This window comes from Gymnoscopelus microlampas (assembly GCF_963454915.1).
Source record: "Gymnoscopelus microlampas genome assembly, chromosome: 19".
In the NCBI taxonomy this organism is placed as follows: Eukaryota; Metazoa; Chordata; class Actinopteri; order Myctophiformes; family Myctophidae; genus Gymnoscopelus; species Gymnoscopelus microlampas.
The window spans coordinates 22,093,518-22,237,696 of record NC_139956.1 but is presented as its reverse complement, the minus strand read 5'-3'; the positions used below and the strand labels follow the sequence as shown (position 1 = coordinate 22,237,696).

Below are 144,179 nucleotides of genomic sequence, written 5' to 3'. Positions count from 1 at the left end.
AAAAAAGTCAACTTCCGGTTGATTTTGCTGGATCAGAGGATCCAGGTCAAACAGTAAAATACAAGACTTTTTTTCGTCTCTTCTTAGTCACTTTCAACCTGGCGTCCCTATTTTTGGCATGTCATTATAGGCGAAACTTTTGTTGCCGTTGTGAGCTTGTAGATTGGCTATTTTCACAGTTTGTGGTACAACAAAGTATATATAGTGCTTAACAGGTTGAAGAATGCAAATATTACATTCCTATACAGTAGTGACATGACTTCATAATACAGTGAAGTAATCATACACCCATATACTTCATTAGACCGATAGACCGGGGCCCCTCAAGCATCTATACTTGGTCTCCTTTTTTGGCCGTTTTTGCCCTCTACACCAAATTCTTCAAAATAGCCCACGCGACACCAGGGACACATTGTGAACTTCTAAATCTGCTATGTTCCCCTGTTTTCACTGAATGTTCTCTTATTCTGATCCCCAGAACAGGGGTGCTAGGGTTCAGGTGGGTTAACTTGTATTCAATATGATAGAGACACAAACGTTTTGCATTTGTATTTGCATGTGATTGTTATTCATCATAACATTGTACAAGCCTAGTTTCTACTCAAACTGTGTTGTTTCCCTAGTTAATTATGCCAGTAGTGTTTTATATATAAGAAAAAACTAGACGTAATTTGTTCTACATGGCTGGGAGTGATGTTCTTCTCAAAAGTCTGCACAGGAGACCTTCTAAGTCTGCACAGGAGACCTTCTAAATGCAACTAGCGACGTAGAAATTATTCATGTTTCTTAATTTAGACCTTAGTCTACTGTGGCACTGCTCACTGATCATCAAGAGCGAGGATTTAACTTCAAATGTTTTCCAGCCCACAGCAAATGATTTATCTTGAGAGAGAGAGAACCACATTGGCAAAGTTAAACTTTCTTTTAACGTTTCTTTCTTTTTTTTTTGTAGCACACAACTATAATATATCCCCTCTTGACACAGAACACAATTGCCCCGCAGCGGGTTTTGCTTACATGGTGATTTATTGGATTATTTTTTTACTCTTAAATCTATTCCATAAGTTTAGGTGAGAACTGAGGACAGTCTTTACATAAATTTGGAGGCAGGAAAGATTTGTTTGCATTTTGTCCGGTAAATTTAAAAACTGGAGAGGGAACAAAAAAGTGTTCTGATTTAACAGGGATTAAGAAACATTAAAAAAAAAGTGAAACTCCTCAAGAACAGAAGTGAACACACTCAACCTTTAGATGGTGGCATAAATTAACCCATTCAATCCGGGAAAACATCTACAAATGTCAGTTTTCTGAAAAAGCGAGCGTTGCTATAATATCAGTGGTTCTCAAATGTCAAGGACCACCCAAAATGATATGTATTTGGCCGCGAACCTGAAAATATTTTGTTCCACGAACCCCCCAGAAGCAAAGATTTGAGTCAAAAATGTTCCCTTTAAAAAAAGATATACTATTATTCATATATTTGCACACATTTTCAAAAATGTTCAAAAGTAGCAGATCTACAAGCTCATAGTGTGGCACTCTGTGCCGGGCTATGAGCTTGTATATCTGCTATTTTTGAATAGCCAAAGTATAAAATAATGGTTATAGCTAAAAATCTAAAATGACAGAGATGCATACCAGGATTGAATGGGTTAACCAATCCACACACATCCATATGGTTGGCCACTCATCAGAAAGCATCCATCTCATGGGGAGCTGGTATATTATGTCCACATCAGACAAAATGGTGTCTGATACTGAGCCAGACGATCAGAGGGCTTAACAAAGACACTTTCTGGTCCCATCAGCAGCTGATGAATAATTCCATATGCTGTTATCATGAATAAACTATGCCTGCATCTCTCCATTCCTGAGATATGACTTTGACCATGACTTGACGGTGACCTATTCCAATAGTTCTCAAACGTTTTCAATTTCAAGGACCCCCAGTTTGGTATTCATTAGGGCCACGGACCCCCATGACTCTGACTGTGTACAAATGGAACCAAATGGACCCGTAAGGGTCCATTTGGTTCCATTTGTACGCTGTCAGAGTTACAAACCTGTAAGTGTCTATTTGGTTTCTAACTATCAATCCAATGCTGGGGACACCCTGGAACCCCTTCAAAGACCCCTGGGGGTCACCGGACCCCACTAACATTGTGGCATGGGCAATGCTCCAAGCACCCTCCGAACGACCAAGAAAGAGCATCCCGTGGTCCGAGTTCATTCCAGCGTTCTCGGAGTGTACTTCCGACTGCACAAAGGAGTGGCACCTTACATTACAGCAACGTTACGCTAAACATTACAGTAATACATGTCAAATGGTGCATTTATATCGCGCCTTTATCCAAAGCGCTTTACAATGTGCATTACATTCACCCTCCACTGGGGGAGGCCGGGATCAAGCTGAGAACCTTCCGTTTCCCAAGCGGCCGCTCAACCTCCTGAGACACTGCCACCCCGTACCATAATGGTAACATTAATGGTAACCTTTCGGTAACATTACTGCAACATTGCAGTATAGCACTTTCCAGGAGTAAACTTTTGTCAAAGAAATTTCAGTTCAAAAGGATACAGGGCCGTGTCCAATTTCCTTGCTTCTCAGATTCCCCTCTCAACGAGAGTAATTACACCAGATTTAATTAACGAACGTAAGGGGAGGAGTGCCCAGTAAATCTTTGAACTGTACACTTTGAAACTACGTGAAGTGAGAGAGGGCAAGATAAAGGGAGGAAAGAGAAAAGACGGAGTAAGAGCATGAAAGAGATATGAAGCGACACACAGAGAGAAAGACAGTCTGGAAGGGGAAAGTCTGGAAACGGTAATCGAGTAGCTTTTTCATGTGACTTACTTGACTTAATCCTCTTTACCCCATTTAGAGGCACAGAGCTTGCCATCACACTCTCTTCTGGGCCTGATGTTTTTGCTTCCTGCCAGCTTACTTCCAAGTTTTGAAGCATGGAACATCTGTAGGGTGTTCATCGTCCTACTCCGTCTCCTCTTTCCCAGTAGAATGTAGAGTATTAGTATTGTCTTGGGATGTTGTGACAATGCAGACCGGCAAGTGTCTGTGGGTTCTTAAAAGCAGAGGGCTCATGTAGTTCTTTCCTTGTCTGAGCCCTGAACGAAGATAAGGACAGAAAACAAAAACAAAATAACTTTTTTTAATTATAAAAAATACAACAAACTGTATTCATCAGTAAATACACATGCTTGTTTGCTCAATGTTACTTGCACTAATATACTGAGATACGCCTACTTAATGCAAAGATTCAAAATACATTTCTATATACCTTCTATAAATAAGTGCACTGATGTATAAAAGTCTGAGACTACCGCCTCCCCGCCTTTTTTTTGCATCCCCCATTGCTGTTTATAAGGTTTCTTTACAGGAGGTCCTGCCTGTTCTTTTTAGCCTTTTCTATCTTACTTTATCTCATCTAATTTTCTTGTTCTCTTTACATCTAGTATTATTAGGTTTCGAGAGCCTGTAAGGCTTCGAACCCTATTACATTCCTTGGCTTTCATTATTCTTCCGCCGGTTTTGCCAGTTCTGGCCTAACCGCCTGGTCACTTCTTATGAAATTCGGCAATATGGTAGAGGGCTATGCCAAACGGCGAAAACCCGAAACTCACAAACATTGGCCAAAGGGTGGCGCTGTAGCACTCAATTGAAATATGCCAACTTTGAACAGGTACAGCTCATGCCCTGTTCGACCTACAACCATGAAACTTCGATACACACATGCGTCTCCTCATGCCTAACAACTTTCACTGTTTGACTTTTGACCTCTGACCTTTAGATCTCCCACCATTTCGAATTCTATGAAAAGCAGTAAAAAGCAGTAAAAAAATCACTTCTCCTGGGATTTATGAGCAATCTGTACGAAACTGTATACACATGAACTTTGGACCAATGCCGACAAACGTAACTTAGCGGATTTTCCATAAGTGAAAACGTTAAGCTTTTATAAGCCAATGAAAATTGCAGCTTTTTTTAAATTATTCATCTGCCCCTAACACATACATGCAGACTCACATTTGTTTGACACTTTGCAATATTGTAGAGGGTCCTTCCAAGTATCACTGAAACCAATCTTACTCCAATTGGTCAAAGGGGGGCGCTATAGCAATTTTTTGAAAATGCAAACTTTAAACAGGCAAAAGTCATGCCTCGTTTGGCCGACAGCCGTTAAACCTGCTTACACATGTGCCTTGACTCATGAGGAACACATGTATCACTTTGACCAGTAAGCTCTGCCCTTAGATTGTCTGCAATTTTGAGCAGTTTGAAAAACATTTAAATCCAGGATTTCTGAGCAATTTGCATGAAACTGTGTCAAATACATGTTTGACGCCCTTTTTCACAGGTTCAGGTGTGTTGGTTCAATAGCTTGATCGCTTAATCATCTGCCTTGAAACCATAGGGTAGCCGGTTCGAATCCCACCTCAGGTAGACTTAATTATAATTGCATTGCACACAACATGACTATATCAATGAATACATGTGCAATTGTTAAAGATGACGAGAAATGAATACTTGAAAGTAGTTATTTTCAATGTATGACGTACTTCATTCGCGCTTTTGTTTTGTTTTGTTGGATTCTCCCTTTTCACTGTCTAAGGCTGTGTATTGGATAGCTCCACCAGTATGTGTGAGTCTCATGTGCCAAAGGTCCCTGGTTCGAATCCCACTTATTACAGTTCACATTTAAATTGCATTGTACAAAACATGACCCTGTTAATTCAGACATGTGCAATGTTTAGACAATAACACGAAATGCTTTTGAGAGTAGTTGTTTTTTATGTATGACATACTTTCTTGTGAAAATAGACGATCTACAATTTCACACCTTTTTAGATAGCAACGCGTTGTGAGCTTGTAGATCGACTATTTTCCACTAGTTTCCATTCCGAAATATATTGAGCAGTTTGAAAAACATTTAAACCAAGGATTTCTGAGCAATTTGCGTGAAAGTGTGTCATGTGTGTAAACTCCCTTTTCACTAGTACAGGTCTGTTGGCCCAATGGCTTAATCATCTGCCTTGAAACCACAGGGTTCCTGGTTCGAATCCCACGTCATGTAGAATTCATTATAATTGCATTGCACACAACATGACTGTATCAATGAATACATGTGCAATTGTTAACCAGTAAACTCCGCCCTTAGATTGTCTGCAATTTTGAGCAGTTTGAAAAACATTTAAATCCACTATTTCTGAGCAATTTGCGTGAAAGTGTGTCATGTGTGTGAACTCCCTTTTCATCAGTTCGGGTCTGTTGGCCCAATGGCTTAATCATCTGCCTTGATACCAGAGGGTCGCCGGTTCAAATCTCACCTCATGCAGACCTCAACTCAATTGCATTGCACACAACATGACTGTATCAATGAATGACCAATGCCGACAGACGTGAGCAAGCAGATTTTCCATAAGTGAAAACGTTAAGCTTTTTATAAGCCAATGAAAATTGCAGTTTTATGACAATTATTCATCTGCCCCTAAAACATACATGCAGACTTGCATTTGTTTGACACTTTGCAATATTGTAGAAGGTCATTCCAAGTATCACTGAAACCAATCTTACTCCAATTGGTCAAAGGGGGGCGCTATAGCAATTTTTTGAAAATGCAAACTTTAAACAGGCAAAAGTCATGCCTCGTTTGGCCGACAGCCGTTAAACCTGCTTACACATGTGCCTTGACTCATGAGGAACACATGTATCACTTTGACCAGTAAGCTCTGCCCTTAGATTGTCTGCAATTTTGAGCAGTTTGAAAAACATTTAAATCCAGGATTTCTGAGCAATTTGCGTGAAAGTGTGTCATGTGTTTGAACTCCCTTTTCACTAGTTCAGGTGTGTAGGTTCAATAGCTTGATAGCTTAATCATCTGCCTTGAAACCACAGGGTTGCTGGTTCGAATCCCACCTCAGGTAGACTTCATTATAATTGCATTGCACACAACATGACTGTATCAATGAGGAACATATCTATCACTTTGACCAGTAAGCTCCGCCCTTAGATTGTCTGCAATTTTGAGCAGTTTGAAAAACATTTAAATCCAGCATTTCTGAGCAATTTGCGTGAAAGTGTGTCATGTGTGTGAACTCCTTTTTCATCAGTTCGGGTCTGTTGGCCCAATGGCTTAATCATCTGCCTTGATACCACAGGGTCGCTGGTTCAAATCTCACCTCATGCAGACCTCAACTCAATTGCATTGCACACAACATGACTGTATCAATGCATGTGCAATTGTTAAAGATAACGAGAAATGCATACTTGAAAGTAGTTATTTTCAATGTATGACGTAATTCATTTGCCCTTTTGTTTTGTGTTGTAAGATTCTCCTTTCTCACTATCTGATGCTGTCGATTCAATAGCTCCACCAGTAGAGTGTGAGAGTGTCAACAGACACCATCAGGGAGGCCATATCTCTAGCTCAATGAGAAGAGAGGCAGCCTGTGAATCCATAGGTCGCTGGTTCGATCCCTGTCCCCAACAATGCGTTGAGGTGATCATCATTTGGAATTCCCCCTATTCCCATGGATTGGATCCACCCCTCTCACTCATCACCAATCACACCTGCCACATGCACAGTACAATTTTTAGGTACTTTTACTTTACTACTCTACTCTACTGCAATTACAGCAGATGACAGCTTTAGTTACTTGTTACTTTGCAGATGTAATTATTAATACAACACCTACAGTAACCACATACAGCCGATCTACAATGTGACGCGTTATGAGCTTGTATGTATATAATAAGCAACCCATGCTGTATGATAACTTACCACATATGAAATCCAATTCTGTCTATCCAATGGCTCAGTCTGTACTGTGGCCATAGCTGAGTGGTTAGTGAGCCCACCTAGGGAGCCAGAGGCCCTGGTTGCCCCAGGTACGATTCCAGGCCAGGCCAGCAAATGTGTCGATGAAATGAAATTTGTCCCTGAGCAAGACTCTTAACCCCTAATTGCTCACAGGCCCTCATTGGAAACAAGACCGCAAGGACTTTCATGAACGGACCTGGAATTATCCTTATCCTTTACACTGTCTACCCACAAGTCTATAGGTCCCTGGTTCAAACCTCAATTTAACCGGTCCAAATATAATTTACTGAACAAAAATCATGACTTTGTTAATTAATGCATGTTCACTTCTCTCTCTCTTCTTCTTCTCTCTTCTCTCTCTCTTACTGCCTCTCTTTCTCACTGCCTCTCTCTCTCTCTCTCTCTCTCTCTCTCTTTCTTCTCTCTCTCTCTCTCTCTCTCTCTCTCTCTCTCTCTCTCTCTCTCTCTCTCTCTCTCTCTCTCTCTCTCTCTCTCTCTCTCTCTCTCTCTCTCTCACCTTCTCTCTCTCTCTCTCCCTCTCCCTCTCTCTCTCTCTCTCTGTCACTGTCTGTCTGTCTGCCAGTCTGCCACTCTGTCACTGTCTGTCTGTCTGCCAGTCTGCCACTCTGTCACTGTCTGTCTGTCTGTCTGTCTGCCAGTCTGCCAGTCTGCCACTCTGTCACTCTGTCACAGTCTGTCTGTCTGCCAGTCTGCCACTCTGTCACTGTCTGTCTGTCTGTCTGCCAGTCTGCCACTCTGTCACTGTCTGTCTGTCTGCCAGTCTGCCACTCTGTCACTGTCTGTCTGTCTGCAAGTCTGCCACAGTCTGTCTGTCTGCCAGTCTGCCACTCTGTCACTGTCTGTCTGTCTGCCAGTCTGCCACTCTGCCACTCTGTCACAGTCTGTCTGTTTGTCTGTCTGCCACTCTGTCACAGTCTGCCAGTCTGCCAGTCTGTCACAGTCTGCCAGTCTGCCACTCTGTCACTGTCTGTCTGTCTGCCAGTCTGCCAGTCTGCCACAGTCTGTCTGTCTGCCAGTCTGCCAGTCTGCCACAGTCTGTCACAGTCTGCCAGTCTGCCAGTCTGCCACTCTGTCACAGTCTGCCAGTCTGCCACTCTGTCAAAGTCTGCCAGTCTGCCAGTCTGCCACTCTGTCACAGTCTGCCAGTCTGCCATTATTCTCGAAACCGCTCATTGCTGCTTGCAGCTATATTTTCTATTATAATCTCTCTCACTGCTTGTACCTGTATGAGTAATCCCCTCTAATGATTATTGATTCTTGTTTGTGTCCTTCCTTAAGGGACACTGAGCACTATAACTTTAACGATAACTATATTGTTGTCTCCGACAGGCCGAAAGGCATGGCGAGAGAGTATGTTTTACCCCCTGTCCGTCCGTCCGTCCGTCCGTCCGTGTGTCCGTCATTCGATCTGTCTGTGTACAGCTAATCTCCGGCACCGTTGGCTTGCTCGCAGCGAAACTGTGCACACACACTCCCTGGATACCAGAGCAGAACCTCTGCCCCAAATTTTTCACAGGGGCCTGTTATAGCGCCACCAGGAGGCCGATTGGTGCAAAACACATTTCTTGACAGTACTCCTACAGATTTTGTCCAAACAGCACGCAAATCGGTACACAGTATCTCTATAGTCATTAAACGAAACGGGTCTTTCAGATTTTTCATATTCCTTCCTGATTGACTAAAATTGCCTTCCAAAGTTTGCAGGAGTGCTCCGTTTTGAACAAAATGCCTCAAATCATAAACACAGCATGCAATTTCCGTGAAATTTTTCACGCACATTCCCACTGCGTCAAGGAAGAAATGCTACTTGAAAATGTAAAAATCAGCCTCATGGTGGCGCTATAACAGGCCGCTTTGTGTTTTTGCCTATAACTGTACCGATCTGTGTAAAACTGTGTATGCACACTCTCTAGAGGCCAAGGAATAACCTTTGCCCTGCATTTTTCACATCTGCCTTTTATAGCGCCACCAGGAGGCCGACTTATGTAAAACAATTTTTTTGATTGTAAGCCTTCAGATGTTATCCAAATTTCCCGCAAATCGGTACACATGATCTCTATAGTCATGTGATCAAGAAGGATCTGTTAGATGTTTCATAGTCCATCCTGATTGACTAAAATTTGCATCTAAAGTTTGCAGGAGTGGCCCGTTTTGAACAAAATGCCGCAAATCATGAACGCAGCGTCCGATTGCAGTGAAACTTTGCTCTCAAATTTGCACTACGTTGAGGAACAAATGTCTGCCATTTTAACATTACCCTATTATAGCGCCACCTTGAGGCCAATTTTTGCAACAGTTTTCTTTTTTATATTACTCCTACAAATTCTGTCCAAACATCATGCAAACCGGTACCCATTGTCAAGTGGTCAAGATGGTTCCGTCCGATTTTTCATATTACATCCTGATTGCCGAATTCCGAACATTGCTGCCCCACAATAACCTACCTGACCTGGCGGAGACCTGTGCTCCGAGGAGCACTTTTTCTAGTTTACCACTGTATTTGTTATAGTTATGGTGTGAACACTGCCATCCATTTGACGTAAAACAATTTTTGAAACTATTTTTATAGTTATAGCAACGTGCGCAGCCAAACTATACGCAGACTTTTGAGTTATGTGCTCGAAATGCAAGTTTTGGAGAGTGACGTAATCGTATTGGCGCCAATGGTGTGTGTGTGTGTGTGTGTGTGCGTGTGCGTGTGCGTGTGCGTGTGCGTGTGTGCGTGTGTGTGTGTGTGTGTGTGTGTGTGTGTGTGTGTGAAAAATGGCCTTCGTCACTGACTGCATGTGTTAATGGTCAATGCCTGTGTGCATTTTCAGATCAATTTCTCAACACACTGAGGAGAACCATGCGGAACAGAGTGACGGACAGAGTTTCCTTATTTATATGGATATAGGATAGTGCTCAGTGTGAACGGCCCTTAAGGGTGTGACCCATTCATTTTGACTGTGGTAGCCATGTCTTCCTTGGTTGGTGAAACATGAAAAAGAAAAGTACTCAAAAAAGCTTCCAGCTATTTCATGTACTTCAGTAAAATCAGTCATTCTACTTTCACTCAAGTACCATCGATTTTTTTTGTCGCTTTTGAAGTACTGTACTCTTCTACTTTTGAGAAAGGCAAGAATTACAGAGTAGCCGACAGTTATGCTGTTATGACACAATCAGGAAAGGATTCTATTTAAGTTTGCTATGAATCAATTTTCCACTTTGGAGAGCATCAATGAATGGGAGAGGGATTGGTTGGTTGGATGTATTCATATTGAAATGGGTACAGGCAGGATTCTGCAGTGGCCCTTTCACGGTGTAGCCTTCAAAAGGTCTCATTTTGTACTTTTACTTATCAACATAAGCAATCTCACATCTATTTGAGTCATATTTATTACCTCCGCCTAGGAGGTCCATATGTCTGACAGTAAATTAACTTGAGAGCAGATGGCTGGATTTTCATGCAACTTTGTGAGAAATAGGGTGCAACAGTTAATCGAATTAATCGATTAATAATCTATCCCTATTTTGAGAATAATCAGTCTGCTGCCCTGAAATGACTAATGTTTGGGTCGCAACGGTCAAGGTCTGTCTGTGAACAAAATTACTTGAGAATGGATTGCTGGATTTTCAGTAAACTAGATAGGAATGAGCAGTAGGCTAGATTGATTAACTTGTGAGTCAAACAGGTCAAAGTCAGTCAAGGTCAGAACTGAGAAGGCATCTGCGGATTTTCATGAAATGGTGAGAATGGGGTGCCTGGTAGCTTAAGACAGTTAGTGTACCGTCTACACGCTCACAGTGCTTTGCAAAACGACACGGAGTGAGCTTGTAGTTCTGCTATTTTCTTTATTTAGATTTTTTTTTAAATATTGGCCTTATAATTGTGTCCAAAAATAGGGACGCTAGGATGAAAAACACAGATAAATGTTTTGAAAGTGAAAGGGAGAGTGAAGAGAGAGAAAGGGAGAGTGGAGAGACAGAGAAAGGGAGACAGAGGAGTAGTGTGAGCCATGTGGGCCTATTGAAGAAAAGAGAGTTTAAGAGGGAGAGAAATGGAGACAGAGAGAAAAGAGAGACAGCCAGACAGACAGACACAGAGAGAGAGAGACAGAGAAAAACAGACAGAGACACAAACTGCGTTTCCATAAAACGTTTCAAATTTTGCCCGTTTCCATCCATCCACTGATAAAATGCGATTCTTAGGAGATAGTTCATGAAATAAGCACTAGGTGGCCAGTCAAGTGAGACACAAATTATTGGACAGTATCTATTACTTTTTTTACATTCTTTTAGGCTATACAAAAATCCTCTATTTGTGCAGAGGCTGTCTTTCAATCAGGCTGTCTGGTAATAGTACTAGGCCTTCATGAAAGAGAAAGTTGCAGACATGCTTGAATTGGGTCGGACTTGGTATTCACCAGTGGCCTACTGTCTGCGGTACAGTACCAGTTCTGCCATATTTTGCTCACCTGAGCACCCAAATGTAATACTTATAAGTGTCTCCATTTTGCAAGTAAATAGGATACAATTCAATATATATTGTGGGTTAATAAATCGGCCTACATATTAAAGAGGTTATTTCAACCGGCGATCTTTCACTCGCGTGTATGCGCACGTACGTGTGACATTGCCATTTTATAACTCTCTGGACGTAACGCTCCACTAGTAAAATAATCCACAGTAGGCTCCACCACTGCTTATAATGCTACTTAATGCGGGGATAACGTAGACACCGCTGGGTGAAACGCCACAGAACTTGTTACCATTGGTCAGGACCTTGACTGAAAATAAACCCTGCATAAATTATCATCTATATTTGGACCACCCGAAATATGAATGTATTATTTATTTAATATATTGAATTTTCAAGTGTTTCCATTCAGGGATTTAAGCGCGAAATGAGCAAAAAACAGCTTGATGGAAACTTAGTTTGTGACAGAGAGAGAGAGAGAAACAGAGAGAGACAGAGACAGAGAGAGAGTGAGAAAGAGAGAGAGAGAAAGAGAGAAACAGAGAGAGACAGAGACAGAGAGAGAGTGAGAAAGAGAGAGAGAAAGAGACAGAGAGAGAGAGAGAGAGAGATTAGCAGTGGTAACACAGCATGATGAGTTACAGTATTTTCGATCGTCAACCGTCTCTGGTGGCTGCAGATCGAGCATCACTCTTCTCTTCCCCTGCCCTGCCCTGCTTCTTTCACCAGACTATCCGTTCTGTCTCATCTCCTCCTTTGTGAGAAGTTTTATGTTTCTTCTCTGGGAAGCCATTTCTCCATCCTACTTGTCTTGTTGCACCAGAGTCCCTCCTTTGTGGACGTCCTCTGGGAGCCAAAGCCCACCCATCCCCACCCCCCCACCTCACCCTCCCCTTTTTCCTTTTCTCCTGGGCCGTGGAAGCTACTTTTACTGACCGGGAACGCATCGGTGTCATTTTAAGATTTCTTTGGCTATTCAATAATAGCAGATATACAAGCTCGTTTGTGCAAATCTTTGAATATTTATGTTTTAAAAGTGAACATTTTTAACTCAAATCTTTGCTTCTGGGGATTCCACAAAATAATGTCTTCTAAATCCTAACATTTTTTTATTTATTTTTAACTTGTTGCTATAATATCAGTGGTTCTCAAACCTTTTTCATGTCAAGGACCCCCAAAATGATATGCATTTGTATGTGCCCCCCCCCCCCGCCCATCAGTATTGATAAATTGTCATACTGTACTCAAGTAAAGTCAAAGTACCTAACAAAAATATACATATAAGTGCAGTGCTTGAGCAAATGTACTTAGTTCCCTTCCACAAATGGAAAGAAGAAAAGAAAACACGATGCAGAAGGCAAGCGATCAGCGCTGCATCAGCACCAGGCCTCTCTCCTCTCCTGAGGATAATAGAACAGCGAGATAATTCACCACCGACCAACGGCTAATGGAAGGTACCAGAGACAAGGGCTGGAAAGACGGAGTGCTGAGACATTGCAGGTCACGGCCTGTCTAGGGCTGTTATTACATTTTACCTGACGATTAATTGTCACTCAAATAATTGCGATTAACGATTAAATTGTGTTTCTGTCGTTTAACACTGGAACATATAAATGAAAATTACATTTCTGTTTGGCTTTTAGGATTTGAAGTTGCACAGGGAGAATATGACATATGATCTAAATATACAAAGAATATAGACATATTTAATAACAAAAAAAAACACCAATACTAATATTGGAAACAGCCGATCTACGTGCGACCGACGCATTGTGAGCTTGTAGATCTGCTGTTTCAAACATTTTTTGAAAATGTTTGAAAATAAACATTTTTCAACATGGAAACGATGATGACGATTATGCAAAAATAATTGTGATTATCTCGAATTATTGTGATTAGACGATTATGTAATAGTAATGACAGGCCTAGGTCAGTCATTACAGGGAGAGACCACTATGGTTTTCAACGTTATCTATTATTGCCAATGTTATGCTTTATTTCAAAAAGATACAGTGAACAGAGAGACAGGAAAGGCAGGAGAGAGAGAGAGGAGAGGGGGGACGAAATGCAGTATAATGTGCCTTGGGTCGGATTCAAACCTGGGTCAGCTGAAGGAAGGACTATTGCCTTATTTATATGGTATGTGCTCTTACTCCGTGATTAGGGTGACAGCAATTCAGGACATCCCGAATTGGAAACTCCTCAAAGAACCCAGAGGGTCCCTAGACCCCAATTTGAGAACCATTGCTCTAAACATTGGGCTGGTGCCAACTTCTTAAAGACAAAAACCATCCCCTGCAATTGATGAAAAAACATTATAATAATAATTCTCTGAGACATATAGAGGTAGTTTGTCTTAGAACCCCGAGCCTCCCCTTTAGCTAAAGCCAACATGATATATCAACTAATTACGGTGAGAAATAAAAGCCGTCATGCTGGATACACAATGATGATGAATCCTTACTTCCATAAATAACTTGCACCTTTTTCAATAAAATTAGCTTTGTGTCAGCACCATTTCCTGCAGTGTCATGCATCTCTCATCGCTCAACAGGTGCATTTCTCTCTCTCTCTCTCTCTCTCTCTCTCTCTCTCTCTCTCTCTCTCTCTCTCTCTCTCTCTCTCTCTCTCTCTCTCTCTCTCTCTCCCCCCCCCCCCCCCCCCCCACACACTCCAGGGTGGAGGATGGTCAGCCTGCCAAGGTACGCAGCAAGAACTGCCCTTGAGCACAGCCAATCAAATCATGAGTTTGAGCACAACCATCACGAGCCGTCAAGAATTGAAACATTCAGAAGACCATCTGGTATAGAAACCCAATCGCCAGGTTGGCGGCTCAGCCAGTTAGTGCACGGACCATATACTGTATATTCCTTTTGTTAGACATTGTTGGACCCAAGTTTGAATCCGACTCCTGTCATGTCACAAGTTTGCATTTTATGTTTCTACAAACCATGGATACGTTGAGTCATGACTAAAAGCTACTGTTGATTAACGTCTTAGCGATTATTCTATCAATAACTTTTTAAATGAATCTAATAATCCAGAAGCATCTTTTTAAATTTCATTTATTATTTAGTAATCGTATTATCTACTAATCGGCCCCCCAAAATCTTTGAATATATTGTTTTTTTTAATTAACCACATACTAACTAGGGTGACCTGACATCCCGGTTTGGCCGGCATTGTCCCGGTTTCAAACTGCGTGTCCCGATTCAGAAATACAGTATCTCTAAAACACTAATATGTCCCGGTTTTCAACATTGCATGCATTAGACGTTTATCATGTTCTGTTCATGTAAACATGCTCACTTAACTAATCAGAAAACATGAACTGCATGTCTGAATTCAACACTTTGGCTGATGTTTGTCAACCAGTCGTTGCCTGTATATATGCAACACCTATGGTGCGTATACCGGTACATGTGCGTGTGCATGAACTTGCATAAATGGCCGCACACGTGCACGATGAACGTACACATTGATTTAAGGGTCCCGGTTTGAGGGGCTGAAAGTTTGGTCATCCTAACTTAGACCCTATTTCATCTGCTTGTTGTACAACAGTGTCATGCTAAAGTTGCAAAAATAGCCAACCTACAAGCTCACAACACGTCACAACACGTTGTGAGCTTATAGACCTGCTTATTTTGGTATTTTGGAAAATAGATTATTTTATTCAAATACTTTTTTAGCTCTTTTAGCCTCAACGTTTCTGAACAATGCAGACCAGGTTGACTAAAACAAATATATTTGGAGAACAAGGCAGGCATGCCATAGACACACATAGAGAGAATAAGCCGGATAATGATGCTTAGACAACATAATAAAAGAACATGACTTGACAATGATTTATATCTCAAACGCTCTCATAAAACCACAGGCTACTGAATGAGTATGCATGCACGTATAGCACACACTCACCACACACACATCAACACATAGACCTCCACTGCCCCTCCTCCTACATAAATGCACACAAGCTAGGGAAAACATATATAAAAAAAGAATTAAAAAACAGTATATCCATATTTCACCATAAAACGAACCCTTTTTATTTGTTTTCATAAACAACAGAAACAAAACTAGACTAGACGGTCTACAAGCTCACAACCTCCATTTGCTGAAAAGCAACTGTTTTGGACATACAAGGTTTCCACCCGACAGTGACGGTATTCACAGTGAAGCAGCAGAGCTACCATCGCAGCGAATGTGATGACAGGTCTAAACTAATCACACCATCCACCACAACAGAAACAGTGCTTGTGTCAAAGAGGAGCAGCACAGAGGGAACCTCTGACCAGCGGGGGAAGACATTGTTAGCAGGACAGTCCAGGGGTCTTTCCCCAGAGTTTACAGAATAGCACTGGGCCATGCCCCCAAAGTCAAAGAAACAAAAGCTGCTTTACTGCTACGTTTGAAAAATAAAAGTCCAGAGATAGTGTTTTTTGTTGTGTATTTATACAGGCTTGTATCGCCTGTACATAGTCTATTTTGTTGATGTCAGTAGAGATGTAAGTAAGAACACTGTGCTTCCATGCAACCAAGCACTAAATCCCATGTACATACAGTATACTTTGTTGACCAGGATCCCCCAGGAGTCTGTACTTGGCCCTCTTTTTTTTCCTACACAAGCTCAAATGAGCTGGCATATCAAATGTTGATATCTATTTTGACATGTCCACCCAGAACAGGGACGCAAGGAAAACCTGGTTAAACTGATCATGAAAAATCGTTGAAGATTATTAGATTAAACACAAAACCAGTAATCGATAGAATAATCACTAACAAAATAATGAATAGTTTCAGTCCTAGTTTAAGTCCCCTTCCCCACATGCGAACACTGCCAACTGTGTTTGTTGGAGTGCCGAGGCACAGCATCCAACACTCGAACCCGGGTCTCTGCGGTGGTGGATGAGTGCTCTCTACACCTGCGATTCCCAACCTGTGGGCTTGGGCCCACATGTGAACCATGAGGATATTGCAAGTGGGCCCCAAATAATTGTCAAACTACATGAAAGTGGGCCCTGGTCAAGAAAAGGTTGAGAACTACTGCTCTACGCCCCCGGCCTGGGCCGCCTGGTTTCACACAAATTTTGCTAGGGTTTGCTTAAAGTAACCACAAAATGTGCACATTTTGTGGTTACCTCCCTGCGAGGGATGTACAGATACAGAACACACAGTTATTTGTGGATTCTCGGGTAAAAGGTTGTGGCGGTTTCTGCCTGGCTGGACAGTAACAGTCCAAACACAGAGGAAACAGTACAAGGGTAAAGTGTGTGTGTGTGTGTGTGTGTGTGTGTGTGTGTGTGTGTGTGTGTGTGTGTGTGTGTGTGTGTGTGTGTGTGTGTGTGTGTGTGTGTGTGTGTGTGTGTGTGTGTGTGTGTGTGTGTGTGTGTGTGTGTCTGTTACTGTACTTTTATGAGGTAAAGTAAAAAGTAAAGTAAAATTTGAGAAATAGACAATATGAGGACAATTTACCTGGTCCTCATAAGATAAGAGATTGTTTTCATGGACAAAAAGTGTGTGGAGTTACAGTAGGCATGCATTTCCAACTTGCATCGTTCCTAACTTGCATCGTTCCCAACATGCGTGGTCCCCAAGTAGGCCAAAGGACACCGGTCTAGCATTAATACAAACGTGTGTGCGTGCGTGCATAGATTTCTCTCAGACCCACTTCTCTTGCAATCCCTCTTTCTCTCTCTGCCAATTCTCTATCCCTCCTTTCTCCTCCTCTCCCCGTCTCTCTCATCCTCTATCTAGTATCTATCTCTCCCTCCCTCCTTTTTCCCCTTCTCCCTCTCCCGTCCCAGAAACTCCTAATGCACGTGATGCAGCAACAATGGAGATGAATGTACACAGGCATGTGTGAACAAGATATCACTAAAAGAGACAGAGGGAGAGAGTAACTAACAGTGTTTGTTTTTTCGCGGGGGGGGGGGGGGGGGGGGCCTGGGGGGCAACTCACTACAGACACCAAGCACCATGGGATTATGCATGTGCACGCACAGTCGCTCACACAAACACACGCAACGCACATGCGCACGCACGATTGCCCACATGCGGTATAGGCCTATAGAGCATCGAAGTCTGACATCACTGCCACTAGAGGGCGCTATCCCCCTGGGTCATAGCGTTATTTTTTTGTATTGGATTTCCCATAGGGGAATCTTAGATATTTTATAATCTCGATATTTACTCGAGACCCATAAAAATTGGTCTGCGACCCAAAGATGGGTCCCGAGCCGACCCACTGTTTGGGAAACAGCTCTATAGTACTTCACATTGTATTGTTTACCCAAACATCTGAGTAGAGAAAGCAGTGAATAAAATGAAAAGGGGCCTGAATTATGGGGGCTTTGTTCTTGCAAAATGTGACCTTATAACTCATTTATTTTCTCTCACATGTGAGGAAGACTTCCATAGTGTAGCTCCCAGAGATCCATGAGGAGTTGCTGGTCTGTAACTCTGACAATGTACAAATGATGGAACCAAATGGACCCATAAGAGTAACTCTCAGAGTTAGGATTGTATAATGCAATTTAGATTGGGGTCCCATAGATGGTATCTCTGGGACCCCAATGGTATAAACTGAAGGGGGTCTTTGGCCTCAAGCATATCAAACGGTGTGGTTCTAGAACCTTAAAAAGGTTCTAGAACCACTTGTGTGCACTACAGTAGGACTCTAACTGAACAAGAAATCTTTGACAGGAGGACCCACACCCTCAGAAAAGCAAGTTTATAGCTGGATACAACTGAACATGATATATTTCTACTGAACACAATAAACACCTGTTGAATTAAAAAAATGTATAGCTAAATGACAATAAAACACAAGGTTCAATTCTCGATTTAGTTTGGTGTCCACGTTAATTACAAAGCCATTATTCTTCTAAAAAAAACTCAGGACTAGTCAGGACAGTGTCAAGGTGCAGGGCAACGTCACACTCTCTCTCTCTCACACCAGGTGGGCACAAATGGACCCCTCCATGACTGAACTCGAGAGTGTACCAATGGAAAGGGACCCCAGGATCCATTTATACACTCTCAGAGTTATGGGCGTAGTTGAAATTAAAAAGTTTGATAACCACTGACTGAACAGTGACTGAGTAGGCATATACGTGCATGTTGTTAATGATAATGATTAGCGTTCCATTCACGTAGGCTACAAACTCCGTGCTGGTGTTAGCCTAATTAGTATCATTGGTAACACAGTGTTCACCTTATTACTTTAAGTCAACATGTTCTGCCTTGAAAAAAGTCTATATTAAATCAAATAATATAATCAAAACCAGCTTTAAAAGCGAAAGTTCAATTTCTTACCTTTCATCTTCTTCCTTGTAATGTCCTCCAATTAATACTACAGCAGTTTCACGCCGTCTGAAGCCCAATGACTCAGGTATATCTTTTATATACTTAATTCAAAAGCTCATTATAAAATTAATAGAAGCCTACGACTGTTGAACCATGAATGCACAACGCGTTGCTCGAGTCAAGTGACGTTTTTGCCTCCATCCATGACATCCATCCAGTGTTTTTGAAGAGAATGTTGACATGAAAAGGAATATTTTACATAAAAATCCTTGATGTTTTTCCCCCTTTCATTTCGAAAGAACTGCGTCACGTTTCTACATCAAACAACAACCTGGCTGAACTGAAGCGGAAGCCAGGTTCAGCCAGGTTTACACTTCGTCGCACGACGGTGTTGCGACCCGAAAACAGCAGATCTACAAGCCCACAGCATGTCGCGGATACACACGCTGTGGGCTTGTAGGTTTGATATTTTCGGCGCTAACTGACCGCTCGAGCGTCACATCGTTTGAAGATGTCCGCCACAAACAGTCGGCTACAATCTGATTGGACGAACAGTTAAACAGCACGTGACGTCTCAGATTATAACGTAGATCTAATGAAAAAAATAGAAAATAGCCTACGAAAGTACGAATTCGGATATTCTGGGCTTCTTTGCCATTTTTTATTCATGTAGCCTATTATACATTTATTTTACATAATATTTTATATTTAAAAGTTTTTGCAGTGCTCAAGCGTGTATGTTGTAATAAAGGGATACATTAATTATTAAAATGTTAAGCAGCAGTAGTGGATAGTAACGAAGTAGGCTACGTTTAGTATAAAGCCTACTGTACCTTTTTGAGTATCTGTACTTCATTGGCTATTTGTATTTTTGGATACAACAAACAAATACTGAACAAATAGCTATATAAGCCTACTGAACATTTTGAAATGGGAATTCTCCATATAGGCTATAGCCTAAGTACAAATATGAATACAGGCCTTTTTCTTAACTGAATATTTTTACATTGTGATATTGCTATTTAATTGATATAAATAAGAAATCTCAGTACTTTTCCAAATTTCTAAGTAGGCCTACTGGATTGGATGCAGCTAACCTGACAGGCTGCTGGCTTCATCCAGATGAATCCTGTTACCAAGGGACCAACAGTTGTACGCAATAGTTTCCATCACCTTCACCTGAGCAGGGTGTGTGTGTGTGTGTGTGTGTGTGTGTGTGTGTGTGTGTGTGTGTGTGTGTGTGTGTGTGTGTGTGTGTGTGTGTGTGTGTGTGTGTGTGTGGCGTGTGCGTGTGTGCGTGTGTGAATGAGGCCAGGTTGTAACTCCATAGCCCTCGGCTAGCTGTCAATGAGAAAATGGGGCTGAATGGGGACACAGACACGCCATGTGTTCACCTGTGCTGCTTTGCACACACACACACACACACACACACACACACACACACACACACACACACACACACACACACACACACACACACACACACACACACACACACACACACACACACACACACACACACACACACACACATGCAAATACACGCAGACACCCTTCCCGAGGGCTGAGGTTACAGTGGCCCATTTACATGGTAGATTAGGTCACAATTATTGGCAGGGGATGGTGGTGGAGGAGAGGTTGAGCACACCTTCTTCCCTGGTAGACACAGAAAGAACACATGTTCGTGTGTCTGCTTTGGACCTCAACATCACTGCTTCTCAAAGTGGGGTCCTTGACCTTGAGGTAGTTCCAGCGGGTCCCCAGCAAAAGTAGTTAATATAGCATCACAATCAGTTTAACCACTTTAACCCAGGCTGTACATCGGCTATTTGATAATAGCCGATCTACAAGCTCTTGTTTTCCAAAAATCTTGAAATGTTTTTACAAATTTGGAATATTTTAAATACATTTTAACACAAATCTTGGATTGGGGTCCCTGACACAAACAATTTTCAGATGGGGGTCTGCAGCCAAGCGCTTAACAATTTCGGGGTCCTTGACATGAAAAGGTTTGAGAACCATGATTGATTTTTATTTCTTATAATTGATTTGTTCGATTAACTGTTGCACCCCTAGACGCTAGGTCATCAGTAATGCAGATTTAAAGTGTCCCTCCACTAACCCCCCCTCCCTCTCCACTGCTGATCTCGATGCCCCATTTCATTACATTTTTGGCTGGACTATAAGGCTGTGTCCACTGTCTACCAAAGCATTTTCTTCCCAACCGAAAACGCAAGGCGCTCTTATAAAACGCTCATCCAGATGCCCAAAGTTGAGAATATTCCTTCTCTTTGTGAGAGAAAACGGCTCAGAATAGACGGTCAGCACCTCATCATGATGCTGGTGTTGCCAGTGTAAATAGTGCTCCCATAGAAAACTATTCAAAACAAAAAAAAAATCCTATAAACACTATTGACTAATGAACTTACAGTTGGCTATTGGTCGGCTGGGTGGCCTAACAACAAAATAACAAATCGCAAAGCAAGACCCCTGAGGGACCCAGGTCAATGAGGTATATAGAGTTTAAGTGGTTAATGCCTTGACCGGTCCTCTTTCGAAGTGCCTCACCTAACGTTCATTCCATTCCCTTGTGCTCATCACATAGACAGCAATCTGGGAACCCATTTGTTGTTTTTGTTGTTGTTGTTGTTGTTTTTTTTTACCTCTGAAGGCAAGCTTAACTTGTTTCAATGACTGAATAACAGTACAATAAGGCTTGGCTTTGCCACCTTTATGCAAATCAGTTTGCATCCTGCTCAAGGGCCAGGCCCCTAGGAGAGCTCCTATTCAACTAAACAACAATCCTGCATGCTGACAGATTCTCATTGCAAATTGAAAATGTGTCTTGAAAGATTACATGGTCACAATAGACCTACATTTCAGCATCAGTTCATTCATTAACTGGGTTAACAGATCCTCTCTAATGCACCATTGTAATACAGTCCATGGTTGTTGTCACATCTTGGTTGTTTATCAAAACAAGTAGCAACCCCAAATCTATGAACTCAATGAATAGACTATTGTCAGGGCTGCCCACAGAAATAGCTGGTCCCTGAAAAGGTCCAGTGAATGGGCCCTCCACAAGCTATACTGTAATAATAAAAATGGTGTCTGCTATAGTTGTTGTTGGGGTGTTTGCCACATTTGCACATACCTGGCATGAGCTCTGCATTAACCATCCTAACAATCTCTCTCTGTCTCTGAGAAAGATTCAGTGATGGTGTGGTGTAAATGTCTAATGTGAAATAATCGTGTGGATTTTTCGTGTTGTTTATTCACATCGCTCCTGGTGTTGAATTACCTTTAAAGTGGTTAAACAGATTTTCATGATATACATATTTTTAAATCGCCCTCAAGGACCCCTAGTGGTCCTCGGACCCCAGTTTGAAAACCACTGGTTTAGATATCACTACATTTTCAGGTCATGTGGCAAGTTCTGTCTGTGTTACATCATAGTTGTTAACCCATCAGATTCTGTAACCTGCCCTCACTGGCCTCCAGTGGCGAACTTTTGACATAGCATAAAACATTTACAGAAACAATAAATAAAACATTTATTTTGTTTTAAAGGAGCATGTAAGTGAAAGGAAGCTAGATAGAGTGTAGGCGGGGTGTGTGTGTGTGTGTGTGTGTGTGTGTGTGTGTGTGTGTGTGTGTGTGTGTGTGTGTGTGTGTGTGTGTGTGTGTGTGTGTGTGTGTGTGTGTGTGTGTGTGTGTGTGTGTGTGTGTGTGTGCCTGTGCGTGCCTGCGCGTGTTGTGTGTGTGTGAGAAAGAGAGAGACAGAGAGGGAGAGAAAGAGAGAGTGGGAGAGAGAAAGAGAGCGAGAGAGAGAGAGAGAGAGAGAGAGAGAGATGGTTAACATTACATTAACCATAACATTTTGTACCTTTTATCTTTTTTCTTTTTAACAATACAATTAACATTATTGATGATAAAAAACGAATTTTAACTTAATTGAAATTGAAAAAATTATACACTGAAATAAAATAAAAAAACGAATGAAAAAGACAAAACTATAATAACCTTGGAGAAAACCTTGCAGATTCACAGAGATACGAGCCTCTCCCAACGAGCATCTGCCCATGCAGCATTGAAGGATGATGCTGACCTTGAGAGCCTCATCACCAACTTCTTCACCCAGGAGGCAGCCAGTGACAGGACGGACTACTGTAGGGACTTTCTGTCCAAGACAGATGCACTAATGCACAAAGTGCACGCAGTCCATATCTTTTTCTTTTCTTCTTTTTCCCCCTTTTTTTTTTACTGCAACTGGTACAAGTATATGTCAGCTCTCTGTGTGTCATGCTGCCATGGATGGTAGCGTACGACAACAATGGTATTAGGAGGTGGCTGCCTGACTTCATGGGCAATACCATGACACGTTATGATGAATAGCTGGCCTTGATGTGGAAAAGGTTGAGAACACTACAAACAGTGTGCATTCACAGCACATTCCGTACAGTATAACTACAGTACAATTAAACTGTGTTCCCCGTAGTTCTCGCATTAAAAAGTGGAGGGGCGAGAAACAGCACAATAGCCATAGTTCATGTAGGAATAATAATTTACATAAATAACGTTTCACTAAAAAAAATGTCAATTTCAATAATGTACCATGGTATAATCAGTCAGTCAGTCAGTCAGTCAGTCAGTCAGTCTCAACACTCAATAGGCCTACAGCAGCCCTGTGATTTTACACAGTAATATCTGGAGTGGAGTATCCATTTTCCCACACATAATTAAATGAACACTCTAGCCTAGATTTAGCTGTGAACGAGGAGCCATATCACCATTTTGATTGTTTTCCACATCCATACTCTCAAATGTCAATGTCTAACCCCGCACAGCAGCACATTAATTACACTCCATCCATTTTCTTTCTGTTTGTTTTTGGATCTATGTACAGTACTGTAGTTCAGCAACACTGTTGCCCTTCTGTGAGGGCTTAACCACTTTAAGCCCTATTTTGTAATTCATCGTATGATGGTGTCACGTGGCGAAAGTAGACAATCTACAAGCTCTTGCACAGTGTGAGCTTGTAGATCTGCTATTTTCACTCTATAATGTAATTACCCAAATAGGGACGGCAAGTTGAAAGTGGTTAAGAGGAGTCGCTGTTGGGTGGAAACCTCATACGTCCAAAACTGTTACTTTTCAGGATTTTCAGGAAAAAGCAAAAGCAGCAGATCTACAAGCTCAAAACGTGCCACTTCACGCAGCGTTTCAAGCTTGTGGATCTGCTACTTTTGATGCTTTTGTGTGACGCTGTAGTATGATCAAGAACAGCATTAATTTACAAAAAAACACAAAAGGTTCGAATAATGGAGATAGGAGGTTTCTGCCCGACAGCAACGATATGCATCATCTGTATTGAAATTTTCCAATCTCCCATTGCCTGTGCACAGAGGAATCAGGTGCCATTAAACTACGGCTCATAGATTTTTGTACTTCTCCCAACAGCCCGGTGAGCTCCAAATGACCTATAGATCTGAGAACGAATACTGTTCAGTTGTCATGAGGATAAGCTTATAACATATTGATGGTTTATCTATTGTGCTAAAATGTCAAATGGAACAGGATGTGTGCCTGTATGTAACAGGCACACATAGTAACTACAAATCGGGCATCCTGATTAAGTATTGTAACTTGAGAGGAGGTTAAAGTAAATGACATATGTCAGGAGCCTATCTCTGTTTTCCGTAGGCTTGAGTCAGCTTGATGTTCAAGTACACCCCCTGGACATGATGCTAGTATGTCACAGGGACTTACTGTACCCCCAAACTCAGCAACCTCGATGCTGAGTGCTAAGCCTCTGGGCACCGTTTTTTAATAGTCTTTGGTATGACTCAGCTGAGGATTGAACCTCGTTTCAGGTTGGATACTCTGGCCACTGAGCTCGTAAACACTGTATAGTGTATGGTCGATATGTACAGTACAGGGCTACATCAGGTCAATTATATGCTGATGCCAGCTGGCAGAAAGGAAACTGTGGAATTTCCATGTGAAGTGCATTATTAAGGCCAAAAGCCTCAAAAGTTGCTGTGATCGGTTGAACACGTGCAAGGGAAAGCTGGTTTTGGTTCACGTGATAAGCTATTCTCTACGCCAGCGGTTCCCAACCTTTTCTGGATGAGGGCCCACTTGAAAATCTTGAAAGAGTTCGTGGCCCACCCGTCTGACCATTTAACACGGCAGTCAAGGGGTCAGATGGGTGGGCTGTGTGCATTTTCAGAGCATATCGATTGTGTTCCTGCCTTGGATCGATAGAACCTAAGTAGTACTTGAAGTTCTTATTTCTCGATATCAACACGAAAACTGATGAATGAAGGACATTTTCTATATTATTTTTGCAACATTAATGTCATATCATTGTTAAGATCTTAGAGTTTTGCCAATAATTTGGGGGCCCACTTGCAATATCCTCACGGCCCACCACGGGAACTGCTGACCTATTCACTCCACCGTCACTTGTTGACGCGTGAGGCCATGGGCTGCCTGGCGGCTCACTCAGGGGAGCCTCACGAGCCTCAAGGCCAGTCAGTGCCTGTGCCTTTTACTTGAATCTCAAGCGATTAGTCATGCATTTGTTGTGTTATCTATCTTGTATATTATGTATGAACCAAAACAAGTGCTACCCCCCAAAAAACATATGTGGCTTCAGCATTGGTATACACACATTTTGAAAAGGTATTCAGTCAATATAGTTCTCTTTACATTAATTGACAGTACCTAATTAATACAGACTGAGACATAACAGTGAGTATGGGATGGTGCCAATGACTCATTGCCATCATAATTGCAAATTGACTTACACCATGTTACTGTATATGCATATTGTCTGTTGTTGCTTTCTTTTGAACCAGAAAACATAACTTGTGAAGGTTCGCTATTGTAGATATTTAGTGCATATCGTTGCTGTCAGGCAGAAACCTTGTAGCCTATCTCCATTTGAACTTTGTTTTTTCATAAATGAATGCCCTATACGGATGTATAGGATTTTCTACAAGTCAGCTATTTTCACTGGATTAGAAAAATCCAGTGAAAGGGGTAAAGCCCGTCTGTGGGTTTTATAAATATTTTACCAATGAAAAGTATTAACAAGAGCTTGTGAATAAATAATAAATACACTGGATCCATTTTTTTTTGTTTACCCATTTCCTGAAAAGTAACAGTTTTGGACATACAAGGTTTCCACCTGACAGCAACGATGAATAATGCAGAATTGGAGCATCTGATCTGTGCTGCAAGTGAAACACACTTGATCCTGATCCAGGCCTGTGGAACCTTACCGGAACAAAGCCTGTGTTGGAGCACCCTCTGTTGGCATAAGCCGGTATTGCGAGTCAAACCAACCTTGTCCAGAGGCCATTATAAAACCATAAACATGATTTACTATATGGGGAGAAGGCTATGGCATTCTTCATTTTAATGATTCAATTTGCTAATACTTCATGTTACTGTACAAAGCAAACATCTATAAAAAATTATGTTTCACAATGATGCAGAATACAGGCCATTTAGATTTGAAATGTAGTGATTTATTTCATGCTACTGCAGTACCTTTTGAGATAGATCAATATCAACTTAGCAAATAAGGATAAATACAGCAAAAATCAATAATGAAATAATAATTATAATAATAATGCACTTGTCGAAGAAAAGTAAGAACTCAAGTTAGAAAAGAGATATTAAAAGACATTATTCCATTATACAGCAGTATGACTATAATAGGTCAACAACCTCAGCACTTGGATAGACTAGTCATTCTGTCCAGATAGTGTGACATTGATTCAGTTGTGTTTGAACCGGGTCAAATTGCCTGCATGGAGAGGCAAACCAGAGTTACATTCATGGTTTTTGTTTGGTTGTGGTCATGGTGATGAATGATATGTTCTTTAGGTAGTACAGTAGGACCATCAGTAGTTTAAGCACAAACATGTAAAGATAATTAGCAGTAGGCGTGGATCCATTTTGACCGTCCGTTGACATGAAACGACAGCATAATGACGTTGGTATTCCATGCAACCCCCTGGGCAGCATGTTCTTGATTCCCCCCCACCTTTTCACAACATAAATGAATTATAACCATAATATATTGACTATATAAATATGACAATACTGTAAATTCCATAGGATTTTCCATAGTTTTTTTTTGGATTGCATACATGTCTAAAATTCTGTCACCGTGATATACAAGACTAGATAATCTCTCCACTAAGATCTGATGTGTACATTTTGATTTTCCCCAAACAAACTGATTGTTTTCGGGTGTTTGGTTAATCTCCAACTAGGCCCGTTAAGGTACAAAGTGAACACGCACGTCCAAGACATTTGGAACTTCAATGACACTCAGTCAAACTGTTTAAGGGGCAGTGGTCCAGAAATACATTTTTTTTTTCCATTTAGGTCAAATAGACTCACCTTTAAAAAAAAACACGTGAACCCTATATCGTCGCTGTCGGGTGGAAACCTCAACCTTAAAAAATTGCAATAGACAGATCTACAAGTTCAAAACGCATCGCTTCGAGCTTCTGGATCTGCAACTTTTGACTCTTTTGTGTGACGCTGTAGTGTGATCAAGAAGGGCATTAATTACGAAAAAACATAAAAGTTAGAATATGGAGGTTTCTGCATCGACAGCAACGATATGCTTCAGCAAATCTCTTCACTGAAAATAGCCCATCTACAAGCTCACGGCGCGTTGTGAGCTCATAGATTGGCTATTTTCGCCAAATGCTCGCCTGTTATTTATGACGTGCCCAGAATAGGGACGTTAGGGTTCCAGTGGTTACAACATGCTGGAAAAAAAGAAAAGAAAAGTAAACACACCATCCTGTCTGAGACTTGGAACAGATCCATAAACATCCCTCCTGAAGAGGATTCATCATTCTGTACCAACTTGCACATCATGCTTTGGTTTTTGAAAATTTGAACTTTGACTGAACACACACATTCACACACACACACACACACACACACACACACACACACACACACACACACACACACACACACACACACACACACACACACACACACACACACACACACCACAAGATTCTTAATTCAGTAGTAAGCACCCTAGCTTTTTAGAACCATAATCAAAGTGCCAGTATTGACCTACATACAACCACCCCATTGCACCAAGCTATTGACTAAGCTGCATTTATACATGTAGGGAGGGATAATAAATTCTATACAGTAAACTTGTGGCCTGTTACCAGCCAGCCATACAGACAACTTCAGTCGGCGGTCACGGTGAATCCATCCGTTTTCCACTATTAATGCTTCAGTTCAAAAGAGGTACAAAATGGGACATTTTAGAGTGATGCTACCAGCTGTGCTGGTGGCTGTGTGGTCTTCTAATCAAGGACCTAAAGTGTGGGCAAGTATCTGATAGGGGTCCTCTTGTGGGTTCAAGTGGGAGGACAAGAGATAGAGAAAAAAAAAGTATGAGAGAGGTGGGATGAGAAAGACAAGAAGAGAGAAAAACAGAGATCAACAGTGACAGACCAACAGAGTGAGAGAGAGAGAGAGAGAGAGAGAGAGAGAGAGAGAACAGAGGAGAAAGGCAGATGTCCAATGCCACAGGAGGCCCATCTTCTCCTTACTGAAAATCACTTCAAAGCCTGTCCCTCTCCCCATCTATCTGATGTGTACATTTTGATTTTCCATCCATCCATCCATCCTTCTCTCCATGTACCATATATCCATCCATCTACGGCGCATTTCTCTCTCCATATACATCGATCCATCCATCATACATCTCTCCAAATACATATCCATCCATCTACCCATCCCTCTCTCCACATATATCAATCCATCCATCTATCACCATCCATCCATCCACCATACCCATCCCCCTCACAGTATCAATCCATTCACCCTATCCCTTTCTCTCCTGCATCCAGCCATCCCTCCATTCCCGCGTGAATGCCTCACATCTGGCTAGACCAGATAGGGCCCAGCAACTGCCTGACATGCACCACAGGCATGATTCACTGGGCAGTCTGCATCCTGCACACGTACTGTACACATGTACACAAGCACGCACGCACGCACACACACGCACACACACAGATGCTCATTAAAACAGACCAACCAAGCAGAGGAGAGGGTGGACAATTATCGGAGCCAGTCGAGTCTCTCGCAAATCGAATTTGAGTCACGCGAATGAGCCTTTCAACACAAACACACAGTTAAACATTTCGATTTTCGATTTACTAGCCTGTGCACGTAACCGCCAAAGTCAAGAACCATCAGTAACGCACTTTCGACAGTTGCTAAACGACGATGCCATCAAGGAACAGCCTCACCACATGAGCCAATTAACTACTTAAGCCATATTAAAAAAAGCTGATCTACAAGATGTCATGATGCAACACGTTGTGAACTTGTAGCTCTCTTTTGAAAAATCTAAATTACATGTCCAAAATGGGGACATCAGGGTGAAGTGGTAAACTAGCCCTAATCCTGTCTTAAAGAGTTCTATACCTTTCTGTTATTCAAACACATGCAATGTCTACTAAGTAAACAATGTGTGTGTTTGAAGTAGACTCTACTTGACATCTTCTAAAAAGATGTAAGCTGTTGGATAACAGCTTTATTTCTCCACAAAGTCAACAAAAAAAACATCTGTTCAGATTGTTTGTACAGTAGGTGAATGTATTTCCAAATGGCTTTCAAGGGCTCCCTTATGTCAAGATCTCTCTAGATGCAAAGGTCTGGACTTTTAGTTCAAGTACCCCCCAAAAATGGCAAAAACAAAATGTTAAAGATTTAAAAATAATAATAATTCATGACAGCAGTCGCAAATCTTTCATTAGTATTAGTAACTTTTTTCTGCTTAAATGACTGGCTTATATTAGGACATTGCCACACCTTTTCAATCGGCAAATATTTTGAAGGGATAAAAAAGGAAAAGCAATTATGCTGACCCCCGATCGGTTTGATGATCGAGAGAGATGAAGACTAGAACTTTAGGGTCGCGACACTGATTCCAAATGCGGGGGGCTCTTTCTCTCAAACCCTCGTGCGTAGCTCTTTGGTACATTCCGTCAAACGCGACGAAATGCTGAAATGCAGGACCGAGCAGGGCGGCGCCATCGAGATACGGGGGACGCCTCAACCCTTAGAAAAAATATGAAGTCATTTACATAGAAAAGAAACAACATTACAAATACCTGAGAAAGAGAATGAAAGAAAAGGAGTACAGTCAGGAGGACAGGGCCAAAATATAAAAAGGGAGGAATTCTGCATTCCAGGTGTTTTTCTTTAAACCGTTATGTGTAAAGACCCTTAGGGATGAGTCTACACCAACACATCAACCCACACTCCTTACCATGTCCTCTGAGGGCCTTGTTTCTAACATTTCTGTTCTTGTTTTTGCAGTGCCAGCTGAAAAGTCTGGTTAAAAACAACTTTGTCTTCGCGGCAACAGCTCATTGGCTTGCATGTCTGAGGTACAAAGATTGTTGGTGGTTATTATGTTGCCATACGTGACTGTTGTTCCTTCCATTGGGGGACAGGTAGTAAGTCAGCCTGTCATTAGTAGGATAATATGTGTAGTTCTTTTGTTTTGGTTTGAAGAGTCTGTGCAGCAGCATAGCTCCGTAGAATGAACGTTGTTAGCGTTTAGCCTCTAGAAGGAAAGATCAAGGAAGAGTGTCAGTGCATGGCCTGCAGTGTTCAGAGAACACGTACCTGTTAAGTCTTTAAGCCTCCGTCTCTCTGTCGCTGTGTCTCAAGTACAGTGTGTTTTAGAAGGCATGTTAAGTATATAAAACGATCACACACACACACACAGACACACACACACACACACACACTTCAAAGTTGCGGCACATCAGTAGAACTTGTCGTCGATGCGGAAGTGAGGCCTGGTGACGTCGTCGGGATTGAGGAAGACGGAGATGGACTTCCCCGGGTTCTCTGTGACCAGCTGCTGTAGCCGCTGTGCCAGCTTGTCCTCCGACGGCGAGATGATGCCGTTGGCCGGGTGGTGGCCGGGCGAGCCGTGGCCGTTGGTGCTCGCCCCCGCCGCCTCCTTTTTCAGCTGGCCGGCCTGCCGGGCCTGGTCCACGGCCGCGCGCAGGTGCTCGGCCGGATCCGAGCGCACGTGTGCCAGCTTCCTGGCGACCAGCAGCGCCTGGCTGTCCGTCAGGTGCTCCAGCATGTTGCACTGGGGCAGGAAGTAGTTGGGGCAGCTTTTGCCCAGGATGCAGTGGGCCAGGTCGTCCAGGAGACCCAGGAGGAGCCGGGCCGGGGTGTCGGAGTCGGGGCACGACAGGTAGTTGCCGGGCAGTCGGTCGCAGGCCCAGAAGAGCAGCGTGCGGAGGTGGTAGGGGCTGAGGCCGGTCCGCGGGCGGGCCAGGATTCGGGACAGCACGGCCTTGGCTGCCTGGAAGGCCTGGGCCATGGGGTAGGGGATGCACTTCTTCAGCTGAACCTGAGGTAGACGGAGAGATGAACAACACTGTTGGATTACAGAGGAACAGGAGGGAAGACGGGAGGAACATAGAAAGGTGCAAAGGAAGGGAAAATGGATTCAAGAATTCAATTAAGAAAATAAACAAATACACCTGGGGGTGCACACCCTGCTCGCACCAATATGTCTTGTCTCATTCTCTTGACCCAAATGTTAAACATCTCTTTGGAGCAGCCTACTGATCACTCTCAACATGTTTCAGTTGAGAGTGATCAGTTTGCACATGGGTTAGTTATTTGTTAGGAATAAAAAGATCGGTGCACCAGATTTAGCTGTAAGGTGATTTTCATCTGTAGTCCTCGACTTAAACACCAAAAATGATTACAACACAGTGGTTCCTAACCTTTTCTGTATCAGGGCCCAATCTTGAAAGCGTTCGTAGCCCACCACTGAACACGGCAGCTGCCCATCAGCTCAGATGGGAGGGCTTTTTTATGTGCGTACATTAAAGTTTATTTCAATCAATCAATCTATTGTGCTCCGGCTTGAATGAATGGAACCAACGTAGCATACTTTAATATCTTATTGGTACTACTATGAAAACACATTTTAAAGGTCTAAAATACGTTTTAATTTTTTTTTTATATTAACCCATTAAAACCGGGAAAGCATGAGTGTTATTTTAGATTTTTGCGTTGGCTATTCAAAAATAGCAGATATACAAGCTCACAGCGCGACACTTCGTGCCACGCTAGGAAAATCTTGAAAGTGTGATAACTACTGAGTTAGAAGTCATTTGTAGAATCGGCCTTAGGTCTTAATGGGTTCTAGTTATATGATAGTGTTTTGATAATTATTTGGGGGCCCAGTTGCAATACTGGTTGGGAATCACTACAATAACAAAAACACAACATAATGTAATAATAATCATAGTGTGGTGTGGCCTCACCTCGCTGCGTGAGAAGGCCAGTCTCCACTCCCTGTCGGGGCGTCCGCCCAGCGGGGAGCAGCAGGGAAGCAGGTAGAAGCCAGAGATGGCCTCCTCCTCTGTGATCTTGCCGTCCCAGAAGTGGTTTGCAGTGAGCCAGCCCTGGGCCACGGCCGGCCAGCCCCTGAAGGACACCACCGGCAGCAGGTCATACAGCACCCGGCTGGAGCCAGCCTGTAGGACAGACAGGGGACACCATGGGAAGACATCTGCACATCTCAAAAGAGTTCCATTCAACTCAATTCCACTTTTTGGCTTACAGCTAGGGATATTAGCCGGTAAAAATATCAGAATATGTTTTTCGGCTTATTGGTTAGTTAATATTCATTAACTCTCTCAGTGCCAAGCCACGAGTTATCCCGAGTTTTTTCTGAATGCCCTCAGTGCCAGAATGTTTAAAAAAAAAATAGTTTAACTTAACTGAAAAAGGCTGTATCTCGCTTCCTAAGCACTTTTTTTTTACTTAAAAAAAAAAAAAATGCTGGCACAGTATGAACTTATTATTTTTATTTCATTGGCACTGAGAGTTAATGTTATAAATATTTTTTATTAATTTGAACTGAATTCCAGCTATGTAGGCTGCCTACCGCATTTGAATTGCAAAGATTACGATGCAATTATTACCTACATAAGATGTATACTTTCTCTTTCTATGTGGGTCATCATAACAGTAGTTAAGCCTTAGGCTACGCTACGGCATTTAATTTAGAGTAGCCAATTATTATTTTTATCCCTTTTTATTCCCAGTATATTCATTATGCCAATTAATCCTCCCCACACATTCCTGTGTTTCTACTGCTATTAGCCAGTAGTACCCCTAGTGGCTCACCTGCCAGCGGAGAGCCCCCACAGGTTGGACGTAGTGTCTCCAACTCAAACCCCCCCCCCACTAACAGGTGCCACCACAACCAATAGGAGTTGCTAGCACAGCAACAAAGATCACCCTCGCGTCCTGGCTTCCCTCGCCCAAAAACGGATAATTGTGTACGTATAGACGCACAGGAAATCAGATGCCTCACGATGGATTCTGAACCCTAGACCCTGTGATTGCGGAACAGGTACTTTAGCCCTGCAGGAACCAGCTCAGTGGCCTTGTGGTTAGAGTGTCGGCCCTGAGATCGGGAGGTCAGGTTTGATTACCCGGCCGGGTCATACCAAAGGCTATAAAAGTGGGACCCAATGCCTCCCTGCTTCGCACTCAGTATCAAGGGTTGGATTGGGGGTAAGTCCCTGTGACATACTAGGGTCATGTTCAGGGGTTTAGTTGTATATCATGGCTGTGGGATGTACTTGTACATCAAGCCGTCTCACACTACAAAAACAGGAGACAGGGTCCTGGCTCGGCAAGGCTTACTTATTATTACTTTACCCCTGCGCCACCCCAAGTGCCCTCTACACAGTTAATTAAAGAATTACCAGGCGCCTGGTCATCCGTGCCTACCTGGAGGATGATGGTGGTGAGGGGTCCGTTCCTCTCCAGTCTCTCTGGGACAGGGATGCCTCTCTGGGGGCAGCGCCGCAGCTCCTCCACCGCCTCGCTCACCACGCCCCAGAACCAGTCAGCCACCAGGGACGGAGAGAAGTAGCAGCCGTCCAGAGAGCCCAAGGCCGGGAAGGAGCCTTTACCTGGTGGACGACGTGAAGACACACCAATGTCACGTGTGTCGTTTCTCTTGACAAATACTGTGCTAACCACTAAAGCCCCATTTTATACTCAGGCCCATAATAGCGACACCAGGGTTAATGCACGTGGTTAAGAAAGCTGATATATAAATGAACCATGTGATGATTATTATTATTAGCAGAACAGATTTGACACGGTGTAATGTAATTATCATTCCCAGAAAAAAAGGTGAGCAGGACTTTGCCGTACAGTGTCCTTGGGTTTGGAAAACACTGGATCATCAGCTTGGCTGGCAGTCTTTTTTACTTTTCTAAAATATAGCCATAGTATGAACGTCAATACACAGCGACTGGTTAAACAAATAAGTTGAATTAGTTTAACATGGAATTATTTAGACCTAACCCATCAATGTCTTGTGCATACTAAAGTCCACAGTGGACTTTAAGGGCGGCTGTAGCTTAAGGGTAGAGAGGCCGTCAGAATGTTTGCCTCCCGGTCCAGTACACGCGTGTCTACGTGTCCATGAGCAACACAATTACAATTAAGGCATTCACTTAACCCCTAACCAATCCCCCTGAGCACCTGAGCATCCACCAGCTGGGTGAAGCTGAAACTGGATTTCCCATGGGATTAATTAAGTTCTACCCTGCCTTCCCGGCTTTTACAAGGCTGCCAGCAGCCAACAGTCCAACGTTCTGGAAGCATTCATTTGAGACCACTAGCACTAGTTAAGAACATAAACTGCAGGAAACTAAATTGGAGATTAAGTAAATATATAGTAAATATGGAGTATATAAAGAGATCCATACCACTAAATGTCAACACTTCATTTTAGGTGGAAAAGTTACATACTTGCGGTGGGAAGGTGAACTTTATTGTTTGCAAAGTCACACTCAATAAATGTTTCCAGGGCTTATTTCCAGGGGAAGTGTTCCTCATTTGATGTAAAGCAAAGGATTACAGGGGCGGGCTGGGGACTAGATTTGAACCACAACACCATTCATCACATTATCCCAGTGAAGCCTAAAACAAACTCAATCTACCCTAGCTGTCGCTGCCGATGTCTTCATCATTTTCCTCCTGTACTCATCCTCCACTACCCAGCTTTCCATTCATGTTCCTCCCTCTCTCTTTCATTGTTTACCCATCCCTTCATCTCTCTTTCCATTCCATTTTCCCGGAATTATTTTTCTTTCTAACTGATCTCTGCCCTACTGTCCTATTTCTTTATTTAGCTGTTCTTTTGCATGAATATCAACAACATCTCTCTAAACCCTCTTCGAGGGGGCTAATGAGGCCAGATTCAAGCAGTCAAATATGCCACATTTCTCTGCTCTCAAGTTTATGCAGTGCACTAATCAGTGTTTTATGCTGCCTCCCAATCAAACCTCAGTCCACTAAGAGCAGTCATGTTTTATCAAACGTGTGATTTTTTGAATGACTGGAATCTGGATCAATGACGGAAAACTGAACAGAACCGGGCCATAGCGAATGTAAAGTCAAATCGTTTCACGGTCAAAACTTTAGAAGGCTTTGGCTGTCGTCATTCTTGTCAGTTCGGCAGCTCAAGCTATCACCCAGGAATGACACACAGGAATGATGCCCAATTTATGGTCCGTCGTACAGCTGTGCCGTGCGTGAATATAGCCGATCTGTAGGTTCACAAGCATCACACCTGCAACGCTTTGAGATCTTTTAGATTGGCTATTTTCGGCACACAACACCTTCATACGATTAAGTACATATCCGGCTTAACACGGCACATGGTATGATAAACGCAAAGAATCAAACAACTTTCTCCGGATTCCTAAGAAGAACCTATGGACGAAACCCAACCCCTACCTCCTCTGTTCACTCCACCCGCTGTTCCCTCTCCTCTTTCCCTACTAGGCCTGTCACAATTATTACATACTCGTCTAATGGCAATTATTTGAGATAATCGCAAATAACTTTGCATAATCGTCATAATCGTTTCCATGTTGAAAAATGTTCACACCTTTTCAAATATAAAAAAAAAGCAGAAATAAACTTCGTGACACGTTGTAAGCTTGTAGATCAGGTATTTCTGCTATTTTTACATGTATAAAATTATTAAATATGTCAATAATGTCTTTGTATATTTAAGTTATTTGTCATATCTGCCGTGTGCAATTTTTGATTACGAAGCCTAAAAGGCTTCATAATGTTCCAATGTTCAATATGTTCCAAACACACAATTAAATCGTTACTCGCAATTATTTGAGGGGCAATTAATCGTCAACTTGAATTTGTAATGGTGACAGCCCTATTCCCTACCCATGTCTCCTCCTCCCTCATCCTCCTCTTCATCCTCCTCGGGCGGCGTGCCGCTCTCCTCCTCGCAGCAGACGCCCCAGCGGGCCAGCGTGTGCGAGTCGCACAGCCGCAGGCTGAGCCACGAGTGGCAGGGCGCCGAGCGCCGCATGTCCAGCGTGACGGGCTGGTTGCGGTCGTGCAGCTTGAGCGCCGGGACCAGCAGCGTGAAGTCCAGGTCGTAGTCGGCGCCGCGGGCGTAGTCGCCAAGCTCCTCGGGGTTGAGGTCCAGCACGCCCTCGCGCGCCCCGCCCGACAGCAGCAGGTACTCGTTGGCCACCGGGAGGCGCTGGTCCACCTTCTGCACCAGGCCTGGAGGAGAGGGAGAGATAAGAGTAAAGTAAATCTGCTGGGATACAGATGCACATGAGATGCACTATAGGAGCTACTAAGAGAGAAATTGCGAGACAGAGAGAGATTTAGGGAGAGAACAGCCGTTCTCTGTGAGGAATGGGGACACACGTGGCGTAGTTTGTTTGGAAAGGTAGTGCATATATTTATGAGCTCACAGCGGCAGTAATATTGACTGAAGAGCGGGCCTGTGAAGTTAACTGCTCCCTCAGTGACCAGCGGGGCGAACTTCTATGCCAGCTGCGCGGTTAAAAGAAGTTCCCCCTGTGGCAACGTCCTCCTTGCCCCCCCAACACTGCTGGCTGAACAATATAGAGTCACCGCATCACTGGCTGACAGATTTGAGGGCAAAGCTTGTGAGGGAATAAAGAACACAGGCAGGAGAATATATATATAGACGGGTGAGAAGAGTGAGACAGAGTCACTTGTCAACACCGGTAACATTTTATCGATTCCCCTCTCCACTCCCCTCCCCGGCCCCGCCAGGCGTTTTTTCTAAACAGAGGCCCACAAAAACTCTCTAAAAAACAGTTTATATGAGAAAAGTCTCAGCTGCCAAATCCCTTTATGGGTACTTGACTGTGTTGTAAAATTCCCGGGCTTTAGACCCCGGGGAATGGCGCCATTGCAGCCAAGTAAATTATGTTGTTCAGAAGAGCCAATGAGAGAGGGCCTTGTGCGGGAGAAGATGCAGCTCTTGCCTCTTAACCCATTAAAACCGGTAAAGAATCTATGTCATTTTACACTTTGACTATTCAAAAATAGCAGATATACAAGCTCGTAGATCAGCTATTTTTGGAAAAGTGAAAATGTGTGCAAATCTTTGAACATATAGATTTTTTAAAGCGAACATTTTTTCTTCTTGGGGTCCCTGGTACATCATATTTTGAGATGGTTCTCAAACTTTTTCATGGCAAGGACCCCCAAATCGACACTTATTAGCCCATGGACCCCCATTTGAAAAGATAAGCCAGGGACCCCAATAAGAGAAGGTTTATACGGCTTTCTAGCAGTGATTCTCAACCATTTTAATGTCAAGGACCCCCAGTTTGACATGTATTAGGCTACGGACCCCCATTTAATGGCATTTATACCTCTGGGACCCGAATTTATATTACAAAATCAATGTTAATTTAACTCTGAGAGTGTAAAATGGAACCAAACGGACCCAAACGGGTCCGTTTGGTTCCATTTGTACACTCTCAGAGTTATAGAACCATAAGGGTCCATTTGGTTCCTATCCATCATTTAGCTGGGGACCCCCTGGAACCGCCTCAAGTACCCCTGGGGGTCCCCATACCCCACTTTGAGAACCAATGATTTAGAAGACATTTGTAGATTGGGACTCAGGTCTTAATGGGTTAACTACCTGCTGGAACAAAGGCTAAGGGGCTGGCTGAGGCACGGAGCTTATGACTTGGTACACCAATATGCCCTCCGGTATGGAAGAGCTACAGTATGTGTGTGTATTTGTTTTTGTCCTAATGGGCAGAGTGTGGCTACAGAGACGGCACACAGGGGACACCCGGTCCACCGGCTCTGTGGCCAAAGGGCCAGAAAGCTCCTAACGGGATTTCTCTCATCCAATTAAGAGGGCACGCCACACAACACAACCCACACGCAACAGTGGTGGAAGAAGTACTCACATTTCTTACTTGGGTAAAAGTATCAATACTGCAATGTAGAAATGCTCTGTTACAAGAAAAAGTCAGGGATTTTAAATTTACTTGAGTAAAATTACAAAAGTATTGGTATCAAGATGTACTTAAAGTACCAAAAGTAGAAAGTACTCATTATGCAGAATGTCCCATTTCACAAGTTTTCAAATGTATACAATGTATTAAAATCTTTTGAAAATAGCCTATCTACAGTACAAGCTCACAATGCATCGCATTGTGAGCTTGTAGATCGGCTAATGCATATAGGGTTGAAGTGGTTAATGTATGTTTTGTAGTAATAATCAAAATTATAATCAAAGTAACTAGTAACTAAGGTTTTCAAATAATTGTAGTGGAGTTAGGGTACAATATTTGCCTCTGAGATGTAGTGGAGTAGAAGTAGAAGTATTGGAAATTGGAAATACTCCAATAAAGTAAAAATAACTCAAAATTGTAATTAAATACAGTACTTGAGTAAATGTACTTAGTTACTTTACACCACTGGCACGCAATCCGCGTCGGTTTTAAGGGACAGGAGAGGAGAGGAGAGAGAGATAGAGAGAGAGCGAGAGAGAGACACAGAGAGACAGTGATGGGGAGAGTGTTTTTCTGGGATGGTGTGTGTGAAAGAGAGATAGGAAACAAATTTGACCACATTCTGTTGGGCTACGGAGGCAGATAAAAACACAATCTGATGCTTCACAAAATACCCAACTAATAAGCCATATAAATGCCATCCGTGAACGGCCTTGTTTGAAAGTGAGCGAGGGTGCAGAAAAATAGGTCAGAGCGGGGAGAATTTGGGGATAAATGTAGTGCATGCGTGTTTCGTGTGCATTCGTGGCCTTGTGTGAAAAGACTAGGAACTTCGTCGCAGGGAAGGAAAAATAAAATAATTCCCGGCTCGATCACAGCAAGTTCTATAATGTACTCTGGTAATCGATTAAGTTAAAAAGAATTGCAGACCTACAAAGCTCTGCACCTCTTGTCTATGTACCCATTCCCCAAATGCCTGGTTCTCCCCACAATGTGATGGGTTTAAACACTTTGCAGTAAGAGACAGTGCTGCTGGCACCTGCTGCACTAAAAGCAATGGGAAGCCAAGTTCCCTCTGGCCCCGATAATTACTCCCTGTGCCTGTTCGCCTGAGCTCAGCTCCTGTGACAAAATGTGACTAATCAATTATCAGGATTTTGAATTCTGACAGACTTTGAGGAGGAAGAAAGAGGGAGGAAGTGCTGAAAGGGAAGAGAGCGAGAGGGGGAGAGATATACAGAGACAGAGAGAGAGAGACACACAGAGACAGAGATACAGAGATGAGAGAGAGGTTCAGCAGGGGTACGGCTAGAAATCCTGGGCCCCCTGACACCTTGTATGTATTTTGGTCACGGACCCCCATCTGAAAATGTGTGGCAGGGACCCCCAGAAGAGAAGATTTGTGTAAAGAAACCCTGATATATTTTAAACCTGATATAAAATCCCAAAATTGAAGATGTACAAGCTCGCAGCACAGCACTAAGTGACACAACGTGAGCTCGTACATATGCTATTTTTGAATAGCCAACACATAAATGTATAAAGTGGTTAAAATGGTTGTGATGCTGTATTAACACATTTTGCTGGGGACCCCACTTTGAGAACCAATGCCCTAATAATAGTACGGTATGTATAAAGAAGATACAATCTGCACTCTGTAAAAGTCTTAAGAGTCTTTTTTAATAATGTTTATGAGTCTACCAAACAGACGCGTTTCGGCACGCAGGGCTTTGTCAGTGTTATTTAACCATTAACAGCTCAGACAGCAGTCTGTGGTAAAAAGCAGAATCTCATCCCTACAGTCAGATCTACAGTCTGAGACTATTACAGTAGCATAGTATCCAACATAATGTCCTTGACATCCAGTCCACACACATATTGTATGGTTTAACACTGGCTCTATATGATAAGACTGTAGAGTACAAGATGTGATCATATACCAACGTAGTGAAAGAAATGTGCTTAAATGTATACTGAGCATAATTTGCTCTCTTGAAGTGCAATATGATACTACAGAAAGAATCACTACTTAGTTCTTATGGCCTAGCAATTGTTGGGCCCGGCCCTCTGGTCTATGGGATCTAAACACTGTGTCCCTTCCAGGTATGGGAACGGTGTTGCATAGAAACAAGGCAGGTGTCCCTTCAGGTTAAGTGAATGATGTCACTTGTGAACACCGCACACCGACACAACATTTTGGGCAAAAGGAAATGGATGAAGGCACGCGTTCAAGAAAGATAAAGGCTTCTTGGCATTGGCGAGCTTAACAGATGCCAAGTATTTTTGCCTGATATCTCTGTTGTGTTCCAGGGATCCTGCCTGGGTCTTGGCCCTCTCAATCATTCAGGGTTTTGTAACAATTAACAATGCTCCTCTGCTTGTTTGAGGGTACTCCAAAAAACCTAATAATCTACTTTTGAAACCCGACTGTGCTATCACCCACTACTTATTGGGCAACTCCCAACGCGCTCGCTCGCACGCACGCACACACACACACACACACACACACACACACACACACACACACGCTAAGTCACACGGTAAGTCAACAATCAAATTGCACGTGTGTGCATGCAGACATCAAAACTATTGCTGGCAGAGGAACATAGGAATAAGGCTGGTTTCACAGACACGGATTAAATATCTAATCCCATAAGGAAATCACTTTTGAAATTTAAAATGATTTCCATTGGAGAGAAATATGAGTATTTGATTAGGCCTGATATACCATGTCTGTAGATCTGACTTATTCAGTAATACTGTTGTTTCCTGACGGTGGTCAAAGTACAAGAATGTTAATTGTGTGGTGACTAAAGACTCTTTTCCACTGCAAGAACTAAGCCAGTGATTGTAGATCAGCTATTTCTCCTATTTTTTTAAGTATAAAATGATTAAATGTTTCAGTAATTCCTTTGTATATTTAAGTTATTTGTCATATCTGCCCTGTGCAATTTGTGATTATGAAGCAAATAAAAAACCCAACAGAAATTAAAATTGTATTATGTTCCAATGTTCAATGCCAAATAACACAATTAAATCATTAATCGATTACTTATTTGTGTGACAATTAATCATCAACTTAAATTTGCAATTGTGACAGCACTACAAAGGAAATGTAAACAGAAAAGGCCATAACAGAACTACGGTACACACAGTTTATGGAAGGTTCTGGGTTGTGTCCTACGTAGTCAAAAAGAGCCTGTACATTTCCACTCTGAACACAGGTGTGTTGAAATGAAAACAGACTGTGACATCAACTATATACACATGAGACATGGCATGCTGCTACTGTTCCTCTGGCAACATCACATCTGTAGGCCTATGTGTGTGTGTGTGTGTGTGTGTGTGTGTGTGTGTGTGTGTGTGTGTGTGTGTGTGTGTGTGTGTGTGTGTGTTTGATTTAACATGTGGTGGTATTTCAAGAAACTAATTTTAGCCCATTCACCCTGGGTATACGATACAGTACGTGCCTGTTTTGCAGTCAAATTTTATATTTTACTCACGGTTTCACTCCGTCAGATTGCACTCTTGAGACATGGATGTGTGCTGAAACTAGGCTGTACGCAATTACGTTTTGTTTGTAATGCAAAATAAAAGGAAAGACAATATAAGAACAATTGCAGAGGGAGGCGATATAAAAGCAATGGTGTGTGTTTCCAAAGGCGTTTACACGCTTCTATACAATTAACCCATTTCAATCTGGTGTCTCTGTTTTGGGTGTCACTTATAGGTGGATATGGCCAAAAGTGAAAAATGTAGTGAAAATAGCAGATGTACAACCTCACAATATGTCGCATTGCGACACGTTGTGTGAGCTTGTAGATTGTCTATTTTCGACACAACAAATACAACAAATTATAAGAGTTAAAATCAGTCCATAGACCAGTGGTTCTCAAAGTGGGGACCAGGGATGCTCAGTGTTCCAACCAAATGGACCCTTACATTTCTGTAACTCTGAGAGTGTACAACAATGTCTTACGGGTCCATTTGGTTCCATTAGTACATTCTCAGAGTTATGGGGGCCCTTGAAATTAAACAGTCTGAGAACCACTGTCAAAATTTATGACGGTCTTTAGCCTATGGCATGGTACAGTTGTGATTCATACACACACAAAACAAAACAAAAAGTTACTCAGTCATATACTGCCACCTAGGGTTTATCTGCTGACTATGAATGGGAGACTAGCTTTATGGACAGTGTGACAGCACAGAGGGTGACTTTGCAGGGAAGTACATTTTACAGCTACAAAAACTCATTTAAAATGGGAAGAGCTGGCCCTAACCGTCTGGGTTCGACTCCCGACGACCTTTGCTGGGAAAGGTTGCACCCCCCCCCCCCACATCTGGTAGCTTTGTCAGTTGTTCCCGCGTGATGTGAATCTGTGTTGCAGGTGTGGCAATTGCACGAGCCGCCAGGCAGCGCTTACTGTACGTACAGTACAGTACAGGCAGCGGTGAGGAAAGAGGTCAGTGGTGTCCACGCTAATGGACTCGGTAGAGAGAAGAGAAGTCAGGGTTGCTACGGTAAAACCGCTAACTGCCTGTCACTGACTGCACTCAACAACCTCGGGTTTAACCCATTCAATCCGGGAATGCATGTGTGTCATTTTAGATTTGCGCTATAGTGCATAGCAAAAAATCCTGAAGGGAGGGGTGTCATTTGGTAGCGGCGGACATCTTGGTGGGTCATAAACAGCTTGACTTAACATTGACTCCCACCAATATGTCTGCAGCTACTACGACGACACGTTGCCAAGCACTATAACCATTATTTTATATTTTGTCTATTCAAAAATAGCAGATATACAAGCTCATAGATCTGCTATTTTTGAAAAATCATGTTTAACTTTTTTTAACATTTTTAACTCAAATCTTTGCTTCTGGAGGTCCCTGGAACAAAATATTTTACAAATGTTTGCTTTAAAAAAAATACATAGAAGATTTGCATACATTTTCAAGATATTTCGAAAATAGCAGATCCGCGCTATGAGCTTGTATATCTGCTATTTTTGAATAGCCAAAGACATCTAAAATGAGGCAGATGCATAACCGGATTGAATGGGTTAACTTACGTGTAAAGAACACACAAGCAGTCACGCACACTCGCGTTCACACGCACACCGCATAACATGCACACACACGAAGCCTCCATGTGTTCATAAGCATGCACAACCAACATGCATGTGCTCTAGCGCAGCAGCAGCAGCACATACCTAAAGGTGTACGCATGTACACAAACACACACACACACACACACACACACAGCCTCACAGGATGAGGTTTCAATGTGACACAGCCGTCACGGCGCCCCAAAGCGGGAACAGGAGCAGCAGGGAAGAGAGGTCCCTTTTCATCACTACCAGGGGAGGAGGAGGAGGGGGAGGAGGAGGAGGAGGAGGGGGATGTGAATATTCAGCCACACGCTTCTAGTTTGATAGAGTCTATATATAGTGTCGTAAATCTCTGTAAAATGGGATTCCACCAAATAAGGTGAGGCGTTGCGTGGGTTGGAACAGCAGGGGGTAGGAGCAGGCTGCCGGGTGATGATGGGAGCGCAGCGCTCTGGTGAAGAAAGTTGCTTAACAACTGAAATGTAGGGCAAGCTGCTGTAGCTACTTTAACAGCATGGTGTCCCATTAGGGCTGGGAAATTAACCACAAGTGATATCGAAACCGATAACCCGCTTAATCGTGCTCATGTAGGTTAATCGAATAAGCAAGAAGCAGGGTATTTTTTTTATTGATTTTTTAAAAATAATTTCTTGTATATCTACAAAAACAAATCTGATAAGATATTTTCTAATCTACTAAATCTATTAATCCGATTAACCACTTCACCCTGTAGTATACTTTGTTGTACAATGGTGACGTCTAGGGATGCCACCGATTATTCGAATTTTAGAATATTCGTTACAGTCTCCATAATCGAAAATGATTTTTAAAATTCGATTTTAATAAAAAAAAAAAAAAATTAATTATTAAAAAAAAAATATATTTTTTTTACTTTTTACTTTTTTTTTTTTTACTTTTTACTTTTGTATGCCTTAGTTTCAATCAAAATATATGCTAATACTAATATTATAGTCTTAATAATTGTAAATGGCCACAGTTTCAGAGCGTTTCACTGTTTCAGCCCAGCCCAAACATGAACTCTGCAGCCGCACTGAGGCCCCTGCTGGAAAGCATCCCAGGCCAAACATTAACGTAACTAATAATTGGGCCGCGCAACCCAGAAATGACCGTGATAATGCTAAAACAGGAGCAAAAAAAAAAAAAAAAAAAAAAAAAAAAAAGTTTTTTTTTTTTTTTTTGAAAAATATTTTTCAAAAAACGGCGCCGTCGAATAATCGAAAAATATTCGCCAGGGCTGTCCGAATTTCGAATTGGCTGAAGGTCAGATTGTGGCATCCCTAGTGACGTCCCAAAAACAGTGAAAATAGCCAATCTACGCACTTGTAGACCTGCTATTTTCGCAATTAAAGAAACTAATAATCTTTCTTAAACGTAATAATTTGAAATAATTGTGATATTGATTTGAAGTCATATCGCCCAGCCCTACGCCCCATTGGGCTCAGGTTTACACTCACTGTGACACACGTTTGAATCTGTGGAACAACTGTCATTGTTATTGGTGTCAGGTTGGTGCCAGGGTACAGAAGGATTGGGCTGACTGAAGTCTCATATCATATCACATCATATGATATAATCTAATCGACAATATTAACCCCTTAAGCCCTATATTATATTTTGTCGTACGACGATGCAGCACAAAAATAGACAACATACAAGTTTATACATTTGCTCTCTTCACAATGTTTGAAATGTTTCGAAATTTCACGCCTATAATTACACGCCCAAAAACAGGGATTCCATGCCAGGTTGAAAGAGTCAAGGACGTGTTTAGTCCATTGACCACGACTCTGACCATGTCACAAAGCATACTGTGATTTGTTAGATTTTTGAGGAAGTCATTGGATTCCATTCCTTTCATTTAGGTACTGTAGTATCAGAGACTGACTGATTGAATGCCAGTCACCACCGCTACCTGAAAATGTATGATCTGTTTATTAAAGAGAGACAGGGAGACCCCCGTTACTGAACAAACACTCTGTAGCAATGATTACTATCAGAATATAGAGCTCTAACCTTTTAACAAAAACCTTCTTTGTTTAAACCAAAGAATATCACTTACCCTACCTTTAATATGTATCAGAGCCATCACATTTCTATGTGCAGTATACCTGCACATACAAATAAATCACAATAAAAGCAACCAACCAACCAACCTTCATTGCATTTTCCATCACAAACTGATCTGAACATTCTAGCGAAAAATAGTCCCTGGAGAAAAGAGATTTACGAATGAATTCCAAATGTCAATGACGTTACATATTAACTGTGCAACGAGATTTAGCCAACACTGACTCAATTACCAAGGTATATTCTAATGACTTGAGAGAAAATGCAAAATATGAATATAAAGCCGTTAATAGGACAATTAGAGAGTTTAAGTATGGCCAAAGCTGTGAATAGATAATGAGGTAAAAGTAAGGTAAAAGTATTAGTCAGCATCTATGAAAAAGTCATTATTTTCCATTATATCCTACAAGATTATAAGGCAAAACAATTCACCTCTCTTCTCCTCTCTGTTCCTTTTCCTTTAACCTTATTGTTTATTGTTTATTAAAGATCCCCATTAGTCTAAACCATAGTGGAGACTATTCCTTCCTGGGGTCCAGGCAAAAAACATCACAATACAAATCATAAAATGCAATACAGCATGATCAATGTTAGTGAACAAAAACACAAACTTATTCAGAGGTCGTCTAATGTCACTAAATAAAAGATAAATCATAGAGCCGAATCGTTAAAGAGTGAAATTAGGATGTTTAGATGAAACAATACAAAACACATCGATGTTTGGTGGTCAGGGATGTTGTGACAACACTTCGCCCAGCCCTAAATTCCATATGGTTGAAGAATTGAATCCAGCTCAGGATTCATATCTCATGTTTCCTGTCCCTCTGGGCAATATGTCTGACGTAACATGCAGTGATGGAAAAACATTTTTTTTTTTTACTTAAGTAAAAGTATCAATACTGCAATGTAGAAACGCTCTGTTCCAAGCAAAAGACCGGTACTCAAAATTTTCTTGAGTAAAAGCATTGGCATAAAAATCTACCTAAGGTACCAAAAGTACTCATTATGCAGAATGTCCCGTTTTACAAGATATCATATGTATAAAATGTAATCAAATCTTTTAAATAGTAGATCTGAATGCTCACAACGCTTCGCGACGCGTTGTGAGCTTGTGGAAGTTCAAATAGGGCTGAAGTGGTTATTGTATGTTACTGTACTGTATGTAATAACAATCCAAATCTACAAAGTAACTACAGTAGTTACTAAAGTTTTCAAATAATTGTAGTGGAGTTAAAAGTACAATATTTGCCTGAGATGAAGTGGAGTAGAATTAAAAGTATTGAAAATTGGAAATACTCCAGTAAAGTAAAAAGTACCTCAAAATTGTACACAAGTACAGTACTTGAGTACTTAATTATTTTCCACCACTGGTAACATGCAGGAAAACATTAAAATAACCTTAAAGACAGTCTTGACCTGAAAGCTGCGATTCCATCCTTTGACTTGACTAACACAGTTTGAACCAGATGGTATCAGCTCTCTTTTCAACCAGCATGTTTCACAGCCTCCTCTGGGCTCCATATAATACCAGGATTAGCCCCACACAACCCCCGTGCTGAAAGGTGAGATCCTCTGACTTCTTGCCGAATATGAGCACTGCATCTAGACGGGGAGATTAAAATTCAAAACGGGGGCTTTTTTAACAGACAGGATGGATGTGCTCCCATTTAATCCCATCCACTGGATTTCACAGATCAATGAGACAGAGGCGTGTGAGAGAGAAAGAGAGAGAAATAAAGAGATAGAGTGGAAGATTGACGCTCCGTTTCAAAACTGCTATGCCTGATTTATATATCAAGTATCGCACGCTGAAAATTGCCAATCTACCAGCACACAACGATGTAAGGCGAGGTAAATAAGATTTTAAATATTTTTTAATATTACGATTATTTCAAACGTTTACCTCAATTACGATTAATCTGTTAAACCTCATGTACTTAGTTGACCGGGGTCCCCCAGGGCTCTAAATACTGTACTTGGCCCCCTCCCCTTTTCCCTCTACAGTATATCTCTTTGCCGAAAAGAGCATAATATGGACAAGCACTAGTGATGAGCGGGCCGACCCGTAACCCGCGGGACCCGCGGGTCAACCTGCGGCGCGGGTGGGTCGAGTCAGGATTTCAGAGGCAATTATGCGGGCTGCGGGTGAGCGGGTCAGCCGCTCTCACACGCAAAAAAATATAAAATCACATGCTCTTGTTTTGTCTTTATTCCTAATAAGAATAAGAATAATAAGAATAAAACAGTTTGAATACACTTGGGGTGTATACTTGAAGATTATTTAACCTTCATGATTTTACAGAAATCGTGGGTCGCGGGGCGGGTTGAGCCATAGATTTATATATGGGTTCGCGGGGCGGGTTGAGGCGGGTTGGGTTCCGTCGCGGGGCGGAACATACATTAACCACTTCAGTCCGAATTCAACTTTGGCTATTTGAAAATAGCCGATCTACAAGTTCACTTGCTTGTAGATCTTTTTTCCCAAAAGATTTTAATACATTTTATGCATAATGATACCTTGTATGGGGAAATGGGGACATTCTGCATGATGAATACTCTGGTATATACTCTGGTATTTCCACCACTGACGACACCGAAGCAGAGGTCAGAGCCGATGCTCTGACCTCTGCCAGGAAACGTGAGAAAAGTGAGCTCAACAGAACAAAGTGAATGTCTCAGCTTCATTCAATCCCCTGAACCTCTGAGAGTCAGTGTTTTTTTTTTTTATTGAATTTTTATCAGCACCTCGAAGAGCTATAAAGCTGTGCACTGACATTGTTCTCTTATTAGAGCTACACCACGACACAATGTCAGAAAAATCCTTTGGCAGGCCCTCGGCTGAATAATGCAGTTACGATATGGATGGGGAGTATAGGGACACTACGCTTTCAAATAGTCTGCTTTGTTTGCAACCACTGAAAATGCCATGCATTTTGAGACTCAGTCTCAAACAAATGTAAAAAAAGAAAAGAAAGAAAAAACATCAATCACATTGGCTCTTGTAATGTAGCCAACAGTGGTCAATTTAAAACTCTGAACGTTTAAACCGAAGCATTACTTATTCAAAAAGGAACAGAAAACCTCAGCGACAGTCTTTGTTGTGATAAAGAGCAGCTTCTGGGTACCAGTCAATGAATGTTATGTCACAGTAATGGTGTTAATGTTGCTAACAACTCAATTCACTTTCATATTAGATACCCTGTGTGCATGTCTGCGTGCACAAGCCATGACTGACTTGCTTATGCATATTGATCAATGGTTTAATAGCTCCTTTTACAGTATGTTTGGAGGGATGGACAGATGTATGGGCTATTGCTACTCTTAAGACTATTTCGTCTGTCGGGTGGAAACCTCACGTCCAACCTCACGTTACTTTTCAGGATTCAAATTCAAAAATAGCAAAAGTAGCAGATCTGCAAGGTCAAAACGCGGCGCGAAGCGACGCGTTTTGACCTTGTGGATCCGCTACTTTTGATACTTGTGGATCTGCTACTTTTGATACTTTTGTTTGACGCTGTTGTATGATCAAGTAGGGCGTTAATCTACGAAAAAACACAAAAAGTTAGAACATGGAGATAAGAGGTTTCTGCCCGACAGCAACGATTTGTGTTCCTAATGAACGTGTTGTGTGACGTATCGACTGACAACCTCAGGTCCCCATCCAGCACCAGTTACACAGAACACTAAAGCAGGACAGGAATGAGAGGCAGAAGAGAGTGGATGTGCATTAAAGAAGGGAGGAAAAAAATAAAACAGGGAGGAGAGAGGGCAGCAGCCACGCCAATTCCTCATGCTGCTCGTCGCTTTGGCGTTATCAAACGCAGCCCCCGGTGGACACGCACAGAATAACAATGGCTGTGATGGGCCCCCGGGGAGGGTCCGCCAGACTCGCGCAGGCATCTGGATCCAAAGTGGAGGAGATAGGAGCATTTAACACAGCATTAGTCAGCCAGTGTGGGCGTGTGGGACCCGCTCGGGCCCCACAGCCTGCATGGTTAAACAGCAGCAGCCCCAAAGGGGTGCGTCAAAGCAGGGCTCGCCGTCACAGCAATGGAGGCTGAAAAGAGTCATGCCGCCATGAAGCTGTGTAAACCAAGCAGGACTGAAAACTGTTGATGAGCGTCTCGCAGCTAGGAAAACAGACAACGCAGACAACAGCTCGCTATAGAATCGCTGTCAATTTGTCGATACAGTCAGATATGTGGGTGTCGTGTCATGTCAGCGAGCGTGTCGCTCTATTAACTGACCTCTCAATTCCAGTCATTCACACCTGGCTCAGCAAGGGGCACCGGTAATAAAACAGGTGAGCACTGCAGTGTTGATTTCTTCAACTAAAACTAAGAAGAAAGAAATTGTCGACTACCTTTTTTAACTGACGAAAACGTTTATCAAAACTAAGCTATGATGACTAAAACTATTACTATTAATGAAAAAACATCACGTGGATGCACCTCCAGCAGAACTAAGACAAGTCATCATGGGTGCGCGCGGGTGTCACAGACCGAACATAGCTGATCTTGTATATCTGCTATTTTTGGCATGCAGAAAACCAGCCATTTTGATGGCACTAAAATCTTATGATATTTATTCAACTAAAACTAGACTAAAAGTTAAACATTTCAGGTGACTAAAATATGACTAAAACTAAACAGAATTTTATTCAAAAGACTATGACTAAAACTACATAAAAATGTGTTGTCAAAATCAACACTGCAGGGGAGGAACAGTGAAGTTGCCAGTGTACCAATCTGAACTTCTGCCGTCCCCGGCCTCACTCTGACTGTGGTGTTATTTTGAAGAAGGTCAGCCAAATGGGAAGGAGCGACCTCGGCTGGCAGGCAGACAGAACACCAAGGCGCCAAGGATGCATAAACACCCAGGGTGCCATAACACACATGCACGCGCAAACAGACAAGACGAGCCGAGCCGGCTTTTGTTTCGCTGCCGTTATTCATCTCGATTTTAGTTTTCTTCCCGTCTCATCTCAAGGTGAACTTTTGACTCGTACCCCAGCGCTCAACCTCCCTTGAGATTGGCCCCCAGCCTCCGCATTACTATCCAAAGCTGATGTAATGTAAGGAGAAGGGTTGGACAGGGGGTTGCTGAAGTAGAACTGATGCACTCGTGGAGATGTGCAAAACGCACGCAAGCTTTCCAGAGTGGGGTTGAAGCTTGGGCCAGTCTAACAAATCTGTATTCCACTTCGGCACGGCCATACTTCTGAAATCTCTATCTGAGGAACTGGGCTGTGTGCCTGGTATTTCAAAATGTTATAAAAAGCGTCCTTTTTACCTGACGCTTTCACAGAGATCTCACAAGTACCAGTGTTGGCATACTGTATGTGGGGGCTTGGCACATCATTTCAATAAGTGTATTTCTTCTGTATCCGTCTCCAGATACTTCTGCCTTCATCGTGCTTTGCTTCTACGAGTCTATACTATACAGTATACAGTAGAGTATACGGTTCCCCCGACCACACTTCCCTGCAGGCAAAGCCATACACTGTTTACTCACAGAGCACCCAGTGTAAATAACAGTTGCCTCTTGGATCTGTAAAGCTGGGGAAGGTGCTGCACTCTGCGTGTGCGCGAGTGTGCTTTTAATCTCTTTACCTCTCCTCTCTCTCTGACAGAGTGCAAAGCCCAGTGGGGATCCTATTGCAGCCCAAACTTTATAAAAGCCTCTGGAAGTAATGTAACAAACTGTGGTGTGTGTGTGTGTGTGTGTGTGTGTGTGTGTGTGTGCATGTGCGCGCACGCATGCGAGTGTGAGTGTGTAAGCAGTGGCGACACACCCACACATACACACCTATATTCAATAGCGTGTATTTGTCACTCACTCACAAAGTACACATACAGTATGCATGATGAGCCTGTGCCTTTGTTTGCCGGGAGCTGTGATTTGCTTGTTCCCAGTGGCACCTTGTGTCCTTGAACGGTACGCCGCCGCAAACACAGCCACCACGGCATACTCCACTCTAGTCTGCACACTGTAGCCTCCAATCACACACAAGGCGTCTCCCCCTCCGCTCCGTTAGAGCTGTTTTTTTTAGAAGCAGTTTTTTTTCTGGTTGTTTGTTTTGGAGTTTTTTGTTTTTCATTTCGCAACAGAGGCTGAGATGTCCCAGTGGGAGGTACTGGAACAAGGGGACACAAAAATACCAGACAACCCCTTTGTGATCGCTTCAGCAAGCAGCGGCAGCCCCGGGGAAGAAAAACAACTGGAAAAACTTTGTCTTGAACCAGGGTTGCAAACAAGCAGTGAAAACATGATGGGACCTCACACTGGGAGAGCTAATATCTGATATCAGTTTAGACTAGATAAGAATATAGCTGAAGGAGCTACACGATATTGTCCCTCTATAGGTATAGAGGGAAAAAATGTAATAAAACAATGTTGTAATTTTGATTTCATGTGATATTTATTTCTCTCTCTAGGCGAGGCAGTCTAAGTATGCATTTAACCACCAGGGGTCTGTCTTTGGCCCATTCCTGTTTTCCATCTACACCAAATGTCTTTGAAATTGCAGAACTACAAGCTATACCTACTTTTCACAGAATATTCACCATTTACAGAATAGGGTTCATGTGGTTACGCTATTTTAGCAGCCAGAGAAGATGAGAGGAGTGTGAGAAGACAGGAAGGAGATGCACAGCGATCCACAGGGGCGGGCGGGCTGGCAGCTAATCCAATATTTAACTAGATTAGCAATAAAAGAAAGCGCCTCTTACGATATTTTTGCAGCAAACAATAGCCTGAGCCCAAACTGCACGGGTGGTTGGGGTGGGTTAATGGGGCTGTACCGCAGCTATTGTCCCGGGGATGATATGTTGAAATGGAGAGGGGACTTTAGATCTACTGAGGCTTTCTGGCTGGCACAGACGAATGGAGGCGAGCCCCACCGTTGAGAGAGCAGCAGGCCAAGGAAAGGAAATGCTGAGGGGAGAGCAAAAAACACAGCGTGGAGAGAAAGGGGGAGATGACAGAACCAAAGTAAAAGAGATAGACGAGAGGGCAGCTGAAAAGAAAAGACCCCTGGAACTTATCAGGACCGTGGCCAAATGACCCCCTTGGTTGCCAGTGGTGTTGGTACAGACGGACAGATATGAGGAGAGCAGCATTGACAGGGGAAAGCTGGAAGGGGAGAGAGTGCCACCTATTGGACAAACACACCCACTTCATTTATTACTGCCTACTGAAATGACCATCAAAGTAAATCATCTTAATTGCTTTGGTCTGTGTGACTGAGTTTCATGTTTTGCTTTAGCTCATTTGATTAATTACGACAAATTTGTAAATGTATCAGTTTGGATGTGGAAGATCTGGTGACGTAAAGTAACTATTACAGTACATCAAGTCTGCACTACAGCACCAAACAACCAAACTATTTAGGACAAGTGTCCACTTTCACTTTCAACCTGGTGTCCCTATTTTGGGCATGTTATTATGTCGGTTATTAGGTTTTCCCAAAATGACCAAACATTTCATAATTATAACAACTTTCAAAAGTAGGAGATCTGCGTGTTTAATAAACTGATGCTGCTGATCGAGGGCAGTGTGCAGTATCTTTCCTCCTGAATGGTGACATGATACTGTCCAGCGTACAAGCAGGTACGCTGGACAGTATCATGTCACCATTCAGGAGGAAAGATGCTTCTAAGTTAACCGTCTGTGCGAATATTTCCATTGAAATAAATGCCATTTTCACTATTAGAACACAATTGTTATTATTTTTCCAGGGAAGCAGTAACCAGTTTCACTAAATCACGCACGCACGCACACACACACACACACACACACACACACACACACACACACACACACACACACACACACACACACACACACACACACACACACACACACACACACACACACACACACACACACACACACACACACACACACACACTTGAACAAGAGTTCAACAAACACAAACCTTTTTGTAAAGTCTTACATTACTTACGTTACATTACTTGCAGAGGCTATTCATTCTTGTCTTCATTCTTTTAAACAACAACCCTATTGTATGCTGTATACACGTGCAACCACGTCTTGCTGCTCCAAAGTGCATACTGAATACTGAATGTACGTAAATGTTCCTACTTATGTAGAGTGAAATGCAGTTGACTAATGCCATGTTCACACTAGCAGCGACAAAACAACATGCTAAAAGTCATTTTTAACGGATGCCAGCGACATGAAACTACAACCTGAAATCTGACAGTCGCTGCTTGACGCAATACAAAAGAATATGAGCTGGCTTCAACCTTTTGCAGCGCTCTGATAACACTGAAGTGTCAATCAATCATATGTTTTTGTTTCACAATTTCCACTTCCCAGCTCTCTCATTCCACAATTCCTGCTCCGTTCCATAAAAGGGAAGTAAAACTAATTATAGCCGTTAGCCAGTTCCCTGTGCTATTTATTTAACCCAGCCAGTTTAAGTTAGGCAGTGTGGCTTGAGCAACACTTCGACGGAGACTCAAGTCAGCAGCGATGTAGCTGGCAATGCTTGGACGTTGTCGATCTTAAGACTGGTGGTTTGTACTGCATGTGAGGTACTACAGACTTTGCATCCCATTCTGTCTGTATGTACTTTGAATCTCTGTAAAGTGGTCAATATTATGTCTCCCCAACACAGTCACCAAGCCAAGCCCATTCATTGTACATCACACCTCCTTTGTCCAACATGAAGCCATACCTAGCATGTTGAAAATGAAGTCCTTGGCAGTGTGGACTTCTAACGCAGTCTGGTCTCCAAATTCTCCCTGCTCCAGGACAACCAGCTCCGACACACGGGCTGACAGCTGCTCCAGGGTGGCCCCCGAACGGAAGTCCACTTCCGACGGCTTCTTGGCCGGGGCTGGGGAGCGTGGTGCCACCGCACTCATCAGGGACTCCATCACGTGCACGGTCCTCACCACGACCCTGCATGGAGAGCAGAGCAGATATAAACATACAGACACTTGCACAGTAAACTACTGTACGTGTTCAAAGCCTTATGCTTAGCACTGTGCCAGTATCATGATCGCAGCATCGTTTGGCTTTACGGCGACCACAAAAGCACACCGAAATATGAACCACTTGAGTCCTATTTTACACTTTGCCGTAGCCTATCTACAAGCTCAACCGACGCATTGTGACTTGTGCTTGTAGATCTGCTAATTTTTTTTTATTGTTATAATGACATGCCCCAAACAGGGAGAAAGAGGTTAAGGTGCTTAAAGTAATGACACCACATTTGCTCTAGACCAGTGCTTCTCAAACTTTTTCATGTCAAGGACCCCCAAACTGTCACTTATTAGCCCGCGGACCCCCATTTGAAAAGATATGCCTCAGGGACCCCCATAAGAGAAGATTTTTTTTTCTAGCAGTGATTCTCAGCCATTTTCATTACAAGGGCCCCCAGTTTGACATGCATTATTAGGCTACGGACCCCCACTTAATGGCATTTATATCTCTGGGACCCCAATTTATATTGTAAAATCTATGTTAATTTAACTCTGAGAGTGTACAAATGGAACCAAATGGACCCGTTAGGGTCGATTTGGTTCCATTTGTTACACCCTCAGAGTTACAGACCCATATGGGTCCATTTGGTTCCTATCATCATTTAGCTAGGGACCCCCTGGAACTCCCTCAAGGACCCCTGGGGGTCCCCGGACCCCACTTTGAGAACCAACGCTCTAGACTGCAGATTTATCCCAATGTTAACTAAATGGCAACTTCATTTTGACTCTTGTGGGTGTACTACTTGTTGCATTTAATTTGATCTGCTCTTCCTCGAGCCATGTTTGCAGCGTTATGCAATACTTGCTTTGTGTAGTTATTTGTGCTTCCAGAGGCTTTGTGGGGCATCTCAGGAGGCACAGAACGACATTAAATGACAGTATCTCCTGGATAATGTAATTCAGTTTTACAGATGAACAGCTTGATGTCCCAGACATTTACTGCGAGCACTTAAGTCTCTAAAGATAGACTGTTGGCTTCAACTATTCTCAAAAGCTTCCGCCTACAGCGGAAGTGCTGCTGGAAAGCCTTCGAAAATAAAGTGGATGACCCGGACTCCCGTCTCCAACCCACCTATGTTTCACCTTCGCAGCAGCGTAAATAAGTTCTACTGTAAATCTAATCTCTCTACGATATATTTTCGGGAAATGACCAACAGACGACAGCTAGCTTCCTGTGCAAAACTTTTAGGGGGCGTAATTACAGACATTTGAAGGTTGTGGAACAGAGTGTAGAAGAGAGAGAGTAACGTCACGCTTTGATCTCACGGCAAAGCGGGCTGCTATGGGCAATAGTTCCAAACTTAAACATGGAGATGGAACTATCTCATTGAGATAGATAGACAGAGCACTTCCGCATTCCATTCTTACAATGGTAGTCAAGGCTAGTGTCATAACTCTCTTATACGGCTCTGTTGTGGAAGAGTTGTCCCTGGCTTAGACTCATTCCCAGAGGTCTGGCTTGAGAGTAGTAAGCACTTCATAGCTAGATACGTTTGGAAAGACCATGTGAGGAACAGCTGAGAATTTGACAAAAATGTGTTCACCCTAAACCAGGGTTTCTCAAAGTGGGTGCCGTCACAAGTCCATATTTGGAACTCATTCGCCAGATATAGCAGCTATTTTTGGCGAATGTTGCCCCCAGAATAGGGATGCTGCTGGGGTTCAAGTGGTTAAACGTCAAGTATAAAGTTATTTTCAATCTGTCCTAATGGAAAAAATATTTTCTGAAGTTTTCCTCGTGACACACTGTATCTTAGGATAGATTTACATGTTTACATATCCTAACATGACATATGTAAGGTGCTATAAAGTAACAAAGTAATTCAGGGGTGCCGTGGATGATAAAGTAATTTACAGAGGTGCTCTGAGTCAAAAAAAAAGTTTGAGAAGAACCACTGCCCTACACATCACCAAGGCCTAGGACATTTGGGTCAGTATGATGATGTCGTCACATTGTCACCTCTGTCATCATGTCAGTCACACCCTCCAAACATACCTGACACCTGTGTTGTTCAACCATGCTTACCACATGTAAATAAAGCTCAGCCTGGTGGAACAACAACAACGTGGACCCTTATTCCCCTACACTAAATCTGGGTCAATTAGCCAGCTTTGCTAGCACCACCACAGCAGCAGCAGCTAAGCTAAATAGGCAGGCTAATTAGCCAACTGTTATCTGATGTTAGTTTGCACTAAGCTAACGCAGACTCAGATGAAGTGTCACTGATAAGCCGGGGTGCATGTGCAGGCCATTCAGCTTACTGCACCTCACCCACACAAACATGTCTTCTGATTAGCTTTATGTTAGCCACCCATGCCAGCCACATCAAATTAGCCTATACTGGCTAACTTGACAGGTGGGAGAAGTGCATTGCCACACGCATACACATGCACAAACATACGCACACACACAATGGGGCTCAGCGGCTCAGCTCAGCGCGGCTCAGCTCAGTTTAGCCCTGCGAAATAGCGGCTGGATCTGGATCACCACCACGGTGAAACCACTAGCTATCATGCTACACCCGGCTCCAGCACTAGTGTGGTGAAACGGAACGGAACGCACACTCACGCCGATCCCGAACGGCCTCGTCTCCGTTATCTGCTGGGTCTGTTGTTATTGTGATCTCTGTGATGAAATCCGAGTTCCTCAGCTGTCATTTCCAACCACCAACAGGTCCCTGGCGCCACCTTCCTCCCCCTGATGGCAACACCGGCCCACACATCAGAGAGGATGCTGGGATTAGTAGTATGTACGTCCTGTAGGTACGTACGTACTCCCCCGTTCCAAAACTACAAAAGCAGATATTCATACCCGGTAACAGGACAGGTGGGCACCAAAACCATCTGGGCACTATAGGGACATGTGGGCACTTAAGGGTGGAGATAACTGGGCATCTGGACGAGTGGGCACCTGAAGGGGTGGGCACCAGGGCATGGGCACCAAAACTATCTGGGCACTAGGGACATGTGGGCACCTGGAAGAGTGGGCACCTGAATTAGGATTACTGTAGGCTACTATATTTTGTTCATATTATATCATTTTATAGTGTACTGTTTAGCTATGTTTTCTCTACCTGAACATTGATCATTTGACAATTTTTTTGGTATCCTTAAAGCTTTTTGGTATTTTTCAATTTTCCCAATTTGTTCTATTTTTGAACAATAGGCCTACTTCTATTTTGGCAAATACTCTTATATTGTACTTTGAGTTTGAAACTCTGTTATATTGTACTTTTGACCTTGTTGTTGGGGTGTGTTAGGGGGTTTAAAGAACAGTGGGTTAAATATCACTTACCAACAACAAAGCAGCATGCTATGTAAAGTTAAAAAACACTTTTGGACACAAATCCTAATTCAGGTGCCCACTCGTGCAGGTGCCCACTCGTCCAGGTGCCCAGTTATCTCCACCCCTAAGTGCCCACTCGTCCAGGTGCCCACATGTCCCTAGTGCCCAGATGGTTTCGGTGCCCAGTTGTCCAGGTGCCCACTTCTCCAGGTGCCCAGTCATCCCAAATGATGGTGCCCAGATGTCCCTAGTGCCCACCTGTCTTGTATTCGTTATACCAAGTCATATGCTTACATGATGTATATAACATCAAATAAAACAGCAAATGCACAATTCAGCTAGTTTTTCTAAGGTGTGTTACATAGCTCTGTTTACACATCTCTTTATTCCCTTTAATTTAATTCAATTTAATGTCATTTCAATAATTTTTGTACATAAAATGATTAGACTACACTAGACTAGTGTGTGTGTGTGTGTGTGTGTGTGTGTGTGTGTGTGTGTGTGTGTGTGTGTGTGTGTGTGTGTGTGTGTGTGTGTGCGCGTGTGCGTGCGTGCGTGCACGTTAAGACAATAAGGCTTTGACTCTACTGTATATCTGTCCTAGTCAAGAGAATAAATGAATGTATGCTGTTTAGCAGCAGTATCCTACTGCAGGGAGTCATCATGTGGATGTGTGAGCAGTGGCCCCTATCTAATAACTTTAATTAAGTGGTGTGTCTACTAGTATACTGCACTGAAGCATGCTGCCAGAGATTCTCAATGTGGGTTGAGGGGGGGGGGGTTATGATGTTATGATCAAATATTTAAAAACAAATTTAAAATGTAAATTTTAACATTTAACCCATTAAAACCAAAAGTGTCATTTAAGATTTTTTGGCTAATCAAAATAGCAGATATACAAGCTCACAGCGCGTCACTTTGTGCTGCACTGCGAGCTTGTACATCTGCTATTTTTGTACATTTTATAAAAAATCTTGAAAATGTGAGAACTACTGATTTAGAAGGCATTTGTAAATCTATAAGCTCATAATTGTGGCATCATGAAAGCTTAAGTGGTTAAAAAGCTGCCCCCCCCCAGTCTGTTTTTGTACAAATGGAACACTGATTATTCCTACTTGATTGATGCCACTGTAGGAGTTCATTTACATGCATCTCTGCTTTGACTTCTGTTCTCTGGGTAGAGAACTAAGCTATCAGCTCTCTCACTTAGTCTATTTATGGATCATTGACACCCCGTGGATTGCAATCACATAGATTGCAAGGAAGAGCCTTCTGTATACTGTCACTCAGATCATGAGTCATCTGCCTATTTCAGAGGCTGCCAGTGGAATATAGATCAAGATAATAGTGCACCAAACAGCATTTAATGAGCAAGTTGAGAGAGTGACACTCCCTGTCTGCCAAATGAGAGAGGAAGCCAACCAACCCTGGCTTTCAGAAGACAAAGTCACCACAGGCACTTCAGAAAATGAGCATTTCTGTCTTCTACACTCGCTGATAGGGTTTAAACTATTCTCCTCTTCCGGTGACTTCATTTTTGAGGGGGGGTATTTGGAGTTAAAAGAGACAATCCATAAAGCTCCACAATACGCCCACCAATTCTTCTCCCATTTTCTCTGCGAGCCATTATCACCCTTCTCTCCAACTGGTATCACCTTGAAAAGCCTCTGCCAGTGAACCGTCAGACAGGCTGACAGTGCGGCTAATTTACCATGGGGCGCGTGTGTGTGGTGGATATATTTTAGGTCAGGGGGAGGCTCCAGAATCTAAAGATTATGAGTCATGACTCCAGCAGCACTGAACCACAGCATCTCCCTGTCAGTACAAGTCAGTAAAGCAAAGTGATGGAGGAAAAAAAAAAAAAAACAGTAACAGATATAGAGGTTGGGACGAGGGAGGGTGAAAAGGTAGGTAGACTTTTATTTATCCTGTTGGGAGAAATTCCGTTTCAGCTTCACCCAGCTAATGGCTGCTCATATGGTCATGGGGGGGGGGGGTCTTGCTCAAGGACACCCACCCAGATGGCCTCTACCCACTCAGCAACGACTTCCCCAAGCAGGACAGAAAGCAAAGAAACAAAAGAAAAAAACAGAAACATTGGGCTGACCCCATGAAATGACCAGTAAATGAATCCATGGTAAATGTATTGTTCCTGTCATCCAGGCACCTGTCACTGCACAGCCTCTCAAAAGAGAAGACTAAAATAAATCGATGGAATGTCTTTTTGGTAATTTCCCCCATCCTTTTTGAAGTCCACATGGTTGGCTGTGCACAGAACATTTCACACAAGATTGCACAGAAAACCAGGGATCATACTACAATATTTCTTTCCTTTTTTTTTTTTACAGGATCCATTCCATACAGTATGCTCCAGGATACTGCGGGAAACATGGAACTACTGTTAGATACGTAAAATTAAAAAAAGATTTGATTAACGTTATGGTAAATGTATTTGTAGTTAATTGCTGCTAACCGGCTTTTGGCCAAAGAGGAGCAGAGAGAGTGGTGTTTTTTGCACAGGTCTGCACCTTTTGCTAGCTGGCTTGTAGCACAAAAAGTGTGTGTGTGTGTGTGTGTGTGTGTGTGTGTGTGTGTGTGTGTGTGTGTGTGTGTGTGTGTGTGTGTGTGTGTGTGTGTGTGTGTGTGTGTGTGTGTGTGTGTGTGTGTGTGTGTGTGTGTGTGTGTGTGTGTGTGTGTGCAGGCTGAGACAACCCAAGTTTTTTGGGGCATCTTGTTGGAAGGCACCTACTGAAACCATGGCAATAATAATACATACTTACAGAAACAAAATAAAAACAACTATATTAGGAAAAGCTAGTTAAAAAGGTTTAAAAACTATAAAAGAAAGGACTTAGCCAATCAGCAGTCAGCTAATGAATATTAATGACTAATAAGCTTTACAACCGAAAAAGGCCTGTGAGTTAAACGAGCTGTGGAACAGTGGAAATTTAAGTACAGGTGTGTTTAATAGAAACTAAGGAATGGTCCAAAAATATCTAAAAACGCTATAAATAATATGTCTATAAGTGGAGTCACACATGCGCACACACTCACCCATTCACCATAAAGAAATCACAGAACACTCTGAGCCTATCCCCTTTCTTTTATATGTATGCAATACTTACAATAATCATTTCTACCTCCGGCCAGGGCGAATGTAATGGGGGATATTATGACGAGGGTGTTTATATTATGTGTCTGTTTGTCATATGTCATACAGTAGATAGGTCAGTCATATACTGTAGATGACTGACGTCACTGGCCACGCTTCCCAGTGGAGATTGCAGTATTCACTCGGCTGAGTGCAGCTAGTTTTTATTATATTTTATTGTTTTCTCCTTTCTTGTTTGAGTGAAAGCCATTCCTTTCGATTATTAATTTAAAGCTGCCCAATTTCATTACACCATGTCAATATGCAGTAATATTTCCCATAGAACTTCAACACCAACCCACAACAAACATCATCATCCTATCAGAGTAATGAAATACATAATGTGATACATTACCGTATATCTCATCCGCTGACGTGGCCACTAATAGTGTTTACAGTGATACAGTAGCAATGTCCTCCCCCTCAGCTCTACTGATGTATGACCACCATCACCGTCCATGGTGCAGACTGAAGTGAAATGATTGGATACAGAGCTACTCCTTGACCAGGCTGCTGTGAAAAGGGACCATTGCTTGCAGCCGGTGGTTTGTGCAGGGCCTTGGTGTCCATTGATGTAAGGGAATAATCTATCTAAGAGCGTGTGGCCATCATTTGAGTTGCTTGAAAAGGTCAGTGCTAGGATAGAAAGCCATGAGAGCGATCTGAGCGGCCATTTACAGCCATTCCACCTCGCTGTGTGAGCTGCCACATGCCTGATTGATGCCTCAGAGAGAAGATTTGGTGTTGCTGTGGTGTGAGCCGCAGGCAGTAAGCACTTTGAAATATTACGTTCTTGTGTGTACTGCATGTGTGTGTAATGCTCTTTGATATCACTCACCAGTGTCTGAAATGTATGTTTAGTGGCTCGGCCTCAGTAAGTGCGAAAGAGGACGGAAGGAGGCTTTAAACATGTCAGTTGGCGAGGGGCAAAGCAAAACACATCTTCTGCACGGTGGGTCAGCCAGCCAAGCTTCTCCATCCATGGATGCCGTACCCTGCACGGCCATGACTGCTTGCTGTCACCAAGGCCACAGATCAGCCTTTGACCAAAACCACAGCGAAACCAAGAAATCAATCAGACAAAAGGGCCATCTCAACTGAAATTAAGTAAATGGGAGATGTAGGCATGTACTTTTGATTACTGTAAATAATACATTCTGAAGTAGAGAAACAGAGGAGGGGAAAAGCTTGTGAAGTGGAGATAAAGTCCCAGGAGGTACAATTAACAATATCCACCATCGGTTATCTGCTTCTTTTCCCTCATTGACACCCACTACAGCACAGAGGCAAAGCCCCCAGCCAGCCAAGCTGTCCAGTAGGCTTATTTAACATGCTGTCCTGCTTTATTGCTTGTGGATTACAGCCTACAGCAACGCTGAGAGTGCTGTGTAGAGTGGATGTTAAGGGGAAAAACGAGGATACCTCACAGGAAAAAGGAAGAATATATAGACTACAATTCATGAGGGAGGATCTTGAATAACGTTCACAGAAATACCTAGGAGGCGGCTGAATAGGGAAAGACAGATACAGTATGTACAAGTATCTTTCTCTTTTTCTATTATCCCCCTCACATACACACACATGCCGGTTGGGTAGCGTGCATCACATTGATCAGACATTTTTTAACAAGGAGATGGTGTGCTCCCTCATATAATGAGAAACTAGAGACAGCCAGTTCCACACACCGCAAACATTAGCTACCAGATGAGAGAAACACTGACACTAAAATAAGTCTTGTGGTGTGAAACCAGTCATAAGTTAGTGTTTTTGGGTGTCTGTGTGAATCAGATGATGCCCTCCCCGTATGGGGACGCCGCTAAAATATGCATACTGTTCAGAGAGAAGCGCACTCAAACTTTGAGTCAGGAGACTCCCAAACTTTTAGTCATCAGCAGCTCCGAATGAATTTCACCCCAGTCCATATTAAGATGGGCAAATGGCTTTCCTGAGGCTCCTTCGTTAAGTGTGATTACTTGGCCCTGGGTTTGCAGAATGCTGCTTAATAGCTACTCGGTCCTAATGAGGGTTTCATGAGTTGTGATGGAGTTCATTGGAAACGTGTTCAGTCAACGGAGTCTTCTCTTTTCAGCAGGGACTTGGCTTAAAATGTCGAACCCGCCGATTTGACCCGAGATTTATAAAGCTATTTTGAAAAGGTCCCTGTTCGTGGGCCTACAGTCAGTATGGGGAATTAGTGCTTCAACGGATTTCAATTTCAATTTGAATGCGGATAGGTTGGCAGCCTTGGCAAAAGAGAGGCCACTAGTAATACACTTCTTTATGTGCCACCACTTAAAACGCTCAAACGCTAGAGGACAGGGAGAAACAGAGCTGGCTGAAAGAGAGAGACCTTCACTGGGATTTCATATACAGTATTGTGTGGTGAATTACATGGGGCCGTCTACACATACCAAGGAATTTGCACATGGAAGGGATGTGACAAGAGTCTTTCAGATATTCATATGCATGTAACAACCTGGCTAAAGGATAATTACATTCCATTTTCATCTTGGGCTCTGGTTAATTTCCATCCAACATGACAATCGTACCGATCAGAATGTAATTTCATCACTTAAGCTTTGATGTTGAGGTCTGGTAACACTCATTCTGACAGGCATGCATACACTTATGTAATGTAATGTCATGGGCCACACATCCCCCGGATAAGTCATTATACTGTATAGAACACCAACACCTCTTTTCCCCCACAATCATAGTGCAGTTGCAGATGGTTCAAAAAGGATGTGACTGAAATATATCTCATTGACAGTTCAGTTAATCCATTTGATGCTTTTGGCATAGCTCTCACATGTTCTTCAGGGTGGGTGGGTGGGTGAGTAAGCATTCTGATCTCATAAACAAACCCTAAATCCTGGTGCATGTGCCATCCCAAAAGGTGCATTTACTCAGTACTGTACTTAAGTACAATTTTGAGGTACTTTTACTTTACTGGTGTATTTCCAATTTGTTATACTTTTACTCCACTACTTCTCAGAGGCAAATATTGTGCTTTTTACTCCACTACATGTATTAGAAAACTTTAGTTACTAGTTACTTTGTAGATATAGATTATTATTACAAAACATAAATTAACCACTTCAGCCCTATTTAAACGTTGGCTATTTGAAAATAGCCAATCTACAAGCTCACAATGCGTCACGATGCGACGCATTGTGAGCTTGTAGATCGGTTATTTTCAAACGATTTTTATACATTTTATATATTTGAAAACTTGTGAAACGGGATATTCTGCATAATGAGTACTTTCAACTTTTGGTACTTCAAGTACATTTTGATACCAATACTTTTGTACTTTTACTCAAGTACATTTTGAATTCCGGACTTTTACTTTTTCCACCACTGCAGCTACTGTGATTGGTCAGAAGTTGGACAGAACGTTCAAGGTGGGCATGATAATATCTAGTTCTGTTGCCGCATTCAGCCCAAGGCTTCATTCTGCCAGCAGTGGAAGCAGCGATAGTTTTGAAGAGATGTTGGCTGCGGTACTATAGTCTCACGAGCCAACCTGCAGGAAGTACAAACACATCTGTAATCCCTCTCTAGTGACCTGACCATGCATAAACACAACCTGTTGCAAGAAATGGCAAAACCTCCGTACCTCCATTACAATACAAATTAGGGTTAACTCACACCAAAGTAAGTGATGACGTTCAGATCATGTTGGACAAATCAGATTAAAATAGAACATATTCTGAAGATGTAATGGGGTGGTGTCAGATATTGCATAATTGACCATATTACACTTCTTCGGCATTGTAAATATCTGATAGCTGATGTCTACCGTTTATAGTACCGTCTGTCTGTCTGTCTATCTCTGTCTATATTTTTCTTTCCCCATGGCCATTTGAAACAATCTAGCAAGCTATGAAAGCTATTTCATATTTGGATAACGATATTTAAAAACATGAATAAATTCCACATATAGTCAAAGTAATGAAAGATATTATATCCCTCTCAAACCTGTGTGCTCAGCAGTGCAATAGAAGAGGACAGCTGCCGGGGAGTTGACATTAGCTGTTTGCAGCACATGGCTGAATACTGGGCTCCCGCTGGGACACACTTGATGCGTCATTTATAGTACCAAATATCAATGGTCATTAATCTTTGAGTATTTATTTTTTTACCTATTGTTTGCCAAAATCACATTGGTCATTCACTTAAAATGTACAGAAACAAAATGAGTCATAGAACACTCGTCAGAAAAACAGCCTGTAATGGGGACAAGAAAGGGATGGTCCATCTCCAGCCTTATCTTATGCTGACACCCGTAACCAGGGTGGGATAGAGTTATGGGCAAAACCGAACATAGCTGATCTACAATATCACAACACTTCGTAGCCCAACGTGTTGCGAGCTTCTAGATTGGCTAAGTTCGGTGCATGACACCAGCACGCAACTAAAAGTATAAATCACCCTTTAGACGTGTGACATTGTAACACACGCTGGTCATCCATCCATCTTCACATACAGCCCCTCCAGTTCTCCAGTGTGGAAGGTTTGACAGTTTGTGTCATAACAGTGTCCCTGTAGAGAGGATGTGAGATGCCAGTGTTCATGGCCAAATCATGGCCAGCCAGCCAAAGATCATGGCCCCGCCCCCCATGGGAGCCATCTTGCGCAGGCCGGGGTCCCCAGTCAGGGCCTGGTGGTACAGCGAGCCACAGAACATCCCCATGCCCGCCACCAGGAGGGTGCCAACCTGCAACGAGGAGAGAGAGAGCAGAATCGTCTGAGCATCCTTCTCAACTACACAAACTGACTGACTTACAGAAAAAGTACTCACATGTTTTACTTAAGTAAAAGTATCAATACAGCAATGTAGAAATACTCTGTTACAAGTAACTTTTTTTTACTTGAGTAAAAGTACAAAAGTATTGGTATCAAAATGTACTTAAAGTACGAAAAGTAGAAAGTACTCATTATGCAGAATGTCCCAAACAGTTTTAGCAAACTTTAAGGGATATTGCAATACACCGATTTCCAAACCCTTTACCCTGATCTTAATTATGACCATTTCAACCATAACACTAACATATACCTGCCTAACTCTAATGTTATGAAACGGCAGTGAAATCAAATTGGGGACACCAATTTTGTTCCCAAATAGACATGCTTCCCAAATCAACTTGTTTCATGTCCAAAATCTGGAGACAGGAACACACACTCGCTTCATAAGTGACACAGAGACACTTTATCACTTTTCTTTCAGTTATTTGAATTTACATAGCAAATCAAATTAAGACTTGTATACTCACCACGACAGGTTTGCTACATTGAGCGGCCCCCAGTAAAGCAAGGCTGTGGTAGAAATGGTACTTGTTGGCAGTTTCAAACAGCTATGGGGAGAGAAAGAAACGTAATGAGAAAGTGGGTGTGTGTGCGTACATGCGTACGTGCGTGAGTGTGTGCGAGACAGAGTGCCCCATTACAGAACTTTCAACTTGACATTTTTCTTCTCAATTATCTTATTTTAAGAAAAACAAATGATCCCATATTCTGGAGGGAGAAAAAAAGGCTTAATCAGGCCATTTCTATACACAGGAAGTAATCTAGAAGGAAGCGTAATGTAAGAGGGAAGTGGGTTATCATCATAGACCCATTAAGCCATTTCCATCAATCAGGCGAACTTCCTTAATAGCACAAGGAACAGATCCATCATGTCCTGTGTACTCATACCTGCCTCTAAGTGAGTTTTTTTTGGCCTGTCTATGTCATTAATCAAATCTGAACAATGGAACTTTTTGTGAATATTAGCAGAAAAGAGAGAAAATTGGGTCCACCTAAGCTAAGGTAAAGCACATTGTTTGTTTCTAGCATGTGCATGTGGGTGCAGAGGCATGGGACATGAGACAGAATAATAATATCTGGCAACAGGGACCTTACCTGAAACCTGTCAATTTAGGACATGGAAACACACCTACAGTACTGTATGTAGACATTAAGATTTAGGAATGCATTACACTTCTCAGACATTGTATGGCGCCACGTACTTAGTGATGAGTGGCGTCCAACAATAAGTGTATTGTTGTACACCATGCATGATTAACATTACTTCCCCTTTAAATGTATTTTTGTTGTTTACTTTCTAGGGATTATTTAAGGCTCTGTTAGCATTTAACATTTCCATTGGAAATTAACCACTTTCAACCTGTCGACCTTGGGCATGTCATTATAGGCAAACATTGTGAAATAATTAAATAATCCAAAGTAGTAAATATAGCAGATCAAGCTCACACTGAAACACATTACAAGCTTGTAGATCGGCTATTTGTGCAATTCGTCATACAGCGGATATAGCGCTTAAGTGGCTAAAGTCCATCAGGTTATTATAGTAACAGTAAAGGGAACTGTCTGGAATGTGAGGGTAATCGTTTGTGACAAACAATTTTACCTATTATATGAGATGGTTCAGAATACATACCACTCTCTCGTAATCATCTGGGTCTTTGTTTTTGAAACCTAAAATAATAAGAGATAAAGAATATTAACAGATGAATAAGTACACTGAATGCGGCTGCTGACACAACTACTATAACTGTATAAGGTGCAAGGTGGGACATAAAGTACACATTGGAATGGTAATCGACAGAGTAAATACCAAATACTTTGCAAAATATGAATTTTGTCTTGTAAGAGAGGGAAAAAATACAACTACACTTTCATAGACAAGCTTGATTATTATACACTGGACATGTAGCTATAAAGCCATAGAGTTGCTGATATAATATATGTAGCCATGTAACATTGCATGTATTCATATACACAGCTATAGAACACTCTAGGCATTTTAATGAAGTGAATCATTTCAGCAGCATTACATAGCGCTTCACTCACACCATAAGGAATTGGGTCAGCTCTTCTTGATCATCTATCATATGTATCATTTTCAAAGTTCTCCCAGAAAACATGAATGTTGAAGCTGAAGTCCTTGTCATGTCTGTCTGTCTATCAGTCTCTCCTGGTACACAACACCACTGACCACTTTCTTAAAAGGATCCCTGGCTAATAAGCCAGATAGGCCTTAATACATTATAAGTGTCCTCTATAACGAAAATGTACAATTAAAAACACCTTAAATATTTTCTTTATTTTAGAAATAGTTCATCTTTCACTCAATAGGGGCAATGCCCATTGCAAGTTGATGATGTAATTTGCCAATGTGTGGTCTAGTCCTATGGAACTCATGGAATGCATGTGAAAATAAAATACAACTTAATACTTCCTAAAGTTAATATGAGCATCAAATCAATATTTTAAATATGTTTTTGCAATACAAAATTATACAAGCTTACAAGGGGACCAGGGGTCATCAACATGCCGGCTTGTGATGGACATTTTCCTCAAACAAATTTCTTGCCACGGACATACAAAATGAGTGGTGATATTACCATAAATACTAATATACTAGTCCGGTAGACACGATGGAGAACACAGGCTGTGTTTTTAAAGACGGGGAGTGGCTAGTCATCATCCCCTTGTACTTTATTTCATTTTATTAAGTGGAAAGCTGAGAGGGAAGATGGAGCAATTAAATTTGTAACCCTGATTAACAAATTGCTTTAAAAGTCATGTGTATTAGTGTTGTTATTTCCATGGTCATCTCTGTACTTTTGTCTACTTTCTACTTAACTTCACTTGAAATAGTGATTCATTGATCTTGCTTTGAACTTTTCAAAGCATTAAAGACAATCGGTGAACAGACAGGTCTCAGACAGATGTTTCAAGGCCCAGTCATTAGGCATGCATGTTTGGTACCTGGTTTAATAAGGTTTGAATACCTGTCTGGCAGTGTCTTTATTGGAGTGTTAATGTCAATTGGCATTTGGGAAACCCAGCTCTCATCCTGTTAAAATATGTTAAAATCAGGTCAATCATTGGCGTGGAAGATTTTTTTTTTTAATGGTTCTCGGCAGTGGCGTTTTTGACACCCTACGCCAGTGGTTCTCAAAGTGGGGTCTGGGGACCCCCAGGGGTCCTTGAGGGGGTTCCAGGGGGTCCCCGCAGCAAAATTGCTTAACAGCATCAAAATCAGTTTAACCACTGTAAACATATTTTATACATCAGCATACAACAAAGGACAGCAGACATCTCGTCTTGATGAGAGTGCCTGTTGTGAATATGAACAGTGTGGATAATCCAATATTATGATGAGTGATTTAAAGAATCATTTAATTATTTTAAATGTATTGAAGTAAAAGTGAAAATTGTGATGAGTAGACTAAACTCAAGTAAAGTACACTGCCCTACAAAGAGAAGTGCAGAAACTGTGTTTTTGTAGGGCAGTATAGGAAGAAGTATTACACCACTGGTATTTCTGTTAAGAATTAAATCAGTCCTACCTATTCTGAAGAGACTGGCACTGTATGCTGGCCACTGTATACTGGCTCTAGTGTTTTTAGTTTTTTAAATCAAAGATTTGCCACAGACAAGTCTTGCCATGTACAGACACATGGATGACCCCTGAAGGGGACCAGCAGTGCAATAAAGAAATAAAACAACAAAAACTGCACATAAGTAGAAAAACAAATTATTATAATTCCCCTCTGTGTAGAAATACATCGAACGGTTTGCGGGGGCGACTGGACCGAACCTCTGGGGCAACCGTTCGTTGCGATCCGGGGCGACCGTGTTTAGGGGCGATCAGTTTGGTATTCCAACAAATAAATAACACACCTGTCCATTTGTGCTCATTATGTTTTAGCGCTGTTGTGAATGTCATCCTGTCACGTACAACGAATGCGGTCACACGTTTTCAACCAGAACTTTCAACTGATAGCCTATATGAAGAGAGCTGACCCAAAGTCATACTAATATTAGTGCGACTCAACCATATCGAGTACAGCACTAACGGAATAATACTATACATGCAATAATATCAGCAAATCCGAGGGCTAGATACTAAGCCTATCCAGCTACAGCCAGCAGAGCGGTAGGTAGGATACATTGGCATGAACATGACAGCCCTGCTGCGCGTGTAAAACTGGGCTGTTATTTAACCATGCTATTACAGTAAACACGCTGTGTGTCGTGCAGGGCAGTTATTATAAAGCCGTCATGTCCTACCGTGAGCCCCATATGCCCCGGCTGCGACCGCACTGGCCCCTGACAGACCTGCTAACCCCCGGACAACACGAGCCATTGTTGCTGTGATGCGACTGCAGTGACCAGTGTGACTTTGTACAAGCGGAAGACACGGTTCGACCGAGAGCAGGACGAAAGGAAACTACGTCCATTCCGGGGCTCGAGCACGGCGTCAATTACATCCGCTGCTAGTGTTGAGACTTGAACCAAAATGGCGTCCGCCGCACCACAGTTTCAGCCAACAGTGTAGATTTCGTAACTGTTATGTGGTGATGACGGTAACAGCCAGGATAGGTGGGCACTAGGTCTGGGTACTTCGATGTAAAATGTCTATTTTGTCCAAAATATTTAAAAGTAAAATATTTGAAAAATGGTCAAAAGTATACATGATTAGAACGTGCTAAATCATTCGACAAATAAGGTCTAATATTTCTACAATTGCTACACATTTCTACAAAACCTGTATATTTAGTCATTTTGGGGCATAAACAAGAAGTTGATAGGATAACATTAAATCTGATAATGATGTAATGCTTGTTCACATCATACTTTACATTACTTAACATTTTGTACAAAATAGCCAATTTTACATCGAGGTGCCCAGATGTCCCTAGTGCCCACCTATCCTGTATCCTATGGAAGCATCAAATATATTACACGGCAGGTTTTGCAGTTGTGCCTTTGTCTCAGGACAACATCACGAAAAATGACTTGCTATTAAAGTAGTTTAATAGCTTGTTCACAGTGCTTTTGTTTTTCACAACCAATCTAAAATGCAATAACTCTTTGTTTTTATAGTCATAATACATTTATGAGCCATTACACTTAACCTTGGCATAAATGGAAAGGTTGCTCTTGTACATGATGGGAAGCTGGACCCAATTTCTCAAACGATTGGAAAATAAAATAAATACTCCTTTTTCCTTTACCTTGGCTTTGTTTTAAAACCCACCACATCTGAAATGCATTATTCATGCCAAAAGCTGAATGGTACTACTGCAATGTGGATGCTTTTGCATGAATAATTAATTCTCTCCTATTTCCACAGAGAAGAGAGCTCCTCAGCTTGAGAAGGTTATTTTCTCTCACCAACCATCATGCTCTGCACCAGGCCAGCAGTCTGTCTGTCACACAGCACTGCCACCAGTGGTGTAAAGTAAGTACATTTACAATTTTTAGGTATTTTTTACTTTACTGTAGTATTTCCAATTTTCAATACTTTTACTTCTACTACACTACACCTCAGAGACATTATTGTATTTTTTACTCCACTACAATTATTTGAAAACTGTAGATACAAGTTACTTTGTAGATTTTGATTATTATTACAAAACATTCACTACCCACTCCAGCCCTCTTTACATTTCGGCCATTTGAAAACAGCCGATCTAGAAGCTCACAATGCCTTGCGATGCGATGCATTGTGAGCTTGTAGATCTGCTATTTTCAAAAAAATGTATATACATTTGAAAACTTGTAAAATGGGACATTCTGCATAATGAGTACTTTCTACTTTTGGTACTTTAAATACATTTTGATACCAATACTTTTGTACTTTTACTTGAGTACATTTTGAATTCCAGACTTTTACTTGTAACAGAGTATGTCTACATTGCAGTATTGCTACTTTTACTTGAGTAAAATATGTGAGTACTTTTTCCACAACTGTTCTTATGCCAGCATTTGCCAGACATTAATGAGTTTACACTCTGACTCCAGGGCAGAAAACAGTGGGACAACTCACCAAAAGGGGGCGCTATTTTGCTATCTTAATTGCCCGGTAAGATTTGTCCAGAAAGAGAGACTGCGGGAGGGTGTGTGTGTGTGTGTGTGTGTGTGTGTGTGTGTGTGTGTGTGTGTGTGTGTGTGTGTGTGTGTGTGTGTGTGTGTGTGTGTGTGTGTGTGTGTGTGTGTGTGTGTGTGTGTGTGTGTGTGTGTAGTGTAGTGTACTATACTTGCATTTCTCCAATTAACATATTGAAATTACACAGGGTCACACTGCATTACAGAGAGACGGTAAAGCACAGTTTCTGCCAAATCCTGTCCTTGGGTGTCATTGACACAACATTAACAAAACGTGGGCAATTAACACAATTTTATAACGATGTAAGTAATTAAAAATAGGCCTCGTGGCTCATAAGACCTGAACTGTCATCTGTGAAGTGAAAATTGAAACCACAGCCTGGATGCGTGTGTGTGTGTGTGTGTGTGTGTGTGTGTGTGTGTGTGTGTGTGTGTGTGTGTGTGTGTGTGTGTGTGTGTGTGTGTGTGTGTGTGTGTGTGTGTGTGTGTGTGTGCGTGCGTGCGTGCGTGCGTGCGTGCGTGCGTGCGTGCGTGCGTGCGTGCGTGTGTGTGTGCGTGTGTGTGAGAGAGTTAATCCAATGACTGATATCTGTAGGTAGATGTTTCAAGGTAAATACCACCCCCCTTCCCTTTCTGTCTGCCTTTATGCACTTACACTAATCGTGTGTGTCCATACGCATGGCTGCATGTGTTCTTGACGAGCATTCATGCGAGTCTCTCCTCATTATGCACCCTGCATGCTGTATATGTGCCTGTATATGTGCCTGTGTGCGTGCCTGTGTGCGTGCGTGTGTGTTTGTGAGCATCCCTTTGTCATGGTTTGCTGGCCCCAGGTCAGACAGCACACAGAGGGATGCCCTTCCTGTCCAGGTGAGTTTCATTCCAGGCCATCCCAGATGGTGGAGTGGAGAACACAGCAGAGTATTCCTTTACATCTTGTTTCTCTCTGACAAGCGGCAAATTATCTGTAAGTCCCAGCAGCAGTGTGCTGTAAGGTCCCTCCAAAAGCCAGCATCCATCTCACTTCAGCCAGCCTGCCCCTCTCCTCTCCTCTCCTCTCCTTGCTCTCCTTGCTCTGCATCAAATCTGTATCTGTACACGTGTGTGCGTGTGTGTGTGTGTGTGTGTGTGTGTGTGTGTGTGTGTGTGTGTGTGTGTGTGTGTGTGTGTGTGTGTGTGTGTGTGTGTGTGTGTGTGTGTGTGTGTGTGTGTGTGTGTGTGTGTGTGTGTGTGTGTGTGTGGATCACATCTGTCTCTCAGTTCTCTGTCTTGTAGTGATGGAGCTCCCATCCAAGGAAACGTTTCACATGACAAGCACAGCATTGTTTATTTAAAACCCAACACAGTGTGTAGCACTGGGCGGTGAACGAACCAAAAACAAAAACACAGTATAGTTGTCTCGCAACATTATGCGTTTACACGACAGCTTTGGCATTGTACCTTCCACTCAGTTATTTATTTCCACATCTTTCTGCCAAGAGTTTGGTGTGTGTCTCAATGAAAAACAAACATCTAGAACAGGTTTCCTGGTCCCTTCCAAGGCTATATGTAAAGAAGGAAGGGAGAAGGGACGTGTTCTAATCTATGCCATAGCATGCGCCATAGACGCACTGAGAGGCAAACTGGAGCTGGAAGTTTGATGGATATGCACTGAAGTCAATGAGAGCCGGATGGACAAGCTTATGACAAACAATGTATTATATGATTGTGACCTACACAACTCACAAGATTCAAGAGGATTTTATTCGTCATGTTTATCACTCATTCGTACTGGTATAAGCAGCGAAATGTTGGTATGTTATACCAACAAGATTATAATAAAGATAATACTGGTTGTAATAAAAGAAAAAGAAAATAATAAAGATTAAAAAAAAGAAAATTGGCAACAGGTAAAAAAGACTTCAGCAAATAAATAATTGTTACAGTTGGCAGTACTAGGCTACATGTAAAACCACTTTAGTAGCAATGGAAAATGTGCAGGATATGGGGAGGTGATTCCATTCATAATTAGCCTCAGTGAGTTTTGGTAACTTGTATTGATGCCCGTGGTGAATTTGTTCTCTGCATTTGAACGATCCTAACTATTTGGAGCAGTGGGCAGTCAACTAGGGGTGCTCAGGGAGCAGTCAGGAATTAAGTGTCTTGCTCAAGGACACTCCTGCATGAAGCAAGGAGGAGCCATACCAGGGATCGAACCAGGGACCTTCCAGCTCCCTGTGTCTACTGAGTACACACTGGGACTCACCACTGCTCACTTAAGATTAACGTCAGTACAGGGGTCATCAATGTGCCCGTACACGGACACGGACACATGTGTCCGTTGCAGCAAATCTTTTTTTTTTAAATATATTTTTTGGGCTTTTTCTGCCTTTATTTGAGAGGAAAGTAGGCTGACAGGAAATGGCGAGAGAGATGGGGGGGTTGACACACAGCAAAGGCTGCCGGGATCGGGAGTCGAACCCGCAACACGCTGTAAGACTGGTTTACCAATCTATGTGGTTTGCGCCTTGACCGTTAGGCCAGCGGGCGCCCCTGTTGCAGCAAATCTTTGATAATAATACAAAATAATCATTGTTTTTCCATTATAATGTTCTTAGTTTCTTCATGTATTGTGTGACAAAAGCACTGACTGCATTGATAAGACCCAATTATTGAAATCCCAAACACAGAATAGACTAGGTCCATGCTGCATTGATGCCGGTATACAGTCAGTATACAGTGAGTGACTTGCCAGTCTTCAGGTTTTCTTTTAGAGTAGGCAGGCAGGATTTAATTCATGCGGAAATAGACTGCTATTGTTTTAATGTGTTGCACATTGGCCTAGACACTATGGCACATTAGGAGTCCACTAGTATACATTTAGGGCTACAGTATGTATATTTGTTTCTGGTAATATTTTCGACTGCTCCTTTTGTATATCTGTGGCAAAAATGAAGTTTAACAAAACTGTTCCCCACAAGCCGGCAGGGTGATGACCCCTATGCCTACTAATCGGTTCAGTTTACTGCCAGTTATGTTTGCATTTGTTGAGATTGAACTTCTGTCTGACCTTCTGTGTTCTGCTGCGTTTCTGATTGTTGTCTGGATTTACCCCTGTGTGCCTTGGCAGATTACCTGCTCTCTGAACCTGAACCTGCCCTTTGGATCAGGCCTGCAGACTGTCCTCTCTGTACCCCAAAGCCTGCTCACCCATTTGACCATGATCATAGCCTCACGCCCCTCTACTTGTTTGTATAATTAACCACATGAACTTGCATTCCTATTCTGGGCATGTCATAATAGGTGAACATTCGGCAAAAATAGGCAAACATTTGGTGAAAATAGCAGACCTACAAGTTCACAACTCGTCGTTAGGCATTGTGAGTTTGTAGATCAGTTATTTTCAGTGTTTGACGTACAACAGAGTGTATAGGGTTTAAGTGGTTAATAAACTGATCTGCTTTGACTCTCTCTGCCTCAGTGTGCCTACGTGCCTGCTTGAGTCCAGTTCCGCCTGACAGAATCAATTATTTTTACGTTGTGGCCGTAGAACAAGCCTTCTATAGCATGGATTGTCTGTATGCACATAGCATAGGTACTGTATATATGTCCCCTTAAAAGTAGTAGACCAATCACAGCTCATGCCACTAGTATGTGCATCATGTCAAAAGCCTAAAGTGCCTGGTGAAAACTAAACTTAAGAGGAGTGTGCAAGTTGGGTCATAGTTGTAAATCTAATCTGTGCATGTTAAAAGTTATGTGTCTCTGTGCCTCACCGCTGGAACGATTGGTGTGAAACTTTGCACACTCCCAGTAAGCCTATATTAGGAAGAATCTCCAACTCAAATCTTTCAAATCAGCCGCATGGTGACGCTATAACAGGCCACTTCACATTTTGGCCCATAACTCTTGAACCTTAGGTCATACAAAAAAAGAGATTAATTATTCGGATTCCTTGGATCACGACGCAACTCCCCATATAGTAAGCCCCACCAATTACAGCGGCTGACATTGTGTTTACTTCAGAACACACTTTTTGCTGCTACTCCTACAGATTTTGTCAAAAACTCCTGCACACTTTCGGTACGCTTTCTCTCTGGGGGCAAGTGATCAAGATGTATATCCATCAGATTTAGTGTGCTCCGAGGAGCATACTTTTTTTCCCTCCCAACATTGTTCTTGCATTTGAAGCACTTTTGTTGTCGTTATTGAAATAGTATAATTATTGTTGTATAAAGAGGCCTCCACAGGTCAGAGAGAGATGGATGAGGCTGGCTGGGCACAGGCACCCGGAACTGGTGGACCCACTGATACTGTGAAAGCCAACAGTCCTCACTCTCACATCGCATCATAAAGATCAATATTTCCATGGACCATTTGTCAAATGAGGTTTCGGAAGTTAAAGTGAAGCTTAAAAGGTGCACTCAGTAGAGCGCAAATCTTTCCCACAAATACCCCTACAACAACTAGGACAAACATTACAATTCATTGTCCAGATGTAGCATACACAGGACTTTGTCTGCAAGGACTCTGCGGTCCTTGCAGACAAAAATGATGTAATTCTGCAATATGTCCTCCTGGGCATGTCCACACGAAGCTCAATGTTTGTACTAGTGGTGGTCCTAGTGGTGAATGGGTTGACCCATTAACCGCAGGGCCCGCAGTTTGCCCATGGGTGCAGCTGGTTCAGGTGGGGAAAAATACTCATCGCTGTTGGGTCAGGTTGGGATGGGTTAAATTGTGACAGGGTCAAAGCAGGGGGGTGAAACCAAATTGTAACATTTTTTATTGATGATGAAAAACCTGTATTACGCACTTAAAAACATCATTCTCTTAACTATATTTCTGCACTGCATGTTTTATGGTTGACAATGTATTTCCCCCCGGTCCCCGAGCCACTTGACATTGGACTCCCCTATAGGCTGTGTGACATTGGCCTTGTGACAGCGGACGGCCAATGTCCCCAGGTCACGCTGGTGGCAGAGCGAATGAGGGCGGAGTAGGGTGTGGCCCACCTTATTCAAAAGTGAGCGCGAGCCACTTGGACAGCAGAGAGACAGGCATACAGGGCAGTGTGGAAGTGACAGCCAGAAGGGACGGTTGTGCACAGGAGGAGCAGACATACCACGGAGCAGAGGTGGGGAATACAGTGATCGCGGCACGTACCAAGCCACCAGCAGCGGACGGTGAGCAGACGGCGCAGTAGCAGCAGAGACGGGGAGGACAGACAGACGAACCAAGGAACGGAGGAGAGGTCCAGTGGCGATAACGTTGCGCGCTTCACACCCTCAAAGCCAGACGTACAGTCTGGCGGGCGAGTAAGTGTCCTTCTATGCAACGTTACCTTTATAAACCCACGGTCCTAAACCTCATATGTGAAATATACCTGAACAGATGAACTGGTTCTAGTTTCTATGATTGCAGGCAATACGCACGAAGACAAGAAGAGACAGTGATTCCTGGCCTAAACCCCCGCTCCAGTTAAACCCCATATAAGGACATTCCCACCTTTTGCATTGAACCGTGATGAGTATATGACATATAGCAATTGAATTGGCACTTGGCACTTTACTGCTTCAGTAATAGTTGGCACTTTAACGCTAAATTCATTATTTATTTGCTATAGTTTGCACAAGCCCTGTCTGTTTTTAGTGTTTGGTGATTGTCTGTATTCCTGTATTTTAGTTAGTTAGTGGGCGCATTAGGAGGTTGAGGTTTTAGAATTAGTGTTATATTTTGTTTATGCTTTTCAATATTTTATGGCTTATAGACGCCACTGTATTAGCTTAATAAAATAGATTACCTTTTTATACAAACCTGTTTCCGTCCAGCTTTCTCCAAGGGATATGTGTTGAAGTGTTGTTCTCATTTAAAAGTATTGTACTTACCTGGGTGAACTCGAACCTGTGAATAGCCTAAGAAAGAGTGTTACAGAGGACCCTACCTCTTAAATAAAAAGGTGGCGTAGTCTTGCAGTACCTAACAAACAGTATTATTCTCACAGTAATTACGCACCCCGCACTTTACCGTGCAACTGATATTTTATTGTTGTGAGTTTAATGTGTATTGTTATTTATTTATTATTGAGACAAAGTAAAGAGTGTCAGCATTCTAAAAAGAAGTGGCAAGTTACATGTGACAACCTGGCCACCGTCACATATTTGGCGTAGCGCGGCAGGACCGGGTAGAGAACAACACAAAATCCCTAAGAGAAACTGTATTGAAATTTTGCTGTTTTGCTGCTTTTTGTTTTGTTTTGTTTGGTTGAATCAAGAAAGTAATGATGATGATGCCAGTGTATCCAGGGGCACCGTGGCTACCTAAGTTTTCGGGCATAGAAGGTGAGGAGAAATACAGGGAATGGAGAGAACAGATTAAAGGATTATTGGGCACTCAGGATTTAACAGAGGAGAAAAAAGTTGCTTTTGTAGTACAGACCCTTACTGAGGAAGCTAAGCGACAAATTAGTGTAATTGACAAGGAAGATCGCAATACAGTGGCCAAAGTCTTTAAATGTTTAGACACGTTGTATAAAACATCTGTTTCTGCTTCCCAAGCTCGTGCCTTGTTCTATGGCTGTGCGCAACGCGCAGGCGAAAGTGTGCAGGCTTATATTTTGAGGCTTAGAGAGTTGTTCTGCGGGCTGCGGCGGCTCGACCCAGACACCGCTCCCTCCGATGCCATTCTGCGAGAGCAGTTACTTGTAGGACTGTCTGAAGGCCCTCTGGGTCAAGCCTTAAGAATATATGCCCGTCGAAACCCCACAGAAGACTTCGCCGCCCTAAAAAATGAGGCCTTCCTACTAGACACTGAACATAGAAGAGAAGGGACTGCTGAAATCTTGTGCCATGCTGTTAAACCTGTCTCTATCCCAACACCCTCACAGGAATCTGAATGGAGAGAGAAACTGAAACAGGAGATTATGGAAGACGTCAAATCGCAAATGCAGGGGTTTACGCAGGAGCTCATGAAAGAGATCAGACCGCTCCTTCGACCCAACACCACCGATACACGACCTCGCGGTTCGCCTCCATCTGAACGACGCCGGGAGCCGTACCAACGCAACGAGTGGGATGAGGGAGGTAGGCCGATCTGTAGGAGCTGTAGGCAGTCTGGGCACATTGCTCGCTTTTGTAAATCTGACCCCAATCATTTAAACTAGTACGCCCTGTCGCCGAGGTCCGGGAGACAGGGGTGCAGCGCGCACTCGCCAGATCAAGGGCTAATGAAGTGTTTATTGGGGACTGTCCGACTATTGGGATCACTATGGGAGGAGTCCACTTAAGGGGGTTACTGGATACTGGGTCACAAGTCACATTAATGCAGCAAAGCTTATTTGAGGAAAAATTCTCACACCTAACGTTGGGAAATGGGCCCCTTGTTTTTAAATTACGCGCCGCTAATGGTCTTGACTTACCGTACACTGGCTATGCCATATTGGACCTAGAGCTGGAGGGAATGAAGATCCCAGGGAGAGGAGTTGTAATCGTGAAAGATGAACATTGTACTCAACCGCTGATTATTGGGATGAATGTCGTGAACGCTGTATGGCATGCCCTCTTTAAATGGCCTGGGAGGCCTGTGTTTCCATGTCAGCAGGGAAGGACGCTGTGGAAGGACGCATTCGCCACCTGTAGGATGGTGGAGGCAGTGACGAACGAAGATGGGTCCATCGGTTATGTGTGGCCGGTCGGCCGGCGGAAGATTCGAATCCCCGCGCAGAGTGAAGTGATGATCTGGGGCCGCGCTTGGAGAGGACCAAATGGAGCGGACTACGAGGCCTTGATGGAAGCCTTGCCGGATGGAAAAGATTTGGGAGTGGCCCGTGCCCTCGTCACGGTGCGCCACGGACGTGTTCCCATACGAGTGTGCAACCCACACGCATATAGTCTGGTCCTGGACCGCCACCAGAAGCTGGGGAGGCTGTACCCGGTGGAAGAAGCGGATGTCCGAGGCGGCAGGGACCTGAGCCTGTCCCTGGGGACCGACGGAGAGGTGGAAGTGGCCGTAATCAGTGTGGAAGATGATGGACCACTGAAGACCCTGCCCGAAGAGATGGAAGTGTTGACGGAGCGTGATGACCTGCCGGAGGCGCAGAAGAGAGAGTTACACGAGATGTTGTGTCGGTGGAAGAAGGTGTTCGCCATCCATGACGAGGATTTCGGACGGACGGACGTCGTGCAACACCAGATACCGACCGGAGACGCGGCACCCATACGAGAGCGACACCGGCCGTTGCCGCCCTCCATGTACCGGGAGATGAAGACCCTCCTGAATGAGATGCTGGAGAAGGGAGTCATCAAGGAGAGTTGCAGTCCGTGGGCGGCACCTATCGTACTGGTCAAGAAGAAAGATGGCAGCTGGAGGTTCTGCGTCGACTACAGGAAACTTAACGCCGTGACGCACAAGGACGCCTTCCCCCTACCCAGGATAGAAGAGACGCTCACCAGCCTGACGAAGGCGCAATGGTTCTCCACGTTAGACCTGGCCAGCGGGTATTGGCAAGTAGGAATGGATCCCCGGGACCGGGAGAAGACCGCCTTTACGACCCCGCTGGGCCTGTTCGAGTTTCAACGCATGCCGTTCGGGCTTTGTAATGCGCCCGCGACGTTCCAGAGGCTGATGCAGCAGTGTCTGAGTGGTCAGGTGACAGAATCCTTGCTGGTATATCTTGATGACATTATAGTATATTCACCTGACTTCTCCTCTCATCTACAGCACCTCGAGCTCGTCTTCCAACGCCTGTGGAGACATGGACTGAAGCTGCGGTTAGACAAATGCAAACTTCTGCGGAGGGAAGTGCAATTTCTGGGCCATGTCGTGGACAAAGAGGGAGTGCGGCCCGATCCGGAGAAAGTGGTGGCAGTGCGGGACTGGACACCACCCTCAACGGTCCGCGAGGTCCGCGCGTTTCTAGGTCTAGCGGGTTACTATAGGCGTTTCGTGTCCTCTTTTGCTGCTATAGCACGACCCTTAAACAACTTATTGATAGGAATCCCAAATGACGTAAAATCCCACCAGTGTAAAGTCGAGTGGACTTCGGAGTGCCAGCGGGCGTTTGATGCGTTAAAGAGTGCCCTCACACAAGCCCCGGTGTTAGCGTATGCGGATTATACACAGCCTTTTGTGGTTTACACTGATGCGAGTGGCCGCGGGTTGGGAGCGGTTCTAGCCCAGGTCCAAGACGGTCACGAACGTGTAATAGCTTATGCAAGCCGCAGTCTCCACCCGACCGAGCAGAATGACGCAAATTATAGCTCGTTCAAATTGGAGCTTTTGGCCCTTAAATGGGCCGTGACCGAGAAGTTTAAAGATTATCTCACTGGCGCTCGATTCACAATATTCACGGACAATAACCCTGTTGCGCATCTCCAAACGGCTAGATTGGGAGCTGTGGAACAACGGTGGGCTGCTCAACTTGCGTCGTTTACTTTCGACATCAAGTATCGACCGGGCAAAAACAACGCCAACGCTGATGCCCTATCGCGGTTCCCAGTGCAGCCTGTAGATGTGGCGGCTGTACAATCGACGCCAGCAGCCCGGGAGGATGAGTGGAGAGAGACGCAGGATCGGGATCCAGATGTGCAGGTGGTGAAGAGGTGCGTGGAACGGGGGAGAGCCCCTAATATGGTGGAGAGGAAGAATTGGACTCGGGGAGCGCGGCAACTGTTACGCCAGTGGAACAAACTGATTATACAAAATCATGTGTTATATAGGAAGGTGACCGATCCTTATACCAAAGAACAATACTCACAGATCATTTGTCCAGGTTCACGCAGAGAGGAGGTATGGAGAGGAATCCACACGGCCGCGGCGCATGCTGGGTTGGAGAGGACCTTGGCCCAGCTGCGACGTCGGTTCTATTGGCCAGGCATGGAGGGAGCGGTGCGTCAGTTACAACAGGGTTGTGTCGCCTGCAGCCTGCAGAGGAACAGGTCAGAGCCTCGGGCCCCCTTACAACCCTTTGAAGTCTCATATCCACTAGAAGTAATAGCCATTGATTTCCTCACATTAGGTAGGCCTGCTGATGCGTGGCAAAACATTCTGGTAGCTACTGACTTATTCACCCGTTATAGTTGGGCTATTGCCACCCGAGACCAGACTGCGCACACCACTGTCCGTGCGTTATGGACGCATATTATCCAGCCGTTCGGCTGTCCGGCCCGGTTCCACTCAGATCGAGGCCCCAACTTCGAGTCCGAGTTAATGCACCATTTATGTCAGACTTATGGTATTGCAAAAAGTCGCACCACTCCGTACCACCCGGCTGGGAACGGTGGAGTGGAACGATTTAATCAGACATTACTGAACATGTTGCGATCACTAGACACTGATAAACAAGGAAGATGGAATGAGCACTTACCCGAGTTAGTTCATGCTTATAACAACACGATCCATAGTGCTACGGGTTATGCCCCCGCCTACTTAATGTTTGGCCGACATTTGAGGCGCCCTATAGATGTCCAGTTAGGAGTGCAGTCAGCGCAAGAGCGCATGGGAGTGGGTGGCTGGGTACAGGACCACCAACAGAGAATGGCGACAGCTTATAGGACCGCAGGGGAGAGGATGGGAGAAACGGCCAAGAGGAGAAAGCAGGTTTATGACCGTAGGGCCGGTATTACACCCCTATTACCAGGAGAGAGAGTGTGGATTCGAAATAGGAAGAGAGATGGCCAGGGGAAATTGAGTACGTGGTGGGACCCCGAGCCTTACGCAGTGATGGAACAGGTGGGAGCTACGGGGTTGGTGTACCGAGTCAGACCCGAGAAGGGGGGGCGGGAAAAGACCATACATAGAAATGCGTTGAAAGTGTGTGTAGCCCCCAGGTCGCCCCACGAGGACCCCCCAGCTGTAGTGCAGCCCGAGCAGGTAGAAGCAACAACGCCGCAGTATTATGGGTTTCTCTCCGTCCCGAGAGCACCAGATGAGCCACGGCGCTCGAGAAGAGCAAATATAGGCCAGCCACCCCAGAGGTATGGACATGATTAGGGACAGTTGCAGGGACTGGCAACGGAAAAGTGGGGGGGGATGTGACAGGGTCAAAGCAGGGGGGTGAAACCAAATTGTAACATTTTTTATTGATGATGAAAAACCTGTATTACGCACTTAAAAACATCATTCTCTTAACTATATTTCTGCACTGCATGTTTTATGGTTGACAATGTATTTCCCCCCGGTCCCCGAGCCACTTGACATTGGACTCCCCTATAGGCTGTGTGACATTGGCCTTGTGACAGCGGACGGCCAATGTCCCCAGGTCACGCTGGTGGCAGAGCGAATGAGGGCGGAGTAGGGTGTGGCCCACCTTATTCAAAAGTGAGCGCGAGCCACTTGGACAGCAGAGAGACAGGCATACAGGGCAGTGTGGAAGTGACAGCCAGAAGGGACGGTTGTGCACAGGAGGAGCAGACATACCACGGAGCAGAGGTGGGGAATACAGTGATCGCGGCACGTACCAAGCCACCAGCAGCGGACGGTGAGCAGACGGCGCAGTAGCAGCAGAGACGGGGAGGACAGACAGACGAACCAAGGAACGGAGGAGAGGTCCAGTGGCGATAACGTTGCGCGCTTCACACCCTCAAAGCCAGACGTACAGTCTGGCGGGCGAGTAAGTGTCCTTCTATGCAACGTTACCTTTATAAACCCACGGTCCTAAACCTCATATGTGAAATATACCTGAACAGATGAACTGGTTCTAGTTTCTATGATTGCAGGCAATACGCACGAAGACAAGAAGAGACAGTGATTCCTGGCCTAAACCCCCGCTCCAGTTAAACCCCATATAAGGACATTCCCACCTTTTGCATTGAACCGTGATGAGTATATGACATATAGCAATTGAATTGGCACTTGGCACTTTACTGCTTCAGTAATAGTTGGCACTTTAACGCTAAATTCATTATTTATTTGCTATAGTTTGCACAAGCCCTGTCTGTTTTTAGTGTTTGGTGATTGTCTGTATTCCTGTATTTTAGTTAGTTAGTGGGCGCATTAGGAGGTTGAGGTTTTAGAATTAGTGTTATATTTTGTTTATGCTTTTCAATATTTTATGGCTTATAGACGCCACTGTATTAGCTTAATAAAATAGATTACCTTTTTATACAAACCTGTTTCCGTCCAGCTTTCTCCAAGGGATATGTGTTGAAGTGTTGTTCTCATTTAAAAGTATTGTACTTACCTGGGTAAACTCGAACCTGTGAATAGCCTAAGAAAGAGTGTTACAGAGGACCCTACCTCTTAAATAAAAAGGTGGCGTAGTCTTGCAGTACCTAACAAACAGTATTATTCTCACAGTAATTACGCACCCCGCACTTTACCGTGCAACTGATATTTTATTGTTGTGAGTTTAATGTGTATTGTTATTTATTTATTATTGAGACAAAGTAAAGAGTGTCAGCATTCTAAAAAGAAGTGGCAAGTTACATGTGACAACCTGGCCACCGTCACAAAATCATAGATTATGAAGTAATAGAGCAAGAAGAAACAGGCGACAAACAAATCGTGACAGTCTTTTCCATCCCGTGCCTGTGTGACTCAACACCTGACATAATCGGATCATAGACCATGCTAACTGTGATTATGCAATCAACTCACCTGAATGGGCTAAGAGCACTTCTTGGAATTTCTCCCATTACCACACAGGTGAATCCTTGTTTGATGCAATTACCAAACTATTGGAAATGGTGGGTATTGATATTAAAATAAAGGTGCTGTCTGTGGTGCTGAAACACTGTGACATGTTTGCTTCTGGGGGGGATTTAACCCTAGTCGTAGTTGAAACCGGTAAGCCATATCACACGACTGGACTATGGAAAGGCAACGACTGTGCAACGTCCACTATAGGACATTGAACATAGTACAAAGCTATTTCACAAGAATGTTTGTGTGACTGAAAAAATATGTTTTTAGATTACCAACTACAAGGCAGCAACTTTGACAAGTTGCATGAGGAAGTTAGTGTACGCACATCCGTGGCCCAGGTGCAAGACAAGCAGAAGTATCACAAAAGAAAGTAGTGAAAGTAGTGAAAGTAGTCTGCACACTGGTGATGCTAAAAAAGCTCTGCTGTATTTTTATTGCGTCGTCAACGTTTTGATCGATCAGATCTTCATCAGGACATATACAGTACATAAACTTTGACAAGTTGGCATTTCAGTCTGGGGTCTTGCCCTGTGCCGGCTTCTTGCCTTGTGCCGGCGTATGATTGACTATTACTGGTACATCCCATGAGGGGACAAGGGACAGGAGCATTGACTAGTAATTGACTAGTAGTGTAGATCCCATAAACTGGACAGACAGCTTGCTAGTCGGGTGTATGGCTATTTTGGTGAACGGAGATGCGAGGTGTCGATCCATGGAAAGGAGATGTCAAGGTCTGTAATTAATCTCCGCCAAAGCTTGTAGATCGTCTATTTTCGGCTAGGGTTGGATGCAGTTCCCAGTTTGACAGTATGCCAGTTCTCCATCTATTTCTGCTGTGCTTACTCCTCAAATAGTGCACCAAGTTCTACCTGAGGAGGATGATCAATGCTGCCTGCATAAAAACAAATTAAGCATTCTGTAAACATTTGCGGGACTCCAGTCGTGCAGTGTTCTCGGGCTGGAGTTAATTTTCGGCCCAAATACATATTTTAATGTCTCTCGTGGATGATGGGATGACGTTAGTCTCAAGCCCTGGATTGCACCGTGGTTATTAATTCACAAAAATGACATAGGTGTCATTGAACGATTAGAAAAATACTTTGGGAATTGAGGTCCTTGGCCCGCTGGCAGCATGCACATGAAATTTGACACTGATCCGCCTAGTTTGCCAGATTAACTGTGGACAGACAGACATGTCTACAGACAGGCAGACAGTAGAGAGGGTTGAATGCAATTTCTCTGACTGCTGGAGATAATAATAATACGTATTTATGTGTTAAAGGGGTGGTTACAGAAATACAATATATGCTTCTTGTTAATATGTTCTTAGGTATGTTCAGATTATGATGAAAAGTAATGCAATGTTTTGTTTATCTAAAAAAAGGAATAAAAAGTACAAAAAAAGGAATGTTCAGAGGCAATCTAGACACATCTAATCTGATGTGATCAGTAGGGACATTTTAATGCTAAGAGTAAAGGGGGGTTGAAAGAGGCTTATCCTCTCGATGGTATTCTGATTAAAGATTCTATTACCACTGCGTGTTTTTGCTTGCATAAGACAAGGAATCAGCTACATTAAAATTCAAACGATGCTGGCTAATCAAGTGGGTGAGTTGTTTTGTTAGTGGTGCACATACAGCTGGTGTTTGCCTGAGATTTACAGTATAGTCATAGCCTTCTTTTACATACGGTATCCTACGAAAATCACAGCATATGTTATACAGATTTCAAAGGCAGCCTTTTTTTCCACCTACATAACATTGCAAAAATCAGGCATATACTGTCTTGAAAAGATGCAGAAAAACTAGTCCATACGTTATTACATGTATTACCTCCAGGCTGGATTATTGTAATGCGTTATTATCAGATCCAGAACACTGCTGCACGTGTACTGACAAGAACAAGGAAAAGAGATCATATCTAACTATATAAATGGCGACCAACTTCCGCACCCTCGGTGTCCACACCCCACAGCTCTGTTATCGACTAAACAACGCACCGCCAGACCACATGTCGCCAACTGACTCGCCACGCCGGCCGCGCTGAATTTACGCCTCGCGTAGGGGACATCTCACTGCTCAATACACCTTTTCCACCGCGCAACATAATTAATTCTACTCACCAAATGTCGGACAAAACGGAAGGGGAGGCAGCTTCGTACCGTTTACCGTGCGCACGACCTCATCACCACAACAGCACGCAGCCGCTGCGGGGGATTTTTCCTTTTTTTCCAAACTTTTTTTTTGGTCACCATTTTCTCCAGGCACCATTTCTGGTGTAACGTCGGGTGTTTCTTTTCACCAGCCAATCACCTTTCACGTTGCCACGTCCGTTGCCACGTCGCGCTGACGTACGCTAAACAAGCGCTGCCGTGCGCACAATGCAAACGAGCCCAAAGGCGCGCCAAAATCAGCCGACCATTGCTTAGACACAAAGTCAGACCTGGCAACGCAGCCTACGCCAATCATGTGTGAGAGATCTACAAGCTATGGGGCAGAGACGCCACCGTATCTTAGCAACAACTACAGCGCTCACTCTCATTGGTCGTGTCACGCTAAGAGCAGTCTCCAGACAATGGCATCGCAGACAGCTTGCTGTTACTGCTGTAGCCATCACAGGCAGTTGCAGCACGACGGACAGGGCGCTGTGATAGCTGCCATGTCGCTAACGCTAACCTGGTTGTCATGCCTGCAGCGGCTGTGCAATCACTTTGTCAACAATGCACGTTCGTGTGGTGAATGTCTATATTGCTGCTCAGTTCGTCCATTGTAGATGGTGTATGTTTGTGTGTGTCTTCTGGAGAACTATGTCGCTCCACAGCAACTACAGTAACTAACGTAATGGCAGGACCGCCCCGTGCAACAGATGTTAGGCTGCATTATGGTCATGTAGTAATTTCAGATAATTTCGCTCCGATTAGAGCAGTGTTTATCAACCCTTTCACGCCGCCCCCCCCCCCCCCCCCCCCCCCCAAATACACGTACTTGATCTGGGACCCCCCCATTCTGTTTGACTCCGTTCCACAAGTAAATATTGTGAAAATAGCCGATCTACAAGCTCGAAACGCCTCACGTTCAGAGGCTTTGTAAGCTTGGAGATCGGCTATTTTCTACATGATTGCCTCTTTCTTACATTCTTTGCCAATGTGGCCCATGTTTTCATAGCATAGTTTATTGACTACTTCTGTTGCAGAAATGGCCATTTCCTTTACTTTCGGTTTTTTATTGTCTCCGCCAGGCCGAAAGGCATGGCGCAACACTATGTTTCACCCCCTGTCCGTCCGTCTGTGATAGCTAATCTCTCACATCGTTGACTTGATCGCAGCAAAATAACAGCCCGATGTGGAGAGTCAGTGAGAGCTGGATAAACGACGTAAAATGTGTCAAAAGGAGTCTGTACGGCTGTCGATAAATGAACACATGACGTTGGTGGGAGAGCAGATATTGTGTCTTTTGGACAAACAGCAGCGTGGTGCTGATGTTTGTTGTGTGAAGCAGCTTAATGTCAGAGTGTTTGTGTTGGAGCGCCTCAGTGCGGCTGCAGAGTTCATGTGCAACCTCTTCCAGAGAGACACAGAGACACTAGAAACTCTGCTGGGGAAAAAAAACACTGCTGGGCATTGACTTTCCTATGGACATTGATCTACACACTGCAGGTATATCTGCTACACACACAACATCAAACTACACACTGCAGGTATGATGCAGCGTTTGCATTACAGCCAGCATGCCAGCGTAGTTCCCATATGCTTTCAAGGTGGGCTAAACCATATGGACCCCATGTCAGCAATGTCAGCGGCATCCACTTCAGTCCCAACTGCGATGCCCATGCAGGCTATAAGTAGCTTCTACCTGGCCCTTTGGTGGGCCCCAACTAGCCATGTTTATGTGGGACCAAGGCGGGTCCTAACTGGGTTTGCCCATGCAGGCTTTAACTGGGTTCTACCTGGGCCCTAGGTGTACCCTAACCAACCACAGTGCAGTGCCCATCGCTCCAATTGTTGTGACGTCAGGGCTCTCAATACTGCACATTGGTGGAGGAGGAGGGGCCGCAGGGCGACCGCACACATCGCTGAACCAATGGTAGCCCACGGATGTTTCCTCTGTGGATTTACAATCTGCCCCTCTATGCCACATATCATCCGCACTACAGGGTCTTCACTGACCGAGCCACGGCCCCACTGACCCTCATGACGCTACGCCACTTAAACGTGCGGCAGCATGCGCTGGGTTGCCAGGTTTGCACAGCCTGCGCCAGAAACAAGCAACCACCTTCATGAAAAAAAAAAAAACACCGAAATGGTCCGCAATGTTCCAGGGGTGTCCCCGCGCGTCCCAACACTCCACAGGGGGTCAGTGGACCATCAGGGGGTCCGCGGACCCCCTGTGGACCCCCTGAAACATAACAAATATTATTTCTTCAAATTTTTTCCTTTTTCAAAAAATTTTTTCCACAGTTTCACTCCGGCGATTTGGGTCCCCCAATATACACACGGCTGGGCCCCGTGCGCGGCTGGGGTTGAGGGGGGCGTAGCCCCCCGAAACTCTAGTATGTTTATATTTGGTTCTCTGCACTGGTTAATCCCCCTCACCTACAGTACATAGACCTTAATGGTCAGGCACCGTCATACCTTAAAGAGCTCATTGAGCCTTATAGCCCCGCTAGAACACTGCACTCTCAGCATGCAGGCTCACTATGGTTCCTAGAATGTCCACGAGTTGGATGTGAGGCAGAGCGTGTAACTATCAGGCTCCTCACCTGTGGAACCTTCTCTCAGTTTTGGCCCGGGAGGTAGACAGACTCCTTCTCCACGTTTAAGAGTAGGCATACCATTTTCCTTTTTGAGAAAGCACATCGTCAAGCCTGGCTCAGGCTTGCCTGTGACTGTGACTAGCCCTTAGTTATGCTGGGTTATGACTCACCGAACTCCCCTCCTCTTCCTCTCCATCTGTATGCATTCATGTCCCATCCAGTCTAGAGTTGGACAAACATCCCTGCTGTGGATCAAGGTCTTCCCAGTATTAATGGCTGCAGACTATTAGCTGCAGACTATTATTTCTCTCTCTCTCTCTCTCTCTCTCTCTCTCTCTCTCTCTCTCTCTCTCTCTCTCTCTCTCTCTCTCTCTCTCTCTCTCTCTCAACCCAACCCAACTATGAACCGGTCAAGGCAGATGGCCGCCCACCTAGAGCCCGGTTCTGCCTGAGGTTTCTTCCTGTTGGAGGATGCCATCGCCAAGCGCTTTCTCATGGGTGAGTTGTTGGGTCTCTATAGAGCAGTGGTTCTCCCCAAAAAATTGGGCCAGCGCCCCCCCAATCCAATATGCAGGTCCCTTACCGCACACCCAATTAAGATTGGCGCACATGTTTCTGCTCTGACAATTAATGTTTGTTTATTACTGAATAGAATTAATAAAACATCTTGTTTTACATTACTTTTAGAATGGACTGTTAGAATGTGATCATTAGCCTACTTCCCATGGAGTAAAAGATGTAAAAAATGTAATAAAAAGGCCTGTGATGATTATAAGTATAATTGTAAAACCGTAAAATAGGCCAGGCATATCACTGTATTATTATTTACTGTTAAATAACACCTACAATTATGAATTGGAACTTGAAACACTAATTGGATCTCCTTATTGATCACAAACAGCAAATGTAACTATCAACATTGATAGATGAGTTGACATGAAATTAAATGCATCACAAAATGGACATGGCCACACACACACACACACACACATACACACACACACACACACACACACACACACACACACACACACACACACACACACACACACACACACACACACACACACACACACACACACACACACACACACACACACGAGCGCTATAGTGGTAGTTTATAGTGGTAGTAGTGGTAAACAACACCTGGGCAAATCACCATAATCAAATCACAGCCATCACCTGCAGTCTAATGCGACAACCCCAGCAAGAGATTGGTCCAAATGGAAGTTTTCTATAAAAATACAATGGGAACTATACATTTCACCCACTTTTTTACTTCTGTAAACCTGTGATGTGACAATGAAGCTGATTCTGATTCTAGTGTCCCTCACATTGATTGGCTACCAAAAATGAGGGTAATCTTGCAGCTCAATATGACATGTTGGAACCACAGTGAAAAGCCACGAGGGAATCCTGAAATTACCAACCTCCATGCTATTCCTAGTTTCCCAGTTCTTGGTTGTTAGCTCTGTCCCTTTAAGACAGAAAGAGCAGTGAGATTCAGATACTGCAGTGCTTAAATTTGACATGCACTCTGACTAAACTCTGTATTGTACAGTAGAGTTGTGTAATGTGTACCAGGCTTTAGTCACCTATCATCACTATGATGATGTGAGGCTGACCTGCCAGGTGCTGCAAGCACGTGCTGAGTTTTAACCCATTAAGACCTGAGGCCGATTCTACAAATGCCTTCTAAAGCAGTAGTTCTCAAACATTTTCGTGTCAAGGACCCCCAAATTGATATATATATATATGGCCGCGGACCTCCCATCTGAATCTTTTTGTACCAGGGACCCCCAGAAGAGAAGACTTGTGTGAAAAAGAAAATCTAAATTTTCCAAACATTTTCAATATTTTTCAAAAACGTAAAAAAATTGCAGATGTACAAGCTCTCAGCGCGGCACGAAGTGACGCGCTGTGAGCTTGTATATCTGCTATTTTTGAGAACCAATGTTCTAAATCCTAAGCTTATTGAAAAAAACATATAATGCCATATAGTTAAAATCTGAAATGACATAGATGCTTTCCCGGTTTTGTTGGGCTAAGAGGTGCAAAATATAAATACCATTCCTCACTGACCTTGATGTGTTTTGATGTTTTTTGCAGCACTTCATTGTCTGTTAGCTGCTTTCAGGAAACCACAACCGCAGCCAATTATCTCTCTGTTAAGGCGCTTCCCCTGTCTCTGACAAACCCTGCATATTTTATCCCTGCATGTCACAGCTTTTCATGTTCTGACACTGTCACCCCTCCATGTCAGTGCAGATCCCTCTCAGCACAGAAAGGAGAAGTGAGATGGAGAGAGAGAGAGAGAGAGAGAGAGAGAAAAGGGGGGGGGTGTAGAGGGATGGAGGCAGAGGCGATAGGCCTTTGAGTGAGTGTGACACTTTACCTGGCAGTGTAGGCCATTGGTTTTGAAAGTGGGGAACTGTGGCCCCTAGGGGGCCCCTAGGTGGTGCCAGGGGTGGCATTTGGAAAGGAGAGGAAAATGATCTACAAGTTCACAAAGCCTTGCACTGTGACACGCTGTATGCTTGTAAGTTGGCTATTTTTATTTGGGGGTCATTCAAAGGATACAACTACAGTATACACACATCGACCGTGGTTGCTGGGCTAAAAAATACTTAAACGTTCAAGAGGGAGAGCCCGCACACCAAACTATGATAAAGACATATTTATTTGGAGGAAATATGACAACGTTTTGATCCAATATGGATCTTCTTCAGGTCAGTTTAACATGCACACGTGTTCAGTCATTCTTAAAATGCTGGTCCCCCATTGGGTGCCACCCCCCACAACAGGGCGAATCATCAGCCTTAAAGTGCACTACATAGGTTGCCATTTACTGGAGACAGAATACAGAATATTAATCATAGAAAACCTAAAAAATATGTAGTTTTTTTTACAATAATGCCCTGTGTAGGTCTGTGGGTTGTCACCTAGAAGTTCAATTCGACCAAAATACACAGTACGGTAAATCGGATCAAAACATTGTCATTTTTCTTCAAATAAAGATGTCTTTAGTTACCATAGTTTGGTTTGCAGGCTCTAGATCTTTATTATTTGGGAGTCCTTGGCATGGAAAAGTTAGGGAACCCCTCGTGTAGGCTATTGTATGCAGGGGGGACAACAGTTCTCAGTACTCAGTGTCTTGTATCTGTTTTTTCTTTGCCAGTTTTGTTAATACAAGTACTGTATTTGAACAGATAGATGGCATTAAGCTGACATTATGCTATGCATGCTGTAGCTTCTAAAGGGACTTTCAAGGGACATTCAATGTATTCATGGAAAGGATTTCAAGGCACATGTCGTGCAGGGGGGGATCAATTTGCAGCACAGAGTGAAGCGGCCGGGACGAGGATCAGCATCTCTAAAATCTTGGCCATGGTTCTCAGCAGGCGACCGGTGGATTGTCCACTGCATGCAGGGAATGAGTCCTTAGCCCAAGTGAGAGAGTTCAAGTATATCGTTTTTTTCTCAAGTGAAGAGAGGATGGAGTGTGAGATCAGCCGGAGAATCGGAGCAGCGGGAGTGGTATTCTGCTTGAAAATAGAGCCGAGTCGGAAGGCAAAGCTCTCAATCTACCGGTCAATCTTCATTCCTACCCCTCACCTATGGTCATGAAATGTAGGTCATGACCGAAAGAAAAAGATTGCCGTGACAAGCAGCAGAAATGTGATTACTCCGGAGGGTGGGTGGCTGACATTTCCCATAAGGCTAAGGTGAGAAGTTAAGTCATCCATGAGGGAATCGGCGAGTACAGCCACTGCTATTTTGAGTTGAAAGGAGCCAGTCGAGGTGGTTCGGGCATCCAGTAAGGATGCTTCCTGGTCACCGCCCCCAAGGAGGTTTTCCAGGCACCAGCTGGGAAGCCCCAGAGCAGACCGAAGACCAGGTGGAGGGCTTACATCTCCACACTGGCCTGGGACGCCTCGGAAAGATGTGGCCTGTCTGGGGTCCCCTGCTGGAACTGCTACCAACTCCGCGACCCAACTTCGGAATGAGCGATTGAAGATGTACAGTTTGGATGTATGGATGTATGGATGTATGGATGTATGGATTCAAATATAAAAACATTTAAATATCATTGCAGTGATACTTAGTAATTCTACCACAGGTTACATCTAAAATGTACTATATCATAATGCAGTTTTTCCCTGACTGTATCTGGCTGAAAGCGCTATCCTAATGCAATGACATGCTTTCTTGTTGGGGAAAGATCTTATTAATTAGCCAGGAGTATGCTGCTTCTTAAATAGTGGGGAAAAAACGTAGTGTCGAGTCCAGTTGTCAAAGTCTGTATGGATGTATGGATCGATGGATGAATGAATGGGTGGATGGATGGATGGATGGATAGATAAATGAATGATATCAAAGCCAATGTGAACCCTGGCAAATGTGGGCTTGTTTGTCCCCGTCATACATTCATGTGCATGTGCACACACATACATACACACACACTCACGCATCACATACAAACATAGGTGTACACAACGCGCACACGCACGCACACATGCACACACGCACACGCACGCACGCACGCACACACGCACGCACACACACACACACACACACACACACACACACACACACACACACACACACACACACACACACACACACACACACACACACACACACACACACACACACACACACACACACACACACACACACACTGTTGTGGCTTGGGCATGCACCACGTGCAGAGTGAGCATAATTAGTAAACTCGTTAAGCTCATCTGCATTTCTCTTCAAAGGGGATCGATGCAAATGGAAAGGATTTAGCCACTGGCGACAATTAGGCCAAACACAGTGCAGCAGCATTGGTTACAGGGAGGCAAAGTAAATGTTATTGCAGCAAATACATACATTTTCTGCACCCGCTCACACAGCACATACAGCAATAGCATCCAAACTGTATACTAGCACTTCATTCACTCTAACTTTGAATCAACTTCTGCACTGGCTCCCAGAATGAAGCCTTGCATAAGCCTAGTTAACCAGTGAACATTCTGCCAAAATAGCCGATCTACAAGTTCACAACGCATCGCATTGTAGATCGGCTATTTTCTGGAAAGACTTTTGGTGTAGAGGGAGAAAAGGAGGGGGGCCTAGTCTAGACCCCTGGCCCTGAGAGACCCCGGTCAACAAAGTGTAATGCTGAAAACCAGGCTTACAAGAGAAATGGTTTGGTTTCCACTTAAAATATCCACTACAGTCTGAAGAAACGTGGGAGCTATATAGAGTACCTTTGCAAAGATGATTGATAGTTCGAAATGAGAACCTAATTAAGGTGTTTTATGGAGGTAATTAAAGCCTTAGTTGACAAAAGATAAAACATTTACACACCATATCCTCCATAATTCAGAGCTTCTGAAAAATGAAATTCAGGTAATGATTGATTTAAGGATATATATACAGTATAGCATTATGGGAATGAGTTATGCAGAAGGATACTTCAATGTTTTTTTTGTTTTTGTAGGTTTGACGGTCATGCACACGGTTGAAAGAGTCGTCCTGATTTTGATTGGCGGTTTATCCCGGTGTCCTTATGGAGCGTTGCATGTCAACAAACAAGCCCCGTCCTGTTGTCAATCTCTGTGTTTTCAAGTGTATATGGTGCTTTCCGATATTGATTTCTCCATTACCCAGCTCTGCATTTGAAGTGTGTGTGTGTGTGTGTGTGTGTGTTTGTGAGAGAAACAGTAAGAAAGAGACAAACAGACACTTGCGCACAGATACAAAAATAAAATAGGAGAGACCAGCCAAGCCTGGGCATCTTAATCAAAGCTGTCAGACATGGTGTACGCACCAGTCAATTGATGATCCAATCACGTTGCCGCATCATCTTAGCCGCCGCTGTGGCATGGGTCATCTGTCTCTTTCACTTTACCTCGCTTATCTCACCTCCCCTCTGTCTCCACCACTCCGTTTCACTCCTCTAATGAATCCCACCTGAGCACTTGTTTTCCTCGCGAAACACCTGAAACCCTGCAACGCCATATTGACAGACACAGGGCGAGGATACAAGATGGAGTACGGTGAACAGACTGGTGTCCCAGTTTCAACCCGGGTGTTCAGAGTGACGACAAATATCTTTGAAACACTAAAAAGGCCTGGTTTTCAATATTCACCAGTTTTCAACACAGTTAAAATAATAACACATATTTTGAGTGCTTACTTAGATGTTTATTATGTTCTATAAGGTGCGGTCACTAGGTGTGCTAAGTGCTAAAATAATTGTCTCCCAAATACGGGGTGGAGAAAAAAAAGTTAATTGAAAAGAAAAGAATTGTCAAAAGTAGGGAAAAAAGCAGAACTACAAGCTCACAATGCATCGTGGGCTTGTAGATTTTAAATGTTTTGATATTTTTTTTAATCGGATCAAAGTTATTAAGGGTTGGGTTTTTGAAAATATGGTCACCTGAGCACTTGTTTCCTTCAAAACGCAAAACACCTGAACGTCTGCACCGCCATATTGATGGACAAACAACTAGAATACGAGATGAAGGAGGGAGGAACGGAGGGACAGAGGAAAGGGAGGGACAGGTCGATGTATTAAGGGGTCCCCATGAGTTGGATGACAAGAGGATGGAACGATGGTGAAACATGCTGATCAGCGGCCCTCGTGTTAGCACTAAGCCGCGCATCTCATTAGAGGAGGTAATTAACGGAGGAGCGTGGCTGTGTTTGCTCGGAGGCTGGAGGCGTTCTGACGGGGAGGAGAGGGAGACATGCTGTGTTATCAGAGGTTAAAGCCGCCGCGGGTCACGGAAATCCAGAGACAGCGGCGTCTGCGCTCGTTTGGGCTACGCTCAGAGGCAGCATTCAAGCAGCTCGTTTATTTTGAGAAAAGCGAAGGCAGAGATATGTGGGGGGCTGCATTCGGTGGAGCTGAGCCGCCTTCGGGTCAGCTCCACGGCAGTTTTTAGTAATCCTTTTCTCATTAGGTGGGACCTGGTAAGAAGTGGAGATAATTAGCAATGGGTTTTACTGTAGTTTGTGACAATGGATGAGACATGCTGTCTTTGAACAGCTTCATCCCAAGATAGGGGATGCAATGCTTACTATGGAACAGTCTAGTTGGGGATACAGCTGGCTGCAGGCCTGCATTCTGGTTTAGCATGCAGGTGCCTCATTTAGTATTCCACACCACGTTGCCCATCTGAACCTGTCCAGTAGAGACCAAAATGGGTTTCACATTGCCACTGCACTGTCCCAGGCTTCCAGCCAGTGTACGGTGACACCCGTTGTGTTCCTCTATTAGAGGACAAATCGGTTTTGATGACGTTTGATGAAGTGATGAATGATTTTAACCTTTTGACAGACAGAAAAAAATAATACCCCTTGGGAGCATGGTAATAATACCCTCAACATTCTAGTGAATTGGACTATTTGCTTATGGCTGAAGAACAATTTTGAATGTTGGTGACTTAGAATTGACCCAGTTACCCCCAAACTTTACCACATGAACCCTTTGACAAGACATGCCCAGAACCAGTGGCGTGCACAGACATTTTGAGGGGCAGGTGCTCAAGTAAATTATACTTTTTTTTGTTGACTTGGTCTGCTCTTTTTTCCCTCTACACCTATACCTCTTTGCCAAAAATAGCCGATCTACAAGCCCACAACGCCTCGCAGCGCGAGGCATTGTGGGCTTGTAGATCTGCTATTTTTGGCTAAAGTTCTCCTCAGAAAAGGGATGCTAGGTTTCGAGTGGTTATGGTAAAAAGAAAAAACATATCACATAAAGATTTGGCGCCTGTAGACCCCGTAGGGGTCCCGGACCCCCTGTTGAAGACCCCTGCTGTAAACTGAAAAAAGGGCACTTCTGGTCAAGAGGGCAAAGGGCAGGTGCTCTAGCACCACCTAGAGTCTATCTGTGCACGTCCCTGCCCAGAACCCTCTGTTCTGAGCATGTCATGATAGTTGAACACTGGGTGAAAATAGGCGAACACTGGGTGGAAATAGCAGACCTACAAGCTCACAGATCACAATAAAGCGACAAGTTGTAAGCTTATAGATCGGCTATTTGACGTACAACAAAGCACAGTATAGGTTTTAAGTGGTTAATCAGGTAATCTATGGACCATTGCCCACCTTTCCTGAAAGTTCCATGTTACTTTGTGCAGCCGTTTTTCAGTAAAGCTGCTAACAAACAAACAAACAAACAACTTACACCGTAGGCCTATGCAGTAGAGTGCATCACTCCGCCAGCACTATAGTCAAGATATGCCACTACAGTATATGCCACTGTAGTCAAGATGTGCCTGAGAAATGACAGATTACAGATCATTGACCTTTTCAACCAAAAGTTAAATATCTCTCTGGGGCAGCCTGCCTGCCTGCACCAATTCTCACTCAAATCTGCCCGTGCATTCTTCATTTTAACCATGACCTTCACTGTGAACTTGACATTTCCGACCCAAAAGTGAATCATCTCTTTGGGGCAGCCTACTGATCATACTGACAGCATTTGGCCATCCATCCTTGAGTTATTTTGCTAAGAGACATACTGTAGGCAGATGAACAAACAGGATGGGGTAAAACAACCTCTGCTGGCAGAGGTAACAGTCGAACCGTATGAAAACAATACCCCTCCCAGAGGGGACAGCGTGAACATGAATAAAAAGTAAAAGGTTGACTTTGTTCAGAATTCTAAACATGACTTTCTCTGTGTGCCCGACTAATATTATCTGTCCAATTAAATAGCACACTATGATAGGGTATTGTTCTCAAGGAGAACGTGACACGCGCATTGCTATTTCTTATGTCATAAGTCAGTGGTTCTCAAACTTTTTAATCTCAAGGACCCCCATAACTGTGAGAGTGTACACATGGAGCTAAATGGACTCATTTGGGTCCATTTGTACGCTCTCAGATTTACAGACCTGTAAGGGTCCATTTGGAACCCCCGCAAGTAACCCTGAAGGTCCCTGACTCCTAGACTCGACTTTGAGAACCACTGTCTGTCATAATTTATACATGTCATGTAGGTTAAGTGTGTATTATTCAGCATTTATACATAGGAGAAACATTACTCATTACTGTGTCGCTTTGTTCGCTCTCATGCCAAAAATCCCCTATATTTTATCTATAATGCGTCTCTATGGTTTGAATATTCCCTTGTTAAGTAAAGCCAGCTTGCCTCCTTGGTTATGATATGCATTATTATACTCGCCAACAGTGTCAGTTTGATTAATTATCCTGTGTTCTCATGGCCTAGATTTAAATTTGATAGCTGCTCTGTATTTTAATTTACCGTTTCCCTATAAGTGCTGACTAACTGTCTTCTGTCAAAATGTAATGGGTCATTCGAATCGTTTAACATTATCTGGTGGCCATTTTAGCAAGTAATAATCTACTTATCATATTGCCGCTGTCGGGTAGAAACCTTGTATAAACTGTTACTTTTCAGGAAATGGAACAAATAACCTGTGTTCCAATGGATCCAATGTAGTTATGATTTGGTTACAAGCTCTTGTTAATACTTTTCATTGGTGGAATATTTTTTAAAACAAAATAGCAGATCTACAAGATCTACGTGTCGCATCGGCATTGCTGCACGTTGGGACCTTAAGATCGGCCATTTTTGCAACTTTTGTGTGACACTGTTGTATCACATGAAAGTTAAGTTGACGAAAAAACAAAAAAGTTGAAATATGGAGATACAAGGTTTCTGCCGGACAGCGACGATAATAATGTCGGTCCATAAATACCACAAATGAATTGTTTTGTCTAATGTTATTAGACAAAACAAGATAAGACAAATTAGCTGTGACTAAGACTGATGTCATCCTTCTGAAGCAATGACATCACCCTGGATGGAGCCTTTCTACGGTGTGGAAATATATATATTTATATCAATTATTTTAAGCCTAGAATCAAGCCATCAAGGGTCCTGGTGAATCATGACCATAAAACGTTTGATTCTGTGAAAAAAACTTTTTGAAAACGGCAAAACAAAGGGTATTTATTAAATATAGTATATCATATAATTAAATATAAAATAAAATAAAATCACAGAAAAAAATGTTTTATGGTCATGATTCACCAGGACCCTGGATGGCTTGATTCTAGGCTTAAATTAATTGATATAAATATTTTTGGAAATGTCAATGGGAAAAATGCATTGACTATTTTGAAGTGGAACCAGAAAATGGCTGCCACTGCTATGCCCTATTGGTGAGCTGTCTAGAACAATGGTTCTCAAAGTGGGGTCCAGGGACCCCCAGGGTTCCTTAGGGGGGCCTAATATGGACCCTTACAGGTCTGTAACTCTTACGGGTCCATTTGTTACTGTATGTGACCCCATTAGGATCACACACCAAATTTGCCAAATGGCAAATCGGACGGACCGGTTTCAGAGAACCGAAAAACCACAAATATCTATCTATCTATATATGTCAGCCTGCGGGCCTTTTGTTACTAACGTATTACTGCAAAGCTGAAAAGCCAACAACGAAGAGAGCATTTGTTTTTAAGAACAAGTGTCCAGCTTTTTGTTGGTCATTACAGTCTCTGGCTGCAGCAGACTGAAACGACAACAAACCTACACTGTAGACTAGAGTTTGTCTTTTGTCTTTGGGACAAGTTTTGGAACATCAACCTGTGTGTGTGTGTGTGTGTGTGTGTGTGTGTGTGTGTGTGTGTGTGTGTGTGTGCGTGCGTGCGTGCGTGCGTGCGTGCGTGCGTGCGTGCGTGCGTGCGTGCGTGCGTGCGTGCGTGCGTGCGTGCGTGCGTGCGTGCGTATACAGTACATACAGCATGGATGATTCATACAGATAGACTGTACATATGTTCACACATCTATAAAGCTATTAGGTGCACAGATGTCCAAGTAATCACACTTCATACTGAACACAGAATGATTCATCAAGGAAGAGGGACATCTGGAACACAATATGTAATAATAAAACATAACACAGTAACAATTGATTGATCAAGTGGGTTCAAGGTACCCAGTATTAGTTAAAAAAAGAATGAACATATTTTCACCGCTTGGCCGCTCTTGATTGACTTCGAGACTCCAGCTGTAGATGATGCCTGTCATTTGGATCATTTCCTGTTCCCGTTATGGTGATTTAGTCACTTACCTCCTGTCGGTCCTATAGCTCAACAAATGCCTCGTCCACAAGGCAAGCAAACTGCACCAAAAAACTAAAGTAATCTCAATGCCGAATGAATTAAATATATCAAGACAATTACAGTCAGCAAAATGTCAGGCCAGGAGGAGTCTGCCTAATAACCTGTGAAATTGTCCTGTTCTGTTCATTATTCAAAATGAAATGCACACATGAACACACAAACGCACATATGCACTCCGACGAGGGCATACATGCAGAGTTCACGCCCATGCCTGTTTGTATAGTCTGTGTGAATGTGTACAGTACATGCTTGCGTTGTGTGTTTGTTTGTTTCTGTGTGAGTGCGTGTCAGCTTTGTGTGTATTCGTGTGCTATCATCAGTATGACATGTCCATTGTGCATGTGTGTGTATCGCGAGAGAGAGCAATGCAATCTCCTAGTATTTAGTAAAAGACGGAACAAGGACTGAACCTCTCAAAACAATTATAGTCAATCACTTCAGTGTGTGTGTGTGTGTGTGTGTGTGTGTGTGTGTGTGTGTGTGTGTGTGTGTGTGTGTGTGTGTGTGTGTGTGTGTGTGTGTGTGTGTGTGTGAATGAATGTGAATGTGAATGTTATTTTTATGGTTAAAATGCCTCTCCAAGCATAGAAAAATCAACAAGAAATGTGTTCATGTACACACAGTAAAATCCTCAGTGTTAATTGAACTCAGTGTAAAAAATGGGCCCAAATGTACCGGTAAGGATAGACTTTACAATCTTAGCATGAATAAAACATTGACAGAGCTCCTCAGTAGGAACCTGCACTCACACAGAGTCAACGCGCATGTGTGCGCACGCACACACACGCACACACGCACGCACGCACGCACGCACGCACGCACGCACGCACACACACTATACACACATAGGTACATACATACACATACGTCCACATGACACCGAGGGTAAATAATTGATAACACATTATTAACAGGGTTAATAATGAATCTGCATGCATGTATGATCACAAGGCCACACACACAAACATACCAGTGCAAGAGGAAGTAATGAAAAATGCAGTCGAACCGTGCAGCACCCACGGTTCGGCCGCTTGCGATGTCATTCTCTGTACCTCTGCATTGATGAGCTGTGTGGCATTGTAATTAGCAGTGGCCCATTCATGGATGTACTGTATGTGCCAACACTCAGATTGGCCTAATTAAAGGCATATGCCACACTAGCTAACAAGGGTGTTTGTGAGAGAGAGAGAGAGAGCGAGAGAGAGAGGGGGGTGTCAGACGGACAAAGCTTGAATTGAATGAATTGAGCTCGCGCAGGCGGAGGGGTGGAGAGAGAGGAGATGGGAGGAGAGCAGAGTTTATGGTGGTAAAGCAGCAACGTGCAAATAAGGTTTGGGGAGGTGTAGGAAGTGGAGGCCAAGCTGGAAGAAATCTCGGTGACCCTGCTGGGGCACCAGGGGATGACACGTCAAAGGAGAGATGGAGGGAAAGAGAAAGAGAGGAGGGGGGGATGACCTACAGTAGTGAGTGTTAGTAAAATCAGGCAAGGTGATAACCATCATGACCCAATTTGGATGATGACCCGCTGAGCACAGGGGGGCAGCGGTAAAAAGCTGCTCTTCCACTCCCCCGTGGAGACTAAAGACCAGTCCACACCAACGCAACTCCTTGAAACAAAACCGTTTTAGAGACCGTTGCTGCGGTCTGGACTGACCAGTTGCAGACTGGTGCCATTTGGGGATAATGGTTGCAAGTGGTTGCAAAGCGTCGCTGTTGCAAAGAGTTGCGTCGGTGTGGACTGGCCTTAAAGGTCAATTTATGCTTTGAACGACAAGGTTCCAACGAAGCATTGCACTACGTGCAACAAGTTTTGCCACAAAATGTAAACAAGGAAGTGAATGTTGTCTCGTGGGTCTCCGTCCTCCCAACCAATCAGGTTATGAAGGTGTCAGCGACCATTTTTACACAATACCTTCTGCGAAGGTCCTCCAAGACACATTGTTGTCATTTTTAGGTGATTTTCGTCATGCGACGCGTCGCTAGACACTTGTTGTCACCTTAATCCAGGAACTACAGGAAGTAGTGGTTTGTATCATGGGTAAAATATTTCTGACCACTTCCCTTCGAGCAGTCAGAGATAGTGTTTAACCACATGAACCCTCTCATGTCATGATAGGCGAACACTTAGTAAAAATATTCAAACATTCTGTGAACATATCAGACGCAGAACGCAAGCAGAACACGTTGCAATGCGACACGTTGTACATCAGCTATTTTCGGCAAAGAAATTTGGTACGGAGGGAAAAAAGCAGGTGGCCAAGTACAGACCCTTAGCGGACCCCAGTCAATCAAATGTAGGATTAAGGTGGTTAAACGTATGCTGCAGCCAGGTGACAGCACAGGTGGGATCGATGGGTTGAAGTGGGGGTTGGCTTGGCTTGCAATACTGTCTTTAGTGCTGTTTCCTTTATTACTAACCTGTTGTGATACCAGGGGAACGGAATTGCAATTATTTTGTAAAAAAAGAAAAATCAATAAAAAGACAATTCATGAAAAGCATGCTGTGCATAAAATCCATAGAGGTATAATATAACTAGAGGGAGGATTGCCCCGCCCCCAGCTATCATTTCAATGAATGTGCTCAGTGGCGTTTTGAAGCACCCGGAAGCCTGCCGGAAGTAGAATTATTGGGTTGATTTTGGGTTGGCGTAAAGTTATGAGCATGCGCACTAGTGTCATTTTTGCGTTCTACGGCAGCCCGTGTGTCAAGGATTGAACGCGAGATATTTATGAAATTCACTGGAAATGCCTATGTATATGTAAATGGATATGTATTTATGTATAATATGTTTACATATTTATATCTATATATATAAATATATATCAGTATGTTTTGCTCGCGCATGTATTTCTCCCCGCCTGCAGTTCCAGCTTTGGCCACTGGGGTGGCGGCTTCAAGATTTCTCAGCGGCTCTGGGGGCTTGATAAAATCCCCCGTTTCTCATTCACTTTCTGCAATGTTAGCAGTGAATATGGCGGATCCAGTGATACAGTAGTGCCATTCATATCTTCTTGGCTTTCATGCCAGGAATGCCTGGTTGAACCATCTATCTATTCTTGAGCTATGACCATCTGGTCCAGTGTTGGACTCGAGTCACTTGACTCGGAGAGCCTGACTCATGCAGCCTCTCCAACTGCTTATAAATTCACCCCTGAACAAAGAGGAAAAAGGAAAAATAAAAGGATCATCTGAAGACAGTGAGCTGTGTTCTTATTCTTTCCAATAAATTACTTTGCTGTGGCACATAAATCCGGCCTTACATTGATAAGCCGCCGTTGCAAATGAAGAGAATAGGGTGCAGGGGTAAAAGAAAGAAGATGGATTTAGGCTCGAAGCACGAGGCAGTGAACGGGGTGCAAATGGAGAAGAGGAAAATCCTGAGTGTTCATTTAAGTGTGTTAATTCCTGAAATTAACACTTTAGCAGTGAGAGGGTGCCGTGGGTGAGACGTTTAAAAGTGTAAAGGTTGGTAGAACAGCAGAGAAAGGTAAGAAAGATTCAGGGACATTTCGGAGGAATTACCATGGGCAAGACATTGAAATCCTACCGCCATACCAGTTACAGTGTGACTGTCTGACATATAGTGGGAACCTCTAAATCTGGAGCGATTGTTGGAGCCAATCGCATTAAAAGTCTCCCTGAACCATAAATTGTGTTTGCCTCTCTCCTCTCGTGCCTGCGTCCGGCTGAGTGAAAGCACGGCCCTTTGGACCCGAAATGGCTCCAGCGAATGAAAAGGCAGCCTGTGTCAGCAAAGAATTGTGTTTCCAGCTTTGTCGGAATGATATCTCAATAGGTTTTATTCAAAGCATTGAGGAATAAAAAAAGCAATATGTGCTGCGTGTGCTTAGTGTGTGCTGTGCAAGCTTGCATGCACACATACTGTAGAATGATCCCTTATGTAATGGCGAGAAGCAAGTTGTGCTGTGCTGTGTGATAGAGCTGGGTAATCTCACTGTATGGGGGCATGAATGAGTCATAAGTGAACAATTCAAAAGGGAACTTATTAGAGCCCGGCCTATATATCGGGTTGGCCGTTATATTGGCCATTATTACACTTTTTGAACGACGTCTGTATCTGCAATTATACAGCTCATCTGTCCTGATTCACTTAAAACCTGGTGTCCCTATTTTGAACATGTCAAGTGAACACTTTCAAACGTTAAAAAAAAATCCAAATATATAACTCGTAATGTGTTGCAAAATGTGACGCATTGTAGAGCTTGTAGATCAGCAACAAAAACAAACAAACACTTGTACAGCGTTTATTTTACAAGGAGGATCAAATAAAATGAACTTCAGTACTTGTTTGCTTGGTCATTGCTCAATTAGTTAATTGTTCAGTTGTTCTTTTCATATATTGAAGTTCATATTTAATTTTTAAAAAGTATCAATAGGCCTAAGTTGTCTATTTTTTTATTTGCTTATAACTTAAGTTAATGTTCTCAAATAGAAACATTAATCAAATCTTAGTTCTTCAAATTGATTTCAAGATTTTGAAAAAAATAAAATAATAATCAGTCAAAACATTGGTCTAGGGCTCGCCAAAATCGGGATCAGCAAAAAAATCTGGCATCAGTCAGAGACTAGAAATTATTTCCATTTGAGATGGCTGCAATTTGAGTATCTATATTTCATCTGTCAGAGAGCCCAACATGTGCGCCGCGCAAACTCAAGAGGGAATGGTGAGCAATGGGCACGCTCAATAGGTCAGACTGGGAGTAAAGTAAAGTAATTAGGGGGAGAGAAAATGGTCTTTTTAAATAAACTGGACGGCTCAGAGAGAAAGGTTAATGGTTTTGTTAGATTGCAACAACATATTATTGCAAGCACCTCGAAGCAAATTATTTGAATCGAACATCACAGAACGTACAGTATTTGCTAAAGCCAATCCCTGATGAAATAACAGCACAGGCATACGCAATCATGCCTGGGGGCTTACAGGAGCATGGACAACCTGTGTGTGTGCATGTGTGCATGCGTGCATGCGTGCATGCGTGCATGCGTGTGCGTGTTTGTGAGTTTGCGCGTGCGTGTGTGTGTGCTTGTGCGTGCACGTGTACAGGCATACATTTGTGCTTCTGTGTATACAGCATCTGTGTCAGTACATGCTTTCATGTGCCTCAGTATAGTCCACATATTCATTTTTCTCTTATAGATCAGGGCTGTATCCCTTTGAGCTGAGAGAGAGAGGGGGGTGGGTGGGAGGGGAGAGAAAAGGAAAGAGCATAGCCACGGGGATGTGTCGTGGGGCCCTGGGGCCTTGGGGCCACTTCAAAGGGCCTTTAGACTGGACATTTACCCATAGAATGGCACAGACCTCTAAAGGCTCCATTCCGTTAAATGAACCGTGCCGTGCCGTGAAACGTATTTCACGGGTTCTGGATTTGGAGTTTCCATACACTGTACGGCTCTGTTTCAGATACTGTAACTAACCCTGAGTTCAGACCATAAACTTTCAAAAACATAGGAAAAATAGCGAATATAGCCAAGCTCACAATGTGCTGCAACGCGATGCGTTGTGACTTTGTAGATCAGCTATTTTTGCTTTTTTATGAGTTAAAAATAAATGATGTACCTCCCTGTTCAGTGGTGGTTCTGATTATGATGGAAATGTAAACAAAAAACAATCACAAAACTTCACGAGTTCTGAAAAGTTTCAGGTTCTTGAAGTTTCTGGGTCACCTTTTGTAGTGGAAAAGAGCTCTATAACACCGTTCAGGAGGAGGGGAAACGAAACTACTGTCAAATCCTGATTTTTCATTTAACTTTGTGTGTCCAAAATAAAATCTCCCCGACCAAAATCTTTTATTGATTTCTTGCCGTAAATGGAGGGAAAAACAGATGCAGCTTTTCAGAGAAAATTAACAATTTTCTGGTGTTTTGCAATCAGCAGGCATGAACAGTGGATCCTTTGGTTGAAAATAACAAAGACGCAGATTATGGGTAAATGTTTACACTCTCACAGTAAACCACATAAGCCCTATATATTTCATCATATGACGAATAGCTTGTAGATTGGCTATTTTTGCTATGACATGTCCAAAATCGGTACGCTAGGGCTCAAGCATTTACCATATACCAGCAGCTTCCCCAAGGGACTCCACACTGCCAGCTTGATCTCCGATGTACAACATACACCTTGACAATGCTCGTGTATGTAAGTGCGCGGACGTGCACGTTTTAATGTTCTACGCCATGTCAGCAAGTGTCTATCTCTGTGATTCATCTGAAGGTGTACCATGGCGAGTCATGTGTAACAAAGGGGACAGGGTTGCGTGTGTGTGTGTGTGTGTGTGTGTGTGTGTGTGTGTGTGTGTGTGTGTGTGTGTGTGTGTGTGTGTGTGTGTGTGTGTGTGTTGTGTTTGAGTGAGTCCCGGGGGCAGGCTCAGCTGTCAGGTGTCCCTGGAGGTCCATTACCTGTGATGCCTGCCCTGGCTCTATAAAGCAAAGGGAATTTCCATCCCCCCACCTGGTCATCAGCCCCCACCCATCCCCTGTCCCTCACCCTCGTACCCGTGGAAGCTCACAATTCCTCGCCTTCCTTGGCCTGATGAGGTGTCACTGGAGAATGCACATCCAACACCAAAGTCAATTTTCTCGATACCATGAGATAGCCTGTCCGCCTAATGTCAGTCTCTTTCTCTCTGTCTATCTCTGTCTGTCTGTCTGTCTGTCTGTCTATCTGGATGGGCTGACACGACGCCTGGCCCGGCTGAAGCCGGCTGCATGGACCGACAAGTCCTCACCTCTCCTGTCTGTTTCCCAACAAAAGCTTTTGTGGGAAGGGAATGAAATATTTATGGTGGCCAATGGATGCTTAACTGTCAGTTGTCTGAAATGAAAAGTTCAGCCATTCAGCTTTAGAAAGTTGACTGCAACAAGTGATGCAGAAAAGCCAGAGTAGCTGTCGGAGTAGAAGTCGGTCGTTGTCCCGTTGTCTCATTTTGTCCTTTCATGGAGATAAAACAATGTCACAAAAGGTTTTTCAACATTGTTTCTACCTCAGCAACAGCGATTTGATTTTCTTCAAAGCTTACAGTATTGTGTTATTCAGGAATTTCTGTCAGCCATTAGCTGGGGCATTGCAGATACAAACGGCCGTGTAAAGCTTAATTTAAACAAGCACAACGCTGTCACTTGCAGGACAAGAACTGATTCTCAAAATGAAAATGAAAATGGTGCTATGGAGTATAAATTAGGCTTAAGTGGTGATGGAGACAATGCTGTAATGTTTCATAATTGTGTTTTTGGTATAATCACCTAAGGGACGGGTCTTAACCACTCAACCACTTAGACGAGGCAAGTTTATTTGTATGGCACACTGTTTCTCAACCTGTGGGGCAGGGCCCACTGGTGGGCCGTGAGGAAATTGCAAGTGGGCCCCCAAATAATTGGCAAAACACTAAGATTTTATTATTGATAATGTAACATTAACATCACAAAATTAATGGACAAAAATCTTTGTGGTATGTTTTCTTTAAAACCTTGAAAAATTAGTTTACCTTGTGATACCAATAAATAGAAACTTAATTAAAGCGTTGCGAACTGGCCTGGTATGGCCATGTCACAAGCCATACCTCCCCGTCAAAGACCTACAGGGGACAGTAGAGGGAAAACGAAGAAGAGGCAGGCAGAGAAAGTCCTGGATGGACAACATGAAGGAATAGACTGGTTGCAGCTTCCGAACCTTACTTCGCACAGCGGAAGATCGAGAGTGCTGGAGATCCCTGACTGCCCAAGCATCCACCATGACACCCCTACGCCCCACGAGTGAGTGAAAATGCACGTGGCCCACCCATCTGACCACATAACATAATGGTCAGATGGGTGGGCCGCGAGCGCTTTTGAGATTTTCAAGTGGGCCCTGATCCAGAAAAGGTTGAGAACTTCTGGTATTGAACATTTCAACAACAAGTCAATTCAAAGTGTTTTAAACCCAACATAGTTAACAGGGGTCCCCCAGGGGTCTATACTTGGTACCGTTTTTCCCCCCCATACACCGAATCTCCTCACGAAAATAGCAGATCTACAAGCTCACATGTTGTTGTGAGCTTGAAGATCTGCTATTTTCACTAAATGTTCGCCTATATGTGACATGCCCAGAATAAGCCATACCTCATCATAAGATGGTGTCGCGTGGCGGAAATAGCAGATCTACAAGCTCACAACACAGCACAGCGTGACACAACAACGTGTTATGACCTTGTGGATCTGCTACTTTTGAAAAGATTTGAAAATAACCTATATTTCTCAAATTGTCACCTATAATGTGAAAAATAGGGATGCCAGATTGAAAGTGGGTAAGACAAGACATTAAAATGAAAATTCATTCATTCATTCATTCATACTGTATACTATATAGCTGTGCTGAGTCCAGCAGGACAGGTAGCTGCCAAGATTCAGCCATATTGCACATTGTTTAGGGTGTATGGGGTAAAACGAACGCTCGAGCCACGGAAGACAGGGAATTTGGGAGAGGAGAACAACACATGTGTATTGTGTCCTGCATGGAGATTAGAGCGGACCACTAATCTCGAAACATTTTGAAACATTTTCAAGATGTTTCAAATAATTTCCAAAATAGCAGATGTATGCAGCACGGTGTGAAGTGACGTACTGTGAGCTTGTATATCCGCTATTTTTGAATAGCCAAAGTATAGCATACTGTATGGATAAAGTGTTTTAAATGTTTGTTATGCTATATTAACTAATTTATCTGGGGACCCCCATGGAACCCGGGTCCATTTGGTTGCACACTCTCAGAGTTAAATACACACTGAGGGTTTTACAGTGCAGAGGAAAATCCTATCAAATGGAGATCCTTGAAATGAAAAAGGCTGAGAATCACTGCACTACACCATGGATGGAGGGAGAGAGGGATGGAGGGAGGTAGGGGAGAGAGGAATGGAGAAAACGGGCTAGTGTCACTTTAACACTCTGACGTCATGCTGATGCAGAAGCTTCCCAGCTGAGGGAGACTGGATGGGAGGAGGAGGAGGAGGAGGAGGAGGAGAAGGAGGAGAGGATGCCGAAAGAGAGAAGGAAAAAAAAAGCCTTATAGCACAAAAATTCACTCCTCTCTAAAAACATAGATAGAAACATATGCCGGCCATTAAAAGCATTAAAAGCTGCCTGGGCCGCATTTTGGGAGAATGATGACTCAAGGCGAATGAGCCGCGGTAGAAGGAACACACTTTCATAGAAAAAACACAACATATTGAGGTCAGAGAGAGAGAGAGAGAGAGAGAGAGAGAGAGAGAGAGAGAGAGAGAGGGAGGGTGATGAGAGCGTTGTCACGGCGACCAACTTGGTAGGAGGGGAGGAGGAGGACATCCGCGTTTGTCGTCGGGGGCGTGCACGGCGGCGCGCGGCCAGCAAGCAGCGGGGACGAGCAGTGCCTGGCTGGCGTGTCTGTGCGCGCACACGGCAGCGGCACACGGCACGGGGCACACACACACACACACACACACACACAAACACAGCATCTTTTTTTGCGGTGCTGCTGCTGCTGCTACCGGAGGAGGAGGAGGAGGAGGACTGAGGACCAGGAGAGCAGAGAGAGGAGTGTGTGCTGATCATATACCGAGGAGGAGGAAGGAGGCACCGACCGGAGGCTGTAGCTAAAGCTTCCTACATGTGAACTGTGCTCAGCATTCATTACAACATCCTCAAGGGCAAAGAAGCACCAGGCGGATTTACTACACCGTGGACCGCGACGTGTCCGTGTGTCCGTGTCCGCCGCGTCCGTGTCCCCCCCCTGTGGAACTGTCCTGTGGCTGATCTGGTGTGTTTTGGTCAAACACAGGTGACACTTCTTTCCGGGCTGTTTGTTCGTTCACTGCAGAATTTTTCGTTTTTGAGTGAATCTATAATAAACCGGCGCTGTTTTTTTTTTGTCATCATCCGAGGATCGAGGAGGGCATTTGAACGTATATGTAACGAGACGTCCGTCCGTGTGCGAACAGGGGGAGCATCTGATCTTACCCTGCAATTAATTCATTCATTTATTAATTCATTTATTGCGACGCTGGAGAAAAGAGAAGGAGGTGGTGGTGGAGGAGGAAGAAGAGCCTTTCTCCCCTGATGGGGGCTCATCATCACACCGCTGGCATCATGTCGCTGATGTCCCTGTCATGCAGCACTATAGGGCTCTATTTGTGACATTCATGTTAAGCATGATGATGTGGTGATAGTTCCACCTGGCGGCCCAAGGCTGCTCGGATCCGAGCCTACAGGGGTGCAAGTCGGCTGCTAAACCAAGACCAGGGGGATAAGGTGTTTTTTTTTAATTCGACCATGATTTCTTTATTATTTATGTGAAGAAGAAAAAAGATATAGGCCTTTAAGCTCTTTCTGTGCTCGGCTGCTGCTGCTGGAGGAGGAGAAGGCATTTGACAAGAGAGCCGAGAAGAACGAAGAAAGGACGACAAACCTCCAGGACTCCAGAGAGAGAGAGAACATCACCCCCTCACACACACACACTGTGGACCACTAGAGAGAGAGAACAAACATCACCCCCTCACACACACTGTGGAGACCACTACAACACAGAGAGAACATCACCCCCTCCCTCCTTGCCTCTCTCACCCCCTCACACACACACTGTGGACCACTAGACTACAACACAGGTAAGAAAGAAGCATTATGAGACATTTCTGCTTTGGCTCATGTGAACATAATAAAAAAGTCGATGAATAGCCCTAAAAATCTGTTGGTTTTCAGCTCGTCGGTGGGCTATAGCCCAGTGGTTCTCTAACCTTTTAATTTCAAGGTTTCAAGGAACCAAATGGACTCTCACGGGTCCATTTGGTTCCATTTGTACACTCTCAGAGTTACAGACCTGTAAGGGTCCATGTGGAACCCCCTCAAGGACCCCCAGATGGTCCCAGGACCCCACTTTGAGAACCACTGCTATAGCCTATAGACTGTTCAAGTGCGCGGGGCTCGCATTTCATGCATTATTTCGGAAGCCTTAATGGCTCTGATACGGTTTTCCATCGTTGAGTTCTCTTCTCTTCAGTTCCCTTTGAAGTATTTTGGTGCCTTCGAACCTGTTGTTAATGACCTAGCCTGCTGCGTGCGTTACATTTGTGAGATATCTAGCAGGCAACCTGTTAAAAAAAGCTCTCTAGTCTCTCCCCCCATTAACAGCATCCTCTGTGCTGTTAATGAGGAAACCTGGATTCAGAGCTATATCCTCTAGCTGGAATGAGAAATGGATGGAGGCGAGGGGGGAACAGAGGCTGCCATTCACCCAGGCTGGCTCACATCATTTCTCTGTCCTCATAAATGCTGAATTTGGGGCTTGTTTTAATCCACTGTTTCTCAACGTAGAGTCCAGGGGCCCACAAGGGGTCCAAACTGGACCAGTTACGGGTCTGGTATCCTTGAGAGTGTACACATTTAACCATTATTTATCATTGGGACCCCAATGTACACTGGAAAATGTTGTTAATTTAACTCTGATAGTGTGCAAATGGAACCAAATGGGCCCAGTATGGGTCCATTTAATTCCATCTGCACACTCTCAGAGTTACGGACCTGTAAAGGGTCAATTAGGACCCCCTGGTGGTCCCCGGACCTGACGTTGAGAACCAGTCTTTTTAATCAACGTGCCGTTGTGCAGCGGACACATTACTGCGGGTTCAAGCACTGAGATCAGCGCGCCTTGTTGTGGGATTTCTTTTGTGTGTGTGTGTGTGCATGTGTGTGTGTGTGCACCAAGTTGAAAAGAGTGAAATTGTCGTGACTGGAGAGGAATCTGTGCAAGGCCACATCATTGTGTGTTGCTGCACACTGAGGAGGATGAGATGAATGCACACAGCACCCACCCCCTCCCCCCAGCAGTCATGTCCTCCTGTAGCCTAAAACCACACCATGTTATTTATTGTGTTGTGGTCGTGTCTGTAGCCATGCAGGAAGTCCTCTGTGAGGACATTACGCCCACGCACGCACGCACGCATGCACGCACGCACGCACGCACGCATGCATGCATTTACAATTATGCATATGTGCAGGCACCTTACACACATACATATGCACACACATACACAAGCACATGCGCACATGTACAAAGATGCATATGTACACTGGCATGACACACACACACACACACACACACACACACACACACACACACACACACACACACACACACACACACATATGGGCACATACAGACACACACCAAAGCCGTGGCGTGGCAAAGAGAATGGGGTGCATTTATATGCTGTGGCTGGTGTTGTGGGGGATTGGGAGCAGCGGGCCTAGACCCAGCTAGATGATAGAATTCAGCGGGGACAAGAAGACCTCTGTTCTTATCTGCCCAGCGATGAGAAGGGGAAGGCAGCTCAGCTCGGCTCTGCCCGGCTCAGCTCCCCTCCTTTGCTGGGCTCGGCTGCCCTATATAGCAGACGGGGAGAGAAAAGCATGTTTTAATGGAGTCAGTGCGTGTGTGTGTGCTTGGGCCAAATATCCCCATAAATATAGTAGAATTTGAGAAACAGACATTGTAAGGACAATGTTCCTGGTCGTCACAAGAGAAATGGCTGTTTTATGGTTAAAAAAATATTTTTAGAGTTAGGTTTATTTACGAATAGCTGTGGGTTGGGGTGAGGATTAAACATTTAGAGGTTAGGATTAGGGGGTGTTGGATTTATGACTGATTTATACTTACTTGTAAGCTTGTAGATATGTTCAGCTATTTAGAGTAAGGGTGAGAAACGGCAGAAAATGTGTAAAAATTGCATTCATAAAATCGCTGTCTTAAAACGTTCATATCATCATAAGTATAGTAATGTGTGTGTGTGTGTCTTCGTCCTTGCGCTGAATAGCTGTTGTCATGGAGAGGAGCAGTTATTTATCTCCACCGGGCTTGCTGGGAACTTTGAAGACCCGTAGAGATGTTTAGGGGGATACTAGACGCGTTCTCTAATGCAGTGTGTACTAGAGAGGGATTGTATGTGTGCAAGAGACAGAGGGAGGTACAGAGAGAGGGGCTGAGAGATGGCAAGAGAAAGGGTGAGAGATAGAGTATAATCTATATGACATGGAACCATGGGGGGGTATAGTCCAATTTATTCTTCGTCGTACAACGGTGTCACGTACCAAACATAGCAGATCTACATATATTAAGCATATGGACAAGGGTACAAGTCAGAGAGCATCTCTGCAGCAACGTACATGGCAGGTCTTGTTTATTCATATGGTGACGGCTGATCAATGAGCTCTAATTGATTTTAACCCGCAGGACAGGTGGTCTTGTCAAGGATGCCCACACTGTGTGTGTGTGTGTGAGTGTGTGAGTGAGTGAGTGAGCGTGCGTGCACGCGTGTGTGTGTGTACTTGTGCATTAGTGCGCTACACCGACATGCTCGGATGTGTTTTCAATCTCTCTACCCCGCAGGCCCGCACCCCCACCATCAAAAGCAGGATCAATGCCATCCATCCCTGGCAATACGAGCTTGGCGGCAGATTGAGCTGATTCCTTCAAAGCGCTTATAAAAAAAATAAAACTTTTATTTTGATAGTATAGTACTAGATTGATGGCTCGCCGTGTGGGCCGCTAAGCAGACGCCAGATGTGGCGACAGCGTTGTGACAGGCAAAGTTGAAACTGGCCCGTCTTGGGGATTTTCACATTCGCTACCCACCCACACACCAGTGTTAATTCTGCCTCCGATATTTCTTTCCTTTTGCCGTTATCCAGACGTGCTGATGCCAGCAGGCGGCTTTCTTTTCACAGACCCTTTTAGTGTGGAAATGACAGCGCCTAGTGGCTCTCTAATTTTAGGCACCAAACCACGTCACTGGTTCAAAACACTCACATTAGCTTGTCTTCTCAGCGATGGCAAATTGGTACCTGGGATGATGGCTATTGATGTACAGTATCGATGCAGGGAACTGGAGGGTCCTCTGATTACTATTGGGAAAATTGAGTGTTTGTTCTGCAAAGTGGGAATCAATGGAGTGATGGCAAAGCTGTCCGAAGCCAAGCTGCCTCTCGGAGGCGCTGTTTCGTGCGAAGGTTAAAGGTTTTGCTTGGATCTAGAACGTTTCTTGGAAACGGTGGGTCAGTCTGCTTTGAAGGTGGAAGCTATTTTCAGCACTGTCTGTGTCAATTTATTTCCCTTGTTCATCCGTGTGCAGGTACACACACAACACGCATGCAAACTCTAGGTTTACATCCATTCAATGTGGGGGTTTTGTCTGTAGGCTACCCTTTATTCCTATCTTGTTTATGGATTCTGTAGGCCCTCACCACCTACACATATTGTCATACACACATCCTTGCATTGTCATTCTTGGCATACTTGTATAGACAGACACATCTTATCCTTACATAACCTAATAGTACCCATAAGCCAAGTAATGACCCTTAACCTAATAGGTTCCATCAAGCTGCCTTGAAATGGAACATTTCCCTTTATTTCCTGTTATTCTGAGAACAAAATGACCCTCCCCCATCTCTCCCTCACCCGGTCTTCATCTCTAACAGACTCATATACATGCAAGTCATGGACAATAACATGCAGAATCACAATATCCCCCCATGGCGCAAATGGCTTTGTTCTACTCCATTTATTCTGTGATGTTATGACATGTGCCTGCTGCTGTGACCTCAATCTCTACGACGTCACAACACAGCCAGTATGATGCGCAATAAGCCTCCACTGGCCGTGCTCCATCTAATAATATGCATTCCCCCCCCCCACAATGCATGACAACTACAGCCGTGTGTGAAGTGAATGAGCCCTCGTTAATAATAGGGGTGTTTTTCCTTAACCAATTAAACCCTACGTACCGGATATACGTAGTTGACTGGGATCCCCTAGGCCTAGGGCCATTGATTGATTCCCTCCATTTTTCCCTCTTTACCAAATCTATTCACAGAAAATAGCTGATGTACATGCTCCTCACAACGCGTTGCGATCAGCTATTTTTCTCCGAATGTTCGCCTGTGCCCAGAACAGGGACGCTAGGGTTCAAGTGTGCCTCTGGTCTAGGCTCTCGCGTCGAACTCCCCTGTGCGCCTGGCCTGTTTTCTCTCGTTTGTTGCCACACTCCCTTATGTTGCATTCGATAGACTTTTTGGCACGATTTCTCTTCTTATGTGCAAATACTGTATTCAGTGACAAATCCCCCCCCGCCTCCACCGGAGACACCATACCATCCCAGGAACAAAGATGCTCCCCAGGAGTGCTTTGTTGCCTTTCATTCCTCCTCATCCACGTACGTACGGCTTCTTTCTATTGTTTCTCTTTTTCACCCTATTGTTTCTCTTTTTCACCCAATCCATTTCCATCATAGAGAGGCCAGCTCATTCATTAAATTCAGAGTAGAGTTTCTGTTCATTTAGTGTTTTTTTCTTTTCTTCGCTGAGGTGTGTGTGTGTGTGTGTGTGTGTGTCGTTGCCATGGAAGCACCCTTTTGAAGGCTAAGTCTAGGGCTGCAACTATCGATTATTTGCTTAGCGATTATTCTAACCATTACTTTTTCCATTAATAGAATAATTGAGAAGCGCTTAAAAAGAAAAAAAGATTTTCACAATTTTCTTTTTTTAATCGAAAAGTTCGGCCTATAACGACCTGCCCAAAATAGGGATTAATGATTCATTATTAATCATTAATTTATTTAATTATTGATTAATGTTAATAGATTACGTTAATAGATTACAATCTAGAAATCTAGATTACAATCTATTAACTGTTGCACCCTTAGCGAAGTCCAAGACCAGTGCGTTCTGCCATACTGCACAGGTGCAGGTGTAATGCATGTGTGCGTGCATGTGTGCACGTACGGTATGTCTGCAAGCAGGCAAGTGCCAGTTTTGTCGGGAGATATTGACGTGATGAAGAGGAAAAGATGTAATGATTTCTTGAGGGATTTTACAGTGTGAGATTGTTTCCTGGGGAGAGTGTCTCCCTGTGCCTGCCTGTCAGTCAGTCAGTCAGTCAGTGTCTATACACCCCCCCCCCCCCTCCCCAACAGTCCCCTTCTCCACAACACATCACTCTCCATTGTCTGGTGCCCTCTGGGAGTAGGGTGGAGACATGAAGGGTTACAACAACCATTACATGTCTGCAGTAGTGAAAAAGTAAGTACATTTACTCAAGTACTGTACTTGAGTAAATGCACTTAAATGTACAGCAATTTCCCCAAAAGTTGGACAAATTTGGAAAATATTTAGTATTACTTATATATATATTGTATATTTCTAGGCCAATACTTTTGTACTGTTACTTACATTCAAGAAACAATTTAATACAGTATACTACTACATTGTGGTATTGCTAAATCTGAGTACTGTCACCACTGCATGTCTTGCTTGCACTCTCTCTTCCCTTTTCTGTTCTCGTATCCGCCCCCGCCCCCCCACACACACACACATTACCTCCTTTTCACTGCTTCTCATCTTTCTCTCTGCAAACAGTGCTTTTCATCTCCCTTTCGTGTTCAAACTACCCGCGTCATCCGTCAGTCGGACGCCCGGCGCGCCCGTCTCGTCCCCAGTGGGCTCATTAACGTCGGATCAAGGCCGAAAGCTCACAAATGCCGAAAAGTAATGGGAGCGCCGCCTTTTTTCCCCCGAATTAAACGAAACCCAAGACCCATCCCAGCGGCGGCATGCGGCCGACCTCCCCGCCGGTGTCCGACCGACGCTCCCTCCCCGTAGTCTCTTTAAACGGCTGACAAAAAGTAGACAGAGAAACAGTCAGACCCCCCCCCCCACCCCCCCCTCATCTCTAGCCCACCAGCAGCTCTCGCCTTCAACCTGATAATGCGGCAGGTTGGCCTGTGAACCCCAAATCCGCTCCAAAAAGGGGAAATACAGCTGAGATTAATCCGAGGTGTGTACTGTAGAGTGATTTTCTTTTTTCCCTCCCTGTTTAGATTTGCATTCATAGCTCAGGTTGTGCGTCCTCGTCAGTGGGGATTTCCCCTCGCCCTGTGTCAGCCGGACAGGCTAGAGGGAAAAAGCATGATCCTAGATCCTGCACAATTGTTACAGACTAGACTCAGCCGTGGCTGAGATTAGTTATATCCCACTTTCCAGGCCAATCACATTGACTGGCAGCCAGTACCCATGCTGCCCTGTGCAGCTGGGGCTTTATCCCCAGGGATAACCATTGATTCTCCAGGGTATACGAGGAGGACTTCTACCTTTGTCTGAGCTCTTTGTTCTTTTGCTCTTGTTCCTGTAATGCCCTCCTGTTCCCCTGTCCAACTCCCCACGGCCCGGGGATTTGACACATAAATCCCAGCGGCAGCATGACATGGTAGATTAATATTTTGTTACGTAACGTTTCTTAGCGATTTCATTCCTTCGCTTCATGCATGGCCGTCTCCCCTTCACCCGTTTGTCTGTAACGACGCAACTGTGTTTCCTATAGCCCCCCCCCCCAAAAAAAATATGCCCCACCGGCACTCACAGACAAGCATATCCAGCATCGATCGACACGCCGAGGGATCGAGCGAGGCACGGCATCGACAGCATCTCAAGGTCGGCGGTAGCACGGCAAACTCTCCGCAAACAAGCATCCGGGGTTCACTTAGAGACGCCGGTGCAGGCAGGCCTCTGCTGCCCTCGTTTTACCTGGGGTGAACACAAATGCAAACGCGCACACACACACACACACACACACACACACACACACACACACACACACACACACACACACACACACACACACACACACACACACACACACACACACACACACACACACAGGAGTGTGCCCTGAAAGCCAAGTGACGATGGATGTCACAGGAAATGGAAAGGATGAAGAGAGGGATTTGCGGGGGACACCAAGCACACACTGTACTGTGTCATAGCAGAGAGGAAGGGGGGAGAGAGAGAGAAAGAGAGAGAGGGGGAGAGAACGAGAAAGCGAGAGATCCGCAACATTACCACAGCACAATCTCTATTTGCTATTTTGCTCCCCTAGTATCCACTACACACTTGCACTTCCCTGCTGTGGAGCCCACATTAGTATGGCTTGACACACCGCCACACGTATTAGTATGAGCTGTCAGCTGAAGCCCTAACAACCAGCCAGAGAAGAAGTGTTTGAATGGTAATGCCAGAGATAGGCAGCAGCAGTCCTAGCCAACACACTGAAGTCTTGGCTGCACTGTATAATGATGAGCTCTTATAAAACACATATGGACTCTTTGTCTCTCTCTCTTTCTGTCTCACACACACACGCTGAGCGCCGGCCTCTGCCGGACGGTCGTAACGAGCCACAGCGCTGCAAGCTCAGCGGCTGTCCTAGGACAAAAGGTGGGCCGTTATCCATTTGTAGCCCATCTCTTGACCTCAGTGACTGTGGGTGGCCATGGTCGGGTTTGAGGTATGGGCAACGCCAGTGGCATAATGGCAACAGTCGAGGACAAGGAAGGGAAACCCGGTCTGTCTGTCTTCCTGCAAGGTTACCTCTACCCCCCGTCCCAAAATAAACCTGAGTGCAAACCTGAATGCTTCAGCATGGTCAGGCCCTGCTGGTGCGAACGCTGTGCTTAATGCACCACCAGGCTCTCGCTAATGAATAGTATAGACCTGCTCCTCCTCAGTGAGTTAGGATGCCTCTTCAGCAGGTTGAACCGGCATGCTATACGTCGAAACGTCATGTGTGTTTGTGTGTGTGTGTGGTCGGTGTGGGTTTTCCGTTAAGGGACGAAAGCGGCAGCGTGACAGTGATTAACGAGTAGCAGAGCGATGGTGTCACGCTGTGATACCGAACAGGCAGTGACGGTTCCTTTTATTATTGACACACAATATGTGAATGCACACTCAGAGACACACACAGACGCGTGCAGGTGCTCACTCAGCGAAGACGTTCCGCCTCCATGCACACGGGTGTGGGAGGAAGTGCCATGAAACCTTTGCCATGCCCTCCTTCAGTTCCTCTGCTTGACTGCCAGACAGTAGCCGGAGAATGGGGCTAAATCTCCAATCGGCAAGGGGTCACTCCCGCGCCCCACGTGACATGAGTAGGTTGTCATGAAATCGCTCAGGCAGGAAGGAAGCCGTATGTGGCGCAGCAAACATAAATGTCAGTGTTGTTGTGACTCATACAAAACTTCCATGAAGTACACTTGTCTATAGCTGCCTCATTGGGAATTTACACCACGAGAGACAGGGTGGAGAACGAGGGCGTGGGTTTCAAGGTGGAACACAGGGTAACAATTCAGGGAACAAGAGTGATTGAAATGGGGGCAAAAGGCCGTAGGGGATTTATAAGGGTACAAGGAGCAAGAGTTTCTTTTTAGGGCTCACGTATAGAAGGGGCAACTGGCCATTAAGGGAAGAAAGATAGGGCCATGTCACCTTAACGAGAAAGGTTAAGGGAATGTAACCTTGATCACACACTGGCGCTACCGGCTAATGAGCAGTGAGATTGCTTCGCTTGGATATCCATTTGGTGTGTAGTCTCTACCTCCTCTCTCTCTCTCTCTCTCTCTCCATCCCTCCCCATCCACCCACCAACGCTGCATGGCAGTAGCCCCCCAATGGCGATAGCAGCAGCAGCAGGGGCGAGAGTTAAAACGCTGCTGAGACAAGGAGGAAGACCTCGGAGGAACAGGCAGCGTTCCCCCGGTGCTGAGATGAAACGATCTCCTTCCACTTCAGTTTAAACTCCAGGGAGATAGGATACGAGGAGGCGAGAGATGGAGACGAGAGATGGGGGGGTTTGTGTGGTGTTGTGGGGTGGAGAAGGTGCAATTCAGCAGGATTTCTTGGCCACGTTCTCCCCCCTCTCCCGCTCTCTCCCTTTATATTTCACGAGGAATAAATGCATTTCAGAGGAAGAGCCCTCTAGCTGGAAAACGTGCGCCACATTCGAGATGCAGTACTCTGTGCTCTCCCACGGCTGACACATGTGCCTCCTGTTGAGGTTCAGGCTTTTTGAATGACCGCGCCACATAGACTGCGCTGTTAACGTCTTATTTGGCCAGACTTTGACAAATCCAAAGAGGTGGAGTAGTATCGATCCAACGGGGTGAGCCATAGTCGATAATCATGAAGAAATCCCCCCACGAAGGGAACTAATGGTCGGATCCCCACAATGCAAGAGAACAAGAGAGGACTCGAAACAAACCCGACCTCACTGGCCTCCAGACCGTCAATAACCAGAATCCATCTGCCACCTTGCTTTTCACCCTTCGGCCCTTTGCACTGACCTCCACCCAGGTGTCCTCCCACCATAATTTTTGTCTGCGCCCCCTCAGGCCTGCCCTTGCTCCCCCTCCATCTTCTCCTCTCTCCACTTAATTAACCCATTGATCAGGCCGCTCATAAATTAGCCCTCTAGAGAGGCCCTCATAGAGAGCACTCCTTCCCTCTCCCTGCCCCCCCCCCCCCCATTCTGGTGTCATTTTCTGGGGGCAGCAGTGTTTTTTCACCACTTTCCGCCGATTCAGCTGCTCGTACATTTAGAAGCAGAGCGAGAGAACGATGGAAGGGCAAGGACAGCAGGCCGCTGGCGTTAAGGGGGTGGCAGGAGCTGCACCACAAGTCATTAGACTCACATAGCTCAACCTTTTCACACCCCTCCTCCTCCCCCCCTTTGTGTCTCGTATGTTTTATTATTTTAACCCGTCTCCCGCTCTCTCTCTCTCTCTCTCATCTCGTCTCTCTGACCTGCTCTCCAGAGTGCGGTGTCAGGTGGCTGCTCAGAGATTTGCCCAATTAGGAGGATCTCGGCGATCGTCACAGAATAAGGGCTCTGTCTTCGCCACCCCCCCCCCTTCAACATCCTCTGTTAGTACGTTTCATTCATCCCCCCTTCCTTCTCGCTTCCTCTCTCAACCTATTCTTTAGGTTCGCCTCGCTTGTACTCACACCCCCCCTTCCAGCAAACACGCCTCACACGGCTACCTCCCTCCCTCAAAAGAACCTCCTCTATTGTTCATCCAAAACCCCCCCATTCACCTTCTCTGTAATTCGCTCGCCTTATCACATACAAGCCTCTTTCACCATCTCTCTTCTCCTCCTCCCTTCATCCGTTCATCTTTACCCGCTCATATCGCCTCCGTCCGCCCGCCTCGCCTCCTCCGGCTCTAGCCTTCATCCGGCGCCTAATTGAGCGCGGTGGAGCGCTAAATAGGTCAGAACCGGTCTGAACCGGTAACATGTGTTGGCCGACTCGGGGCGCGGACCTGTGAGGGGAACCGGGGGAGGTTGATTTAAAGGTCTGTCGTCTGAAACGTCTGTTCGTAAGAAGCTGCACCCTTTCTGGGTCGTCGCTTTCAGTTTAATGCGCATACCTGAGCAAGACTGATTCCTTGTAGTATGTGCAAACATACCTGGCAATAAGAAATATTCTAAATCATTTTCTTATTCAGATGCGATCTATGAAGGTCTTGCAAGAAGAACGCAATATTTCTGCCCGAGCTGTATTGACGTGGCCTATGCACCTGATATACCGCACTGTACCTCGTGACCCTGTGGAAGTGGCTCTCGGCCATCTTGCTCTCTCACTGAGGCTAGCTCTGCTTGATATTGTAGCAAAGCACGCGCGGCAGCTAAAACAGTCCCCTACGGCCTTGGATAGTCATCTACAAATGTAAAAAAAAAAAAGAAAATGCCGATAGAGAGGAGAAATTCAAAGGCACAGAATGGCCGGAGGGCACAGGGGACCCCGCGGGCTGCTGGGACAGATTCCAGGTAATGCGGCAGCCTGCTGTTGGTAGGGCTCCAGGGAGAAGACTCAGAGGCTTGCTGCTGCAACCGCCTCGTTTGTCTGAACCGCCAACCGCTGGAGGGGTTAGAGCCAATGATATCGGCTGCCGGGTCACTCTACTTCCACTTTCACCGATGGTCAGTCACTTGTGGGGAGAAAAAGAAGAAAAGGTCACGTTGGCCTCCATGGATTTCATTGGCTGGCAATTCACCAGAGGAGGCCCCATAGAGAATTATTTTGTTTTGGCTGCGAGTCATCATCGTACAGCAGCACCGCATGAGAGCACACCAGACGAAATCCCTTTGTTTTTGCCATGGCGGTTGTAGCAGAATGTCAACCCACCCCCACACGGCGGTTTCGTGGCCTGCGGTTTTGTTGGCACCGTGGGCGGTTCGGAGGGATGCCCCTGCAAGAGCGCCCTCCTCCCCCCAGGGAGCCCTTCTCTCTCCTCAACCTCTGTGCCATCTCACCACCGAGGTCCTGCTGCAACACTGCTGACTGCTGCAGCCATCTCTCTGGCTGACACACACACACACACACACGCGCGTGCCCGCGTACGCTCCCAAGTTCCCCAGGCTATAGCTGTCACTGCGGCGTAGCAGTAAATATGTTTTAGGGAAATCATCCGATCCGCCCCGCGCTCCCCCTCGTGAGATTTTTTACTGCTCAGCTATTTCTGCTACCGTCCTATTGCTGTGACCTGACTGATTCAAGGTCAGCACCGATAGGTACGTAGATAGACATTTGGAGTTAGCGCTGAGCAGAGAGGAAGTCATACACTCAGGTTTTTTACTGCACGGTTGTGAAATAGTTCCCAAGTGTGCACAGTGAACCCGAGGGCAGTTTTTGGAGTGGCTGTCCTTATGGAAAGCACTCAGCTTGCGGTTAGATGAAGGCCACCTGTGCGTCCTTCAGTCACTTATTAGTATTCAGAAACACTAAAGTATTTGGTGTTCGTCCATATAAATGTATAATACCATTAATCTCTAGGATTGTGGAGGCGTGTGTACATGTTAAACCAACGATCGTTCATAAATGTTCATAACCTCTACGGCTCATGCCCCGTAGCTCTTGAACCAGAACTTAAGCTATTATCCAGAACACTATGTGTATGTCACTTCACCTACAGATGCAGTTCTGAACCACTTAAGTTCTGTTTTATATTATCATACAACGGTGTTGCGCGGTAAAAATAGCAGATCTGCAATGTACTGTAGATCAGCACATTTTGAAACGTTTTGACGTGTCCAAAATAATTATGCCAGGTTGAAAGTAGTTACTTGACCCATTGTCAGCCTTCTGATTGGTCCCTGACCAACCAACCAGCAGGCTCCTTCCGCCTTGTTACGCCTCCTTCTGGTTGTTTATGCTGAGTTTGCTAAAAATTCATTTTTTTTTTTTTTTTTTACTGAGGGCACGTTTAAAATAAGAATTGAATGCATTAAATATCAATACGAGGCAACTGAAAAACACATTTTCAATGGTATTAGAGAGGATTTTTGTCCAACCAAGCAACAGCAACCAAGGGGGGTGGCACTTGACAATTAGCACCCGAAACAGCCGAACCCACCTCAACTCCCACCGCCTCAAGCCGCGAAGCCACTCGTTCATCACTCACCGCGTCCCGGTCAGCGCGACCGAACAAGAAAAACACCTTCTCTTGCTCACTTGGCTCCTGTTGCCGAGGAGTGACGCGCGACGGGTTGCGTCGTGCACGGAGCCGGAGGGGCCTGGCAGCCCCCATCAGTCACACCTCTGTCTGTGTGTCAGTGATGGAGAGGCCGCTGTGTTGCGGGATTATCGCCGGGGCCGCGTGTCCCATTATGGACGAGACCGGCGTCGCCCCTCCATGAATAAACAGGCGTTCACGTTTGATGGAGAAAAATGAGTCTGCGTCCCGGTGAGGTAGGAACTCAAACAGAGAGCAGAGAGAGAGAGAGAGAGGGACAGAATGGTGGGCAAACAAACGACACTTTAGTCATCTGCATGGGTAGAGGTGTGTGTGTGTGTATGGTTTTGTTTGAATGCATTTGTGGTGAATGTTTTCCCTTAATTTGTTGGTCGTAGGGGGTTTCAGAGTGTGCATCACACATGAGTGCACGCATTGCACGCACACACAGAATACAAATTTAGAGAAATTGCACAGACTCACAAACCAGCATCGGGAATAGTAACAGCATGCATACTGAATACATATGAAGTCTCAGTTCCATACACTTACACAATTGCACACACACAAACACACACACACACACACGCACTCACGCACACACGCATGCACACACGCACGCACGCACGCACACACACACACACACACACACACACACACACACACACACACACACACACACACACACACACACACTCATCTCACCAGCTCGTTTGATCATTTGCAGAGAGCCAACGTACGCCAAATGCTTTTAGACACAAAGCACGCCCACACGCAACCCTCACATAATAAAGTCACTCATGCATGCACAAAACCTCCCATAAGCATTATCTCGTCAAATTGACACCCGTGCACGCTCACACGCGTGCGCACGCTCACACGCACGCACGTACGCGTATCCTCAATGGCTTATGCTAGTGATACAGTTTGGTGTCGCATCCACTCATGGCTTTGTGGCACAAATTGTCACATCAATGGCAGGCGTGCAGATCTCTTTAGTAAGGCACACTGACAAGTTCACAGGCGCCGTGCCCCGGTGTCATCGTCGTCGATGACAATATGAGTTTCTTTCCCAAAAGGTCGCCTTAAGTACTGCTGTCGATCCAAACGCATCAGGCAGAGCCTTCACCTGATGTGAGGCGAAGTGTGATAGCACAACATCCTCAAATGATGAATCTGTCTGCCATACGGCCCTTCCCTGATGCACTCAAGCACGCACACACGCATGCATGCATGCACACACACACCCGGGGGTTCAGATTTGACCACCATCAGGTCTCGCATGTCTCTCCTCTCTCTGCCCTTGGTTTCCTGAATCAGAATCATCTTTATTGTCACATCACAGGTTTACAGGTATAAAGTGAGTTGGTGAAATTTGTTTTTGTGCAAGCTCCATCGTCAGGAAGAGACCAATAGAACAGAAAGAATACAGAGAAATGCGGAGGATCTGCAAAATAATCTAAGATACCTACATATATACACATAGCATATTCTAGCTGGTACAGTACTGTATGTGCATGAGGTTAGACATGCGGTGCATAAGGTTAGGCACAAAAGTACTTCGGTAGGTCCACATAGCAGCAGGTACGTACGTGACCTATCTGAAAATAAGCCAAAAATAAATCATAAAATAAACTGTTATGTTTGCATATACAAACACAAATAAATACATTTTCCTTCATTCACCATGCTGGTACATCCCCTCTGCTTGTCAGTGTGATGTCTCCACTCGCAAGTAAGCCCCCGTCCCCCCAAAATAAAAGAATAAAAATAAAGGTGCTGGCAGGAGATAGTATATTTTTTAAAGCATTTTCTGGTCACAGGTGGACACGGTTGGTCAGTCGGTCCCCAGAGGACGCCCGGCTGTTCAGCTGCAGCACCACAAGGAATCTGTGTCACTTCAGATAGTGACATTGTAGAGGAAAAAAACAAAACAAAGAAACACAGCTTGAAAAAAAAAAACAGCAGAAAAGAATCTGTATGCAGTGTCATGAACATTGCACATTCACAGCACGCACGAACACTACAGTACGTTCTGCTGCGACATCGCCTAAATGGCCCCCAAATGGCTTTATCTGAGTTGTGAACATGTGTTTTGCATGACACGCCCTTGTAAGAGCGGCGCGGTGGCGGAGATAAGCACGCGTACCCGCTTATCCGCAGGTGAACCATCACGATAGGTGCCTCGGCGCTCGTCCGATAACAACCTAAATGGCTTTTTCGGAGGGTGGCTGGCGTTGCTTGATGGTAATGACACGTCGGGGCTTTGTGCACACACACACACACACACACACACACACACACACACCGCCTCGTGTCTGCCTTGCACCTGCATGCATGCTCATGCGCACACACGTGGACGTTCCCGCCGTTCCACATTTTAGAGCCCGATTTCAACGATAACAGTTGCCTATTAGGGAGCGTTGTGTAGTGTACGACTGGCCTGTTTGTGACAGGATTACCCCATTACTGGTGCTGTGGGTATTAGCACTCAGCCACTTACTTCAGGGAACAACTGAGAGAGAGAGAGAGAGAGAGAGAGAGAGAGAGGGAGAGGGAGAGAGGGAGAGAGGGAGAGAGGATAAGGAGAATGAGAGTGATGTGGGGGAGGAAGAGATGACAAGGGAGAATGAAAGAAAAAATTGAAAAGGTACAGTGCAAACTATTGAGATGGGGAGGGGGGGCATAGTACGATGGCAATGGAGAGAGAGAGAGAGACTGGAAGGGGAAGAAAGGGGAGATGTTGCTCAGACAGAAATAGAAGTGGGGCAGCAGAAACATAGAGACACAAGACGTGAGGGGGAGAGGAGGGAAAGAGAGAGAAAGCCCCAACGACAGATAAAAGCCGATGACGAACATTTGATAGCGAGGCTGTGAGAGAGAAAGAGAGAGAGAGAGAGAGAGAGAGGGAGAGAGAGAGCGGAGAGGGAGAGAGTGCATTAGGGAACAAAACCATGAAAGATGTATTGCAGAGAGGCCTTTTTGAGGTATGGTGGGGGTGAAAAGAGTTGCTGTCGGGCAGAAACCTCTTATCTACATATTTTTTTATGTTTAATGCATGAATTAATGCCCTACTTCGTCATACTACAGTGTCACACACAAGTAGGAAAAAAAAATCAATTTTTTAAATATGAATCTAGAAAAGTAACAGTTTTGGACATCTGACAGCGACGTTTTTATGGAGACAGGAAATATGGGAAGGAAAGACGTGTGTGTGTGTGTGTGGGTGGGGGGGATTACAGAGTATGGCCATTAAGACGAAGAAAGGACTTTTGAATAAGAGGGACAGAGACTATTCATAGACCGATGGAACACAGAGAAGAGAGATACAGAGAGAAGCGCCAGAGGAAGAGGTTGAAAGAAGAGATGGAGAACTGGAGAGAGAAAAGAGAACGCTAATCGACGAGAGAGAAAAGAGCGGGATGGAAGTAGAGTTTGCAACACAGAGAGAGGACAGATGGACGATGAGAGGAGGAAAGAGCGGGAGAGAGAGAGAGAGGGAGGATGAGAGGAGGAAAGAGAGCAAGCGAGAAAGAGAGAGAGAGAGGGAGGGAGAATGATTGATGAAAACAGAGGATGCGTCGTTAGTCCGTCAACCTCTTTCTCCCTCATGGATTGATCCAGAGATCTGCCTCTCATGCACACGCACATGCACACAAACGCACGCACGCACGCACGCACGCACGCACGCACGCACGCACGCACGCACGCACGCACGCACGCACGCACACACACACACACACACGCACAAACCATAGACTTTGAAGGCATCGATCCGGTCGGGGTCCTGCCTCTACCTGCGTTCGCCTCTTGTTTACGAGCTCTCTGTACAGCCTCTAACCCCCCCCCCCCCCACACACACACACATAAACCACACATAAACACACATAGACACGGCAGTGGTTTATAGGCCCATGGCAGCGTCGTCCTTGAGCAGCAGGTCCACGTTTCAGACACAGCCTTACAATCTCTGTAAAGAATCACAACCACGCAAGTAGGTTCTCACACATTCTGTTAGAAACCACAGAAACAACATGACCTTTTCTTCTTCCTTTTTTTTAGAATAGCCAAGCGTTCTTAATCAAATGTTTCTCTCCCAATTTAGTCGTTTAATCGCGAATTAACCCTTCGCCCACGTTGCTTTGGTTCGCCACTGCTATTGTACCCATTTCATTTCATTTCAAACCTTTATTTATTCTCGAAGGACATTGAGGTTGCCCTCATTTTCAGTGTCGTCGAGATACATCACAGTACAATTTCATTTTCACCCTATTGGCTCACCTGCCAGTCAGGTGCTGGCAAAACAACATGGCTAATTGTGTTTGTATAGATGCTCAGCAAGCTGGAAGCACCGCGGTGGATTCGAACCCCTAGACTCTGTGATGATGGACAGGCGTTTTACCCCCACCAGCACAACCCGAGCGCCAGTAATAACGTAACCTCACCCACAGAGACGTGTTATACAAGCTTGGCCTGCCCTCTAATAAACCAGTGGGGGTCAGTGCTGTGTCTGGAGGGCGCTGTTAAGATGCAGTGTGACAAGCATAGTTATGGACGATGAAATGTACCGTTCCTTGTAGCAGTCGATGTATATGTCACGTTATTAAAGGAGTAATGGTTATCCAAAACAACATTTAAAATAGACTGTAGCCCAGTGTTGTGCAGCCATTAGGTGACATTGGATTTGTCTTGTTCTGTGCTCACTGCCATTGTGTGGAGACAAACTGAGGCATGTGTTGAATTTTAACATTTCAGACGGGAGAAAAAAGACAAATTGAACTCATTAAAACCGGGAAAGCATCTGTGTCATTTTAGATTTTAGCTATATAACTGGACATATAGCACATTGGTTGGCTATTCAAAAATAGCAGATATACAAGCGCATAGCGTGTCACTTTGTGCCGTGCTATGTAGATCTGATATTTTTGAGAAAGCGTGAACATTTTTGACAAATCTTTGAAAATATATATATTTTAAAGCAAACATTTTTAACTCAAATCTTTGTGTCAGGGGGTTCCTGGAAAAAAAAATCTTTTGAGATGCAGGTCTGCGGCAAAATACATATAATTAAACCACTGATATAGCAACATAGGTTTTTCAGAAAACTGATTTAGAAGACATTGTAGAATCGGCCTCAGGTCTTGATTGGTTAACTAACACGCATTGTAAAGTAATATATTGTGAACTGAGTGGCATCCGATATTTCTGGTGATTTCTGTAGTGCTTTAGTTTTTTCTCCTGATATATAACAAGATACAGAGTCAAATAATGGCACAGCTGCCCTGTGCAATCTGTATCGATAATCAAGTTACTGGCTGAGCAGTTTGTGAATGAAGCACCGACGATTTGCTAATGAGAGCTTGGTTGTGTTGTTTGTTGTATGCGGGTAACCTCGCGTCACCAGACTTTCCACCTCGGAGGAAAGCCTGGTATTCGTTCTAAAACTAGCGGTGTGATCCGGTTTAGAAAAAAGGAAAGAAAAAAAGAATCGTGGTTGGTTCCGGTTGGCGACGCATTGATTTGCACATAATGCAAATCAATTTGTTTAGTCTCGCTAGTCGCGCCACGAGCTAGAATAGGAAATGGACATACCAAACGATTATTATACTAAAAGAAACAAAATGATTATAACAAACTAAACAAGTTTTAAACTAGGGGAATCATTTTGGAGGTGCGCGGCTTCCGTGGTTCCGGTCGTTGGTTCTGGCTGCCTGATGACGTAAAGTTATTTCCGCTCCGACTGGATCAGATACCCGAAAATGTTATTGATCCCAGGCTAGTATGCGGGTGGCCGTGTGAGGTGAGTTGTGATGGTCTACTTTTGTGGCGACGGAGATGCAGAGAGACAGACGGATACAGTCAACCCGCATTCTGGGCGGCTGGCAAATAATAGCAATAAACTAACAAACAAAAAAAAGATATATATTTTCATGATGAGATCCTCTAAAAACATCATACCATACCAAATACACTATCACAGCATAGTGTGCACTGAAACAATATTTGTCATCTAACAGATTTGTATTGCCATACTCGCGGCTCCGCTTTTGAAGCCGCTAAAGACAAGAAGCCTTTCTACACAATTTGCAAACCGAACTCCCGTGGTGCACGCTGAGCTGTAGCTTAGGACACAATGTTCAACAATTTCCTTTTGTTTGTCTAGAGTGCAGATTTATTTCACGCCTTTAACGGGGCAAACCAGTCAATTTTAAGAGTTTACAAACCCCTCTGCCCTTGGACAGCTCAGTCAATATTTGTGAACTCGATCCCATCTCCCCCCCTCGCCCCCCCCACCTCCTACCCACCAGGCATCCCCCACCACCCCATCTCAAAGTCGCACACCACAGAAATAAGACTCTTTGGCAGTGGTTTTCAACCTTTTTCATAGCAAGGTCCATTATTTATTCGGCATTTGAGCCACGGACCACAGTTTGATGAGATTTAGCCTCTCAGACCCCAAGACTTATGGATATTCTGTTATCCAAATGGACCCTTACGGGTGCATTTGGTTTCATTTTGCACTCTCAAGAGTTAAAGATCTATAAGGGTCCATTAGTTACCAACTCTCCATCATTTAGCTGGGGACCACCTGGAACCCCCTCAAGGACCACTGGTGGTCCCTGGACCACCGGTTGAGAACCGCTGCTCTAAGGCACTGGTTCTCAAACATTTCCATGTCAAGGGCACCCATATCGATATGTATTTGGCCCACGGGCCCCATCTGAAAGGATTTTGTGCCAGAGACCTCCATAAGAGAAGATTTGTGTAGAAAATGTCTTGACTTATTCCACATTTCCTCAGAAATATAGATATACACACTAATGACGCGGAGGAGAGAACACGCCCACAGCGTCCCTGGCGCGAATCGAACCCAGGACCTTCTAGCTGTGAGGCGACAGCGCTTTACCGACAGCGCTACCGACATCATAATCTTACAATAATTGTTTTGGAAACAGCACTAGTGTGTGGGGGGGGCACCTTTCACACTGTTTCACAAATCACTTAATAGGGCCTGACCATACACATTGTGTCAGTCGTGGGATTTTATTTTGCTTTAATCCATGCACTCACAGAGGGCCGCCACCCCATGTCTGGTTTCTGTGATAAAAATGCACCACCTACGACTTGTTGTATTATGATGCTGTTGACCTGCACTGAGTCAGTGGTGCTCTCCGTTTGGCACGTCGTGCTACTCGTTTAGGTGCAGAACGGCTCAAAACAAACAAACATTGCATGAGTCAGACACCATCACCCACGTTGGTCTCTGCTTTCCCTAGGCTCTGTATTTGTTATCCAATGAATTGACCCATTGTCAGCCTTCTTATTTGTCTGATTGACTGACTAACCAGCAGGCTCCTTCTACCTTGTTTTACACTGGTTCCGCCTTTATGGTTGTTTGTGTGGAATTTGCTAATTAAAAAACATAATTTATGCCCAGTCACCATACTGCACCTGAGATGTTCCTTTTTACTGAGACCAAGTTTAAAATAAGAATTGAATACACTGAATATCAATACTGTCCTGTCGTGGGAATTCTGGCAATAGGAGTCGAGACAATATTCTAGGTGGTGATTGTTATGTTTTAATGTACGTGATATCATGGGGAGAAGTACAATAACACTCATGTCGGTGGTACGGTAGTTCTGCCAAGAGGCGCATGGATTAGACCATTGTTATACTGTAGCTGCTTCAAGGACGAGCTGAACAACAATCAAAACAATAGCTGTCAGGCCTAGTGGAGACATGGAGGCTCTTACAAGCTACCAAATATAATGTATAATGTATTGTTTAAGAAAGTAGGTAGCTGATATATAGCACTTTTACCTTAGCGCTAGGTATACTCTTGGTTGCTTGTTTTTGCAGGAAATGCACTTAGGACTTCTGGTGATTAGTAGTTTCGTTCCCTACCTATGTTGAATGCACTTATTGTAAGTCGCTTTGGATAAAAGCGTCTGCTAAATGACTGTAATGTAATGTATAATTATTATAAGTGATGGTAAAATATAAACGTTAGATATAAGCAACCATATCATTTCTTCCTCAGTCCACACTATAAACAAAAAAACATCCTAAAGGCGAGGCAGTTTGTTAAATGCTGCAATGGCTGAGGGGACAAATCTCCTCCTAAAAACGAACCTTTTCCCACTTCAAGGTTCTGTATCTTCGCCCACACGGCATGAGTAGCGATACAGTAGCCTATAGGAATTTGCATAGGGTTGTAAAGGGTCTGATAAAATGAATATCAAATATCTAAATACTGAATTATACAATTTAAAAAACTGTCTGGGGTGCTCACAAAAAAGACATTTAAATGACCCCAAACATGTTTGAAAGTGAAATATCCCTTTGAGGAAAATAAATTGACTACTTCCACCACTGCCTACCATAAGCAGTAAGCAGTGTGTGATCTCAGTTTCAGGGTACAGGATGTTTCATCACAGAGACACTGAAGGACCTGACAGACTTCATCACAATCACAATCTACTTTATTTTCACATCACACCATTGCAGGTGTTAAAAGAGTGGGTAATATATTTTTTTTGTGTGCAAGCTCTTCACACTGCAGTTACAGGGAGAGTTAGAAGAGGGAAAGAGAGAACAAAGACGTACGGAACACCGAGCAAATAAAAGGAAGGTACACTGAATAGAATATACTGTACCTACTCCAGTGCATTATTAAACATTTTCTATGGATAGAGGACACTATGGAAGGCAGAGATTGCTTCTTGTGCGGGTGGAAAACATAATTATCGTCTCTGTCGGGCAGAAACCTCCCATCTCCATATTCAAACCTTTAGTGTTTATTTTGTAAATTAGCGCCCTTCTTGATCATACTACAGCGCCACAAAAAAAGCATCAAAAGTAGCAGATCTGCAAGCGCGATTTGAGCTTGTGGATCTGCTACCTTTGCTATTTTTGAATTTGAATCTATAACTGTTTTGGACATATGAGGTTTCCCACCTGACAGAGACGATATAAAAAAAGCAGCAGGTATATAAAACACTGTAACATTTGCATGGTTAAAGGGACACTGTTAAAGAATGGAAAAACGGAGCATCAGGTATTATACATAAAAACCCACATGATTCCACAGCAATGACACAAACACACACATTGAATTAGAGCAGGGAGACATCAACACACCGGTTGGACAAATGCCCACTGCACGATGCTATTATCTTTCCTCCATCGGCGTGCTCTGTTTCCCCCCCTGAAAATGACAGCGCTGAATTTGTCTCCCGACTATCCCTCCTCCCAGCCAGGGCCCATCAGCAAGTGGGGGAATTTGTCGTTTTACTTCTTTTTCATTTGTTAGCCGGGGTGGCAGCAAAGTCCGAGGCCCGGGTCGATACCTGTCCCTCGTCGCCGGGGCCGCGAGATCACTGGCCAAGCGCCTGGCAGCCCATCAGCCAAAACGGGAGCTGGCCCTCTTCATTTAGTCTCATTACGTGGCACTGGCCTGATCAATTTGGGCCATATTGTGGGTTGTCCCCCGGGGGACACATGGGGGGAACGGTACGCTCGCACGGTGCCAGTTACAGATTGACCGGATGCAGACAGACAGAGAGGGAGGAAGTGATAGCAGATGAAGAGGAGTGTCCCAACATGTTCGGCCAAAGCTGTTCAGTTCTGTTACACTATACACCCAGTCTGAGTGGCAACTGGGGAACTGAAATTGGCCAAATCACTTAACCCATTCAATCCGGGAACGCATCTACTTAATGTCTTCAAAATCATAAATTGGTTTCTGAAAAATGTGTGTTCAGTGGTGCTCAAACTTGTTCATGTCAAGGACCCCCAACATTATATGTATTCGGCCACGGACCCCCATCTCAAAATATTTTGTTCCAGGGACCCCCCCCCCCAAAGACAAAGACATCTAAAATGACACAGATGCGTGGTTAATTGTTTAGACAGTGGCGAAAAAAAATAGGCATTTAGTTGTATAAATGTGGAACTATTCATGAGAAAAAACAGGAGATCCCGGGCACTTGAAAAAAAAAAGTGAGTGGGTAGACCACCGTCGAAGGCTAGACTGTCCCACTGGATCACAGAAGTGATCCAGCAGGCAGGAGTACCAGTGACGCCTGAGTGTGGGCACACTCCACCCGTAGGATGGCGGGCCTCCTTGGCGCTGTTGGCTTGAAGTTGGTTGCGTCTTTGAGGCACCATTCCACTTAGACAACACTTAGACAATCCTCTGTCTAAGTGTTTAATTATCTTTAATAATCTGGCTGATGCCGTCTGATCCAGGAGCACCTTTAACTTTTTAAAAAACTTTTTTTTACTATTACGGCTCCGGTGAGTAACTGGTTGCTTCGTTCTCTCTATTCATGAGTTGTATTCAGAATACAGTTTGTCAAGTCTTGCAATTCCTTTTTTTTTGTTGGTATTATCTCAGCATCATGTATCCTACTTTGACATAAGCCATAAGCTTTGTGAAGCCCTCATCTCCCACAATAGAGAACTGGATGCACATCCGTGGCGATTATTTTGACAGTCAACCTGGTCACGCTTTCTTGCAGAGTTTTGTCATGTGAAAGCCTCACATTGATGTTTTCTGTGAAGTATAGTCAGGCTGGAACTGATATCATCGCCGCCGCTAGCATCACTCCACATCACTGTGTCGGCTGTTTAAATCTGAAATGATTTCGCATCGCTTCAGTGCTGTTGCGATGCAAAGTAATTTCAGATTTAAACCCCTTTCGCAAAGTCACCTCGGCCCACGTTGTCATGTGAGTCTAAGAGTGCTTTTCCCCCTCTTTTTAAATGGCTAGAGATTCTTCTAAACCAGTAGTTCTCAAACTTTTTTGTGTCAAGGACCAACACATTTTCTGTGAGCTTGTGAATCTGCTATATGTGAATAGCCAACATATAAATGGATAAAGTGGTTAAAATGATTGTGATGCTATATTAAGCATGAATACTGCAATATAGAAATACTCTGTTACAAGTAAAAGTTCAGAATTCAAAATTTAAGTAAAAAAGTATTGGCATCAAAATGTACTTAACTGCAGCAACTTTAAAGTACCAAAAGTAAAAGTACTAAAAGGTTTGAAAATAGCAGATCTACAAGCTCACAACGCATCGCGATGCAACGCGTTGGGAGCTTGTAGATCAGCTATTTTCAAATAGCCTAGGTATAAAATAGGGCTAAAGTGATTAATTTATGTTTTATAATGTAATAATTTATATCTGCAAAGTAACTAGTAACTAAAGTTTTCAAATAATTGTAGTGGAGTAAAAGTACAATATTTGCCTCTGAGATGTAGTGGAGTAGTAGTAAAAGTACAGAAAATTGGAAATACTCCAGTAAAGTAAAAGTACCTAAAAATTGTACTTAAGTACAGTATTTGAGTAAATGTACTTAGTTACTTTACTCCACTGATAATTTCTGCCATCACTCATCGGCTCGTGGGTAGTTTTTTCCGTCTCACATCCCGGTTGCATTTTCCCCCCTGCGTCTACTCCATCAAAGACAGAAAATGGCACCGCCTCCTCTGGCATTTTATTGACACCCAAGAAAAATGTCCCTACAGAAGCATTTTTAATATTAATAGAGTGGAACAGCACGCTCACGATAAGCGGGTCATGCATAGTTTTTATGGACGTGCAGACAGCTATGGGCTTATGAGCAGGATGGTGCCAGGCACTGTACTGTACTCCACTGGTTCTCAAAGTGGACCTAGGACTTAGGACCCCCGGCGGTCCTTGAGGGGGTTCCAGGGGGTCCCCGGCAAAATGAATTAATATAGCATCAAAATAAGTTTCACCACTTTAACCCATCGGCTATTTGAAAATGGCCAATCTACAAGCTCGCAATGCGTGGCGGTGCAACGCATTGTCAAAAACTCTTGAAAAATGTGACAGTTTTTGAATATTTTCTAAACATTTTAACAACACAAATCTTGATTTGGGGGTCCCTTGCAATCTTTTCAAATGGGGTCCACGGCAAGAAGTTTGAGAACCTCTGCTGTACAGTTTGTCCTTGGCATTACGCTGTCCAATGTGCTGCAGTCACACATGAGTCAGACCTGGTATTAGTAGTATGTGGCATCCATGTTCAGACCAGGGGTTCCCAAACTTTACCCTGCCAAGAACCCTCAAATAGACATAGTCTCTGGCTGCAGCCCCACCCCCCTCTATTCTCTATTGTGAAAAAATTGACTTAAATGTTTTTATTTAATTGCAAAAATAGCCAATCTTCAAGCTCACAGTGAGTTGCAGTGAGCCGTCGCATTGTGAGCGTGTACAGTAGATCTGCAATTTTGCTATTTTCAAACATGTTTGAAAAACTTTGGGAATGACATGCCAGAAATAGGAATACCAACACTCTTATGAATTTAATTTGAATTGGAATTAGTTTATTATTATAATTTAAATTTGTATTATACATTTTTTAATATATAATTCTTCCCTTGGCGGTCCCAGGCAGCCCCCCCCCCAGGAAGGCCCTCGCCCCCCGACATTTGTAAAACCACTGCTTTAGCATTCAACCGTATGCTTGTAAAGTAGGCACTGTGCCATTCTCTCTCTCTGTCTCCTTGGTAGAGCGAAAACAAAACCAACCTTGACACCGAGTTCTGTTTTTGCAAATGTTCCACCCCTACACCTGCCTGATGCAAAAATGTACTCGTGCCGACACTCACTTCCTCTGGCTTCCCAGATGGCACGTTCACAAAGCATCAGGCCGCGCACGAGGGCGAGGGCGAGCGCGTGCACTAAACTACTGAAAGACACCCTTCCCCGACATTGTCCCTCAACCGCGCACACGCACACGCACACACACACACACACGCACACGCACACGCACACGCACGCACACACACACACACACACACACACACACAGTACATACAGTACGCTTACTGTACAATACACATGACACTACTTAAAACCTATTACCTTTTGTTGACCCGGATCCCCCAGGGCTATATTATCCTTTTCCCCTTTACACCTTTCTTCGCCGGAAACAGACAGTCTACAAACACGCCCAGAATAGGGACGCTAGGGTTCATATTGTTAATAACTATAAACACATTATTAACAGGGTTGGCCCGTTAAAACCGAGCGTCTCTGGCATTTTAGGTTTTAGCGTTGGCTATTCAAAAAAAGTAGCAGATATACAAGCTCGAGCTTGTACATCTGCTATTTTTAAACATTTTTGAAACATCTTGAAAGTGTGAGAACTGCTGATTTAGAAGGCATTCGTAGAATCGGCCTCAGGGTCTTAATAATTAACCAGTGTGCGGTGCACTCCGCAGGCCCATATCATCAAGGTGGATATACTTTATCATTACACTTTTATTAGCAGTAATATTTAATTGTCCAGTCTATCCTTTTTTTTCCTCCCTCTTTTTTAACGAGTCTCTGGGCTCTGTGTGGCTCCAGTCTATTAAAGTTATTGGTCAGTGTTCAGTGTTTATGACTTCTGGATTGGACGGCCCCAGTGGGGTCGGTGCTCAGAGAGCTGGCGCCGCTAAATATGACCCTGCAGTCTGCTGCTTTCCTGACTTAATGCAATACCACACACACACACACACACACACACACACACACACACACACACACACACACACACACACACACACACACACACACACACACACACACACACACGTCTGTACTAATGTGACGCCAGCATGAACATGCAGCATAGTGCGCACGTGCGTCGAGCAGAGCTCACAGTGTTTCTATTAGGACACTGCGCTGCACGGCACGCCATGCACGCACACATGCATGCACATTACACGCGTGTGCACGCGCGTTCACACATGACGCCAACAAGATTAGGGGCGATGACATGCAGCGATGACATGGAACATAGCGGGATGACAAAGTCACACCTCCGCTCGCAAAAACAGGTGTTTTTTCACAACGCATGACTCGCGGTGGAAGCTGTGTGTGTGTGTGTCTGTGTGTCTGTGTGTGTGTGTGTGTGTGTGTGTGTCTGTGTGTGTGTGTGTGTGTGTGTGTGTGTGTCTCCAAGGTCAGAATAGTCCCTGCAGTGCACACCCAGCTGTTATTTTTATATTATTTCCTATTTCAAGCTTGTGATTTCCTGACAAGGTTCACGTGCGTTCTCGCACGAAGCACTTGTCTTTGTGTCTGACTTGGGAAACATCTTGGTCTTCCCCTGCTGCCAGGCCACAGTTGGAAACACCAGCATCCATATTCTGGGCAGAACATTAGCCCAAAATTGCCAAAATAGCTTTATTCATTTTAGTGAAGAGATTTGGTGTAGATGGAAAAAAAGAAAAGTGGTCCAATACAGACCTAACTCAGGTCCAGTTTACTAGGGTTTACGACGTGGTTAAATAAAGGTTAAAACATAAACAAATGAAGATAACATTGTAAAAGGCACGATGAAAGAGTGGGGCTTTCTAAAGCAGATGTTTGTAAAGTGCTTGTGCTCCTCCAGTGATTTTAGCATGTCGTGGGTGAAGGGCTCTCGTGGACCTGGGACCAGTGCCACTGCCAACTTCCAGTCTCTTCATTTACTGAAGCATGTGGGTGTTCAGCCCTGGCAACAGATAGAGCACACATGTTGTTGGTATCATTATACCTGTAAGGAGGACACATCAACATGTCATAGGATGACAATTTTAACCCATTTCTAAAGCGTGAGTTATACTTAGACTCACACAAGCTCTATCTGCTGTTTTCCCACAAATACATTCATGCATCTTTCTGCATGAGTAAACAAACACATTAACAACCACCTGCTCACACTAATGAATGTTTGATATCCCCCAAAATATCCTCCTTCAACACCACACACACACGCACGCACGCACGCACGCACACACACACACACACACACACACACACGCGTTTGTATTACTATACTTGTGAGGACATCAACGCTTTAGGACAGCCATTTTATGAATGTCATTTAAAAATATATGTATTATTTTGCCATTTTTAACCGTAAGCCTAAAGTTGAAAAACAGCAGATCTATAAGCCCACAACGCGTCGCGCTGCGACGCGTTGTGAGCTGATAGATCGGCTATTTTTTGGTGCATGACACTGGCGCGCAACTAAGTATAAATCATGTTTAACTCTAATTCCAATCCCTAAACCTAACCTCTAAATGTCTAATCCTGACCTGAATGTTTTTCTAATTGTAAACGTATCTCAAAAAATGTTTTTTTTTAACTATAAAACAACCATTTGTCTTGTGAGGACCAGAAAAACTGTCCTCACAAAGCAAGTATAGTAATACAAACACACACACACACACACGCACACACGCACACACGCACGCACAGTCACACAACAACTCCTTCCCTGCTCTTGACCGCCAAGCTGATGATCCTCACATGCGGTTGGGAGTCACAGTCAGAGTGGCTGGGTGTCAACAACATGGCCTCCTCGTGGTCAATTAGCCATCGGTGACCACTTACCTCCTCATGTAAAGATGATGAATGATTGACCTGTAAGGTCCTCTGCTAAGGACCCATGGAGAGAGAGCAGTGTGAGGGCCTGGTGGGCAGAGCCCGGGCACTTTAGGGTGATACAGCACTTGGTGGAAGAACAGAAAGTTAGGGTCAGTTTCAGGCGCTTTTTGACCTCACTGTCAAACTGGAACAGAGAGAGAGAGAGAGAGAGAGAGAGAGAGAGAGAGAGAGAGAGAGAGAGAGAGAGAGAGAGAGAGAGAGGGAGAGAGATAGAGAGAGATTGAAAGATGGAGTGTGAGAGAGGTTGACTGGGGAACTAGGGCTGCAACTATCAATTATGTTCTTTACGATTGATTAACCACTTTAGGCCATATTTAATACTTTGTCGTACAGCGGCAGCGGTGTCATGTGAACAATAGCAAAAATATCCGGTCTACAAGCTCACATTGTGACAAGTTGTGAGCTTGTACCTCTAGATTTTCTGTATTTTTGACAATGTATTATTTAATCTAAATGCATTATTTTATTTTATAAAAATAAAAAAGTAGAGTAGCCAACTATTTGTTTTCTCCCCAATTTAGTCATTATGCCAATGATTCCTCCCCACACACATTTCTGTGTTGTCACTGCTGTTGTATCCTACTGACTCACCTGTCATGTGAGGAGCCCCCACCGGGAGGACACAGAGCCTTCGTCCTACTCCTCCCGCTGACAGGTGCCGCCCCAGCCCGTAGGAGTACATGCAATGACCAATATCACCTGCCCCGCCCAGCTTACCTCCCCCGAACACGGGCCTATTGAGTTCGCATAGACGCCTGACAAAGCCGTTTGCACCGCGGTGGATGCGTTATTTTATAATCCATTAGTTTGATTAACCCCGAAAAGTAAAACCTGATTTTGAGAAAGTACACGGTGAGTACATTGAGTCATGGTACAAAATGTTCCATTTGCAGGGCTACATGCAAATGTTTTACACAGTAGAAAAGGTTTTGTTGTGTACAGGGGCATGCTGCACCTTGTCGCTACAGTATGTCACATGATGGCCAACGGCAGTTCCTGACAAGTGCACACCAAGGGGACCGAGAGATATGCCTGCAAAAACTCCTGCTTTCACAACATAAAAAAAAGAAAACCTCAGAAACATCATTCTGGCTGTGGAAATATATCTTGGGAGCTCACTTCCAAAATGCAACATGCACACTTTTTGGCTAGAATAGAAGCATTAGGTTAAGTTCTTCATCCAATATCAGTAAAATGTAACGGTCGTCCAGTCCATTAAAAACGCCTGTCATTTTGCCAGCCCATAAGCCTTTAAATTACTTCTAACCTATAAAATGTGCCGTCATTTTAACTTTGTGTTAATTCTGTACCGTCTACTTATATGGTAATAGTATTCAAACGCTTTTTCAAATGATGGATGGGCAATTACAATATACAGTTCCTTATGTGATTACCATACAGTTTTCTGTCTGTCTGATCTATCTACAGTATTTATCTTATCTATCTTACTGTATCTATTTATCCATCTATCTATCTATCTATCTATCTATCTATCTATCTATCTATCTATCTATCTATCTATCTATCTATCTATCTATCTTATATATCTATCTTATCTATATATCTTATCTATCTATCTATCTATCTATCTATCTATCTATCTATATTATCTATAAATAATATAATACTATAACATGGTATTGTTACACAGTGCAGTGGTAGTACACACTGTCTCTTTTCATGACAGGTCACACTCTCTTATACTTTCTTAGATGACTCTCCTTTATTGCTGGCCCCCTCTCCTCCTGGGGGCTCCCGTTTCCCCTGACTCAGCATGTGGTGGACAGGACAGATATTACCAATATTCCTCTGTGTCAGAGCCCAGTGTGGGAGTGAGATAAGCAGATATTAGTGCTCCTTCCATCAGCAGAACAGAGCCGAGGGAGTAGGGGGGACAGAGCAAGGCTTTGGCTGGACACCGGTAGGCGCTGAAGGGCAAAGATAGGGCAGACAGAAGGAGGGAGAGAGGCTGGCATAGATACTACTGAGGGGGGGGGGCGTAATGGACTATACATGTAGTGGGATTGAGGTAATCCGATTACAGCGAAAATGCCAGCTGTAACTGACCCCACAGTAATCAGATTGAAGGATACTTTGGGGAATGGACACTGTTGGGTGCTGTTGGCGTTGTTTAGCACAATGTACGCTAAAACAACCCAGATATCGTTGCCGTAGGGCAGAAAACTAGTATCTCCATATTTAAAAGTTTCATGTATTTTTATAAATGAATGAGCTATTTTATACTTTTTCATACAACAGTGTTGCACAAAAGTAGTGAAAATAGCTGACCTGCAAGCTCAGAGCTTTGTGATGCCATGCTTTGTAAGCTGTTCTTTTACATTTTACCAATACACCAGGTTGAAAGTGGCTAAGGCTCTCTGTGGGGTTTTATGTACAGTATATTTAACCAATGAAAAGTATTAACTTGTGACTAAATAATAACTACATCGGATCCATTGGAACACAAGTTCTTTGTCACATTTCCTGAAAACTAACGGTTTTGGACATACGCGTTTTTTTCACTCGACAGCATTGATATCCTCGTATATAGACCTGAATAGTACCTTACATTGGATAAGCTTGCTAAACCCAGCCTTATCCCTGCGGTTTTGTTTGTTTTTCCTAGCGGATAAGTCAGCTTCCAGCGGTAATATTTGGAAGCGGCGTTCATTCATTCATTCACAACCCGTGTGTGGGTGGTTCCTGCCTGGTATGTTTGCGGCTGTGATTTGCCGATGCAGGTAAACAGCTTAGACCTTAATCGGAGTTACGGGCTATTAGCCAGAATGCCGTTTGCATGCTAACAGCCTCTTTGTTCTCATCCTAGCGGGTGGGAGTGGGTGAAACACTCTCTCACTGAACGGAACGCTGTGATCAGCAGGCCACTTCAAACTGCTCCCACGCCGTCATGTCAATCTGGAAACCTATTTTTTTGCCAGCGCCCCCCTATCCAATATCCAGGTCCCTTACCGCTGTGGTTCTCAAACCTTTTCAAGTCAAGGACCCCCACATTGATATGTATTTGGCCGCGGACCCCCATCTGAAAAGGTTTTGTGCCAGGGATCCCCAGAAGAGAAGATTTATGTAAAAAAGACTTTACCAAACATTTTCGATATTTTTCAAATATTTAAAAAAATAGCAGATGCACAAGCTCTCGCCACGCTGTGCGCTTGTATATCTGCTATTTTTGAATAGCCAACGTATAAAGTATGGATAAAATGATTGTGATACTGTATTAACACATTTAGCTGGGGACCCCCCTGGGGGTCCCCGTACCCCACTTTGAGAACTACCGCCTTACCGCCCCCCACACCCATTTAAAATGTAGGCTATACGTTTCGGCTCCAAAGAATTATGTTTGCTTATTATTCTGTTGCTTATATAATTGAGAAAACATCTCATTGAATGCCAAATAATAGATTTTTTTTCCTTTCCCAGGGAGAATTTTTTTTTTTAAGTAGAATTGAATAGCCTTAAAATAGGCCACAGATCCCATTGTGTTATTATTTACTGTAAAACAACAGCATATTGGAACATCAAACTCTAATTGGGTCTTGTTGTTATTGATCACAAACAGCAATAAAAAGCTAATTTGGAGTAGATACCAAACAATAAGCATTCTTATTAGCATTTGCACTGTAAAATAACAGAAGAGCAAGTGAATCAAGTCAATTGGTGCCAGCGAGTATTTTTTAAGTGGACAGTTTTTTTTCTTTCTGTTGCTGTTTGTAAGTCATGGCTGTCAATGGAAACCGCAATGGAAACTGCTTTTTTGCGTTACACGTTTTATTTCAGGATCAATAAAGATATCAGTTCCCAGTTGCTGCATTCAGATGTACCGTCCAGCTGAACATTCCTTACAGTGTAGATTTTTCAAGTTGGATTTATATCCAGCCTTGCTCTGTAAAGCAATGAAGTCCGAATGTGCGAGCTATCGCTTATATTGATTCAGTCAGTGGCACAAATGTCACGCAAAGTCTGACAAAGCCCACACAGCTGACGAGTTGGGTCGGCCAATCAAGGCCCCCGTCGAGAAACATTAGTCTACATTGTAGACTCTACAATGTGACCCTTTGTCTTTCCTGTGACTCTCAACACCTCATCTTCCCTCTCTCTCTCTCTCTCTCTCTCTCTCTCTATTACACACACACACACACACACACACACACACACACACACACACACACACACACACACACACACACACACACACACACACACACACACACACACACACACACACACACACACACACACACACACACACACACACACACACACACACACACACACACACACACACACACACACACACTCTTCCATTCTGTCCACAAACCTCACTCTGTGTCATTACCAGGACTCGTTCTCCTTGAGTTTGTCGACTGCTTGCTTTCTCTCTCTCTCTCTCTCTCTTTCTCTCTCTCTCTCTCTCTCTCTCTCTCTCTCTCTCTCTGTATCTCTCTACCTTGCAGTCATCATTGTGTGTGTGTGTGTGTGTGTGTGTGTGTGTGTGTGTGTGTGTGTGTGTGTGTGTGTGTGTGTGTGTGTGTGTGTGTGTGTGTGTGTGTGTGCGAGCAGTGGGTTAGTGTGCTCTAGTGAATACCCTCCACTGCCAACTGCTGTTCTCAGATGGAGAGCGTCAGTCAGCACGGCTGATTATTCCAATAGACTATCGACTCAGCACCAGCAGGCATCAACGCGCACACACACACACACACGCACACGCACGCATGCACACACACACACGCACACACACATGCACACACATAATTTATATAAATACATGCGGATACACACACACACACACACACACACACACACACACACACACACACACACACACACACACACACACACACACACACACACACACACACACACACACACACACACACACACACACACACACACATGCATGCACACATGCACACACACACATTTCATTTAAATCACCAGTGCAGCAGCAGTGTATGTCTCACCACTCCTCTTTTAATAGAGCTCTACCTCTTTATGGCTCTCTGCCTCCCACACTCATCAATCCTCTCTCTCTCCATACATCTCTTATTGTCTCTCTCCCGACCCACTCCTTCCCCCTGGGTCCTGGCTACTTTCTCTGGGTTCTGTCTGTCTGTCTGTCTGTCTGTCTGTCTGTCTGTCTGTCTGTCTGTCTGTGTCTGTCTGTGTCTCTATCTGATTAGTAATGTGACACTCCATTCCTCTCTTCTTCCTTACCATCCG

The 144,179-nt window shown here is 44.0% G+C and overlaps 2 protein-coding genes across 5 annotated transcripts; both read right to left on the bottom strand.

The window, feature by feature from the left end:
- Positions 1-26,417: 26,417 nt before the first annotated feature.
- On the bottom strand, positions 26,418-56,953 carry tmem102 (transmembrane protein 102). Of its 4 annotated transcripts, none has more exons than XR_014599714.1 (7): positions 56,816-56,951; positions 53,943-54,169; positions 35,959-36,306; positions 33,481-33,665; positions 32,001-32,213; positions 27,606-31,072; positions 26,418-27,563 (listed from the first exon to the last, which is right to left on the bottom strand). XR_014599714.1 is itself a non-coding variant. In XM_084043675.1 (6 exons), exons 2-6 carry the CDS (start codon positions 54,142-54,144, stop codon positions 30,470-30,472), a joined length of 1,551 nt encoding a protein of 516 aa, XP_083899801.1. In that variant the 5' UTR covers positions 54,145-54,169; positions 56,822-56,953; the 3' UTR covers positions 26,418-30,469. The 4 variants fall into 4 exon arrangements, 2 of the variants coding, with proteins under 2 accessions (XP_083899801.1, XP_083899800.1); XR_014599715.1 differs by having other exon boundaries at positions 27,626-31,072; XM_084043675.1 differs by having other exon boundaries at positions 26,418-31,072; positions 56,822-56,953.
- A 7,854-nt stretch (positions 56,954-64,807) lies between these two features.
- On the bottom strand, positions 64,808-69,926 carry tmem256 (transmembrane protein 256). Its single transcript, XM_084043015.1, has 4 exons — positions 69,774-69,926; positions 67,132-67,169; positions 65,966-66,046; positions 64,808-65,409 (listed from the first exon to the last, which is right to left on the bottom strand). The coding sequence occupies exons 1-4, from the start codon at positions 69,847-69,849 to the stop codon at positions 65,263-65,265; spliced, it is 342 nt and encodes a 113-aa protein (XP_083899141.1). The 5' UTR covers positions 69,850-69,926; the 3' UTR covers positions 64,808-65,262.
- Positions 69,927-144,179: the final 74,253 nt, after the last annotated feature.

Bases quoted from the DNA above. Each gene is read 5' to 3' on its own strand.
- tmem256 (XM_084043015.1), bottom strand. From the start codon at position 69,849: ATGGCTCGTGTTGTCCGGGGGTTAGCAGGTCTGTCAGGGGCCAGTGCG. The intron at 67,170-69,773 runs GTAGGACATGAC...TTATTATTTTAG, and splicing joins CGGGGCATATGGGGCTCACG to GTTTCAAAAACAAAGACCCA. The intron at 65,410-65,965 runs GTGAGTATACAA...TCCTCGTTGCAG, and splicing joins AATGTAGCAAACCTGTCGTG to GTTGGCACCCTCCTGGTGGC.
- tmem102 (XM_084043675.1), bottom strand. From the start codon at position 54,144: ATGGAGTCCCTGATGAGTGCGGTGGCACCACGCTCCCCAGCCCCGGCC. The intron at 33,666-35,958 runs GTAGGGAATAGG...GTCGTCCACCAG, and splicing joins TGAGGGAGGAGGAGACATGG to GTAAAGGCTCCTTCCCGGCC. The intron at 32,214-33,480 runs GTAGGCACGGAT...TCTGTCCTACAG, and splicing joins TCACCACCATCATCCTCCAG to GCTGGCTCCAGCCGGGTGCT.